This window comes from Acanthaster planci, linkage group LG11 (assembly GCF_054643075.1).
Source record: "Acanthaster planci isolate LZ-2023a linkage group LG11, COTS_SCS, whole genome shotgun sequence".
Classification (NCBI taxonomy): Eukaryota; Metazoa; Echinodermata; class Asteroidea; order Valvatida; family Acanthasteridae; genus Acanthaster; species Acanthaster planci.
In genome coordinates, this window is record NC_141787.1 from 147,255 (window position 1) to 291,433 (window position 144,179).

At 39.8% G+C, this 144,179-nt stretch overlaps 7 protein-coding genes across 27 annotated transcripts in view; 4 read left to right on the plus strand and 3 right to left on the minus strand.

Annotated features, from left to right (window-relative positions):
* Window positions 1–1,567: 1,567 nt before the first annotated feature.
* LOC110988498 (EVI5-like protein) lies at window positions 1,568–32,284 on the minus strand. Of its 3 annotated transcripts, none has more exons than XM_022252059.2 (19): window positions 32,015–32,282; window positions 29,747–30,112; window positions 29,001–29,256; window positions 28,491–28,715; window positions 27,938–28,012; window positions 26,958–27,083; window positions 22,947–23,090; window positions 22,602–22,691; window positions 21,293–21,390; window positions 21,059–21,119; window positions 19,821–20,045; window positions 15,492–15,545; window positions 11,926–12,075; window positions 10,097–10,243; window positions 9,460–9,618; window positions 9,106–9,252; window positions 8,775–8,870; window positions 6,379–6,474; window positions 1,568–4,889 (listed from the first exon to the last, which is right to left on the minus strand). In XM_022252059.2, the coding sequence occupies exons 2-19, from the start codon at window positions 30,082–30,084 to the stop codon at window positions 4,647–4,649; spliced, it is 2,730 nt and encodes a 909-aa protein (XP_022107751.2). In that variant the 5' UTR covers window positions 30,085–30,112; window positions 32,015–32,282; the 3' UTR covers window positions 1,568–4,646. The 3 variants fall into 3 exon arrangements, with proteins under 3 accessions (XP_022107751.2, XP_022107753.2, XP_022107755.2); XM_022252063.2 differs by lacking the exon at window positions 6,379–6,474 and adding an exon at window positions 7,305–7,346 and having other exon boundaries at window positions 4,749–4,889; window positions 32,015–32,284; XM_022252061.2 differs by lacking the exon at window positions 15,492–15,545 and having other exon boundaries at window positions 32,015–32,283.
* A 348-nt stretch (window positions 32,285–32,632) lies between these two features.
* On the plus strand, window positions 32,633–38,251 carry LOC110988500 (uncharacterized). Its single transcript, XM_022252065.2, has 3 exons — window positions 32,633–32,833; window positions 36,383–36,565; window positions 36,781–38,251. The coding sequence occupies exons 1-3, from the start codon at window positions 32,776–32,778 to the stop codon at window positions 36,999–37,001; spliced, it is 462 nt and encodes a 153-aa protein (XP_022107757.1). The 5' UTR covers window positions 32,633–32,775; the 3' UTR covers window positions 37,002–38,251.
* A 1-nt stretch (window position 38,252) lies between these two features.
* Window positions 38,253–50,004, minus strand: LOC110988499 (casein kinase II subunit beta). Its single transcript, XM_022252064.2, has 7 exons — window positions 49,863–50,004; window positions 46,212–46,301; window positions 45,166–45,268; window positions 44,379–44,494; window positions 43,434–43,509; window positions 41,440–41,629; window positions 38,253–39,558 (listed from the first exon to the last, which is right to left on the minus strand). Exons 2-7 carry the CDS (start codon window positions 46,281–46,283, stop codon window positions 39,444–39,446), a joined length of 672 nt encoding a protein of 223 aa, XP_022107756.1. The 5' UTR covers window positions 46,284–46,301; window positions 49,863–50,004; the 3' UTR covers window positions 38,253–39,443.
* A 1,829-nt stretch (window positions 50,005–51,833) lies between these two features.
* LOC110988496 (uncharacterized) lies at window positions 51,834–75,228 on the plus strand. 7 transcript variants are annotated; one of them, XM_087143479.1, is made up of 15 exons: window positions 51,834–52,037; window positions 56,465–56,737; window positions 66,074–66,346; window positions 66,763–67,035; window positions 67,751–68,023; window positions 68,558–68,830; window positions 69,189–69,290; window positions 69,736–69,882; window positions 70,297–70,409; window positions 70,600–70,813; window positions 71,084–71,177; window positions 71,318–71,415; window positions 71,993–72,267; window positions 72,582–72,659; window positions 73,555–75,228. In XM_087143479.1, the coding sequence occupies exons 2-15, from the start codon at window positions 56,467–56,469 to the stop codon at window positions 73,612–73,614; spliced, it is 2,544 nt and encodes an 847-aa protein (XP_086999605.1). In that variant the 5' UTR covers window positions 51,834–52,037; window positions 56,465–56,466; the 3' UTR covers window positions 73,615–75,228. The 7 variants fall into 7 exon arrangements, with proteins under 7 accessions (XP_086999605.1, XP_086999607.1, XP_086999608.1 ...); XM_022252055.2 differs by lacking the exon at window positions 51,834–52,037 and adding an exon at window positions 52,939–53,825; XM_087143478.1 differs by lacking the exon at window positions 51,834–52,037 and adding an exon at window positions 54,863–55,599.
* A 432-nt stretch (window positions 75,229–75,660) lies between these two features.
* On the plus strand, window positions 75,661–118,912 carry LOC110988493 (uncharacterized). 13 transcript variants are annotated; one of them, XM_087143466.1, is made up of 17 exons: window positions 75,661–75,896; window positions 91,969–92,103; window positions 92,705–92,902; window positions 95,559–96,485; window positions 98,482–99,471; window positions 102,040–102,345; window positions 102,654–102,755; window positions 103,913–104,047; window positions 104,207–104,325; window positions 104,774–104,984; window positions 105,317–105,419; window positions 105,972–106,075; window positions 106,244–106,545; window positions 106,841–106,918; window positions 107,020–111,411; window positions 115,433–116,255; window positions 117,036–118,912. In XM_087143466.1, exons 1-15 carry the CDS (start codon window positions 75,803–75,805, stop codon window positions 107,071–107,073), a joined length of 3,858 nt encoding a protein of 1,285 aa, XP_086999592.1. In that variant the 5' UTR covers window positions 75,661–75,802; the 3' UTR covers window positions 107,074–111,411; window positions 115,433–116,255; window positions 117,036–118,912. The 13 variants fall into 13 exon arrangements, with proteins under 13 accessions (XP_086999592.1, XP_086999594.1, XP_086999595.1 ...); XM_087143468.1 differs by having other exon boundaries at window positions 115,433–116,158; XM_087143469.1 differs by having other exon boundaries at window positions 115,433–115,451; window positions 115,902–118,912.
* Window positions 118,913–136,021: 17,109 nt separating this feature from the next.
* On the minus strand, window positions 136,022–136,351 carry LOC147797220 (uncharacterized). Its single transcript, XM_087143606.1, has one exon. The coding sequence runs from the start codon at window positions 136,349–136,351 to the stop codon at window positions 136,022–136,024; it is 330 nt and encodes a 109-aa protein (XP_086999732.1).
* A 4,410-nt stretch (window positions 136,352–140,761) lies between these two features.
* LOC110978345 (zeta-crystallin-like) overlaps window positions 140,762–144,179 on the plus strand; it is a 4,581-nt gene continuing 1,163 nt past the window's right edge. Inside the window, exons 1-6 of the mRNA XM_022233281.2 lie at window positions 140,762–141,038; window positions 141,489–141,641; window positions 142,053–142,268; window positions 142,383–142,532; window positions 143,552–143,653; window positions 143,923–144,015. Coding sequence (XP_022088973.1) covers window positions 140,913–141,038; window positions 141,489–141,641; window positions 142,053–142,268; window positions 142,383–142,532; window positions 143,552–143,653; window positions 143,923–144,015 — 840 coding nt within the window. The 5' untranslated portion in view covers window positions 140,762–140,912. The remainder of the gene's footprint in view (window positions 141,039–141,488; window positions 141,642–142,052; window positions 142,269–142,382; window positions 142,533–143,551; window positions 143,654–143,922; window positions 144,016–144,179) is intronic.

Here is a 144,179-nt window from a genome sequence, read left to right on the forward strand (position 1 = left end):
TTATCTAGCAATGCCGAGAAGCCCTAAACATAACTGAAGTATGGTGAACCTTTACCGAGAAAGAGGAAAGACTGAGAAGAAAAGTAAACACCGGAAAAAAGTTGACACGCTCGTGGAATGCAGAACATTTCAACAAGCAGAGCAGGGCACTGCGTTCAGCAAACCTGATAACGGTGGAAGAGGAGTTATCCGCCCTTAGCTGAAGTGCACCCCCACCACCGGCGAGAGAAATACAGATGGTACTAAGTTTTCCAACCGGGTTCTTGCACGAGTTCAGCGTGCGAAGCCCACACATTATAGACTAAAATCGTTGCGCGTACTCAGCGTGCTCTGGGTCAAACACGCATTAACTTGCGCACCTATGCGTGCGTGAGTATCGAAGGACTGTCATGTCATTTCAAAAGACGCCCTCTTTTGCTCCTGCTCGGAGCGGACACCGTGCAATGGGGCTCTTCTTGTCTAGAAACTTACTTACGCACCAGGAAATCGAGAAGCTGGGATGTGTTGGCTTAGGCTACTCAAAAGCCTTGGTGAAGTGACATTACTTGAAAAACTGGGCCTACGGTCAACTGAGGGGCGGTTCACCCCCCCTCCATTGGTCTGAGGGAGCAGTTCTCAACGTTTGGTGTTCACATTTGCCGTTTACACCGTTATGTAACACCGTCACATAATCTGCCCTATTACGGCAATCTATATTATACCAAAGATGACAATATTAATGTTGTAAATGATTTAAACAATCAAAACACTTCAGATAAAAATAATAGGTCTGAGTCTGACTCCCTTTAAGTTAATAATGGAAAGATTGAGGATTGTGCTTCGAGATAAACCAGATAAAAATGAAGTATTGTGGCTCAGTGACCAAATTGTAAGCAACTTTAAAGGCGCATGCCATGGTCTTTTAAATATCTGTAGAAGAGATCACAATATGAATTAGGGAGATGTGCATCTAAATTTGCCAACAGCTGGTCACGCTTAAACCATGGAGTGAAGCAAGTGTTAGAGCAACATGACTGAGCAGGCTGCGACGAGGTAGGTCACATACAAGGATGAGCAGGATGGGGGTCACCCTCACCTTATCAAAAGCCCTATCAAGAAATCACGCCACTCGGACATGATATCTGCGAAAAAGTAAACAAGGAGATTCGTACGGGCCTATTATTTGATGACCATGAAAATCTCTTTATTGCGTAACTACCCCCACTGTGCTTAAATCGGAGACCTTCAATTTCTTTGGAACAGAGAGTGCGACGTTCTTCTACCCCAAGAAGAGTTATTTTACAACAGAAAGCAATCCCAACACCTCATTAGCACTTCTGTAATTTCGCAAAAGCTTGCTAAAACCTGCTCGTGTACAAACTGAAGATGGAGATTTCATCCCAGTAATGTTCGCTAATCTGTCCATGCATACAAATAGATTAGTGACAATGTATCCCGAGTTTTATCCAAATAGATTACACAGATATAGGGGAAGGATTTATAGGGAGATACGCTTAATGGTTGTGCTAATGAGGTCTTTAGTTTGTCAAGATAACAACAGAGATGGACACGAGAAAGTACGCAGCCATAATGCCCACAATTATCTTATTTATATTCTGAGAATCAGCGAACCTATACAAACGACAAATACGTCTTCAGATTAAAAACATGGGGATTAAAAGAAATAGCCAGATAACAAAGATTTCATTCATTGCTATATTGTGTACATCTTATATGCACAGAAACAATTTTAAACGTGATGAGATCAATAAACTCAGTGAAATAGCCTACTATGAAGGTATTCCCCTTATTTACGGTACAAGAAACAAGGAACCCTGGTCAAAATTTTATTTAAGAAAATCTAATGTGCTCGAAAAATATGAAAAATACAAACGACAATTTAGATCACAAGAAGGTCGGAGCTCGTTTCCAAATAAAATGTACAATAATTTTTTCAAGCAATAAAACGACAACTCGTAGAGAACGAGTAGCTATTTGCACGAAATACAATCCGTAAACGTACTGGATTGGGATGACAAAAATGCAATATTGGTTTTCGATACTGTCCATGTGTGATACTAGCAATCTACAGCAAATTTGAGGATTCAAGTCCAAGTAGGACGTCACGACATTCTTTTAAGGCTGTTTTATGCTCTGGGCGTCTAGGAATGTTTGTTTTTAATTTTTTAAATAGTTTTCTTATGACACTTGAAGAAACTGTAACTGAAAAAGGAATAATACATGTGAATCTAAAAACCAGGCCGGAAAACACCAACCTGAACAATCACTCAGTCTTTGGAACTCAGTTGAAAGTAAATGTAATATTTTTTTAAAAATGATAAATTAAGCCATTGTTGTCATACAGTTTGTCAAACATGCAAAGCATGAGTCAGGGTTCTGAGCTGGAAAGAGACATCATCGTTGTTATATTTTCACACACTTATTAGAATACTGACACTTAAGGTGCACATTATTCCCTGCTAGCTAGTACGTATAGTTGACAGAAAACAGAACAGGGTGCAGTTCAAGCTGTTGGTAACTGGTGGGCAAAGTTATCATACAATCTGATAAACCTTTCTTTCCCTGGCAACTACGTGCTTTTCACGAACTTTCTTGCAATCTAAAACTTTACTTAAAACTTTAAATAAAACATTACAGAAGAAAACCTGATAAAATAAAATAATACAATATAATACGAATATGCTCCATACAACTAGTTAATAAATGGCAAGGTATCAAATTGCTTGAAATGTAAAAAAAAAGTTGTGCCACATAATGTATACAGCAATCATATCAATTTAGGTGGAATATGACTTATCCGAGAGTTGGCCACTGGAATCAGAAGAAAACCTTCAATAAAACTTAAGCATAGAAGGAACAGATCACAGCAGAACCCGTCAAAAATGAATGTATCAGTGTAGGTCTCTCATCCAACAGCGTATAATAAGTGAATTCAGGAATCAGAATCTCAAGTGGCAATTTCATGAATAAGATACATATTCTGCTTGTTATTCAACACATTATGGTGATAATGCTGATAACACACACTTGCAATTGAACGAAAAATCTAAAATGCATCATAAATCTAAAATGCTTCATTAACAAAACTGCCCTTATCAGCTTGAAAATAAAAATGATACATTGTATATATAATTACATGTAAAACATCAAATTCAGATTCTTGGTTTTTGTACTAGTTTAATATCCCCTGCAGACAGCACAATTCCCATATCTCCCCAAAATCACCTGATAATACAACAAAGCATGTGCAGCTTCTTAGCAGTCTACAATGAATGTCATGGTATTAAGCATAACTACAATGATGGGATAAATCTCATTCCTGCATCACTGCTCAGGTGCCAGTTTGCAACGGCAGTGCATTATACAGTTTAAAGAAATGAAAATTGGGCAATACAATTCTTTCTGACAGATGTTCAACCCTATAGAAACTAACATATTGAAGGTCCAATGCACCAAAAAATCAACAGAGTGGGGAGGGTTAAACTGTTCCTATCCCATCACATTAAGAGGTGAATGGTAGGGGTCATGAGCCATTTATCTTTGAGATAAATTAAATCATTAGCTGCTTTTCTAACTACAACAGTCAAGTGCTTAAAATTTTTAAGGCTTACTGTCATGAGTTTAAAGTTTCACATGTTTAATAACAATTAAACAAAAACTGCCCCACAATCTTCAATGATAAATGTTCACACTTACAAATTGATTATGAAATAAAATATTCTAAATATTTTGGTGCAAAAATATCTAGTATTCTCTGTCCATTTCATGCACTTTATACACTTTACACGTGCCTGACATACACATGGCCTGGGGAATAGGTGCTTTCTGCATTCTGGAAGCACTATGCACTCTATGCACACAAAGGGCCCAATCATGGACCATCTATATACATGTTCACTCACAGACCAGCTATATACATGTTAAAGGCCATCCAGGGGGCACCTATATACATGATCAAGGACTATGCGTAAGCAATGGTTATGTTAGAGGGCCACATTTACAAAGGCAACCTAGACAACTGGTCCAAACATTCTCTCAAGGGTTTTGAAACTACCGCCAAGAGACGCTGCTCATAGTTCATATAGATCTTAAGCATTTGGGTTCATCTAAAAACTGTTCAACCTTACCCATATATGTGACAGCGCATTAGTCAGAGTAATGTAGCTAGCTCACTGTTTAACATTTACCACAGGGGAAATACTACAAGCTTTGTACATACTGACATCCAAATTTCTTCACAGCATCAAATTTAAAATTAATATTTCAAAATGAGTTCCAACGATAATAGGTTGAAGTTAACCATAAGCAACTGGACATAAGGGAAAGTCTAAATAGACACTGGCATGACCTATGACCTAAATTAATTATGGAAACAAGCCACATGGCTTCAGGGAAACCAGCCAAATGATCCAATGGAAGCCAGTCACATGACATGGCCGAAATGGAAACTTCGAATGGTGCACAAAGCCTTCCAATATAATTCTCCTTAATTGTTGGATCAACATGACAAACTGTTCAGCAGAGCTTTTTAGAAGTTGAATTTGGAGATGAAAATAAAGTTAGGAAAAAAGTTACAAACTTACACATGAATCTGAAATGGCTGCTACACTTGTAATAAGGAAGTCTTCCAAGACTTAGTACAAGACTCAAACCTCCGTTTGTTTGCATGGCTTTCTTTCCAATACTTCATCATCTGATTCAATAACTGATATGTCAATCCCTCTCATCTCACCGGAATTGCTATCCTCATCATCATCTAGGTCATTGTCATGGAGAGATGCTGCTGGATTAGTGATGACACTAACTGGGTACTGGCTCTCGTCTGTAAGATCGCTGAAGGAAAGATGGCTACCTACTTTGGCATTGAGTTTTAGACGCAACTGCATTACCTAGCAAGAAAACAAATGTTCTGAGTGAGAGCATAGTAATTGGAAGCACGGACAAGAACTATCAATACTATGTACATGTAAATTCAGAATAGATTACGATTCTGATGGTTATACAAATACATGTATGCATATGGTGTTAACCAAAGCTCAAGCTCTTACAACTAGACTTTGTTAAGATAAGAATAAAGCAAAAATTGATCCCTCTGAAGTATGTGTAAGTACTTGCTGAATGGGAGACTTTGAGACATTTGGTGGCCACAAACAAACTGGTCCTTTTCTGCAGTTTTGCTCAGAACTACCGTCCATGACCAGAACTACATGTGCATATATCCAGAACTGGCAAGAAAGGACTGGTTGACTGTTGCTACCAACTGTTTCAAAGTCTCCAATTGTTTCAAAGTGTTTAGTCATGGCCTCTAAAGACAATTACAAGAGCAACACAAGACCTCCAGCCTGAATTCAAGTCACAACCAAATAAAGCATTCCTTGTTCATCCTACTGTGACTGGCCTTTGTCTCTGGTCTTAAGTCTGCTTATGTGATGGTCTCCAATACAATGCTTTTGTTTGAAAGCAGAGTTAAACATTAAGTGTGTCATTCAAAGTCCCATTCAGTTTTAGTATAAGGGAAACACAAAACAACAAATTCAAGCTGAAAGATTAATTGAAAGTTAGTGCATTAAACAAGTAAGTAAATGAATGAGCAAAGGCCTCCTTGATGTGTTTGGTTAAATTTAGAGAAAATTCACCATTCAATAGCAAAATGACTAACAAATTTGTTATTTCAAAATCCAAGAGAACATAAGAAAAAGATAACCTTGACATGCATTTTATCAATGAAAAAACTCACCAATTGTACAATATATGTATGTAATGCAAAGATGTGGTTTGAAAATGTGGGACAGCAAAGGTATGGCCTGACGTGGCAACAGCTTGGGACTGGAATTATTAAGGAATGGTTGACAGGTCCTGGCATGTTGGGGAGTAGGGTCAGGAGTAAAAAAGTGATGGCAGACATACAACAATCAGACACTTTAGAAATGCTGGTGGATCTCAACATGTTTCTAATTTCTGAGGCGAGCTTCATATATGTATGTTGCTGTTAAGGGGAAGGGAGGTATGTTTATGTGGCAGAGGTATGTTGCTGTTAAGGGGAAGGGAGGTATGTTTATGTGGCAGAGGTATGTTGCTGTTAAGGGGAAGGGAGGTACGTTCATGTGGCAGAGGTAACAGGTAAGACAAACTGAATCTAATGACAGTTTCAAGCTCAATTGTTCTGCTGTACAGGAGAAGAGTCAGGGAGGTGTCAAGTGGGACAGAGATGACCTGGTAATTGGTGAAAGGCATCAACACTGTACCTTTGTGGTACATGTACATATGCTGGTGTGGCGTGAGGCAAGAAGGATACAGTAACTGAGATAACAGTGGTACAAGTGAAAGGTGGGACAGAGATGATTTGGGAACGGAGACAGTTTTGGGCACAAACAGTACCTCTGAGGTAAGCTCAGTTATTCTGTTGCGGAGTTCCTGCATGCTGCTCTCAGTCTCAGATTCACTCAGGGTTCTCTGGGTCAATAGCTCTTGGTTCTGTGTGGTAAACAGGCAAAACAGATGGGGGGAATCTTTCAAATAAGAGGGATTCCCTCAACACCTGTAAGATGTTGCCAAAAATCATGATGGTTGGACGAAAGTATTGCTAACAATGAATTATTTCCCTGTGTCTTTCAAACAAACAAACAAACCAAATCTGCCTGATGAAGATGAGTGCGGGCCTCTACATTCATCAAACTACATTAAGTGTAAGTTCATGCTCAATTCAGTGCTCATGATCTTCTTAACCCAAACAGCCTGTTATCCTTCACCTGTTGCAGGATTGAGGACTGTCAGGGGAAAAAAAGGAGAAAACATATCCATGTACTATAATGTAAGGTGCCATCTTATGGTAGAAACAGGGAAAAGAAATCCCAAATCAACAAAAAAGCTAGAGAATATGGATGTTAGTATGCTTATTTGCATCCAACTAGGTTTATCAGTATGGCTAATTGTATAGTGTAGCATAGGTGGCAGTGTCCTATCAACCATTATAAAAAAGCCATCAATTCACATTTATTGTACAATCACAGTAAAAGAACAACAGAATTACTGTCAAACATTTTATTCTGTTTAGCTGAAGTGTCAGGGGATAATCTGTTAAAGGAATGCTCTTTGAAATGAGCCCGTTTTATTTCATGCTTAACATAAAAGCACATTAAAAATAACAGACCACCACCTAAAAGAAGAGACCAAACTCTGATGACCTGAGGTAAAATCAAAGATGGCCTGTCTCTGTATATTGGTCAATAGTCCACATACCAACTTCGCCTGAGCCCTAGAAAATGCCAAGCACAGTGCATTTTGAAGTTTCAAATGTTTCTTACTTAGTAACCTTTCCTGGAGTTTTCAAAAGATTCGTTTAAAGTCTACAGAAGAGACAAACCAACATATCATGAGACTTATATTAAAACAATAAAGTAATACCACTCTGAAAAGAGGAATTCTCTGGGCAGATTGGATCATTGGAGGAACATGTAATGTTAAGACAAAGCCATGATTAACGGAATAAATATGTGCTTGGCCAGTCTTAAATGTGCATTTAAGACCAGCTCAGGTGAATGAATGTGACTATGTCCAAACTGCAGGCAAGGGCATTATCAGCATTCAATCTCCCGAGCAAGGGCTTAAGCGTTGGTTTTAAGACTGGTCAAGCACATATTTATTTCTATTCATACCTTTTTATTCAGAGAGTCCAGAGAAGTCAACATATGATGGATTTCCAACGATTTTGTTCTAAAACTTTACTTTCATTTTCCCAAACACCAACATCCATTTTGTGGTATATTCCTTTTGAAAGTTGTCTAATAAGAATCCCCTTCAATGAATTTGGCGCACGCATGGTGCATCGTGTGCACATGTACATACACTCCTGACCAATCAGACCTGATTAAACTGTCTCATATCCACTTGCCAGAGCATGATTTGTGCAGTAGGTATTATCACTTCTCAGCGGGCATTATCAAATGTTAATACACGGTCACATGACGCATTTCGACCAATAGGAATAAAAAAACTGCTCTCGGTATTTATGAATTGTATTTCACAAATCCCAGAGTGGAAATAACAGTTTGGTTTTGGGGGTGAGGTCTGACCATCACAGCTACAAGTAAACTCATTAACATCCTATATGACTATTATGACTTACATCAATAGAGGGCTTATTACAGCTTAAATACAACTGTGGAACAACCTTTGTGGATAATCAAAATTCCTTACAAATGGCAATAAATGTAACAATCTGTTGAACTCTGCCTGCTTTAAAGGATGTTCTATGCATAAAAATATTGATGTTATACAAATAATGAATGTTTATGAGTGCCCTGGTTAGAATAATTTCATGAAGAGACAGATGAATACCATTCGCCCAGATGTGAAACATTCATTATTTGTTTATACAATAGCTGCATTTAAATCCTCTCCTGTTCAGAGAACAAAGGTCCTCGTGTTTTAATGTCTGCCATTTTGCGAAATAGATTCGTATCTGAAGTGCTACCCACGGTAGTAATATTATAATATTAGACCGGTTCCCATCTCGTAACTATTTTGTTCTTTCTTCCTGGCAATGAAATACATGAAATACGGGTGGAAACCAGTCAAGTGAAATGAAGATCTGTTCAATGGGTACCAAGAAAAAGAAGTAATTCAATGACATCCAATCAACAATCCACCATTCAGATAATGGGAACTGATGTAGGTATAGCATAAAATGGGATATCACGTATCAGTCATCCATGTACACTGATATTGGTCAACCTTTTTTATGTATACATGTTGCTGTCCTCCTTTTCACCTACCTGTATTTCCAGTTCTGCCATCTTCTGAGCCAGCTCAGCCAGACAAGCATTGGCCTCTGTCTCTCGTAATCTTACAGCATACATCTCCTCCTTACTCTGAGTGAAAAAACAAAACAAATGTACAACTATGTATGCCCGATAAACTGTTGAAATTTTAATCAAGATGAATTACCAGTGGGTGATTTGCTTTATGATGTCCCTTACACTAGGTTAACAAACAGGTTTTGCAGAGATCAAGTATACTGTAAACATTTACCAACATTTACCAACATTTGGCCATTTAAAGAGTACTTACCGTTCTCCAATTCAATTAAATAGAGCCATGACTTACCTTAGCCTCCAGTTTAACAAGTTCTTTCATTGAGTTGTTGAGGGAGGCCTGTAACTCCTTCTCGTGTTCTGTAACCTTTTCAAGATCTGCCTTGAGTTGTAGTCGTTCTTCTTCACTGCGTCTGAACTGATTACTTGTAACTTGATTCTGAAAACACACACAAGAGTAATAAAAAAAATTCAACTTGATTTCTCTCATTCCTGTCAACCCAAACTTCCTAATGACACAAATTCCCAACCCATTTCTTTCAGCTAAAGTGTTTTTCTCGAATTCTCCTTAGGCATTCAACGATTTTTTTTTCAATTTGAGGCATTCAAACACATACCCACCCACCAACCCAACTTCCAGACCTACCTGTGTCTCTAATTCCATCACTCTTTGTTTCATTTCCTTCAGCTCAGCTGCTGTCTCTGCTTCCCGTAACCTAACACTCATCAGTTCTTCAGTCAACGTGTGCATCGTCTCTTTGCTGTTGCCATCCTTCTTCCTACACGAAGCCCTTTGTAGATGTGCCTTAAAATGGATGGAATATAACTCAGGAAATTCAAATAAGTCTTGACTTGATTTAACTTGCATCATAGTGGCTTTAGTGTCTCTCAAAGTCAAGTTTTGCTCAAAGCTCAATCCTATTAATGATGACAACCATTTTGTGAGTTTCTAAAGTACAGTATGAAGTTACAATAAGTCTACCATAAGCCTGTTTATTTGTTGAAAATCCTTCATCCTCAGCTCAATATACAATTGTACAATTTCCAGTGATGCTCAACCTCACATAATATTCCTTCAAGAATTCTAAATGTTTGTCTCTGACCCTTGATTGTGAGGTTTGCTGTAACTTAACACTGCAACAAACCTTGTTATCCTGTAAAACTCAGCCTGTCATACCTGCCATCGACCATTCCATGCAATGACTGGTTGTCTTAAGTCTTTGGGTGTTTTCAAGGTTTTTTCTTTAACTTTAAAGTAAAGTTTACCCCACAAGCTGTCTTACCTGCCAATGGCCTTCCAAGTCGTTGACAGTCTGCCTCAAATCCTTCAATGCAAGGTTTGCTTCAGCCTCTCGTAGCTTGACAGCAATCAGCTCATCTTGTAATGCTTCCACTGAGTGGCCAGGCTCTTCTTTTAACTTTTTGTTTGCCTGTGAACAGAAAGAACAAGTACATATAGTTCTTCAGCCTATGCAAACATAGCTTGTCCACCAATCATTTACAAAATAACTCTTGGAAGGTGTCCCTCCTTCCCAATTTTATTTTCCATTCTCTATACATTGGACACTATGTAAAAAAGAGTTTGCCTTGTTTAATACCTAGCAACACAAGATCCCTTAGTATTATCAGACACTCATACTTGTTTGTATGTGAATGATGAGGAGTCTGCACAAATTGTTTATATAAGACAATGTGCAAACCAATCTATGTCTTTGTGTGAAAGTAGGGTGCACAATGGTCAACAATATCCAAATGCCAGCCAGATCTTTGTCTCACTGGTGACATGGTACTTTAACCACTTGCTGCTGGGGTTTCCAGTACCGGACACATATTCTTTATACGCATGGCTGGGGTGTTGCAAATTGCACAAAGGGAACTGGGCTTTGTAACAAAAGACCATACTTGTAACAAAAGACCAGACTGCTGGGCATTACCGACATTTTTTCACTCTCAATAGTGGAGATAATCCGGCCATGTTTTGAAACAGTTTATCACGGTTTGCGGGATTTAGTGCGAGCGGATTACGACCAGGGACAAAAGCACTCCACCACCGCAGCTAATCTGGCTCCAATTGAAAAGAGGTCAATGGCGCACTGTGCCAGTTTCGTGGACAAATGAAAATTACGTAACAACACAAAATCTGGGCTTTTTTTACAAGGCGGCCGGCCTGGTTGAAATATTCCAGTGTCAATACATGTTGTCTGTCAGATTAGAGTAGAACCAGACAGTCCTTTGTGTGGGCGTAAGTGTCCAGTAAATGAAGGTAAGAATTTTTAAGAATTTTGAAAACAGAAAAAATGATAATTATCCTGCCCCAGCATCATCAACATCGATAACTGCCAATGGCGCGAAGTGGTTAAGTGGAGTCCATAGGCCTTATTCGTAAAAATTGCCATTTTGAATTGTGCTCCCCTGATCGTTTTGAACAATGTGGTGGGAAACAGCTTGACTATTTTCCTACTTAAGCTATACCCTCAATTGAAACTTTTTTTCATTTGGACAGATAAAAAAATATTTCCAAATAGGTCACTTGGGAGACATTTTGCGGTAAATTTTTCAACATTAGGGAGACATCGGTCATTAGGGAGACTCCAGCTATCATAAGGAGGAAAATGTTTAGTGTCCACAATTTGAGAGATGATAGATTAGGGTCTGAAAGGAAAACATGCAGAGTTTGGTTAAGATCAGATTAGGGAATATTGAATTATGGGATGGTAAAGTTTGAACATTTTGTGCATGTCCCTATGTGAATGTCTCCCAAGTGACCCATTTTCAGTAATTATAAAATCTTTAATTAGACAGATCCAGAATGTAGAATGATAATTTTAAAGGAACTTCCTTGCTTTTGACTCATTGAATACCGCCACAATGGTTGAGTGCAGCATTCCAAAATACTACCCTTTGGAAATCAGTTTTTTGGCTGCAGGTACTTTACCAGTCCTGACATACCTTCTTCTGCAATCACTTTACTGAATGCAGCAGTGTTATCATTTTGTTGTCATACACGTAACTCATGCAAGGACTCAAACAAAGGAGTCAACCTGCTGCCATGAGGTTACTGGCAGTCAGCTGGCTGCAAGTGTTGTTTATCAGATTCCTGTTATACTGGTACCTTCTCTAAAGACTTGATATCTTCTCTGAGTTCTTTCAGTGTTTCTGCAGATTCTGCCTCTCGTAGTCTGACAGCAATGAGCTCTTCTTGTAATGCCATAATGATACCTGCTGATTCAGAGTCTACTGGTTCAGAATTGTCATTCCTAACCTGAGAAATAAAACACACCGATCACATTGTAAACACGACTGTAAGTACATGCACGTTATGTTAGAGTTTCCACACCTTGTAATAGTAAGACTGCCTCAGCAACAATGTACCTCCCCTCATTCCCCTCCTCCCCAAAAAACACTTTTATAATTAATACATGTACATCTGGTTGCTTGGTAAACATACCAGGAGGTTGTTTGTAGATGTACAATAATGAAGTCATTTTCTAAGATTCTCTGCATATCCTTTCATTGTAAATATACATGTACTTGTTATAACATCATTAGCAGATATAAATGTTAGTCTTTTCAAGTAAAATACATGTTTCAGTTTGCCCTCCTAACTTTGGAATCCCTTTACAAAATTCATTCACTTGTGGGGGGTATTTGGGATGTGGATTTACAGAAGAAAGAGGTCTGTCTGCTGCTGCATGAACCCACTGAATAAGTCTAATGTTCAACAGAAGTAAACTGATGTACAATATTCACTGTCCAGTCCAATTTATTTCATCTGTTGTCTTTCCATGCCCAAGATTTTACTAACAACAAAAACACTCCAAGATAATCATACTGCAAGGATCTGTGTTAATTTGGTTTCCACTTTCTTTGTTTCCATGCTGGCACCTACACTGCATTTAGGCACGGGCTGTATGTTGCATTGTACTGGTCTTTCCATCCCATCTAGTCTTGTATTGCAATTCACAAGTAACACAAACCTCAGCAGATGTCAGTAATCAATACATGCAGACATAGACAGCCTTGCCGGAACTACCAGATAGCATTTCAGGGATTTTATTGGGCTGTTGATCTGTTTAGAGCGCAATGTTTCACAGCGTCATGTTTTAGGCATAATCTTTTCATACGGAAGCATCTTTGATGGCAGTTAGAGTAATTTTGCTGCCACTGGGACAGCAGCTTGAGAAAAAAAGGTGATTTATTTTACGGACAAAAATTCCGCTGCGATGAAAATAGCAGGACCTCCTAGAATCTCAACCTGACATATTTTGGGTTGTAAACAGGTCTTTCAACTTTGATACAAAGAGTTTTATAATGACTTCAAATTCCTTTCAAAGGATGGATATAAAAACTGGCATTTCTCTAAATGTATGGAAATACTAGAAATCACTAGCACAAACTTCATTATACTCAAAGCATCTTGAAGTAAAAACACATCCACAATGGGAGGTGCAAGGAAAAAGCAACAGTTAAATTCTAAAAGGGATAAATCAGACAGTGAGAAACACGAACAATCACTTCAAGTATAAATGAGTTTCTTTTTCACCAGAGACTTCAAACTGAGCAACAACAACTAAAAACACTTGTCAACATTTTCTACAACAGCAGTGCATTTATTGTGTCTGTGGCATTCCAGTTACTTATTTCATTCTTTGAGCTTCAAGAGGTTTTCTATATGAAAGCTTTGTCTCATTTTAGGCCATAACAATTCAAATTCATGCAGTGTTTTCTGTCACAAAAACTTCAAATCATTTACTTTAGGGTAAAGATATTAGTTCAAACAGTAAACATTTGAAACTGGTGATGGCAATTGAAGCCAGATATGGAGACAAAGCCAAGATTTGGAAAAGGGCCCAAATCTCTTCATCAGCCAGGTCATGGCTACTCCTCCAGGCATACCAGGAGCAAATAATGTACATGTAGTTAATGCCTTGTGATTACATCTCTCCTCCCTAGCAGATGCTAAACACATCCCAAGGCTGGTGAAGTGCATCTGCCTATGGCAATGTGACCTTTCTAATGTGCTTACCAGAGAAATAGTGGGTGGCAAATCAGAGATGCATAAAGTGTACAAGATTTTATGTAAACACTGCCAGGCCATGTAACAAAATTTGCCATGAATTAAAAGTAAATCACAATGCTACACAAACTGTTGCTGCATTGAAAACCTGAGTGGTTTTTGTTTCAAATAAAATTACATGACCAGAGAAACTATGCAAAGATAAAGATCCCAATCAGAAAAAGGCATGTGATGAAACTGTGGAAAAGAAACTGACAGCTAATCTGTCAGAAGTAATTTGTATGTTAATTGCCTAGCAACTTCACAAAGCCAGGAGTGAAAAGAATAATGAATACGTGTACATGTGTCACATTGGAGCATTCTGCTAATTATAATTCATTAATGCGCATTATAATATCGAAAGCTAAAACCTTTCAGAGGAAGACCAGGCTAAAATTATAACTTGTAACACTCTACAGGTTGCAAATTTACAAAATGCCAGAATTTCTTGATTTCAGCAAAAACTTGGTCAATAATTTTTACACAGCTGTACATGTACATCCACAAACATGACAAATAACTAAGGCATGCTTGAGTTTCAGCTGTTCCAACAACCACTGAGAAAGGGCAACACATGTATCACACCATGATTAAGAACACTGCCACAGGTAACACATTAGATATTAATATCAGATGAATTCAGCAATGTACATGTAGAAATGCAATGAAACATGCACATATAGGACCAGGCGCAACATGTGACAACAATGAATCTTGATGATGATGACTAATACAGGGTGAACAGGCATGAAGTCTGTTACTATGGAGATGGCTTCATTATGAATACATGTAGATGCTTGTAATGTAAGGCTTGAAATTTTTTTTAAAATGCAAATATGGTAGAAATTTTTCCTAGAATATTTCTATAATGTGCTTTTTGTTTTATGTTGTAGATAGTTATAGAAACAAATGAACAAAATTCAAAATCCAAAACCAATATCTTGATTATTTGATATGAAATTATACAGGTGGGTTAGCATTTTGGACAAAAACAACACATTTGTACTTTAATGTCCTGATCCTTGGTGTGAAAATTAATTTATACCTTATCCCAATCCCCAAACGGGCTTAATGTGACAAAAGTAAAAAGGCAACCAACGAACAAAAGCAACTGGTTAGTCAAATCTAAATTAATCTGTATTATACATCAGGATTTATCACCACTTAAAAGTATCTATCTGTGGATTTATATTGCAAGGACACAATTTAAGCAGAATATCAAAACAACCTGAGCTCATATCTATATGTTAGCAACAAACCAACCACCAAGGACACAAATACAACATTAAAGTTGTTGACATTTCCACTGATGTAGAGCTCTGTACATAAATGTACACTGTACACATGTTCTTGAAAGTTTAACAATCATCTGATGGTTTTCTTAACATTTGCTAAAATATGTTTGAGAAGGTACCGGCAGTACAAGACTCTCCATGTAAAATGTCAACAAGGTGTGAGTGTTGAATGATTTTGAAACTGTCAACATGACAAAATGGAACACAACAATATGTTAAATAATGGTTTGAAGGACAAACAGCAGCCACAAATGGGATTTCCTAATTTATGATGGAAGTTAGAACACAAATGTCGAAGTGCATGAACAAGTGTGACATACACTTTACCTTTCGCATAAAATCCTTTACAATCGTCTGTGCTCTTTGCAACTTGTCCATTGTCTGTTTGTTGAAAACAGAAGTGACAGAAATGTCCTTTGAACCATGGAGAAAAGCAATAAGGGCATCTGTGCACTTGTATTTTAACGATCAAAAAAACACAGTACTTGCACGTACATGTACATGTACCGATACACAGTGATAGTTTGACGTACATTGTACGGTTTGTTTGAAGGTTAAATGTATCACAGAAATTTAGCAAAATTAGGATATTCAGTCCACTTAGTACGGTACATGTATTTCCAAGGTTTTTAAATGTTTTTAAATTCATTTCTAATAAATGTGAAATCTAATCTAAACAGCTGATTCCTCCTTTACATGTAGTTAACAATGACACTCCAGCAAAACATCCACATTAAGATATCAGGATCTTGACATCAACAGCAGAACCTGAGAAAAATAAGCTGAAACAATAAAGGAGCTGTTTCCACTTCAACAAAACTGCATGCCACCAAACGATGCCTACTACTGTAAATCTCACATTTGTGAGATGATTTACATGTACATATACCTTCAGCCAGCAAGTAAACAAACCAAAACGCAATGATAAGGTATAATTTAACTTACTCATTGGAAATATGAGGCTTCTCGTACCAGTACATGTTTGAGACATTATCACCCAAAACTCCAATTCTCAACATCTAAATTTGTCTTAGATGTGAGTAGTCAGCAATGTCAGAACTATATGTAGCTCATCTTGGCATGCTAAACACTGATTCATTATAATCGTTCCAGGCCGGGTATAAGGGTTGGGCTAGCTATAATGGGCTTACAGTCAACGGCACACTGCATCCGATCAATGCGATGCATGCATGCACATACATATAGTATGCAGACGTTGTCAGTGATACACCTGGCTGATTACATTGTGCTTAGAGTGGTGTGGCTCCAACCTCAAAGCCTTCTTTCTCTTTTTAAAAATGTGTTACTCACAGGTCTGTCAGGAATTTTAATACATGTAAGTTTCACAAATCTTCTGGAAACCTTAACTGAGACAGACCTTTGTTCACTGGATTTTAATTTTAAATGATAAATAAAAACAGGTTTTTTATGGTATGTTCCTCACAATGTTTACAAGAAATTTATCAAAATGTTGTATAAGAGAAAACGTCTTTTCAAATATATCCAGTATGTAAAGTTTCGAAAGCACTATAATTGTCAGACAGCCACGGTATAAGTACAATTTTAAAATACTGGTACAAGAATGTACATGTAGACGTACAGTGTACACACATACATTATGATAAGCATGATGATGGGCATTTCTAATGGGAAGAACTAAATGATTAAAACAACTGAAACCTATTCATATGCCAATGAATACAAAATCTATACCAGTAGGCTACTAATAAATAACTCAATTAAATCATATGATCAGAAAAATGCTGATATGAGTGATCTACATGTACTTCTACCATTTTCAAAACCACAAACCAGATTTTATTTATTTATAGCCACTAAAATGCACCTAGATCAGAGAAACCCACTGGTGTTATTTTTTCATAACATTCAAGTTTATGGTTTCAAGATTGGCATTAAATGATGAAATGAGACAATAGGTCGAGGCTTTCTGTTTATTGAGTAAAAATGACCAATTAGGACAAATTTGTTTGCTGCTCGTACAGTGTACCGGGTACCAAGACAGGAGTGCCACATGTCATGTGTTCAAGTATACATGTACATGTACATAATGTAGGTAATGCGTAAATTACTCGCAGGTAGCATGCATACAAACCAATGACTGTATAATCTACAGTGTATGTATTGTATGTCTTACGTGCACCTAACAGACTAAGGCAAAATCATTTCCATGTGACTCTATAAATAGCATTGAAGGTGCATAATTTAATATCGATTCATGGAGCCTTTTCAGGTACCGTACATGTGTAACTGCATGTTTGAAATCCACTTGAATAATTTTTCTTATCAACCAACCAGAGCCGAGTTAATAATTCATGAGGGAAAGGTCAGTTTGCTGGTACCAGTACCGTACATGTACTTATTGTTTCCACGATGTGGAATTTATCTTGCTAAACTTCTATTGTTACCATACATGTACAACTGCAAGTCAAACAAACAAGAAAAAAGTTAATGTTGAGACAAATGCACAGGAATGAGGACTACATTAGCCAGGTGGTTAACCCATTAGTTTGATCATTTCAACCCAAAGGACCAAGTTTACTTCATCCAACCTCTTTGTACTTGTACTTAAACAAGGTTAAAAATCATACATCTTGGTCTGGAAAACATACACACATGTATCCATAGTCCTCTGTATAAAATGGCTGTGACATTTATACTCTGCTACATGACCACTGTATCGGGGAGACTTCCTATTCACAGCTGATGCCATAGTCTAGGATGCAGGCTGCATATATTCCTGGACAGACAGATGGCATCTCTCTGTGAATCAATTGGTTTCTCTGTCAAGGGATTACTAGGCTGATTAAGTCAGTATCTTATATGACATCATGCTGAAGGATTGATGTTTATGATCCCCGGTATGGTACTAATAAGTATTGTCATGGGAACCACAAAATAACCATTAGAAAACCGTGTAGCTAATACATATAAATGTATAAGGCACTGCCTCGATAGGCAATGTAGCGACCATGTTGCATGAATATGTTGTTTATGATCAAGTGAGAAATACATGTAGTTTACACTCTGTTATCTGTATTTTATACAAAATAGACATTATAATATATACACACTACGGTGCACACCCACATGAAGCCTGTATTACAGAAACTAGTGCCATCTTCCTGAGTTACTCTTGTTTTACAACATGTACTTCCCTTATCTTATTTTGATATTGAAAATAAAGCTTCAATCAGAGTAAAATATAAAAAGTGGTGCACTTCATATACATGTACACATACCTGACAACTCTTGATTTATTTCAGTAAACTTTTTTGAGTTCAAGAACAAAACAAGTACATACAATACTGGTTAAGCTAGGAATAGTCAACTTGGAATACATGTGCATGCACAGTGATTTAATTACATGTATATGTATGGATGTACATGTATATGTATAGTAAACACACATACTGTACATGTACATGTACATCCATGATACAGTACATCCTCCGCTCAGTTGATGACCTAATGACTTTGCCAATGACATGCATTTGGGATGTTCTTGCATGTATTTAGAGGACAGAGTTTATATCCTTTCAAGGTTGCAAGATCAGTATGGTATCGTCTTTATGCCTAGATGCAATTTATCCTTATTATTTATGTATATCGGCAGATGGAGCAGAAGTACAATTTGTGTACTGTGTGTACGTGTGGGAGATTAAGGCTGTATCCAACTCTGTTGCCTAGAGCTAGGTCTAGGTCTTCGCTCCATTGGAAATGCGGGGAGATGCATAGACAATAGACCTAGCCGTAGCTCTGGAAGCCCATTTTGGACACGGCCTGAGGGTCTGTTTGTTTCACATGGATCTATGTAGATCTCAATCAGTAATTCCAATCCTGGTTTGCTCCATCCATGAAGAGTGTTCTGGTGTCAACGAACCAACAATGGATCACTGATTGTAATCCTGATCTGAGTGAAACACACAGGCACCCATAAAGGCATTATTGCACAATAGAGTGTACGTACATGTATGCATGTGTTGTCAACTTGACCATAGTCTTGTGTGGGACCACACGTTTCCTGAGGCCATAATGTGCATACATGTACACACCAAAGTCTTCGAAATTCAGTCCAAAGTCGCCAATTAAAAGCCAGTATGGTACCAAGCAAGGCAATGGTGAACTTGAACAGCGCCCTCTAATAAACACCAAGAAAGGTCTGTATACCGGTACATAACAGATTGTGTCATCTAATGCATGTGCCAAAAATCATTACAACCCTAGTATTTTACTTCATACATGTAATTAGAGTTAGACCCCAGTTTGGAAAAAAAAATGCTTTGTATGAGAAAACCAATTTTTTTTTAAATGTCACAGACATTTCTGTCAAAGAAAGGAACATCTTGTAGAAGGTACACTTTCCATCAGTAACATTTTCATTCTTGTTAAACAAAGAGGCAAAAAATATTCAACAGGTTAGCCACAGATTAAAAACAGAAATTTTTCATCTTTCTGAAGTATTAGAAAGGTGGGAATAATTTTACTTCCTTAAAAAAACGATTTGTCTGTGAAAAACTGGACACTTTGTAATCCAACTGTTTTGAAATGAACGGCAAGACAAAAAACCCAAAATCAATACATTTCAACTTACACACATATATTTGTCTCTTAAAACAACACTTTATTCTAACTCACCTTATCTCGTAGATCACTGATGACAGTTTGAGCTCCTTCTAATCTCTTAGCCGTCTCCAGATCATGTTGCCTCAGTGTCTCCAGTTCCTTCTTCATGACGTAATTGTCTTCAGCTTCCTGAGCTCTCTGTAACTGACCCTGGATTAATTTGTCTGCGAGAACTTCATTCTCTTCTTCCAAAACCTGAATTCTCCTCAGGAGTAGTCTGTTCTCGGTCCGAAGTCGCTGTTTAAAAGTGGTTATAAATGAAGAGCAATAATTACTGATGTCGGTTTTATACTTTTGCTTTATTTTCACATCTCTTGTCTGTTCTAAATAACAAACAGCTGAAATGTCACCAAGGTCAGCTTTTACACAAAAGTTCAGTATAACCTGTAGTAGAGTGGAATCTTGCAAGCTGTTATATGCCATTGCGTTGAGAGAAGATATTACCAGCAACAATGCAGAAACACTTTCTAGAGCAACGATAAATTAACTACACTTTGTACTTGTACACAATAAACACATACATGTTCGTGAGCATTTAAAATTCCATTGATGTTTGGAATGAGTGTAAGGGTTTTCTTTGTCATACAATACCTCCAGCTGCTGGAACTCCAGCAATCACTTGCATTGTGTTCATAACAATCATCAAACAGCTGCTTCGACATAACACTTGCATATTTGAATGATTAGTAATCTGTAAGTCTGGTATCAGCATATGTAACTAGATGTAAATAATTCTCAAACTCTCAGAAAGGTAGTCGCAAAACTAATCAGGACACATGGGATTTCAAGATATTCACAGTGACAGACAACTACATGTAAAGTGGACAGTATGCTCTGTCCATCATCAGGAGACAGAGCATACTGTCCGAACAGAGTATACTGTCCAAAAGGTTGAGTTCCTTACGGTTCTTTTCAGAACCATACAGATTCACGAAAGAGATCGTATCCTTGCATGGTGCTACCGCAAGCCTTCCACCTTAGTAATCAGGACACATCAGAATCAAGGACACAACACTCAGGATTAACAAATTCCTCAACAGCAAATGTTTCATGAACGGAAAAAAACAGGTTTTCTTTTTAACACCCAGCAGAAAGACAGCAAAGCATGAAGTGTGTTAACTGTCAGAAAATTTGAATACTACTTGTCTTTGCCCACAAGTAAAATGAAACAAACAGAAAGTCTCCTCCCTTCAATCTTGGGAATTAATAGAAATTGACAGACTGCAAATGCATTGCATGCAGACACTCACCCGCATTTCAATCTGATCTTCAGTTTCTTTGGTCTTGAAGGCAAGATAATCCTTTTCTAACCTGAAATAAATCATTCAAATCAGCACACATCAAAATTTCAAGCAGAATCTAGAAGCGAAACTTTACCAGATTTTGACACCTTTGTCTTGTAATTTGAAGACTAGCTGCTATTAGTAACAATCGTCTGGTTTTGGAGACTTCACTAACTTTTACAAGATTAACAATTAACTCACTTTTTCATTTTCTTTGCATTGTACTTGACTTGGTAAGCTGTCGACATCAGGATTTCTGGCTCAGCTTCATGGAATTTTGGTGCAATTTTCTGTAAAAACTGTTAAAAAATCAACCAAAAATACAGAGTGAAATACAGACAGAGTACATGAACACACACTGCGGGTACAAAAGTAGCGGTACATAATCAAAAAGGCTAATTAGGAATAAAGAACTTATAAACTACAGGTCAGTAAAACTTCTTCCTTTGTGATTTCTACATTCCACGTCATCATTAGGGAGCACACTCGTAGTATTACTGTTCAATTATTACAATCCAGTCTTTAAACAATAAGAAACTGAGTGTAAAATAACAGCACAAACAAACCAGCGGCAAAAGTCTCTGAACAAAGAAAATAAAATTAATCAGTTTTATGTGGAATTTTCACCAATGAAGTTTCAATCAACCTGTTCAAACAGGACAGAAAAGCTTCACTCTTACCTATGATGGCCTCTTCACTCATTCACAATGCAAGCAAACATGTTTTACGAGTGCATATTCTGTTTTGTTCTTTTCTTTGATGGGAGGAGTGGTGTACATCTTCAATTGTGTATATCAGCAGTCCAAACCCATAAATCATGAAAACAGTTTTGATGTAGTCAATAATTTTCCGTAACTGCATAGGTAAAGATCTAAATTTTGCTTAGATAAGAATGCTATGAACCTGACTTGTGTGTTCCCAAGTGATTAGTTTTGAGTCGTTAGTATATTATTTTAATGTCAATCACAAATGCATACTCATACATGTACATGTAAAGATATCTTCCCTAGGTTCACTGTGATCAACCCCTCAGCTCTCCATGATTCTTCACTACTCAAAAGGATTAGGTCCAGCAAAAGATCTACTAGGACAATCTAAATGCTAATTTATCTGCCGACTTTGTCAGAATGCTCTTCCAAGGGAAAACAGCTTTCTATATGTACATGTCCTGCATACATACATAAATGTATGTATGGTACTCATGCATTTTGTTGACCCTAGTCTATTTCCATGTGAGTACCTTGCCTTTCCCCAACCAGTCAAAGCAAACAGCTGGCTCATTTGTGTCGACTGGATTCACCGTAATATGCCATCACCAAATTATTTTAAGTTTTATTTTACATACTGGGCTTGATGTCTTGATTTTGTAAAGCAAAAAGAAAATTTGCCATACAAGCAGTTTGTTGCAGAGTTTCAGACGATGCTTTGGTACTTGAGTTTATAACATGCAAACAAAAGCAAACAATATTTCAGTTCCTTCAATTCCAATCAAATTAGCGTTTCCACCTACCCTGAGCATTTCTTCCATGTCCAGTCTAAGTAGATCATCATAGTTGAGCTGCAAAATTGCTATGCTTACACGAAAGATTATCTCCATTCCCTACACAAAAAAACAAGTAAATCGTAAGTGTACTCTACATCTAGGGTGGCTGATAATTCAGAATCAACTTTCACTGGAGCACTCATTAATTATAGGATTTGCTCACTCAGCACATAAAGACAAGGTAAAACAAGACAAATATACACCATATTTTCAGGATGGCAACTTCCAAATTATTTCTTGGAAATGCCAATATGTTGGTTCATTCTACATGGAAACTGCAGCCATATCTTATCTTGCTAAATTGATCCTTACCTCGGATATGAAGATGTCCATTATCCTACGTGCCAGAGATATCGGAAGACCTACAGCAAATAACGTCAGAAACCATGGTGACGCAAAGATAGAAGTGTGGAAGCCCTGAGAAGTAAAGTGCCTGAACAATTCAGGAAGTAACTCCTATTGAATAAACAAGAACATCAAAACCACACTAAAAATGACTGGAATTCATAGAGTAATTATACGTGTACCGGTTACTTTACACATGTGCATCTATTTTATTCAAACCAACAACAGGTGGAACATTGTAACACTGCAAAATTACACCCCTTTCTTTCACAGATGGGGAGGACAAATGCAGGGTTAAATTTTGTTTTGATAACAGTTAATTAAAGTACTCTCTGTAAAATGCTGTCAGAAGTGATACCCTCAGATATAAAGGGATATCCCTAGCAATGCCCTTCCCTCATCCCGTCACAAAATTGCATCCCAAGCAGCACCCATCTCACTGACCCATCAGAAGACTGCACCCAAGGCAGCACCCTTCCCTGTACCCATCAACTGACTGCATCCCTGGCACACCCCCTCCCCATCAAATCAGACAACTACATACTAGAAATGTCAATTCTCTCACCCCGTCAGAGGACTAAATGTACATTCTTAGCATCACCCCATCCCATATCTCATCAGAAGACAATACCCCTGGCTGAGTCCTTCCCCTCTGCCCCATAAGAAGACTGCACCCCTGGTAGCACCTCTCCCATCGTCCCATCAGAAGATAGACTTGAATCAAGTCAGACTTATGTTGCTCTTCCCTAATCAGTCATTCCTCCACACAACGCAGAGTACACGGTCGTCACACTCGGCCGCTCGCATTACGTCTTATAAGGCACCCTCATTTGACAGATTTTCCGCAATATCCGGCGTTGACGTCAGAGACTGTACGATATGTGTCACCAGTCAGTAAGTCCGACTTGACAGATAAGCCAATCAGACCCCCTTATGTCATCAGAAGACAACATCCCTAGCAGTGCCCCTCCCTTTATACATGTAAAATTAAAAGACAACACCCCAAGTAGCAGCCCTCCCTTTGTCCCATCAGAAGACTACACATACACCTGCGGCACACCCCTCCCTTACTCCTATGAGAAGACAACACCCTTTCAGTGTTCCTCCCTCTTTCCATACATGTAGATCAAGTGGAAAGGCAAATCAGCTTGACCACAAATTTCCCTAAAAATCTATGCATAATGTACAATCTTCAAATGTCAATGGAGTAATGTAACTTTAAAAGGTTTCCCAATTCTTAAAAGTAAACAAGCACAAATATCCCTCTGGCCTCTAGATCTTGTGAATGCAAAATCTTAGAGCTGGGATACATCACATGTACGTGCATTTCTGAGTATTCATTTCACTTCTACACATCCTAGGAACTGATAAGGAAGGGCTGCCTTAACCTTGTGTACATCGGGACATAGTCGTTGACTTCAAACCGTAAGTATGTACATTGTAAATGACACTACACGTTTGTACATGATTACAATCCAAAAGGAAGTCATTCCTTCTTAACTAACAAAACAGTTTGAAATACAGGGACAGAGCAAAGTATCCGCATATGGGAGATTCACAGTACAATACGTCACCAAAAGGTTGACCCAAAAAGGCCATTTACAGTGCATTTAGGGACAAGGTTGACAAATTTTATTTGCCGATTGTGCATGGGTACTAGAGTAATTTTCAATGTTTGTTTCACAAGGGAGCAGATTTGTAAACTGTACAGGCAGCCATGGTTTACTTTTTTTGACTGTTATTGTAAAAAATGGTCTCTCTTTGGCAATCTCTTGGTAGTGCATTGTACTGTGAATCACCCTTATTTATCAATTAATTGTAAATGGCAATCAGGATGCTGCAATGGTTACACAAATCTTAACTGCAAGAATGTTTTTAACAGAAAATTCCACTTTTTGTTCTCTTAACAAAGCAGGCTGTGATTAATACACAGAGTAATTCACATTACTGCTTGACTTATTCAACCTTCTTTATCTTCAAGCAGACTTGAATTCTCAATTCTGATTGGTCAATCCACGGCAACAAACAGTGTGACATATCACTATTCTAACTCAACGCATTGCGCTACTGTGATGCTAAAGCAAAATGCACAGCTGCAAAATTTACTGCAAAGGTGGCACGTTTGCATGCACAGGTGCCTATGCTGTAACATCTTTACTGCGCGTCAAGTTTACTTGAAGATTAATTTGTTATCACACTGGCACTCTAGGAACACAGACGCACTTCGGCCTCATGGTATATGGGACACTGACATACAACATTATTCTTTGTCATACCTCTGCTTAGATACTGTCTGTTTATTGGCCCAGAACGATCACATGACAGGGCGATATATCCACATATCACACTCACTGTGAGATACATATATCTGTTTCTGCCGATAGTGCGTGTGCGTACACGCGCAGGAGACAGAAGAGCTTGAGGAAGTTTGAGAGCAAACATTACAGCGCCTTTAGTCAGTTTTGCCTGGTACCCATGATACATTTGTGCTTAGGCTGCATGTACCGGTACCAGGGAATTTGATCAATGATCACGCTCGTATTTATACGTACTCGTTCCTGTCCCAACAGTGTATAAGGTAATATAGGGACCGCTAACTAGACTACATGTACTCACTGGTACCCGCACTAGTTTCACATTAATGTTTACGCAATTAAAGGAAGTAAGGAACAGTGCATTTGCAGATGATCATCATTTACGTCTGTTTACAGGTAAGGTTAATTGTACAGAGTGACAGTAGGCCTATCGTCTCCTGAAATTCAGAGCTTCTTTGGATAAATTCCTTAAGACAGAGGTATGACAAAACAATTGTTGACCGCTGTGGTGTGGGATACGATGTTTTGAACAGCAGTCAACAATTGTTAAGTGTTCCACTTGCACTCATGTGATAACTAATACATGTAGTAGCATCAGTAAAAAGTCCTGGCCCCATCCAATCGATGCAGTCACATTTTCAAATGTATAATCAAGCAATTCTCTGACCATTTCTATGAGCACACGAAATTTTAAAGTTTGTTATGGAAATGCAAACACTTTGCACACACCAGTACATGTAGTATTAAAACTAGAGGAAGGATACTTGTTAAAGTTACGACTACACGTATTTGCCAACGCTGGGCATTTTAGACTCATTAGTTTTCATGAAGTTCTGCCTTTACAAACATTGCATACAAACAGTTCTAAAGGAGAGGAAATATGTAAGGGTGTTCTCTGAAAAACTGTCAATCCCTGGGACCAACAACATTGCACTTACAGGTACGTGTACATGCATAATGCAATGCTATCTGTTACCTCACCCAAACTGTAGTGTACATGTAGCTGCGTGGTTTATCTCAAAAAAATGTGCATGAATATGTAGACGTAGCATAGGTTATCAGCTCAGAGATACACACACATTTTCACTGGACCGTGCATACATTTGCCCAATAAATACATGTACTGTAGCTGATATCTTTTCCGATCTTCATTCCTTCAAAAACTTATTAACCAAGAGCACATCTATTGAAACAGCAAACCCAATGTAGTCAAGGACCACACATCAGTGATGAACAATGTACATGTATTCAAGTCCATCACAAGTCCTTTCACAAGTCCAGTCACTAGTCCCTTCACAAGGCTAATCATAAGTAACAGGGTGAACAATGACAAAGGAATGCTTTTGTCACAGCTCATTTGAATAGCTTGTGAATTGGCTTAAGACTGAATGACTTGTGATGCACTCGAATATAACACTGCCATTCATCATGTAGCTATACACTTGGCAAGAACTACAGTATATGATTTCAGCTAATGGTAATTAAATATGCAGAACCACAGAGCGTAGTTGAGCTTGCCAATTTTCATGTACACATACAAGTTTGCACACAAAGTAACATCAGGCAGCCTGTTTTAAAAAGCCAAGAATTCCTAAAATCCAAGTACCCAATTTTCAGAAGGTTTGAGGTCAAGACACAAACAGCACCACGTATGTCATCTTACCTGTAGCATGCATTCTAACTGGAACATACAGAGGCCAAGCTCAGCCATACTGGGTTTAAAGAGTTCTCGTAAACGATATTCTTGCATCAACTTAACAAGAACACAGAAGGCTTCCTCTTCTGGCATCTGTGATCAAAATTACAATAAAAGAGAAATAAAAGTTTCTTGGGTATGTGGCTCATGAATACAAAAATACCAGTTAATCATAACAACAGTGCAAGTGTCGGTGCTACTTAATGAAGGCAAAGACATATCCCAATTTTCATGGGGCCAAACTTCTTTTTTATTGGGGGGAGGGAAATCAAACATTTATTTCAGGCAACTTATTATAGCATTAGGCTTTTACACATTTTTTGAAGGAAGGGAAATGAAATAGACCAAAACATTTGTCAGTTCTCTCATTAAAAAAAACAAAAAACAAAACTTGGCTCTTTTTTGTGGGGGGGGGCATGGTCCCAAATTGCCCCCACCTCCCATATTTGCCCTTTAATAAAGTAGATCACTAATACTTGGCCAAATGTGTATGCAATATCTTACTTAATTGAGAACAAGTACAGAAATCTGAAACCAGCAGGTTCAAACTCATGGTTGTGAACTGCAATTTGTCAGTCTTAACACATTGCTGTATTTTTCTTGTCAATTTCCCATGTAATTGATTTGACAAAAAAGCACTGCATCCTGTCAAACTGTGTTGACCAGTAATTTGGGATTGGATATCTGGCTTTCCAACATGAGTTACCCATTCATCCCAAAATGTTTATACTGCACAAAAATGTTAATTTATTAAACCATCTTCCTGTATGTTATTGCAACCAGACGTTGGCAGATTCCTACATTATTTTTCAACTGCCCATATTCAATACTGAAACCATTTGCATATATACTTTTCATCTAGTAAGGTCCTGCAAGTGACTTATTCATCCTGTGTTTTTGTTACCATTTATTTGCTATTTTATGTAATTAATGGCTAATGACCTCACCTGCATAAGTAGAAGGCCAACTATGAAGGCTGATCCTTGGCAATATCCAACCTCACGGTCATGAATAGAATAAGCCTAAAATGTATATAGGATAAAAGTACAATATTAAGTACCAGTAATATGTATGGAGTGAAGCTTTTGGTGAATCTGATAAAAGAATAAGATCTTTAGATTACAAGATTGAATGAATTTAAATCCATTCTTTACAGAAAGATTTCTGGGTACAAATGGTGGTCAAGACTTCAAAAAGAGCTTAAATAGGGAAATAAACTCATTGACATGAAGACTGCTTTGAGCAATGACCAAAACATCTACCATTATGTGATCACCCCAACAACGCACTGTCTGAAATTACTAGTATCCAAGAACAAAAATGTGTGTACATATATCTGCAAAGTGACATGAATCTTGTTGAGGAAAAATAGGGATGAAGCATTCAGTCACAGAATGTACTCTTCCTCTGTAAAAGGTTTACCTCTATTCCTTTTTACATCATCAATGCAGCACATCTCTGCACCTTAAATCTCTTGAAGCCGCTGTTCCAACAACCCACCTTCATGACATTGAAAAGTGTCTCCTGTCCTGGTCCATCCTTCTCCTTGAAGAAATCATGTTCAGGGTATGTCCGTGCAATATCTCTACGAATGACCTTCTCACATGGTGATGTCATCTTCAAATATTCAGCATATTTTTCTTTGAGTGGAGAGTTAAATGCATTGCATTGAAGCTGCCATACTATGCCTCTGAAGTGATGTGGTATACCCAGTCGTATAAGTTCCTGGAATAAAATACCGAATGACACCTGTTAAACCTTGTTAAAGCTTGTTAAAATTATGTAAACCCTAAAAAGTGACTCCAGTTAGAAATACATGTACACAGTGCAGCTAAAAAACAGAATCAGAAGCTCTACACTTCAGCTGTTTTTTGAATCTGGTTATCTTATATGTGTTTGCTCATATCACCAGTGAAAAGAGATTCTTTCAACTACAGTAAGAAAAATAATCGACAACTCAAATGTGATTTCTTGAATAGACCTCTGCTGTAACTTCTTGAAATTGCTTACCTTCAGTGGTTTTGACTTTTTGCGTGAGTATTCCTCCCAATCATTGACAATCTTGCCCCAAATCAGCCATTTGTCTTGCATTCCAAGATCATCAAGGTTATCACTGCAGGAATTGCCAGAGGAACTGGGTGCTTGAACATTACTCATGTTACTCAAAGTGGACCCAGTAGATCGCAAGCTAGCATTGGAACCTCTCCGAGATGATTTGCTAGAATCACCAATAGACTTGAGTGATTTAGCATCAGCTTCCAGTAACCTGATATGACAAAGACAAAAAGGGAGGGAATACAAGTGCATGTATTAGTATTATTTATTTCTGGTAATGGCACCAAGGATTTCTCAAAAGCGCCCTATGCACTGTAGCTCATAAGCCTGAAGAAACCTGTAGACACTGAGAAGACAATGAAAAGCAGTTACAGTTTTAGAGGTGGGAGGAAACCCCAGAAGAATATTCTGGGTAAAACCCACGGAATCAGGAAGGGACTGAAAACCTAATCCACATGTAGACCGAGCCGGGAATCGAACCCGGACCGCAGAGGTAGAAGGTGAGGAAAGAACCACTGCGCCAACCCCACCCCCCAATCTAATAAAGATTACGACACATTCTCTCATATTCTTTGTAACTGGCTGTTTAACTCTCCTAGTATATACCGGAATCAATCAAATCCTTTATCAAGATTCAATCTTTTGTGCAAAATACTAGAGGTTAAGTAAAAGAAAAATTATCAAAGAAATGACTTTCTTACCTGTTGGCCTGTTCTAGCTTTTCTAAGAGCTCTGCTTCAGATTCGGCTGTGATTGAATTAATTGCAGGAAGTGAACCCTGTCCTTCTTTAGTGAGTCCTTCCTTATTCTCTGAACTTTTTTCTTCGGTCTTAGCATCAGTAGGATTGGAAGCTACAGCTTGTAACCTCTCAACTGCTGACTGGTCTTTAGTTCTTTCTAATGAGCTCACAGCACTTTTAGTAACTTCAATCCTTTCTCCATTCCCTTGTTCCTGGTTGATTTTGTTGGCTTTGCTCTGCACTTCATCATCATTTAAAACTTGAAATTCTTTGGGGGCTTGGACTTCAATTGTTGCCATGGTAACTTGAAGAGCCAACAATGCTGACCTTTCCAACAACATGTACATGCACATGTATTAGCAACATTTGTAGAAAGAAACATAATTTTGAAAGCATACTTTCAAGTTCTGAAAACTACTTTACAGCATAGAAATTGGCAAAAAGTGTACATGTGTGCACACGACACAAGCTACAGTACTGTGCCACCCAAAGCCTGAATCATTACAAAGGAAATTACTTAAATAGTAACAGGATATGATACACTATTAAGGCAGAGTGGACACTGATCAGATGATGTCACTGTCACTGGAAATCATAGTCCTCTACTAATAGCAGAAAATACAAAGGTGCATAAGTGCAGAGGTATCAGTAATGGTGGTTATGTTCGGAGATACTGTAAATGGGGACAACTAGCAATACATCTACATACATTTGATTTCAGAAACCGAATTTCATAGAAAAACAAACAAATGGACCGTATAAGACCAGTACGTCATACAACCAAACAAAAATACCAATTAATCATGATTAAAATTCATGAACATGTACACACTGTTCTGTCTTAAATTAAGACTGACCAAACAGGGATGTTAAAGTTTTCATACATTTAAGAGGAGTATATTGCCAAAATTTGTTCCCAAGACTAAAGATGTACAAAAAAACTTGACCTGATTCCTTGCTGCATGTTATCTGCACTCAAGATCCAAGTCTGACATTGCCCTGAGTTTGTTTTGCATGACATACTCGTTGTAGGGTTAAATGTACTAAATCAAACATGTACACATCGGTGGATAAATCAGTGAGTGTGGCAAATAAACAGCTGTTACACACTGAAACCAATTTTGTTTCAATATTTGATTATACATCGGTACATCCATAACATTTTCACTGTCACATCACATACATGAGACTGTGAATCTCTGTTGACACGGCATCTGTTATTTCCAAGAAAAAATTCTGTACCAATCTACATGTTGCTGCTGCGCACAGTTAACCAATCTGCATGATCACCCAATCACCTTGCAAGATTGGTCCATCATGTTGATCCTAAAATACATCTTCTTATTTCATGTTTACTGTCCCTTTATGTTCAACATTCTTCCGCAAATTTCAATTAAAAAGAAAATGTGGATAAAAGTTCCTTAAACATGTACAGACAACACTACTTTTCCCTTGAAATGTTATAACAGCTGTCAGAAAGTGATAACATGTCCCAAGATTTAAAAAAGTGAAATATAGCCGAGAAAATTTTACAGCACCTGCTTATGAAACACTTAGGTTTTTCAGACAAGTTGTGGGCACAAGGCCTCAGGTGTTGTCCGTATATGGAACTCTTTCCATAAAATGTGATAAACTGATGCTGCAGTTAGGCTACCACAAACTCTGCAATAGCATCACAATGATCGTGCCCAACATAGCTACACTGCACATTGCCTACCTTTACCAAGCCCCACAAATAGGGCTGTAGTGGCTCGCTTTACAATCTGTCTCTTATCTGTCGCCACTACAGCCCTACTTCAAGGCATGACCTTGGAGCAGAAAGTCTCAGTGTGCCACCTGCTATCATGGCTATTGCTAACCAGCCATGGCTGACATGGTTGTTGTCACCATACTAACAGAACGTACAATGTAGACTGTAGAGTAACTGTAATAATGTTGCTTGCAAGCAAATTCACAAGTTTCAATAGGCGTAATTCAAGATTTGGGATGTAGGTATATGTACAGGATATAAGCCTATGTATTATATATAATACTAATACTAGGCCAAGTTGTTACAATCCAGTCTGCTTATGCCTTACAAAATGAGCACTCAGAGCAGGTCATGTATGATGTACCTAAGTTATAGTCCCGGGTGGTACTTTTGTAGTTGTAGGAAGGCCTAACCCATGGCCTAACAACATGAACAATCGTGACAATAACTGTAACTAGTATAGTAATAAGGGCCTTCACCTGTTCACGTCTGGCGCCTTTCACCTTTGGCCGCCCATCCACGTCATGTAACTTTAACTAAGCCTCGGTGGTGTGTACACGGCCATGACAGTCATGGATTTCGATCCCATCGATTAAGTCAACAATGAGTTACACAAAACACACAATGTCAAGGTCATCTGAATCTGACTGTAAATTACCGGCGTACATGGCATACATGTAACCGAACATTAACAGTAAGTGTAGTTCATGGACGGGGAAATGACCTTTGTGACCTTAGAAATATAGAGACTACAACCTCGTAACCAAATAATTTCTCATTGACTTATAATACCGGTCAGATTTTTACCTGTGGATGAGGTTAATCCGGAAGACGATAGACTGGTTTCCCACTAATGAAAGTGGCCGCAGCCAGTTCCCATTGAGTCACATGTGATTTTAAGCCGCAGCCACTGAGATATATGGTAGTGGCTGCAGCATAAAGTCGTGCGTAATTTCAAGCTTTCTCGCCCAACTAGGTCAGACACAACGCCCAGTGTACTGTTAGGACATGCACATTTGAGTAGTCACGATTGGGCTTACTTTGGGCGCTATGTGAGTTCCACGGGTAGGCCAACAGGTACCCAGTTTACTATGTACATGTGTTCAGTTAGTATGGTCTGTCTGGTACTACATGTACATGTGGTGACACTACACAGTAGCTAGCAGGACTCGGCGATTGGAATTAAGTTCTCAAGTGCGAATAATCTCATTTCTCAGTCAGAATCATTGTCTTCATTCCAATGGCTGACAACGATTTACCAGAGGGATGGGAAGTGCACTACAGTAAAAGTCAAGGGGGTAGGCATGAACTGAAAGCATGGAGGTTTCCTTACTCTCTAGATGATGAACTAGGCCTATACGCTACTCACTAGGCCTCTTTTCCTACATGTACCTCCATCATGTCCTTGGTACTGTAGGCCTGTTAGTTACGCCCCAACTATAGCATAAGTCCCAATTATAGTTGGGACAGTCCCAACTGTAGTGCTGCAGTTGGACTGGCCCAACTATTGTTGACCAATGTGTGTGGGAAATGTCTCAACATTATCCAAGTCAATGTGTCTCACACTTGACACAATTCATCTAAAATGTGGCACTTCATCTGTTCATCTAGCCCTATGACCAAGACATGACATTTGTAAAAAATATAACTTTGGCACATGCTGGGCACATCGTACACAGAGGACCTCTCTGCTGTAGTTGGGCCGGCCCAACTGTAGCACTCTAGTTGGGACGGGCCCAACTATAGTTGGGACTGATGCTATAGCTGGGGCGTAACAGGCCTACTTCGGAAAGGGCATTCTGACGACGAAACATGGGCAGTCATGGGAGTTTTGTTTGCTCCGTATTTTGAACTGTTAACCCTCCTTTGGTTTAACAGCACAAATATGCCCCCCAGTCACCTGGTCACTCTCTTGCATGTGTTTTATAATGCGGAACACAAACATGCGCAGGTTGTGTGTACACAGTTGCCAGCATAAAATGACACAGGGTCTTTTGTGCAGTCCTCTTCACTGCATTAGGTTTACTGCACAATTATGCACATGAAACAGTGAGCATGGTGAGGCGCAGCACAAAAGTGCAATCTGATATTCCTGTGAGGGACTGTTGGTGCAGTGTACAACACAACACAGCTGTGCTTCTTTGAGCATGTTGAGTGTTTAACCAAGTGACCGAAAGAGTAACTTCAGCATAGGAGGGTTAAGCCATAACGCAGTCTATGAAACACGCAAATTTAAAAAATCCATGCGTAATTTTGAAACTTTGCACATCCACAGATATTGCCATAACAAAAAGCCACTTGCGAGTTAAATTTGAATAAAATCTGGTACACTGTATTATCTGATTCCACAGAAACGTAGCAATTTGAATTCCCCAGACCATGGAGGAATGCGCAGACTAAAGACACTGTTGCTATACCTTGTGATTCGGGGCAAGGTGTTGCATACCAGCATAGCAACCACCATCTCTGGAATGGACTGGTTCCTTCTTATCCATTGAAAACAATGTATTGTTGCAAAGCATCTCTCAGTCTTATGTAACTATTAGTTACTAGCAAAAGCTTGCCTTGTATCAGGAGATATAGCATTAGCAACAGTGGTTTTAGTGTGGAGAATTCAAGTTGTTGTGTTCACGTAAATTTAAAGAACTCAGTGTACCAGATTTTATTCAAAGTTGACTCGCAAATGGCTTATTGCACTCGGCATTTAAAATTGCATGGATACATGTACCACAGGTAACGGTCGTAAGAGACTGACATCAACTACTGGTACACATTTTGCACAGTTTTGTTGTCTGGACTGTTTCGCACATAACGTGAATTGCATGTACTGTACAGGGTGGTATGTGTGCTTATGGGGCTGAGGCATGGTACATATACATGTATGTCATGCATCCCGGTGACCAGCCAAGAGAAATTTCACCATTTGAGCATTTTGATGAATATTGCCATGTGAGAGCAATTAAATTCCCCTGAGAACATTTAATTCAAACTTTTCTTCCCTCTGAAAGAAATTCCTCTTGAGAACTATTAAATTCCTCTGTTGATATTTAATTCTGAAAATTCTTAGGGCCGTACACATAATATTTTTTAGAAAATATCTGCAATTAAAATTAGAAGTAGGATCCCAGAAAAAATAAATTATCAGGGAAAATGAGGACTGAGGAATCCTAGCCTTTACTTAAAGCAACATTTTCTAACCTTTATTGGTGCCAGTTAGCTGGAGACTTCAACAGAACTGGAAATCCCCACGTCGCCAGCCTGCCATGGCTGGGTCCGGTCGAACACCAACCATCATGACTTCCTTTAGAAATTGCACAGTTCGAGACACAAAAATTGCACATGTTCAAAGATTGTGTGCAACTTATATTTGAAATATGTGCAACCTAACAAAAATTGCTCCAGGAAAATTGCACAAGTTGTGTTAATTTAAAATTTGTGCACTTTCAAAGATTGCGCTGAACATAACCATGGTGTAACATTAGGCATATCAGTTGGTGCCGGCTGTGCAGTGGGGGAAAGAGTTCCGAACATCACTTGACAGGACACCCTGTCATGCCCATGCACAAATCTAGTATGACGTGTGAGGCTCGTCTGAAAAATTCAAAGTATTTTCTGAGTAAATACTTCAACAATATTTTCCATGCTGAATCTGACATTTTAGGACGTTTTCACTTTCTGATGGCTTACGTGTACATGCATACATGTGTATATCACTGGAAGGAAAAATTAGTGATGTCCCTAAATGAAACTCTAAAACTCGTGGGTCTAGGGGAGGGGTGTCATATTAGTTGTGGGAAGAGTTTCATGTTCTATACAGACGTCACTTTTTTTCCTCCGGATAAAATGCCTGAAAGAGTCAAATTTAGCAGGGAAAATATTAATCAAAGGTACTTGTATTTACTTAACTAATGCTGTGAATTTTTCAGACCAATCTCATAGGGTTTGTCCGCAAGGTGTCATGTGATGTCCGTGGAACTCTTTCCTCAGTTGCGTCTGGATGCATGATAGACTGCACGCATTGATTATTTAGCCACATGTAAAGTCATTGTGGGTTATCGATGGTTCAGTTTACGAAGTTAGTACCTGATACATGTACGTTTTGCCATTTTTTCACCCTTCTTGTCACTGTTAGTGACATAATAATGGGGAATGAATTTTGATTTAAACTGCAAGATACCAGAGTCCCACACAGCAGTGCAGAAAATTCATGATTCCATTGTGACATGTCCATATTCATTAACCACTTCCTGCCGAGGCATTTATCAATGTTGATGACACTGGGGCGGGATATTTATCATTTTTTTCTGTTTTCAAAATTCTTCTAAAATTTTTATCTTCTTTTACTGGGCACTTACAAACACGTGAAGGCATGTCTGGTGTCCACTCTAGCCAGACAGTCAAAATCTGTTGACGCCTGAGTATTTCAGCCAGGCCAGCAGCCTTGTAAAAAAAGCCCAGATTTTGTGGTGTTATGTAATATTCTTTTGTTCAGGAACTTGGCTCAGTGCACTGCTGACCTCTTTTCAATAGGGGCCAGGTTAGCATGCAGCAGTGCTGTGTGGCTCATCACTGAGGTGGTGGAGCACTTTTGTCCCTTGTGGTAATCTGCTTGCTCTAAATGCCCCAAACCTTGGTATACTGTTTCAAAACAAGGCAGGATTATCTCCACTTTTGAGGGTGAAAAAATGTTGGTAATGCCCAGCAGCCTGGTCTTTTGTTACAAGGCCCTGTTCCTTTTGTCCGAGTTTGGAGACCCCGGCCACGCATATAAAGCATACGTGTCCGGATTTGCAGTCCATGGCAGGAAGTGGTTAAGATTTCTCCTGACATACACATTAATTTTGCAGGTCGTAAATATTACCTCAACATCTATACCAAGGAAAGTCAGTGGGATAAACCTATGGCAGCAGCAGTCAAAGCAGTGCGTTGCTCACATCTTTTAGTCAAGCACAGGGACTCGCGACGTCCATCATCATGGAAAGAAGAAAAAATCACCCGCACTAAAGAGGAAGCTATTAAGCTGCTGAAAGGTTGGTCTAAATTAAATAAAAATTAACTGAAGCTCACATGAATGTTTAAGATTGTAAAGAAATCCTTTAACAAGACTTCCTGACAGTCTTGACTTTATTCATGGAATTGTGTTTTAATAGTACGATTAATTAAACTTGCTTTGCATTTACAGATTCAGTGTATGTGAAGCTGAACTAGCCTTTTTCTGAATTTCAATGGTTTCTTTCACCTGTAGGATTTCGGGAGGCTATTGTAAATGAGCAAGTAAGCTTTGCCAGCCTTGCTTCAACAGAGAGTGATTGCAGCTCTGCGAGGAAGGGAGGTGATCTAGGTTTCTTTGGTCCAGGTCAAATGCAGAAACCATTTGAGGAAGCATCCTTTAAACTTAAAGTTGGGGAAATAAGTGATATTGTCAGTACTGATTCTGGAGTTCACATCATCATGAGGACTCAGTGAAAGGTTGTTTTGATGAGAGGGAAACATATAGAATACTTGCAGGGACAATTGCCATGTTTGTGTAACATGATTATTGTTCAAACAAGCTGCACTGATGTTCCAAGATTGTACAAAGCAGAAATTGGTGGTAAAACCTGCTGTTTTATTGTCCTGTGTTATACAGTAAATTTTAGAAGTTTAACTGATCATGAGCACTGTTCAGAAAGTTTATCATTTTGTCAATTACCTCTCATACTGAAAAAAAGATTTAAGTACAGGACAGTGCAACTTGGGTTGTTTCTATCTCGTAATACCTCGCTTATCTTTTAGCCAAGAGTACAGAGAACTACTTCTTACATGCACAAGAAGGGGACACTCGGGACATTTGGATTACTCTCTTGACATTTGTAATTGGTGCAAGTTTCTTCAACACTGATATGTACTAGAAACTTCAGTGCTTAGAACAGATTGTGACACAAGGGCATATTTTGGTCACCTTGCCACATACGTCAGGAATTTGTGTTCTTGTTTCAAGGTCAGTGTAAATGTACAAGGATATGTTGTTAAATAGCAAGTCAAAGTGAGCTGTACTTTGGAAAACAAGGACAAGACATTATTACATGTAGTTATCACATGAATGCTTGTGAACATGGAATATTGTAGTGTGTATTGTGTCCCATGTACTATTTCACCCTCGTCCTTGTATATGGGACAAAGACTAACACTAACACAAGAGCTTTAATGTGGTAAATTTGTCTTCAATCAGACTTGACACATAGAATGATGAAATGTATGCTCTGTGCATGAAAAAGAAATAAAACGAAATATTTCAAAGGTGTGCGTGTCAGAAAAAAAAGTAAAAGTGGACAGAGACCACATGTACCATAATTTTGCATGTGACACAAACATGCTGTCTTTGAATTGACAGTCAATTTTAATGTTGAGCACTTCTCTTAAAACGTTAAGAAACGCAACACCCAGTTAGAACAGGGCCATACGCAGGGTGAGAAAAGGACTGTGCAGCATGGTAATATGGCACACAGTTGCCAAGACCAGTCAGAATTGAGGGTTCAAGCTTGCTTGAAGAAAAAAGGGTGACACAGTTGTCTAAATGTCGTGGTATTTCTGGAGTTGGAAAGACCGAGGACCGAATGCAAATGGTACTACGTGTATATGAATCCAGATCATATTTAGTTTCTAATGTACATGTAACAACAATGATACTGTCTGAACTGGTCCTAAATTAAAAAACAGCCTGCAGCTTCAAATTAGTCATGGTTTCCATGTAAACTTTTAATACTCTTAAGTTACTTTTACTGTCAATGTACATCACATCAAACTGCACATTGTGCTTTACATGTACATGTAATTCCCCCAAAGCAGAAACAACATAATTGCACACAATAAAACATCTACTAATGTCTGCTACATTATGTTATTTCATGCAGTGCTTAAGTACTTACGTGTAGTTACTTTTATTTATAATCTTAAAGATGGCATCTGTGAATTTTCAAAAATGAGAAAAGGGAAACATCTCTCGTAACACTGACTGTACGAGATAAGGACTTCAGTCTAGTTACAAAATTGTTTACGTTTTGACCGTTAAAACCCTGAAGGGTATTTTCTAGCAGTATTCCAATTATACTTAAAAATGGACATACATATAACCCACCAATCCCACAGCAATGTGCTATTTTGTTCCTTGTATGAAGCTTGACCACTACAAATCCTTGCAGCATGTCGTGTACAATTCAGAAAGATTCAGAGCATTTTTAGTTATTTTCTGAAACACAAAATAGCAGTTTTACTGTATTCTTTTGAAAATAAAAGATCAAGCATTGCAACATTCGGGAAGATGCATCTCTGATTCGCCTAAATTTTGAAGGACCAATGAAACAGACAAAAGTTGTGCAGACGCATTTCATTTATAAATGTTAAAACCAGAGAAATGTTATCACAGAGAATGTCATTTTAAATACACTGTCAGCATTTCGGCATACCACATACTTGAGTTACAAAACAAAAGGCAGTTCTCCTATGCATATACACTGTACATGTTTTTGACTAATTTTGAGCATAATTTCCGGGCAGAACTCTCACAGGTTAAATGAAACATTTCTGTACTTCCAAGTAAATGTACTGATGCTTATGAATTAACTTTACAGTTATAAGAATCCACACACTTGACATTTAGTTCAAAGCACCTTTCCAAATGATTAAACTGCCTGGTACTTCACAAAAGTCTCTGTCAATCTCCAATAATTAGCTTGGAAACCGTTAAACCTTTGGAAAAACATGTCCGTGTGGATGCATTGTTTTGAAAAATGGATAGCATAACAGACCGTATGGACTGGAAACATGCAGTTCTTGGACCTCAAAACCTAGTTGAGTGAATATTCTCCCAAAAGACATCATCTGCCTTTTTTCTCACAGGATCAAAGAATTATTTTGGGACTGCAAAAGTTATTTGTAGGGAGGTTTGGCTGAACGGGGACGGGAGGAAGCTGAGCGACTACGTGCTGCAGCAGCTTGGAGCTGTATCTCATAAGCAGTAGGATGAATCTTAAAGCCATACAATCTGTACATAAAAAAGGACATAAAATCCGGTAGTATTACGGCAAGTTTTAAAACAAGTTTAAATAAAATGCTTTAAGAAAAAGGTGATTCATGTCAGAATAAATTTTAACTGTCAAGAAAGACTCAGCAATAATATAACAAATTTGTTGTAAATATTTTCTGAGAAATGACAAGTATAAATGACATGGGGCTCATAATTAGCGGGTGCAGGTAGCTGGGAAGTGCCTGTTTACCTCCTTAACCACTTTCTGCCGGGTGGAATTCAATATGCGGGATGAGTTCCCAGGCAATTTTTCAAGATTTTCTATTTTGAAAATTCTTAAAGAATTCATAACTTCATTCACTGGATGTTTACACCCACACAAATGACTGTCTAGTGGCTACTCTAATCTGACAGGCATTAATGCCATCCCAATTTTTTTCAAATCGAACGAAAATCATTCAGGTCTAAGAAACAGTAGGATACGCTTTATACCTGAACATGTCCGTTATAAGTGCTGAACCAGCAGCCAAGTGTTGAAAGGCTTCAGCCTGTTTTGACTGCAGCCATTCTTTCCTCGGCATTTTGCATACCACAAAAACTGGCCAGGCCAGTGATTCAGCAAACAACGTACATGAGAATTAATCAGGGTAGTTCCGATCGACCATACCGATGTCGTGTATGTACAGTTCGGATCACGTGCAGCGCATAGCACTAAACTGCAAACACTACATTGCAGTGTTAAAATACTGCCCCGACCATACAATTGTCCCGTGTGCATGAAAAACGTGAAGCTCTCGATATACCGATAACGCGTACACATTGATGAGCACTTGTTCTAGACTGACATTATTGCATGGTACATTAAAATTCTCAGCTTAGGCATACGCTGTTATGTTTCACGTACATGTAAGTCGTTGGATAGGCCGGCAGGTGTCGCCTGTGCTGTGCTATGCTTGCGATCGTGCAGTATGCCCTGCTTTAAGCGTGCATGCCATGCATTTGGATGGTGTGGCGCGGTGTTTCGGTAGAATGTGAGCATTCAAGGAACGATATGTATGCCGCTTGCCATGCCAATTTCCATGTACCTCGATGAACAGGGGCAGTCGAAAAGCATGTGTAGGGCACTATGGCCAAGAGAAAAAACAGGCACTGCCATCTTGGCGGTGAAACAAGATCACTTTTTGGAGGCACCAGGCCAAATAGGCCACCGACAGCCATGGCCGTCGTGGCCATCGTGAAATTCGAGGCCTGGTCATGCATCATTGCACGGCTTGTTCGTGCTCTATCTTGTTTGTTTTTTACTAGCCTTCAAACAATTTTTGGACATTAACTTATCACAATGCCCGTGCAACACAAACATATAACTGCCCAAAGAGGCTCTGACTTGGATACAATCTTTGACAAGACTGATCCTCAAGTTACAAATCTGCAGGAAAAACTGGATGGAATACACCTTGGACCACCAAAATCACTTTTTTCCGGAGGCATAACTTAAAAAACAAAAAAAATTCCCCACCCTAACATTTCTGCCCCAAAACCTTAAAAAGATAAAAGATACAACCCACCTACCCAACCTATTGTTTTTCAGCGTGATAGGAAGCACAACTATTATTTTGTTTTGCCTAAAGTTGTTTGATTTTCTAAAACATACATGGCTTATAGGAGCTACTTGCTCCCTTAAACTGACAAATTCAGCTGTCTAGGGAGCAGGTACTTGCTCCCATGATGGTTATCCCAATTTCAAGCCCTGATGACGTTTATAAATAAATAAATAAACAAGAATTGAAGTGTTTTGGGATATTGTATGTTAAAAATTTTTCAATTTTGTCATACAGACTTCAATAATTTCTGGCAGCTATCCTTAGAATAGCCTGCATTCAAATAGCTGTCATGACTTACCTTGGAACAAACTGATTTGGAGGGCGTTTAGGCCGATACTCTGGATGCACCATGAAGAACATGTGCGGGAAACCAGTGCCAAAGTATGCGCCATCTGTGTGATGGTGTCGCGATGATTTAGGTGTGTAAACATCCTGACATTTAGGGCAATAAAGCTTGACCATAGCTTCTCCTGGAACATCTGACAACCCTGAAGAAAAAGGAATACATATGGCTATTTCTGAAACATGCATGACAAGCTGGTTCTTCCCTTTTTGTATACTGAAAGGGAGTCAGATAAACCAATACCTTAAAATACCTTAATTTTCTGAATATAAGCCATAGCTTATACACTGACTCTCATGCTGAGAAATATCTCTGCGGCTTATACTCCGAATGGCAACATTTGAATAATGAAATCTGTCACTAAACGCTGTGCCATGCCACCAAGCCACTGGCCAGGCGGCTGGCCAGCCACACATGCAAGATACACGGCACTCTGGGGACAAGGCAGTCATGTTTTTAATGGTTACCACTTGCGTGTTGGATACAATAGAAACCAGTCAAGAGAGATTGAAGAGACTTGTAAATGTACTGTAAATACCAATCACACCTCAAATCATGTGGTACATCTGTTCGTTTTTGTCTTTTTATGTTTTTATAATCCATATTATTTATTTCACTGGTCATTTGGTGACTGTTGAAAAGAAGAACAAAAATAACGACTGCATTACCCACCCAGCAAGGATACTAATCCAGCCTGCCAAAATTGGTAATTTCAAGGACTTGAGAAAGTTTAAGTTTAATAGCAACACTCGTTCGCACGATGCTTACACTTGAAGATTGCATACCCGAAAGTGGCACAGGCCCTAAGGTTGGACACTTCAAATTTTTGCCTCCGGCATTAGTCTATATTGGAGCAATATTTTACCTCAAATTTCACAAAAGGTGAAATTTAATTTCACTCCAAATATTCAGATTCATAAATGTCGATTTCATATGGCTGCTACAAATGCCAATGAAACTTTATTTTGGCCTGATTTTCTGATTTTTTTTCTGAAGTGCAAAATGAACTCTTTTAAAATGCACCGGAAAAACAACTTTTTTACAATTTTTAGTTGGGTATGTAAGTGGAGCAAATAATGATTTACTAGAATTTTTAACGTTAAACAACTTCTGAACTGTTTTTATGGGATTTTCAAGATATATTCAAGGGCGCCAGGTCACTCAGCTGAATTCTTGCCCAATTACCGGACGTCGATGTGTTCGAATTTGGATGAATTTCCACTGAAACTGACACTGAAATTGTTCACAAAGGTAAAAAATCCTGTATCATGGAGGCAACAGTACATGTATCAGTATTTAACTAAGTGTGTTTGAAGTTTTTCAACAAAAAGGTTTGGTAGCACTATGAAGAAAGTCAAGTTAATGTTGAATAGTGCCACATAATTACTCCACATGTACTAGCACCAGCGCTTCAGCAGTGCAGCACATTTGATGACTTACCGTCCGAAAATTATGGAAGCAATAACAAGTAAAATACCTGTACAGCACACATCAGCTGCATATTATGTACAACAATGTCAATACTTAATTTGGATATTTGCCCTGCCCGACGTGTGTTTTGACGCTGTATGCTCAGTGTATGCCCCTGAAGGCTTGTGATAAAAACGACAAGCGTACTTGGGTGGGACTCGAACCCACAACCTCCTGATTACTAGTGCAGATGTCTTAACCACTCGACCACCAAGAGGTTCAAGTCCCATCAGAGTACACTAGTGGTTTTTCACAAGCCTTCGGGGGCATACACTGAGCATACAATGTTAAAATTACACGTCGGGCAGGGCAAACATCCAAAATTAATTTACATCTCCCTGGCACAAATCCATCCTTGAAATAAATGTAAATACTGCTAAAAACACCTCTCCTCCCCCCTTTTTCTAGGGAATTCAATTGGCAATTGCCAGAAGTCTGGTAGTCCTGAAAGATGATTGATGCCGTCATCATATACATACCAATGGGCAAGACTAGCTGGTTCTCACAGTAGACCCTTGGGCAATGGCCAAAATCACCTTGCTGGTACTTTTCAAGCTGTAAAAACCATGCCATATTTTAAAAAAGTAAGTTCTAACACTGATGAAGAGACCTACAGTAGGCACGTACAATTTCACTCATGTCATGACAGGTCTTGTCAATAGACCAATTCTGTCCGTTGTGTCATGTGACCTACAGTGGGTAAAAACTATCAAAAACACAGCACCTATGGTCCACTAAAAGCAAAGTGTTTCATGAGTACCATTTACCAAAAATTAAGCCAACGGTAGGTGACGTACTCACACTACTGATATGCTGGGTGCTATACCATAAATTGGCTTTAGTGTTTGTAAACAAAACTCAGAACACATGTTGATACGGGGTTGATACCAACTTTATAGGTCATGTGATTTAGCAAGTGCAATCAGTCTTTTCAAAATGTATTCAGTCTATTCTATTGAGGGAGAGAGCAAAGGAGGGTATGAATCAAGCAAAGAGGAAAGTGAAAATCAATACCAAATACTGGCTTGATCACCTTTGCTTAATTTAGGTTACAATTACAGTTTTAAACAAGTGTAAACATAATTTTAACATGGACATAACAGGGATGAGATTGACCAATGATAAAAAAAGCTGAAAACAGCTGAAAAAATGCATAAAGAAGCTGAACTGTGAAAAACTCCTATACTTTTGTACAAAGCCAGTGAGGAAAAAAAGCTGAAATCCAAAACGAAAAAAACTGAAATCAGCTCAAAAGCTAAGAAATCTCTCCCCTGACATAAATGATGGCAGGTAGAGCAAACACCAACTAAAGAAATACATGACCTTTAACGCCAGATCATTCAGTCGGAATTACAACTGAAATTAACATTAAAAACCTGTTCCTAGAATGTAAAGTTAGCATGGATCAAAGGAGTGACATTCACCATTAATGCAATGCCCCTATTGGTCATGATGAATCGTGCATGTATAAGTCCATACAACATCTCAGCTGCTTGTTCTATCAGGTCACTCTGATTTGGATTCTCTTCCAGTTCATCATCTAAACAGATACAAATAAAAATGCAGACATTTAACCTGCAAGACCATGAACATTTTAACTGTAACAGGCCTTGAAATAGAACTAGCCTGGCGTACAAATTCTAGCAAAAAAATGCTCCGGGCTATCTAGACTTGGTTCCTTGGTTGCCCAGTGGGCTAGTGAAAAAATCAGTAAAGAACCTACCTGTAGTGTTAAAATTTAGATCAAAACACATGTATTGCATTTGGTGATAATAAATGCACGATTGCAAAACCTTTAACTACAAGTGCAAATCGTGCCTTTTATTTTTCCCATCAGCAGTTTCTTTTCTTCATCGGTATTAAAGCTAACAACAATTTTGGGTTTTCTTTTTTGTGCATACGGGCTAGTAAAACTCCAAACGGGCTAGTAAAATACCCAATTTACTAGCCCCATGGGCTATCCTGGAAAAAAAGTTAGCGCAAGGCCTGTGTAACAGGGCTTCTACAGGGAAACTTTGGGCCTACTCATGGGTCCAGGTCAGTTTTACTGTCACCACATGGCAAATATTTAAAAGTTGGGGAGTAAAAAGTGAGAACCAAAATTGTGCAAGCACTGCTCAAAAGTATTTGACTTTAAAACTGGCATTTTAGCGCAAGCTTTGGCTATTTTAATTTGCTAGATAGAACTTGGCCTGCTGATAATGGTCTTACCTGGTTCAAGATCTAAAATCATGTCCAATGCTTGCCGATAGTGTGGCACCTGCTCATTCAAATTTGTCAGATTGAATTTGTCCTGGATGTAATCTTCATCAACCTGTTAATCAATCCATCAATTGATCAATCAATTTACCAGTTTATCAAACTGTGTAAACATTAACCACTTCACGCCGGGGCATTTTCAATGTTGATGATGCTGGGCCGGCATGACTATCATTTTTTCCGTTTTCAAAATCCTTCAAAAATTCATCATTTCATTTAACGGTCATTTATAGCTGCACGAAGCACTACTCTAAGTTGACAGGTGACCTTCATTGACGCCCGAGTATTTTAGCCAGGCCTGCAGCCTTGTAAATAGAGCCCAGATTGTGCGGTGTTATATAACTTTCTTTTGTTCACGAACCTGGCTCAGTGCACTGCTGACCTCTTTTCAATAGGGGCCAGATTAGCGTGCAGCGGTGCTGTGTGGCTCATCGCTGTGGTAGTGGAGCGCTTTTGTCCCTGGTGGTAATCCGCTCACTCTTAATGCCCCAAACCCTGGTATACAGTTTCAAAACAAGGCTGGATTATCACCACTTTTGAGAGTGAAAAATGTTGGTAATGCCCAGCAGCCTGGTCTTTTGTTTGGAGTATGGTCTTTTGTTACACGGCCCTGTTTCCTTTGTCTGAGTTCGGAGACCCCGGCATCGCATATAAACCATACATCTTCGATTCTGGAGTTGCCGGCAGGAAGTGGGTAAGCTTTTCAAAAATCTGGACACATGTTACAATAGAAAGAGTTTTGAAATGCATACATAAGCCAATTTCCCGTTCCGTGGCCATGTTGATTAGAGCACCCCCGCACGATGAAATAAACAAAGCTGGAGGGGAACAAATTGTCTAATACAATAACAGTCATGAGCAGCGATTTGCCAAATGTTACATAACGTTCTTGTCATGAATTTGTTCCACTCTATTAAATCTTCTGAGCATGCGCACATGAAATGTGAAAACGGCTTATTGTAGAGAATGCTATTTCCTTAGACAATAATTCAACTGACCTCACAAAAGAATTCATTCCCTCGGAGGCCACAGAACCAGGAGATCCATGATACTTCCTCTGAACTACTCATAGTTTACTTGCCTAATCTCTGCAATCAAAAGCAAGCATGTAAAAAACAATCCTTTTGTGAAAGCAAATATTAAGGGGAAACTCAGAATGTACTGCAGAACAGCATGCACACAAAGGCCAAAGCAACACCTTTGCATAGTTCCATGCTTTCACTGACATGGTGGAGGAATATTTACAAAGTAGGCTTACCATACCTAGGGCTAGACCCAGACTGGGGGCCAGTCTACTAGACTCCCTCCGTATCCTTGGCCACACAACAGTTAATCCAAAAAGAGGAGAATCCACGAAAATGCCTTCTATGAAACCCCTTTTGCGTGTATGGATCACTTACCCCATCAAACCACCGATATTTTAAAGTGGGCGATTTCCAGTTTGCAGAAGTCCGTGAAAATTTGGTTTCGTTTTGGGCCATTCATTTACTACAGCGATTAACTCCCAATCATTGACCAATACCTAACACAGTCGGGATCTGTTTGGTCTGGGAACCAGACAAGGTTTGAGATGGTGATCCCAACTGCTGTTTTATCAGTGACTTTGAATCACTCATAGTAAAGCCTTATGTGTACGCGTGAAAGCGATGAATGTGTCGAAAAAAACAGCCGTTGGGTATTTTCATGGGTGCGCTTCATCACTGTGCAGGATGGGGATTGGATGAGCGAATGATGTGTGTGCCACACTATGTCCGACATTTTATTTGAGTTCATCTGACTACAGCAAGTTACTATCTCGCCGCGAAGAGTTAAATCTTTTAATGTGTATCTCGCCATGGCAAGTTATAAGATGTTGCCACAGCATCAAATTGATATCCCGCCACAGCAAATATTTCAATACATGTAGTTTCATCAGTCCAATTCAGCATGCCGTTTTCAAACGTATCTTTAGGGTGAAATACATTGAGATTTGGTTTTTAAATTGCTAATTGGAACAAAACACAATGTTACATTTCAACAAAGTTTGTTTTCCAAGACAAAGACAATGAAATCTTATTTTTTGGTGGAATTTCCACATTCATATGCAGGGTAGACTGTTTTTTCATTCCTACATTTTCCAAGTGCCAAACAGAAGCAAGCGGACTTAAAAGTTACATTTGAACTTCCATCAGTCAAAACTTATAAATTCATAGTACATGCACTTAAAATGGAGATTAAAAACAGTACTTTTACAAATGCAATGCATGAAATACCTCACAGCTTTGGATGCGTACGACCAAAGCATTTTAGGTTACTAAAGTACTTAGTAAAAGTGCACACATGTCATGCGCACCAAGCTGGAAGTGTCGACTCAAGTTCAGATGTAAGAAAACAACTCCAGCGATTTCAGTTATTAGTACTGATGTCCCAATTTGAAGAGCTATGTCTAATAAACCAGGAAAAGTCAAAACTGCCTTTTTGTGTTCATTTGCTATGTCAAAAGAAATGCATTTTGTGGGCATTTTGTTAGTAAGAGTTGATCCGCTTTCATGAAAAGGAGTATGACGTCATGACTCATTAGCATCTAATGAATATTGATTTCTGTGATGTATTACCGTGGAGAGGAAATACCACAATGCGTGTGCTGTACGCATCCACAGCACGCATACATGTAGCTGCGGACGACAGCACGAACTTGAAGAATACTCTCATTCTTCGGAAACTCCAAGAATTTCAATTCCGGTTCTTTTGCAGAATTTCTAGTACGTCCACCAAGACGCATGATTTGGGCATTATTGTAAGTCATGAAGAAAGGAGAACAAACTCTCGACCGAAAAAGAGATGATGCGGCACAGTACAACCTGCACCCAGATCAATCGCTGACACGCGGTGCACGCACATGTAGCTCCATTTTCATGTACAGTATATGTACGTTCGTAGTACAACCAGTCGTGACACGGATACAGTTTCAATGTTTTCTCTGGTGTTACATCATAAAAATTTCGTTTCTCAACAGCACCACCAGCAGTCAGATTGTGGAAATTTTTCATAAAACTCGAAGACAATGTTCAAAAGTTTAGGCAAAATTACAAAAAATACAGAGGCAATACAGACCTGATTTGGTAATGAATATATAATTCATTAACCCTAACCTTCCCTAACCACACAAAATTAAACAGTAGTAAAGTGTTTAATTCTGTGGGGATAGGCCTGGTAGGCCCATAACAGCTGGCTTTTGCATTGGGTTGGGCATGCCTCAGAAAACCAAAGTCCAACAGCCTCTGTGCACAAAGTCCCATTTGGGTGTTTAATTTTGTGTGAATGGGGCAGGTTAAGGCCAGCAACCCTTGGGGGGTTAGGGTTATACACTAAATGCAATATTATTTTCAAAACGTTTAAAACAGTTGGAGTTGGTCTTTAATTAATATATACTCCATCCAATAAGTTCTCAAAAAAAAAATATGTCATGCATTTGCCCTTCCCAGTGCCCTACATTGTATAGGTGGTTTGTGACAAGTGAACGTGATGCGAGGTCAAAGAGCCTGGGGATTTCAATCCAGTTGATGAAAAAGTGTGTGTTAAGTTTCTTTTCACCTTCACTTCATTTTTCTTTTTGAAATCATAGCAGATTTTAATTTTATAATGATATCAACATCATGGTTTGGTCCAAAATGGCAATACACATTGGCTACAAATATGCATGGGCGTTGCCAGAGTTTTTAGGGCGTGGAACTATCTAGTTAAAACAATAACATTTAACTGCGGGAAGAGGTTCGATTTACTTTTTTGTTTCAAGCAAATATTTATGTTCTATTTCATTTCTAATTTTCATTTCTTTGGCTGCCTTTTTTTTTTCATTCTTTTTAGGGTCCCCCTCATGGCGTTTATGTAATAGGATTACTTAAAGTAAAATGAAAGGTACCGTATCCTTTCAACAGGCAGTCTACCAGGGAGTCAGAGTAGTCTATACCACTTCTGGATATGTAAATTCATACCCCCAAAAGAGATTTTTTTTGTCTTCTTGAGTGTTGTATATCAAGCTTGGCTTTGGGGCTTTTGTTTGAATTATCAATGTAAAATCAAATCTCATTTAATTCGCCCAGCCAGAGAGATACACATTCAATGATTTGGAGTAAATGCAGAATACCCTACCACTCTAGAAAACAAGCCCCGGAATGACTGGTAACGCGAGTACAAGGTGAAAATTCATTGAGAGGAGTGTGACACTTTGACCTGTACCAGGCTATGAGGTTAATCATGTCATCTAGAATAAAGTGGCACAAGGAACAGAGTCACCAAGTTACCATCTACAAAACTGCAGCTCAAGGCCTACTCGTATTAAAAATGCCATGCACAATTGCCGGTTAGGCAAACGTGCTCGTCTTGTCCATGTTCTCGTCTTAGCATAGCTCGTATTAAGTAAGTTTTCTCTCACAGGAAATGTACACTTTGAACGGGACTGCAGAAATATGCTCGTCTTGAGCGCGATCTCGTCTCAAGCGTGCTACTACTGTACTAGTAGTACTACTACTAGACCTACTGGGCCTACGTGATGATGTAGGCCACGGCCTAGGCTACTAAGGGCATGCCATAATGATTTCCCCTTAAAAAGACTCAGGAATAAGACTTTTCTATAGACCATGCCGTACGCAACACCTATATATTCTTACCACTGTCGACTATAAGACGAAATCTTTCTCATTCAGTCTTAAATTTGCGAAGTTTGCATGTGATGATGTGACCAGTTCATCATCCACACCGCTGCATGACGATTTACCATTGACCAGAGTATCGATTCTTCACAATCGTAAGGGAAAAAGTATCATCGCATCGTCTTAAAGCATTCTCGTTAGTTGGCCATTGATCTCAACTATGCATGATACTGACAGTAAAGAGAATATCAGTGATTTTGGCGTCATTTGCCTTACGTCACGGTGCGTGCGTAGGGACTGTGCTCATGCAGAACTTAACACGGAGGCTAGGAATAAGAACGGATCAACAACACTGGTTCAATTAAGACTAAGCTATTTAGCACTAATATTGGCTGATGTAACCAATTCTTTTACAGCAGTGAACATTTTTTATATTTTCATGTGCGGCAGGGCACAAATTTGTTTAAATTCAATGAAAGTCCATCAACATCGGCAGAGGATTGTTTCGGAAAGACATTAAGAGGTGAATCCAAAACTCCAAGGGGTGGGTTTTAAGCCCCACAAAGTTCCGGGTTCCGGCGGGACCGTGCCTTTGAGTACATGTACCTGCATGGTACGTGTTAGTGCATGCATGCAGTGTACACATACATTAATGAGAGCGGCTCCTGTAATAAATCAATCCCAAATCCTTATCCCACCATCCAAAAAAATAATGTTTGAAACTGGTCTAAAGTCAGTTCTCCGCGTGTGGACACTGGCCTAGTTTACCTTTATCTGCATCGATACTTTCGAACCGATTTGACATTTTCAAATATCTAGTGTCGAAGCAAGTGTAAAAAGAAAACTGCGCATGCGTAATGTATGGTAACCCAAATGAGACGTTGGACACAACAAGCGCACTACTATTAAAAGTACAATAAACAGACATTCGTCGTAAGTGCCGATGCGTCCATATTATAACATGAATATGATTATAACCCCGTCTTTTCACACCCTCCTATCTGTGTGCACAACGTGGTTTCGACCCATTCCCTGTCTCTGTGCGCATAGGCATCCAATTTTTCTCTTTCATTTGTCTTTTTGCGATGGTACCAGTATACCGGGTGAAAGGTGCACTATTTTCGATGTTTAACAGCTGACCCGGGTCAGATTAAAACTGAGATAAAATAAATCGTAATTCTTGATTTATCAAAATTGACACCGTAATCTTTGTGTATGCACCACGAGTAGTGCAAGAAGTAGCACGTACTACTGAAGTCCCGTAGGCCTATTATATTCACCAGTCTGTGTTGTGCAAACTTACCGGGCCAATAACTTCTTTGCTGGCATAGGGTGGGTCGAAAGATTTAACTTTTTTCCACCACTTATTTTTATTTGAGACGAAATCGTTCTGGAGGTTTTGCATTTGCGATCTTCCGGTCGGGTTGGTGCACGTACTGGCCATAAAAATCCGAAACGAACCCGAATAAATCGAAAAACAAAAGTTACAACATTCTCACGGTGTTTTATTACTAAAAAGTAACAGGAATCGCGGATCTGGGGGGTTCAACCACCCCTTCCCCTGCTCCGAGACCAAAAAAGGAAAAAAAAAATAAAATAAAGAAGGGGGGATAAAAGAAGAACTAAAATAGGCCTAAGTACACAATACCATTGTAAAAAATAAAATCTCCAGCTTGACCCCCCCTCCCCTGGAAGAATTCCTGGATCCACCCCTATGCAGAGCCTGTAGCATGACTGAGATGCGAAATATCATCACGGTTTCAATTTCTTCACTCCAATCGCAACTGTAAAAGAGATATGTGTATATTGGGGAGAAAATCGCAGTTTTCCCTTATCAACCAATGAAACGCTGTTACAGACTAACCCGATTAGACGCCATAACTGCGGTGGCCCCCATTGATCTACATTACGTAGACTGGATAGGACATCGCGTCCCAAACGCGTCCCGCGTACGCGTATTTTCAGGAGGGTATGAATGACAAGCGTTGCGAATTTCGTTGCGTGCACTTTCAAATGGAGTTTTTCAAAAACCGGTTGAGGTTTTTATGCTTCAATCGTCAGATTTCGAAGAAAAACTTAATTCTGCACTTGGAATGGATAAATTTGGAAAGAATAATGGTTGAGGTGTAGGCCTACGCAGCAGTGAATTACCTTAGATCAACGTCAAGTTTGGAAGAAGGAACAGAAGGAAATGTGAGTCGCACTTTATTATGCGACAGAGAAAGAATTAAGGGGCAGAAACCGATACTCAAAATCCACGGGTAAAGGTGATTGTTATGGAAAAAATTGAGAAAAGTGTGAAAAATATCTGCTTTGTACAATTAAATGTAGTCTATTTTGGCAACAGAGTGAAAACCTCACTCTCAAAAAAGTGAATCCCTAATACATCTACTCCCAAAGAGTGAACATCACTCTATAAAGAGTGGGAATCACTCCGAAAGGGTAAATATCACTCAAAAAGAGGGGCAAAGGACAACTCTACATTGGGTTGTCCTTCATTGATCCATGGCAGAGTGGAAATTTCACTCTTCTGGACTGGTTTACAAGGTATTCACTCGTTTTGATGAGTTTTTCACTCTTTTGCCTTTAAAGAGAACAGCCCCGCCCCACTTTCAAATCTCCGGTGTCTTTGAGTTTTCAGAAAATTGGATTCTCACATCATTTACCCACTTGAAGAATCACACCCTTGATTGCCTTACAACCCCAGTTCGAGTTCGCCTTGCAGAGTTTGTTTTTGCAGTTCATACACTGTAATATTGCATTGCAGGACCCTTCAGAGTATTTTTTTCGGTGGTTATTAATAAAGCGCAAGTGGCCTTTTTGGTTAGGGCGTGTTCTGGGTCGAGTGCATTGTACTATTATTCAACAATAGTAAGCACTACACCCATATAAAAGCATTTTTCAAAAAAGACTCCAGAAGTAAGCACGACTACCTTTTGCAGTTTCGAGACATTTCAGGGTAACGTGGAAGTCTTTGTAAATTGTGTTATTTCACTATGACGTCTGAACTGCTTGCAGTTTTTTCCTAAAATTATGAAAAAACATCTTTTCATTAAAACCGGCTTTAAGCTATATCACTTAAAAGCTTCGTCTGTGAACTCAGATTGCATTAATTAATAATTCAAAGATTACTTGTTTTAAGAAATCTTGTTGCGTGTCTCATTTCCACCCTGACAAGTGGCATACATGTGAGTCCATTTTCGGAACGGCATTGGGTTTCAATCATTACATCGAACCCAAAATATTTATTAAAGTGATTTCGGACGCACTGAACTGTTCTGACCCAACAACCTCGATGTGCCACTGATGCAGTGCATTTTTTTTCTTTTTTTTTCTTTTTTTCTTTTGTTTTTTCAACTAACAACGTTGTTCTCGGAGTGACAAAAAATAGGTGGAGCGCGCGCCAATTATTTTGAGCATTCAGTTCTTTTGCCGAAGGTCCTTCTGGACGGCAAATGTCAACATCGCAGGGCCATAAAAATGAAATCATAGTTTTCTATCGGTAAAAATTCAATATTGAAGAAGGGATTTAAAGTAAGAGTTTTTGATCACTATTGGCAAGTAATTGGCAATTGAAACTTCCGGAAAGATCTTATCTATGTGATTATTCAACAAAGCGACCAATCCAATGAAACGAGCTACTTTGGTTTAAAGTCCTCCAAAGACTCGTGAGAAACTGCAATTTATTTTCAAGTTGCCTTTATAGAGCAAAGGCGGACAGCAGGGAAGGAGCTCATAATAGTTTGTCCGTTGGTTGTAAGTAGCACCGCATTGAAGACAACTACGTACAGTGGTAAAACCCTGATTCCCTAGGGTGCGTGCAAAATCATATTAAAATTAGAGGATTAAGGACTGTTACGGTTTCCACAAGCTTGCTGATCGTGTTGGGCAACATGAACATAACAAAAATCTGTTTCCTGATTCTTGGATTTATGCTGCAACCAGCAAAAGGCATGCATGAAACCACAACACCAGGTTCAGGTAAGTTTATTACTCAGTTATCACTTTACACGTTTTCTGACTTGTAATTTATTTTATGACAACGCTATTTTAATTATAGTTCTGTATTTGAGTTCGACGTCTTTTATTGGAATATATCAAGTGTAGAAGTTGGCCTCCGTAGCACTGGCCTTGGCTTGTCCCGTAGAAAGATACAAGTAGGCTACTGATCATTCATTTTATTTTTAGCATCAAGGCTACTTATAACTAAGGGAAAGTTACCTGCTTGATTCGTAGTATCGATATAAAGATGAAGATATTGAAGTGCTTGTACTTTCGATGCCAAAAAACCACACACACACACACTAACAAAACTACCACGGACCCCCCCCCCCCGTTGTATGCACTGCCCCTTGAAAAGGTCAGCTCTTCATCGTAGCACCCTAGCTCGCTTTTGGCAAATCTTATATTTTTCTGTTTTTTTTCCTCTGCGGCCAGTATTTTCTTCCACAATACTGTGGACGCATCATCCGGACTGCCCTTTAAACCAGAAAACTTGATTAAAGTTTACTCGAATATCTGTTGTGTGTGACCTTAGGGTGTCAAGCATTTTCAAAAGGTCGCATGCTCCAAATGGAGGTGAGCCCGAACATTATGCGAGTGGGGTGTATTTTAATTAGTGAATAGTTCTGTCTTTACAAATATTAAATGAACACTTGAGATTAAAAAAGGGAGAATCGGAAAACTGTATCTGATTAAAGTGAATTAGGAAGGGGACATCTGAGTGGGCTTCTTGCCGTCTGGATCATTACGGCATGCCGACGTCGACAAAGTCTACATTATCACGAACGCAAATGTTCGCTGTAAATCATATATTATCTGCCATTAATTTCGCTGGCTTACGGATTCCTTAGCGACAAACTTTGACCTCCCCCAAGCTAAAGATCCAGATTTCTCAAAGGTTGTTGAAATCATGTGACATCTGAATCACCTGTGAGTTTAACTAGTTCTGGTTTGATGAGCAGCCTTGGTTTCAGCACCACTGACAGAATTGTTCATGCAGCATAGTTGAGGAAAAATCTTGATCTGCTGCACGAACAATCGGATCAGACTGTATGCTTTCAACCCAAAGATTGGCATGTTTTCATTTAAGTTTTAGTTCAAGTGATCCAATTGATGGCCTAAGACCTACAATAATTATGCATAGGCCCCTATGCAGTTTCGACGAAAATCCTGGCCGAGATCGTTAGGCTGCTTATCACAGAAATGACAGAGCGCCCTCATCAGGCAGCGGGATGCGACCACGGTTTTGGATGCGACACGTAATCTGCCGTACCTGGTTCATGGTCAGGGTGTAAAGTTAGAGATTATGAGTTGAGCCTCTTCATGTCTGCGGGATTTTAACCCATTTGTATGAAATCAATGGGTTTAATTGCGTTTAATAGCTCCGTGGTTTAACCAAGTTAGAAGACGCCGCGCGCTTTGGTATGGAATTACTCCGTGGGCTCCCGGACCGGCTACGCCAGGCATTTTGACATTACCTGAGGCTGAAGTGCGCGCGTGGACCTGTGGACGTTGGGCACGTCTTAGTCATACCATAGAGCTTGTAGCTCTATGGTCATACTCATATTGACTCTTAATAGGCCTAGGTCTACATCATGCTTGCTAGTGCACTAGTATTCTGAACTACATGTAGCTGAGCTTGCAATGACAATGTCAACTTCTCGCAACGCAGAGGTTCTGCCTTAGGAGCATATGGAACAGGAGTGGAAAGCTGTGCACAATATATTTACAAGCGCTTGGAGCTACCATGGAGGTAGAATATGTATATCCTTTGATACCCATGATAGGACAATAGATTTTAAGGATGTCAAGTTTGTTATGTAACATTGCCAACAAGGTGAAATGCTTTTATTAGGTACACTGAGGTAATGCATAAGATGTTTGTCAACTGTGCAGCACAAAGACAAAATTGTAATGATTGCATATAATTTCTTCTTCACCTTCACTGAACAGAGCACAAAAATGTGGTGCACATGTGATATTCATGAGACAATAACAACGGTGAGCTGCAACACATTTATGTTTCACACTTCCCTTCTTGTTGGGTTTTTGATGGATCTTTGTATTTTTGAGCCAATTCGAAATATTCAAATTATTTCAATGCAATCAACTAAATGGGGGTGAAAATATTTTTCATACATTGCAAAATGAGTAGGTCAATACTTGCTGAAATATTGTGTCAGAGAAGTTCATTGCAGCTACATTTTAAGGTACGTGTACATGTATAGCACAGAAATTCTGTGGCAAGTACTTTGTAATGCTGAGATCTTGAAATTTGTGTTTGCATGTATATGAATTTCCAAATGTCATGAGCAACCGGGCTGGAGTATTACTTAACTGAGTTATAAGTTTCTCAATTCCTGCCATTTGCTCCAGGCTCTATATTGTGTTTTTAATTCAGTGAGTAAATGGTACTTTTGTTTAAATATTTTGTCTTTTGTCTCATTGTCTTCAACAATAACGTAGAAGTCTTTGTTACAGATGTATCCATGCAGATAACCAAATTTCCTTGCTACGTTGTGATTGAATAGTTATTAGCAATTTTTTAATGCTAGTACATGTATAACATGTAAAAAGAAAAGCAATGCAATTTGACTAAATATTTTACCTTTTTCTAGATATGGAAGCTCCTAACGTTACTTGTCCCAGCAACATCACTGGGATGGGCACTGATACTGGAGTGAGGACTGCTGTCGTTGATTGGTTACTGACGCCAACATCCATTGACAATGTTGATATCATTGATGCTGCCAATATTACGTGTGAAGATGACTCGGGCAATGTTGTGATGTCAGGAGGCACATATGACTTAGGCACAACCACAGTGACATGTACAGTTAATGACACGGCTTTGAATGAAGGATCCTGCCAATTTACCATTGGTATTGTTGGTAAGTACATGTATTTATAGTGTAGAATCTATGTGAGTGGCAACCAGAAGGAAGTTTATTTTAGTATGTCAATTAGGTACCATAACAGCGAATGCAAACAATGAAGTGTGCTAAAGGTCATTTAGAATAATCACATGTGTAAGATAAGACTTAAATACATTCATTAAACAGTGTAGCCATTCCTATTGGTTGAGAGCCTGTCACATTGCCCGTCTTAAATGATTGATAAAGGACCAGCTCATGGAGGCACATACTATAATATGGCTAAAATGATGGTGGAAAAAATTGAAGTGAAATTGATGAATGAAATTTTTTAGAATTTATCATTTTTTGCACTTGTTTGACTGTCTGACTCATTAGGTATATTTAAATTTGAATAAATATGGGCTTACATGTAGCTGGTCTTAAAGGTTTGATAAGACAGGCACAGTAGAATGGAGGCTGATTTAGTGTCCTGACCATTTGCTCATCATGTTCTGTGCCACCTCATATCATGTATTACGTGCCATGCGTGTACCAATTTCAATATAAGGAAATTCTTCATGACTACATGTATACACACCAGGAAAATATAGTATGTTGCATTTGAAAGTAAATGCTGCAAAAAGAATGGGAAAAAATGCATTCGCATTTCGCATTTTGACCACAACTTTCCCCCCCCCTGCGAATTCGCAGCGAATCAGATGCAAAAGGGATGAACGACATGCGAAAACAGTGCAAAAATCATGCAAAAACGGTGCGAATCGTTTGTGATTATGGCGTGATACATTTGCAAAAACATTGAGAAAAAACCAGTGAAAATTTTGAGAAAGCGGTGCGAAAGGTTCCGGAAATCATGCAGAAATTTGCAAAAACAAGAAGCATTGTGCAGCGAAAATGCTCAACACTTGGCACACGCGCACAACTATTATGCAGTGAAGAGTCCATTACACAGGCTGCGCTGCATTTGGGGGCCGGTTGGGGCCAACTCACCACGTGGAGTGTATAGTTGTAGTCTAGAAGCGATTCCCTCAGCCGAGCCATCTGGTCCATGCAGCCCGATCGCAGGGATGTGCTCACTACGGCGAGCCCGCGTGGCGCAGTTGTTTTCTTGGATTACCATAAATAAAGATTAGTCAATGTTGGAGAATAAATGTTTAAAAAGTTTTCCGGATGTTGAGTGATTAAACGGGAGTTCCCAAGTCATGACATCATAAAGCACATGAAATTTGTGTATTACAACAAACTTAACTTGCTCCGCTGTGGTGACATGGTTTATTTGCCCACTTTTTATTGATTCTCGTGGTGTAGTTTTGCACACAAAAAAATTCAACAATGAAATACTACATATACCAGGCACGAAATGGGAGAAACGAATCTCCCAGGCATGTCATGTAGCAGTGCTACATGCTACAGAACAAGCCTATGAAATTTCAGGTACCTTCGTTGGCTTGGACTAAGATACACAATATGGTTATAATGGTACCCAGGAACTACACAAAACTCATTGCTACACGGTGCTACATGGTGGGCCGGGAAAAGTCAAGCGTGAAAATCTGTAGCAAAAAAGTGCTGCACCATTGACTTGTGCACAAACTCACTGCTACACAGTGTTACAGGGTGGGAAGGGAAAAGTCAAGGGTGGAAATCTGTAGCAAAAATGTACTACATCATTGACTTGTGCACAAACTCACAGGGAAATTCTAAAGTCATTAATGCGCATGCGTGGGGTTTGTAGCAGGTAGCAATGCTACAAACTGCTAGCCCTGATTTCTTTCGTCCCATTTCGTGCAATGTATCTTCATGTAGCAAATCTCGTCTTTTCGCCGATATTGTTCCGTGTGACATATCGGGTCTGTTTTCACTTGGGTTTCTGATGACATGTTACTTTCTGTGGTCACATGGTTACTGGAATAAGTCAGCGATTGGACTGTCCATGAATGGGCATGCAGTAGCAGTCAGGATGTAGCGGTAGGTGTAGATGCAGTGTGTGCTTTGTGATGCGGTGCGGCATGCACAAGGTCCCATGGCAGTATTTGAAGGGATTTGCTAATACATGTACTTTTTGGTCGGTGTCATGAAAACGTTGAGATAACCGGATACAAGGAATTTATTCCGAAATCACGGTACATACATCTGCCAATATATGTAAACGTAATTCACATGTACATGACAACATGTGGATACATGTACATGCACATGTACACGTGCGGTGCACATGTTGAGCATCCATCCAAGTGGGTTAATTTAAATGCTTATAAGACATGTAAGAGAGCGCTGTAATGGCAGTCTTCTGTAATTCACCAACCTCCACAGTAGCCAGGTTAAATTTGGCCTGTCGCATTGTATTTTGCTCAAAACCGAGAAACATATTGCGCTGAAATTATAATGCTGTCTTCCTCAAGTAATCTGAATATTCCTGAGAATTGAAGAACTTTTCTCTCAGACTGATTTTCCTCCACTTTCCATATTTAGAGAAACCACAGAGAACAAAAATGCCCCTGATGTCTTCACGTGCAGGTACATGCAAAAATACTACTTAATGAAGAAAGCTTGCAAAATTATTTCAAAAATCTGTGAAAATCTTTTCCCACTTGTGAGAAAAAGTACAAAAATCTTTTCTCACTTGTTGGAAAATCTGTGAAAATCTTTTCCCACTTGCGGGAAAACCTGTGAAAATCTTTTCCCACTTGTGGGAAAATCTGTGAAAATGTTTTCCCACTTTTGGCACACTTTTTCACAATTTGTAAAATGAAAAGGAATTCCCTGGGAAGAGCAAAAATGTGAAAAAATTTTCCCATTTTGGTGTTAACTTTCAATCGCAATGTACTGTACATTTACCATAAATTGGTCAGAGGGGTGTTTGAGTAAGACTAAGTAAAATTGTTGATAGAATAGTGTGGAATGTGTAGTTTGTTAACATTGTTTTGATTTTTCAACAAAAGGTAAGTGAATGGGAATAATACATGTACATGTATGTGCTTTGGCCTGTCTAAAACTAATCTTCAAGACCAGCTCAGGTATGAATGCTGGTGATACCCTTGTCTGCAGCATTAATACTCACATCTGTCTCTTCAGTCAGTTTAATGGACATTCATAAATACGTAGGACACTTTTCTATTCCTATTGTTGAAACGCTTCACGTAACCGTGTATTAACCACACCATGCCGGGGGAATTTATGAATGTTGATGATGCTGGGATTGGATAATTTTCATTTTTTTTCTGTTTTCAAAATTCTTTAAAAATTCATATCTTCATTTACTGGACATTTACACCCACACAAAAGACTGTCTGGTTTCTGTTCTAATCAGCCAAGCCTGCCGCCTTGTAAAAAGAGCCCAGATTGTGCGTTGTTACATAATTTTCTTTTGCTCACAAAACTGGAACAGTGCGCTGCTGACCTCTTTTCAATAGGGGTCAGATTAGCGTGCAGCGGTGCTGTGTAGCTCACCACTGTGGTGGTGGAGTGCGTTTGTCCCCGGTGGTAATCCGCTCACGTTGAATGCCCCAAACTGTGGTATACTGTTTCAAAACAAGGCTGGATTATCTCCACTATTGAGAGTGAAAAAATGTTGGTAATTCCCAGCAGCCTGGTCTTTTGTTATGAGTATGGTCTTTTGTTACAAGCCCAGTTCCCTTTGTCTGATTTCGGAGACCCTGGCTACGCCTATGAAGAATACGTGCCCAAAACTGGACTCCCCGGTGGTGGCAAGTGGTTAACATTTAAAAATGCTCACTGAGAAGTGATAATACCCGCTGCGTAAATCATGCTCTGGCACATACTGTAGATACTAGACAATTTAATTGAGTCTGATTGGTCAATAGTCCAGGTGCATGCTACGCGCCACGCACGCACCAAGTTCATTTAAGGAGATTTTATTGGACAGGTTTGAAAAAGAATATACCATAAAATGAATGGGTGTTTGGGGGAATTGACAGTAATATTCTAAAACAAAATCATTGGAAATCCATCATATGTTGACTTATTTTGACTCTCAGAATAAAAGGGTATTGACGAATGGGAATAAACGTGTGCTTGGCTGGTCTTAAATACTGCATGTACATGTAGTTTGAGTCCTGCTCAAGAGACTGAACGCTGATAATGCCCTTGCCTGTGGCTTGGGCATAAGTCACGTCCATTCTCCTGAGCTGGTCTTAAATGCACATTTAAGACCGGCCAAGCACACATTTATTTCCTTATTTAAGACTGGCCAACAAAATGTTCATTCCTCATTTAATGCAGTCGTACACCAACTCACATACACTAAACATGATTTACTTTACATAATATCAGATACAACGATCTTGAATGAACTTGTCTCAGCCAAATACCCAATTAACTTATGTTCAGCTGAGGCTTCAATCAAGACTTGACTTGACCATATACATACATTGCAGCATGTTTTTTGGGTGGGAGGGGAGGAGAAGTTGTTTTAACCACTTGCTGCCTTGTGTAATTTGAAGATGCATGACATAAAACCGGGAGATTTTCATGATTTTCCATTTTCAAAATTTTTCTAAACATCATAGCTTCTTTTACTAGGTGTTTACACCCACAGGAATAACTGCCTGGTGACTCCTCTAATCTGACCGACAACATCTATTGACACCCAAGTATTTCAGCCAGGCCTGCCTCTTTTAAAAAGAGCCCAGATTGTGCAGTGTAATGTAACTTTGTTTTGTTCCCGAAACTAGCACAGTGCACTTCTGGCATCTTTTCAATAGGGGCCAGATTAGCATGCAGCAATGTTGTGTCGCTCATTGCTGGAGCGCTTTTGTTCCCGGTGGTAATCCACTCCTGCTGAATGCCACAAACAGTGGTATAATCTCTCAAAATAAGGACAGATTTCCTCGGCTATTGACAACTGAAAAAAAGTTTTGGCAATTGTTCCATGTCTTGTTACAAGACCGTGCTCTTTTGTCCGGTTTCGGGCTCCCTGGTTTTGTGTATAAAGCCTATGTGCCCGAAACTGGGCTCCCCAGCAGCATACATGTACATGTATTGTTAACCACTTGCTGCCGGGGAACCTCATTTTGAGCACCATGGGTTTATACGCAGAGGTACAAAAGAGCTGGTCCGTGTAACAAAATACCGTACTCGGAACAAAAGACCTGCTGCTGGGAATTGTTATCGTTTTTTTGGCTTGCATTTTCAGAAGGTCATCTGTCACTGTTTTTAAACATTATACCCCTGTTTGGGCATACCGTGCCCGCGGATTAGCACCGTGGACAAAAGTGCTCCAGGGCCCCATTGGTGAGCAACACAGCACCACCGCATGCTAATCCAGCCACGTTTGGAAAGACACTGCTCGCATTCACTGGGAATAAAGGACATTACGCAACACCTCACAATTCTGGGCTCTCTTTACAGGTCGGCAGGCCTGGCTGAAGTACTCAGGTTGCCTGTCAGCTTAGAGTAGCCACCAAACAGTCATTCGTGTGGGTGTAAACATCCATTAAATGAAATGATCAATTTTTGAAGAATTTTGAAAACTGAAAACCTTGAAAATCTCCCATATGCATGCACTGCATTTTAATAATAATAAAGCATTTATAAGGCGCACTATATCTGCAAAGCATTCAGAGGTGCCGGTCTAGGTGGAAAAATGAAAAACTCAATTGTGCATTCATAGTGAAAAAGCTTGTGAGAAGAAGAATGTTTTGAGATGATGCTGAAATCGCTTGATGTCATGTTCTTGTCTTAGATGATCCGGGAGTGAGTTCCATAAGCGTGGTGCAATTGTAGAAAAAGTCCTGTCTCTGGCACTGGCCAGCTGAGTCCGGGGAACAACTAGGGTATTACTTGTTGACCTCAGACCCGGCCTGACAGAGCGGAGTTGCAGCATGTTTGCAAGATAAAGGGGACTAGAGCCGTAGAGTGTCTTGAATGTGAGAAGGAGGATCTTGAACTGAATTCTGTATTTGATGGGTAACCAATGTAGTTTGTTAAGAATGGGAGTTATGTGAGCTGTTCTTTTGGTGCTCGTTAGAAGACGTGTGGCAGCGTTCTGTACAAGTTGCAAACGATGAATTGTACCGTGCGGAAGACCGGTGAGCAGGCTATTGCAAAAATCAAGTTTAGCAGTGATAAAGGCATGAATGAGTTGCTCTGCTGCGTTCTGAGAAAGTGTCTGATACTTGCTATTCTTCTTAGATGCATGTATGATGTCTGACAAATCTTGGACACATGTTTTTCAAAGTTTAAGAACCGGTCAAACACCACACCAAGATTGCGGGCATCCGTACTGGGTACCAGAACAGCATCGCCTATTTGTAGGTTTTGGATTTTGATTTTGTGTTGAAGTTGTGGCGAAGAAATAATCATGAACTTTGTCTTATGTGGGTTGAACCTCAGGAAATTGTCCAGCATCCACTTCTGGATGTCGTGCAAGCATGTGATGAGAGAATCGAGCATCTTTGTATCATCATCCTCAAGGTTGGGACTGAAAGAAGTATACAGCTGGGTATCATCTGCGTAAAAATGTGACTGGATATTGCGTTGCCGAGCGAGTTCCCCAAGAGGCGTTGTATAGAGAGTAAAAAGGATCGGACCAAGAACAGATCCCTGGTGGACCCCATATTTAACCTTAATCGCACCTGAGGATTCCCCTTGTATCTGAACTATCTGGTGACGGTTACTAATGTATGAGTTAAACCAATTTAACACTGAACCCTGGATGCCAAAACAATTAGAAAGTCTATGAATAAGTACTGAGTGATCGATGGTGTCAAAGGCCGCTGAGAGGTCCAGAAGTACGAGCAGCACGGCTTTTTTGTTGTCCACGGCACACATGATGTCACTATGAACTTTGAGAAGGGCCGTTTCGACACTGTGACAACTTCTGTACGCAGACTGCTGATTTTCACGCAGCTGATATTTTGATAAGTGTGCATTTAGTCTTCCTGCAACAACTTTCTCAATGACCTTTGACACAAACAGCAAATTAGATATTGGACGATAGTTTTTCATATCATTACAGTCCAAGGATTGGTTTTTGACGGTTGGGGTGACCAAGGCCGTTTTGAAGTTGTCTGGGAACTGACCAGAGTCCAATGACATGTTGATCATCCTGGTTATGGGTTCCACCAGAACAGGCAGATTCTTGACCAACGTGGTGGGTAAGGGGTCCAATCTGCAGGACTTGGCAGGAGCTGTCTTGATTATCTTTTCAACTTCCTCAGTAGGCACTGGTGTGAAGGTTGTGAACGTGGAACTTGAAGGCCAGACTGGATTTACCTCAGTTAAGGGTGCTGCTGGTTGTGGATTATTAATCAGTATGTCTTCTCTGATCTGCTCAATTTTCTCGGTGAAGTATGCGGAGAAACTAGATGCAAGTTCCTTTTTGGACGTATGCTCCGGAATTTTGGGACCGTTGCTTTTCATGTTACATGTAAGTTGATTTATGATACGATAGAGTGCTTTTTGATCGCCCTCACAACTTTGTATTTTGTCATGGTAGAAGGCTGATTTTGCTTCTTCAAGAGTTCATTTACACAGGTCTCGTTGCAATTTGAAACGGTCATAATCAATTTGCAGACGAGATTTTCACCATTTTCGTTCCAGCTGACGTCTCTTGCGTTTTTCAGTGGTAATTTGCTCCTTGTACCAGGGAACAGCAGGTCGGTCAACAATTTGACGAGTCTTCAAAGGTGCATGAATGTCTATTAACTGACTGAGTACGCGATTGTACTGATCAGTAAGAGTCTCTATCGAGGTGGCAGGATTGGTGAATAAGGGGGATGCAGTGACGTCACTCATGAACTTGTGCAAGTCCACCGATTTTACTTTACGGTACGAGACTTGTCTTTTTATATGCTTCGGTTTTGGGAGATCTAAGTAGCAATGAATGGCACAGTGATCAGATATAAATTCGGAGATGGTTACTGACTGTTTAACGGTGTCTGATCGGCGTGTTATAACGAGATCAATAGTGTGGCCAGACTTATGTGTCTCGGAGTTCACCATTTGCTGCATATCGTACTGGAGAAGAAGATCCCTGAAACCAGTGGTTTCGTTTGTGTTTTTGTCCCAGTGGATGTTGAAGTCACCCAAGATAATGAGACACCCTGAGTAGAACACCTGTCGATCGAGAAGCTCAGTGAATTCTTCAGTGAACACACTGAAAGGGACTCTGTTTTTCTGTGAAGGTGGCGGGCAATAGAGAACAATGATGCATATCCGTTGATTGTTGTGGATTAAGTCGACTTCAATGTGTTCAAAAGAGGTAGGTGATGGTGTACGGTCGTCAAGTGGTTGCTTGGAAACGGACGCGGTCAGTGCAGATTTGTACAATAATGCCACGCCACCTCCCTTCCTGCCCTTTCTGGGGGCGTGAACAAGTTTGAAACCAATGGGGGTTACCTCAGCAGGTGCTTTGTTGTCTCCAAACTTGAACCAAGTCTCTGTGATTGCCGTAATGTCAATATTATTGCCTATGATGTGGTCTTTGATTGACTCAGTCTTATTACATGCTGATTGGCAGTTAATCAGACCCAGTTTCATAGATGCGATGTCAATAGGACTGTGGTTGGAATCATTAGCTGTATGACAATTTCTTTCCCGAGCATGTTTGCCACCTCTACAACCCCGGTGCACATGATGCCACTTAACGATGCCGACACGTTTAACATGATTGAAAGTATCTTTTGGCAGTAGCAGTTGATGTGGAGACATGTCGGCCCTTATATCCTTTAGCCTGTTGCTGCTGTAATGCAGAATCCGTTGTTGCTGTTGTTCTGTTGATGGCATGGTTAGGCACAATAGAGGTGCACACAGAACAGTCACGGACAGTACATGTATATATACACCAACACAAAGTCATGGCGGCGACATGCTCAGAAGCAGCATAGACTAAGCCGAAGATTCCTTGATCTGGGAGATCACAGATTGCAGGGCCTACACACTGATATGGGATGAACAGGAGATCCAGTCTAAGAAACACTGCTGCTTGGTGATATCTTAGCTCACAAAGGAGACTAAAATGGCACAAAATTGAGCATTTACGCGAGACCAAATTGCAAGGGGCTGCCAGACCGGCGCACAAACTATTACCAAGCACCCGGCAGCAAGTGGTTGATAGTCCTTGATTAACACCTAGACTCCTATTAAGCTGAAATCATTTTGACATTAGTGTAGTTTATTGAAATGAAACCAAGCCTTCAAGCCAAGTCTGGCTAGGAGACTTGTTTTATAGAGTTCTCATTTTACTGTTACTGCTTTGAGGAATTGGACAAAGCCTTGACTTTAGTGCTTGTTTTCAGACAACAGGAAGACCATGAATTTTGACGGAGCTTTATTCAAAATAGCACAGTTATGGGTAAAGTTTACAATACAAATTCCTTTGCTTTTCTTTAGATATGGAAGCTCCAACTGTTACCTGTCCCAGCAACATCACTGGGATGGGCACTGACACAGGAGTTAGGACTGCTGTCGTTAATTGGTTACTAACGCCGACAGCCATTGACAATGTTGATAGCATTGATGCTGCCAACATTACATGTGAAGATGACTCTGGCAATGTTGTGATGTCAGGAGGCACGTATGACTTAGGCACAACCACAGTGACGTGTAAAGTCAATGACACCACTCTGAATGAAGGATCCTGCCAGTTTACCATTGGTATTGAAGGTAATTATAGAAGCCCAGCAAATTTTGCAAAGTAGCCTTCAGCCACAACTTGATTCTTTGAACTGAAGGCTTTTTTGAGTGGAGGAAGGGCTGTCATGATAGTCCTTGATTCACCCCCTGGACTCCTATGTTGAAACCATTTTGACATAAGCATTATGTGCTAAATTAGGAGTTAATTCTGACATAAATACAGGCCTAGTGCCAAATCTGGTCAGAAGACTTTTTGTCATAAAGTCATCATTTTGCTGTCATTGCTTGGGAACAGGGACTTGACCTGTTAACTTTAATAGGGTTTTAGATAACAGAATGACACTATGGTTCAATGGAGATCTTTTGAAGGAGTTCAGTGCAAAATAACACAGTACTATTAAAGTATAGGTAAACTTCACAATCCAAATTCTTTTGCTTTTTTCTAGATACGGAAGCTCCCAACGTAACCTGTCCTAGCAACATCACTGGGATGGGCACTAATACTGGAGTGAGGACTGCTGTCGTTAATTGGTTGCTAACTCCAACAGCCATTGACAATGTTGATACCATTGATGCTGCCAACATTACATGTGAAGATGACTCGGGCAATGTTGTGATGTCAGGAGGCACGTATGACTTAGGCACAACCACAGTGATGTGTCAAGTTAATGACACCGCTCTGAATGAAGGATCCTGCCAGTTTATCATCAGTATTGTTGGTAAGTACATGTATTTTGACCTGAGTAGAATTTAGGAATATTTTCATAATCCAACTGTGACTACATGTAAGCATCACTTTTCATGTATTGGCAACATCATTTTATTGTCCAAAGAGTTTCTTTTGTCTTGAATGTATTAGAATGTATGTTCATGCATATGGATTTCTTTCAAAAGTATCCCCTTAGCTGTCGGTGAATCCAGAATAAATGAAAACAGAAACCATAGCCCATTGTCTCTAATTCCCTGTAGGTTTTCTCTTGCTTCCTTACTGAATCTGACAGAATACATTAGAAAAGTGTGAGGCCCATTGAACCCAACGAAATCCAACAGGTAGAACAAAGGCCTTTCGTTCACTACTCACTTCAACCAAATTCCATGGAAAGTGCCCACCGTTGGATATTATTGTGTTCAGCTCAGTTAGGAGTAACGTGATAGATCTCACTCCCAGACTTGTTGAGCCCTCTCCTTTCATTATGAAGAGCAAGGTACATGTACCACTCAAGCCAATTTGTCTTTGCTTGGTAACAGCTGAATTGTGTTATATTCCTGAGTTGTACATTTCAGCAAAATACGAGTAGATAATGTCCACTGTGTTTCACAAGCACAGAAGTGTCCAGTGTTGGATCTGTCGGACAGTCATCTGCACCAGTAGAAAGATGTTGGTTATTAGAGCAAGCCTTTTCAGGAAGTTGTTGGATTCTCCTTTATACACAGATACCGAACTTCCCATTATTACCTGTCCTAGCAACATCACTGGCATGGGCACTGATACTGGAGTGAGAACTGCAGTCGTTAACTGGTCACTAGCTCCAACAGCCATTGACAATGTTGATACCATTGATGCTGCGAGCATTATATGTCAAGATGGCTCAAAAAATGTCCTGACATCAGGAAGCACATATGATGTAGGCACAACCACTGTGACATGTAGAGTTAGTGACACTGCCCTGAATGAAGGATCCTGCCTTTTTACCATCACAGTTGTTGGTTGGTGTTTGCTTGCTTCTTGTTCCATTGAAACACGTTTTTTTTTTTACAATGTTAGGTGTAGATATTAAACAAAGTTTAACTGTAAAGTCAACTTTTAACAGATTTTGTATTATCAATTGTAAACAGTGAATGGCATTTAGTACTTTAGTTGTTGTGCAGTTTTGAGAATGAATCTTCAAGTAGTAAGCATAAAGAAGGAAAGAATTTACCAAGATTGAATAATTAAAAATCTTAGCAAATGACAAAGAATGAGTGTATAACTTTTATGATATTAAATATGAATATTTTGTTAGATCACACATTGACCAAATTAAGTTGCTCCTCTTTCAGACTGCTATTTGTTAATACAGGAAGTTCATTGATTACATGTTCTTGTTGATAATTATCTGATGTAAGTAGAAATCTATTTCTAACAGTTCTTGAGCAACAATTTTTGGTGCATTAAGTTTGAAATTAATGCATATGTAGATCCTGGGTGTGTAATGAAATATGTGTTATGATAATGAAAATGCGTCATTTTGCCACAAACAGATGATGATAATCCAAGTGTTACCTGCCCCAACAATCCTCTTTCCGTGATGGCTAGCTTTGGAAATACCAGTGCCACTGTGTCGTGGCCGTCTGTGCCTTCAGCTACTGACAATGTTAACACCATCAATGCTGGTAGTATTATATGCCAAGATGATTCAGGCAATGTTGTGATATCAGGAGGCACATATGGAATAGGAGTTACTACAGTGACATGTAGAGTCAGTGACAGTGCTTCAAACGAAGGATCCTGTCAGTTTACTGTTACTGTTGCAGGTTGGTCTCTTTGTGTATAACCTTCATATTGTACTATTTTCAGCCATTCAGCAAGGCAGATTCAGGAATTTTTCCGGGGAGGATAGACCAGTTAGACTTTTTTATGTCCAGTTGTTGTGGACAGTTGGATACATAGATGATACATTGGTGTTAACACACTATACAAATGGTAGGCGGTCATCTTTTTTAAATATTACTAACATTGTTATTGCATTATTCCATTTTTTGGGGGTGTTAGAGCAGGGGTTGGGGGTTAGCCATTATCTCCCCCCCCCATCTGCACATGATCCATGTAGCCTGTGTTATCAACAGGCATGTAAATCATGGTGGTAATGTTTTTTTTACACTTTTCACCAAGCATGTGGACTGGATACATCTAGTTGTGCTAATGGAGGTACTTTTGATGGACAGTATTGTGAATGCGTGTGTCCTCTTACTCACTCAGGAGAAACCTGTGCAGGTAAAGATTTGAAGATTGTCGCTCAAGGTTACTTAAAATTTAATGCTAGGTTCACAGGCACCCATCCTACTGCCTTTATTTTTAGGGTGTTAGTAACAACTATTTACTTTCGTTTGGGAATCAAGAACCTCTTAAAGTATTACCCTATCTAATGAAAATTCAGAGCTTGACACCAGCACCTTTTTGGTAACTGTACTGCTGTATATTGTCAATGGGACTTATCAGACATGGCTATGCCCTTTTCTCTTCACATAATAAAAGGACGAACAGAGACACACAACCAACAAAAATCATTTTCAGGCATTCATTGTTTAATGAAACGTAGTAGTATTGTACTAGAATGTCAAGTGAAGTGGAGCATGAGAATTACAGGCATTAAGATGGCACAATGCACCACTGAGTTTCTCAATTTGCTTTATAAACATTTAATACATTTAATTTTCAGTGGCAAATCCATGTTTGAATAGTCCTGGGACGCTGTGTTCAGATGCAACAACAGGACAATACTGCCTTCCTTCCTTAAATGCTACAGGATACGTGTGTCTATGTCGCACTTTTGATGGCTATTTTAGGAGATCAAATGCATGCACTTGTAAGTTGATATATTTCTGTGTCTTCGTGTCACAGGACCTGATAAATGTCAATGAAACATATCAAAGGCAGCAGGTTATAAAGCCCCTTTTTTATGCATAATGTTGCTTCCTTGGGACTTTGTTGCATTTCGATTGACCAAGCTCAACTCCAGACACATCATATTTATAAGTTGCCTACCCCCTGTTTATTTGTAAAGTCTTAAGGTAAACAACAGTCATGTGTTATATACTGTTGAAGTGTTGCATAGTCTGGTGAGGTATTTAACACAAATTTACACAAAATTAACACAAATTCTCATAAAATTTCTCAAAGTGATCATGCAGCAGTCACCTATACAATAATACAACGTAACACTCATTGTAGGCTCAGTTTACTTAAGTTATTCATAAGAACAGTCTGTCCACTTTTCCAGCACGTCCATCAATAATTGTCATCGTAAGAGCCCCCTTAGAGTTGTTCAGAGATGTCTTCAACAATCCAACCTCAACAGCATTTCAAAACAAGGCGGCCATACTCAGACTGCTGGTAAGTTAGTAAGGGTAAATTGTGGCTTCTTTTATTAAGCTAGAAAGAATATAAGTTTAAGATTAGGAAATGTGAGTTGGAATAATAAACGTTGAACAGATTGTTTCCTCCCTCCCTGGTAACTTTGTATAATCCGTTGTGGTGTCTGTCATGTGATCGGTCTACTTATTTGAATCTTCCATTGATCTAGGTTTTGAATCAACTAGGAAATGATTCAGCCACAAGCAGCATTGTATCAGTAGATGTCATTAACATCCAGTCAGGAAGTATTGTGGTTACCATGGTGTTGGAATTCCCAGAGAATCAAGTTCCACCAAGGGCTGATGTGATAAGAGTTTTGTCAACCACTAATCTTTCAGATGGCACTATAACTATACCCATTGATCCTACAGTAACTGTACAAGGTGAGATTCTGAAGTTGTTACTAGACCTATTAGTCTCTGGCTTGGTTTGTGAATAAATGCTTTAAAGAGGGATTTATTGGGTGCAAAACCCCAAACCCCATGTTGGCTTTCTACATGTAACACATTACATGGGTGAATGCTAACTGTTACAACCATTAGTTTTTTAACAACCTAAATAGTGTAAAGCCACAAGGTTAAAAATGGGTTCTTATTTTATTGAATGGAACACAACACCATAAAACTGACTTTTCTGCATATTCTTTCTATTAGATGCAACAACAGCTTATGCAACAGACTATTGCAGTTATGGAGGAGTGTGTGTGAAGTCAGGGTACTACTTCCCTGAGCTTACCTACACCTGCAGGTAGTTAATCCAAGTGAAAGAAAAACTCTATTGTGTCATTTGTTTTCGGTAGCGTGCTAATGATAGCTGCTTTAACCATCCTTTTTTGCTTCATTGGTAGTTTGTATCTAATTACACTGTCTCCCGAATTTTCCGTTCAGTTGTCAGACTTCATTTACTGGGGAGCGATGTGACACAGTGATTACAATTCCTACAGAGCCATCAACAGTGACACCAATCACTACAGAAACTCCTCAAGGTGATACATTGTACATTTTGTTTGGTTGTACCACAGTCATAGATTTTAGGAATGCAAGAGAACAAAATGAAATACATATTTACTGCAGAGCAATGCATGTCATTTTGCTGAATTCATCTTCACCAACTAGGTTAAGTTGAACAAATTCAACTAAATTAGACAATTGGCAGGGAGTAACATCTTGTCTGGACATTGCCAAAGAACCTTTCCAAATTCCAGTAAGCTGTCCCATTCTGTCATGGGTGACATCTGTAACAATTGTGTCTCCCCTGTTATGCCCTGTTTGGGTGTAGGATTTGGAACTGCGTTCATCATTTTTGCATGCACAACATGTCCCTTATTTTCTTTCTGCTGTACTGTCCTGTACAAAAATCACTGACAAATTATGGTAAAACTGGACGAAGTAAAAATAAAAGAATGAACGATGGTTGCTTACACAAATTTCCTCATTGACTCTTTCAGAATGAACAAAAAGCACACTGGCTTTAGAGACATGCTCCTTATCTCAGTTTAACTTGTGACTAAGTTTCTCTAGCAAACAATGAATTAATAAGACATAATTCTCTTCATATTTCAGGTGGAATATCTACTCTAGCCTTAGTCCTCATCGTTGTTGGATGTGTTCTCCTCCTTTTTTCCATTGTGGGTCTGTTCCTGTGTTTCTTGTTCCTTCAACCACGTCAGTATGCAAGAGGTTTGATTCAGAGAGACTACCCAAGCAAACCAGTGACAACATTTGTTCCTATTCATGATCATCGCAACACACATCCAGATGATACATACCGCATGTCCAATGAAATGAGAAAAGATCATTTGAGGCATCAAATAAGTTGGCCTCCATACATGAAGCAGGTAGGCTACTAAATGAAACCTTGGATCACTCTTTTGGAGGAAAAAAAATATAAAAATCTGCACAATGGATAAATAACTCCTTCACAGCCTTAGTAAGATTAAAAAAGAATAAACAGTTAACTACCAAAGATAATATCACTTGTGGTTCAATGAATGATTTTTTAGTAACAAAGCTATGTGCACCCAAGCAATATGTGATTGTCAAAACCAGCATGGCATTTGACACAGTGATGTAAATACATGAATTTCATTTCATAGGCTGCTGTTACCCATCCACCTGTTGAGTTGTTAATTCATTTTATTCTGATTGATAGGGATTGTCCAGTCGTCGAGAATTTATTCGGCCATATGTTGCTTCAGGAATGGAAGGATCATACATTAACAATCCATTGGTGAGTTTGAATATCAACAGTTGATGAGTTTGAAATTTCTAGTTTCAACTTCCTGCAAAACGACTGCCCTAAAGTTGTCATTACATGTAATTCAAATCATTTAATTTAGACATTGTTAATTTGCAGTCAGACTTGTACTGTTGCATCACTATGATGGTAACAATCTGATCTTGCATTCTACACATGCTTTGTTGCCATTAAGGCTACCGTGTTACTTGAAGTTTTTTTCACTATGATCTACTAAATGCTTTGGAAGACACAAAAGTCTGTGATTCATTTATTGTTTTTAATTTTTGCATAAATACCTCAAACAGTCTTCAACAACGTGCAACTTGACCGTGTATTAATATTTGATGATGCCCGCTGAGAAGTGATAATGCCCGCTGCATAAATCACGTACTGGCACCTGGGTACAAGACAGTTTCGATTCTGATTGGTTAAAAGTCTGTGTGTAGGCGGCTCGCCATGCACATGCCAATTGGACAATTTGTGCAAGGAATATTCCATAAAAAGGAAGGGTGTTCAGGAAACTGAAAGTAAAATTCTAGAACCAAATCATTGGAAATCCATCTTATGTTGACTGCTTTTGACTGTGACTAAAGAGGTATTTGTGAATGGGAATAAATATGTGGTTTGCTGGGAATACCGGCTCAGGAAACTGAATGCTGATAATGCCCTGGCCTACAGCTGGGGCATTTGTTGCATTCATTGTCCTAAGTGGTCTTAAACGCAGCCAAGCACATATTTTTATTCCCTTGTTAAAACACACGTGCAATCACTGCAGAAAACACAGTACTAGGAAGAGAGCTAATTCACTGAAAGAATTGTTTCTTTCGTTCTGAATTAATTGATTGTTTAAGGTTTGTTCGAAAATTTTCTCTGTGCTGTTTTACAGACAAAAGCCAGTGCTGCAGGTCCTGTTGTGTACAATCCCAGTTTCTCTCACTACCTTTAGATGTCAGAGATCAGAATAGAGCATTGTCGGAAGTTTGTGGCTTGAGGTTTGTAGCATAAAAGGTTACCGGGTACTGTCCTCCGTAGAATTATATCTTGTGTCCTCACCACACTTTTAGAACTATAGAGGGCATTTTGTAGCCTACTTGCTAAAGTCAGTCATGGGTATATTGCTTTCATACATAATGTGTGTACCTTATTTGTTCTATCTTGTAGGGCTTTACTCAGATAGGTCTGCATATTATCAAGTGTGTAGGTGGTTGGAAGGTAATTTGAAAGCTTTTAAACTTAAAAAGTTATCAGGAACAAAGAGTTGTTTTTAAAAATCCAAAAAGTTGGTACAAGGTCCTCTTTAGGGTGAAAATAATTTGCCATGAAACTTTTCAAACCTTTTGCCATGAAACTTTTCTAAATATTGAACCTGATGTTTACTTCAGATTTGTTTTCAAGCAATTGTTTGAATACAATTAGTAACAGTGCAAAAACATTGTTGTTTTCCTCTCAGTAAATACAAAAGCAATCCATAGTTGCATCTTTCTCATCGTGTACTTATATTTATGGTGCTGCAACTTTTTGTTATCAAGCATTAATGATATATTTATAATATGGGTAGAAAATCCAACTATTTTACTCACATAATAATCTTAACTTAGATGCTGCGTAAATAAATTTGTGAATTATGAAGCAGTGACTTCAGGACATAATTCTGAAAGCATAATATGCACAGTTTGTTCCAAGTACAGGCTAAAACATTAATAATATAAGTTGTCATTAAACTCTACCTGTAGGTTCAGTTTTGTTCAGTCTGTCTACACTTTTGAAAAAAGGCAAAAAGTGGTACGTATAATTGAATCCCTGGCAGAGCCTCAACGTGATTGTGTCATGGTTCAAATGAATAGTAAATTGTAAACGTGCTCAAACCTCAAACTGCCACTGATTGTATTAGCTAACTTTCCGAAATTTGGCAAAATGTTCCATGGCTATTTTGCTGACTTCGCATAAGTTTTCCAGGGCCTCCATACACCTTTTGTATACGAGGTCACCTCAGTGAGGTTTCAGGTGTGTGCCTATACTGAAGTGTGTGCAGTGATGCAAGAACAGGAATAATGTATACTGGGCGTTGCTTGATTTCAGTTGAACTGAATTGAACTTTTAACTGTTCTATTGAGTTCCATGGTTTGGAAAAACATGTCGCTCCTTCAGTTCTGTGTGTTTGACTCCTTTTGGAATTGTAAAAAAAAATTTAAATGGGGGGGTGGGTGGGTTTGTGTTTGATTCTTTGTTGCGTATGTTGTCCCACACTGAACTAGCGCTAAACCTTTTCCTTCTACGTCACGGTCAAAGCTTTTGCCTACTGATTGTTGGTAAACACCAGCTGGCGTCAGTTCAAAGCAAAAAACCAACTCACAAAAATATTACCTTTATGTTCACAACAGTAAGTAAATACTTGTTATCAGGCATTGTCTGCATTTATTCAGGCGTCGTTTTCTTTCCTCTTTGGGTGACAGACCAAATGTTCCATTCCATGTTTCACTTGAAATTATTCTTTCCTTTGAATTATAAGCATTAATTGTTATATTACAAATGAAAGGAATTAAAACATATTCTTCGAGAAGATTAAGTGTGCAAAGTCTCAACTTAATTGGAGTTTACCACGACTCTAGTTTTGTGCACTATGGGGAAAAAGCTTTGAAATTTTAGACGTTCGATAAAAACTCTAAAAGATAGCGCCACTACGGAACATTGATACTGTCTTAAGATTTCTAAAGACAGTCTGCAGGATTTCAGTTTTCAACGTGATTTGTACTCCGTGAACGGGGCACAAATCAAAACCCCGGTTTTGTATTCATTTATGTATGCTTGTATAACGTGCGCTTAGGCATGGCGCTAGAGAAATGGGGGGGGGGGCAAAACATACAATGTTACTAGAACATCACGATTATTGGCTTACGCGGTTATTCAGCGGGCATAAATCACGCGGTCGGGAAGTAACCAATCACACGATCGAACCGGCCAGCAAGGAACGGGGCCCTGCGTATATAAGGACGTTAATTCGGCAAAGTGCGCAGCACTCAGAAAACGTTATTCCATGCTCAGAAGGTTGAACATTTCTGACTGGGACATTTCAAGCGTAGACGGATAAAGTAAGATTTTGAAACTGAAGGACTGCCACTTGCTGGTCAGGCAAGATGCCCATTAGACGCCGGAAAACGCAACGGGCTATAACTTTTGCCCTTGTGGTGCTGTGTGCTGTGTTCATTCGACCAGTTCATGGAATGAGCGGTAACTTTTAAACAATTTTTCCCTCTTCCTGAGAAACTTTTACTTCTGGAAATAACACTTAAAGAAAAAAAAGTAGGGATTTTTCAGACGCAGCCATTTTGATAGTTTTCCTGATCTTTAACCTGAAGTTTTTTGTGCTGCCGTAAACATCAATTAGTTAACCGTTCGGTTATAATTGATTGTTAGTCTTTTATTAAAAGAATTGATTCAGAGTTTGTTTTAGTGCACGCTAAAAATTATTTGCTCGTTGATGTGTAAACAAAATCTAAATACTTTCAAAGTCCAATAGAATCATTAGCAGATAATTTTGTCCGCAGATATTTCCGTTTTTGATTATGGTTTATTGGCAGTAATCGCAGTCCTATAAACTCAGTCATTACCTTGCATTCTGAAAGAGTTCATCGCAATCGTTATTAGGGTTTGTAGTGTTTTCATCCTGTGTAAGCGGATTCGTATCGTACACTTAAATAATTTGGAATACAATTGTTTTCTCCTCTAATTGTAGGGGATTTTCCTTTTTCTGTTGGTTTTCCTAGCTATTTTAAACATTTCTCGGATGAATAAATTTTGTCACATTCATACATTTGAAAGTTTTCTCTGTAATTAAAACCGTGAGCACGCTGTCGGCAAGGAGTATTCAATTTCCTCTTGTTTAGCCTACCCCAAACATACTTAGTATTCACCTTTTGACACTCACTTATGTTCAGTTTCGTAAAAATTTGGTGTTATGTCATCAGGAGAAGGCGCAAAGGTCGGACAAAGGTTGAAAAGTGAGCATCTGTTTATTTGTACTTTCAAACTTGCTGAAAAGGGGGAATGAACGTTAGTGTGAAATTGATATCTTTTCTGCATGCTTTTTGGCTTCTCTGACAACAGAAAAGCAGATTTTACTTTTCCCCCTCGCAGTGGAGGATAAAACAACAATCTTCCCCTTTGCTACCACACCCAAAAAAGCTGGTTTCACATTTTGAACATTTTTGTTATTTGTCTTCAATCCGAGTAATAATAATAATGAATATTTATAGAGCGCCAGTGTCCGCCGCGAGCGGTGCTCAGGGCGCTAACAAGCAAAGATATCCAATAATGATAAGTTGAGGAATATTAACCAAACGCCTGTCTATGCAAATATGGTTTTAATCTGTCCTTTAGACTGCAATACTGTAGTCTAAAAGTAGTAATCTGCTTTCTGCTACGAGAGACGCAGACTTTCGGCAAAGTACCGTAGTCTGCCCCTTTGTCAGACCGAGAGCATTTTCGTCCCAGTGCTGAAAGTGGTCGTCTACTTTTTCAACCTTTCTCGCTCGACCATGGAATGAAGACTTTGAAATGCCGTCATTAGCGCGTTGATGGGATTTGCGGGGGTGTTTCATTCAATAGGGGGGAGGAGAATCAGGTTAGGATTTTTTCAATTAATTTGTGGACGTCCGTTTTAGCTCAGTTTGCGGAATGTGAATATAAATAGAAAAAAATTGAGACATTGATGGACTTTATCTTAGGCGAACTTGCTACTCTCTTTAAGAGAAACTTCACTCTCAAAAGAGTGAAAACCTACTCTGAACCCTCAAAGAGCTGGGTTATTTTGGTCCATGTCACACCAGGGGGTGGGTCCCACCTCCCAAGAACTCAGCTGTACTATTCTCGATTTATTTGATACTTGGCAAGCATGTAAAAACATTTGTTTATCATTACAAGTGTGAAGTTTACACCCAATCAAACTATATCGTTTTGTTGTCATTTGAAGTTAAAGGCTACATGCGTGCGAGCCCTCGTGCACTGAGTAATGAAGTTGAATTATACATTTTTAGCCGATCTGTCTCGAAAAAAAAGCGCCCTGCGCAAGAATAGTGTGCTCGATTTTCACAAAACTGGTGTCAAAATGACTGTAAAGAGTTGATCTAAATACTCCTTAGGGCTCAGCTGCTGAAGAAAAATGTGCGGCGGCGATATCGAAACACTTTTGCATTCCTCCCTGGGCTCTTTTATGATTAAGAGTTCAAAAACACCCTGAAAGAGTGAAAATCACTCTAAAAGAGGAGCTATATAAATTACAACTCCTTTTCGGGTTGTCCTTTAAAATGCCTCTCTTGTAGAATGAGTTTCTTAGTGGAGCGGAGAGTTCATTCTTCTGCAATGGATTTCACTCTTTGTAGAATTTTTTTTTTCTTTTTAGGGTGGATTTTACCCTTTTCGAGAAGTTGCTCCCCTTAAGAATAATTGTCACTCTTTTAAGTGTGGTTGTACCCTTGTAGAATGTTTTTACAATTTAGAGTGATTTTCACTTTTTGGAGTGGTTTTATTTAAGGGACGCACTCTTCTAGAGAGTGAGTTTTACACTCTTTAGCATGAAGAGAATAGATGAAATTTATTAATTTTGGGATGGTTATCTTTTTTGCTTAATAAAGAAATTGCCCTGTCCAAAGACCTAAGCTTTCGTCTTCCTGTCTGAAATTTAATTAAAAAAATAGCATCGCCGAAAACATACATTTAATTGTATGACTTTACCAGGACTTAGGGAAACACAATTTTTTAGGAATAATTTCAGCCTTCTCCAGTTCAACTGAATCCAACCGACCTTTCCAAAAACATAACAAAACTAATTCATCTGACAGAAACTTTGTTTGTACATGTTTTGCTGGGCACTATAGTCACACTACCGCCGAACCACAAGAAATTTCGACAAGACGGATCCTCAAAGTCGGCATAAACTGAAGAGAGGTTGAATACACGTGTAACCGTCAACTTTTGGAGGACACTTTGGCAGCAGACAACTTTTGATAACGTCAATGATGTGCTCAGATTTTGACATCGCAGAAAAAGCACATTTCCAGCTTCAGTTGCAGTTTTCGTGACGAAAACGCTCTTTCTCTAGCTCGAAGTAGAAAAAATGAATTTGTTCAAACTATTCAATCAACTTTTATATAATATAATAGTAGTAAGAATGAGGGAGAGAATTTGTTCATCGATTGTATAATAGCAAGTGAATTCTGCCTTTATACCGGCAAAAAAGCCAGAAAGTACAAAACTCTATCTTGGCAAAAGTTAATCTGCCTGTCTCCTGGCATCAAACTACCACACTGCGTTTTACATAACCGCCGATCTGCTTTTTCTTCTTGTCGTTGTTTTTTTCCCGTCGTCGGTGTTTTTGTTGGGGTTTTGATAGGAGAAAAGTAGATGTTCACTTTTGAATTTAAAGTTCTCTGCGACAAGCAGTTTGTAGGAGCTTCGTTTGTATGACTGGTCGTTCAGCCTACCAACCGAACAGCCAGCTCAGCTTGGCTGGTACATTGGGTGTACCCACGGTAATCAAACAGCCCTACATAACCAATGGAGTGAACGAGTTAATGGGAGAGAGTGAAGTCACACGAGTGGAGGCCTCCCCAGTCTCAGACAGCAGTCGCTCACTCCTGCCGCTAGCGCTCAGAGAACAAGTAGACAGCCTTGGTCATTTGGTTATCTTCCATTGGAACATCAGGGGAACTCATTTTTCCTTTAGTAGGACATGATTTTTATTACAGCATTGCAGATTTACAAATTTTATGCAGTGTTTTCCATCGGCAAGTGACAAGTTCAAATGGATTTTAGTTTGTATTATCGTTCGATCATTTCACACGTGGATATTGTTGCTTGCGGAAACTTTGTTGATGTTGACCTAATCGACAAACATGATTATGTATACACGCATCCCAACGTATTGTAACCGAAATAATGTTCCGAGTTGAGTAATCAGCATTTTCTTCAGGATTCTTGAAAAAAATGTCAGGCGACAAATCAAGAGGGGACCCAACTTAGACTAGTGTAAAGAACACGTCTGTTTCTTCTCAGTTCTTCTGAAAAAGTGTATGAACAGGGATAATTGTCTCCCTGAAATTTGTTTCTGTAAATGTAACAAAATAATAGCAGTATACGTCAACTACAATCTACAGATCACGAGTCGTCCTGTAAAATTTGGGTCAAAACTTAAAATTAAAGTGTGACACTGGAGTAGATTTGTTCAAAGTACAGACTGAGTTGACAAAACATTACATTAGATTCAAAAATACTTCAGATAGTTTAGCCATTCCTATTGGTCAACATTCCGTCACGTGGTCGGCTTTAAACTCTGGCTAGCTGTGCGCCACCCCATGCACGCAGGAAGCTCTACACGTGCGCAATTCTTCATAAGGAGATTTTTCAATGCACATGAGAGGAGATGTTTTACTAACAAAGGGTACATTCTAAAAACTCCCGGGGTCATATTGAGCCAGAATTGGGTCCCATTTTGGCACGACCCTTTTCTGGGTGAAATTATGACCCGGAAAAGGTCCAATATGACCCGAAAAAGAGGTCACATTTTGACCCAGAAAGGGTTCACGCCGAATGGGACCCAAATCTGGGTCAATCCGACCCGGGAGTTTTTAAAGTGTAGAATTGTTGAAAAAATCGTTCAAATTTAAACTTGTTTGGACCCCAAAGGTACGTGGCTCGGGCAAAGTTGCGTCCATTCTCCTTTGCCGGTATTAACCCTTTAAGATCCGGGGGTCGAATTCGACCCCCCCTACATTTTCTCCGATATTGCCGCAGTGCTTTTTTTAAGGAGCTGAGCCCTTTAGTATGGAATTCCATATCTGCCGTCGTGCGTCGCCCGTCGTGCGTCGTCCGTCGTGCGTCGCCCGTCGTGCGTCGCCCGTCGTGCGTCGCCCGTCGTGCGTCGCCCGTCGTTTTTTTTTCACGATTGCGCAGTGGTATTTTTAACTTTGACCCTTGATCGTTTCACATGTATATGTCCTTGTTCGATCGATCCACCATGCCTGACTCTCACTTTAGCAATAGAACTAGAAGATGTACATGTATTCGTTTTTGCAGTTGCGCCAAACTCCAATTGAAAGAAGAAATAATATCCTGACATCGGTTAAGTAACGTGTATATGAAAAAATACCATTTTGATTACATAAATAAATTAACAAAATAGACTTTTGTTAGGGTAGATTGTTTTTCTTGATAACTTAGTTACTCTAGACATAACTTTACTCGTTAACAGCCTGACTTTACGTCTATAGCCTATGTGATATTTCTGTCTGTCCCTGCACGATATCCCACAGAACGGAATGTAAATAATAGATTATTTACAATGTTTGATTCCCAATAGTTTTCATAAGAGACGAACTGATTCAACATTATTTTGAGGGCGGGTATACCTATGATGAAATCTGCTGTATACTCCAAATTAGACATGACTTTATTTGCGGGTTGGCTCACAGAAGTCTTTTAAACAGTAACGTTACTTGTTAGCCCCATAAATAATGCTGATGTGCTGGACAACCTGTTCTCATTGGTTTATCCACCATGGCATACCACCCACAAAAACCAACACGTCATATTTTCTGAAACTTAAACCAAGTGGTAATTGCCCCTTAACAATACATTTAATGAACAGTTTGTTATCCACAGCACGTCTAGTATTTCTGGATTTCAAGGTGAAATTGAGAGGACAAGATAGAATATCTGTATCGGTTGGCAGATTTCTTCCTGGAATTTGATGAAAATAAGTCCGCACATTTTTACAGCATGCAAATTAGAATAACACTGTGGATAAGTTGGCCGGAACATTTTTGCTGAAAATGTTTTTCCCAAAAAAACACTTGGTTGAATTCTCAGAGAGGCGATATTTTCTTGTCAAGGGGCAGGGGTAGTCTAGCATTATTGGAATTAATTATGTGACTAGTATATGCTTTTCAGGTGGGATTTGTACTTGCCTTATTCGAAAAAGATCTTTAGAAGTGAATGGAATCATCACCTTGTCATTTGTTAAATAACGACTTTTGCATGTCCTATGCAACCCATTTGATGGGCGACGCACGACGGACGACGGGCGACGCACGACGGACGACGCACGACGGAAAATGGCATGTTTGGAACTGGTAAATGGCAGAATTAGGACACAATAAAAAGCAAAATGCGACGGACGACGGGCGACGGGCGACGGGCGACGGCAGATATGGAATTCCATATACTTTGGAGTTTTAGAGTAACTCGTTGTGGTCATTCAAGAAAGCCCAATCGTGCCACAGAAAGAAAAACATCAGTGGTCAACTAATTCGTAATAACGAATCAGTTTTCCACTGATGTTTTTGTCTTTAGCACGATTGGGCTTTTGTAGTCATTTCCCAACCCATTTGTGAAAATCGAGCATCGAGGATTCTTTTTTCTCTCGAAAAAAATGTATAATTTTTCCACTGCGAAGTGCAAAGCACGTGGGTTGGTACACATCCTTGAATTTCAACTCCCTGACCACAACAACAAACCCTATGTTTGGAGGCCCGTAGGCTGGGGGTTGGGGCTTCGAAACAAACCACCCGCTCGCTTTTGAGTTCCGCTAGTTGGTCTTTTTTTTTTTTTTTTTAAATACATAGGCCTATTTTTAATATACCGTAATTTTCGGAATACAAGCCACGGCTTACACGTTGATTCTCACGCTAAAAAGATGTCCCGGGGCTTATACTCTGGGCGGCTTATAGCCTACGGCAAAATTTGAAGAATGAAATCAGTCAGTAGCCACCTTGCTGCAGTGTGTCTCAGCTCAGTGCAGCCTACACCGGACCGTCGCCGCCACCAAGCCACGCGCGCAAGCGGCACAGCGCTCTGCAGGTGCGAAGGCAACGCGGTCATGTTTTCGTTGGTTGCCGTTTACATTGTCTCTACTTACGTGTTGGAAATGAAGGAAACCAGTCAAGAGAGAATGAATAGACTTATAAATGTGCCGTAAGTATCGTTCACCTCACAAATCGTGTGGTGGGTCTGTTCGTTTTTGTCTTTTACGGTTGTGTTATCCATGTTGTTTGTTATTTCACTGGTTATGTCCAGTAAATTGTTAAAAAGAAAGAGGAACTGCCGCATGGTCCACCAACCAGCAATGACACTAATCCAGCCCGCCTAAATAGGTAATTTCGAGGACTTGAGAAAGTTTGGGTTTAATGACACACTCGTTTGCGCGCTGCTTTACGTTGCACTTGGAGATTCCGTACACCCAAAAGTGGCGTGGACCCTAACGTTGGGCTTGTCGAATTTCGCTTCTAACGATTGTGTATGGAGCAATATTTTACCTCCAGTCCCCCGAAAGGTGGAATTTAATCAAACTTAGAATGTTCTGATCCATTAACGTCGATTCATATATCCCCTACAAAGTAACGAGGAAATTTTATTTTGACCCGATTTCTTTCCGAAGTGCAAAATGAACTTTTTAAAGTTTTAAATGCCCCCCAACTATATACTTTTTCAATTTTTAGTTAGGTAAGTAAGTGGAGGTAACAATTATGCTATTTACTAGAATTTATCAATTTTTTAGAACTTCTAAAATTTTTGTTGAATTTTTAAGAGATATTTTAATAATAATGTTCATATCATTCGCTCGTCAGCCAGCGCCCGAGTCAGGGCGCTGGCTGACGAGCAAATTCATGCCAGGCCGATTTATGACACGTATTGAAAACTGAAGTCTACAAGTCTTACATCCATCATTCGGTTCGCGACAAGTTAAGATGCAACTTGATTAAAAGCACATTATGGTAGGCCTTCGTATAAAAATATGTATTCATATGCCAAAAGTTCCACTTTGCGGTTTGACGACCCACCCCCATGCTCTAGTCAGGCAACAGGCCTGGTTTGATTGTGTCAGCCGTCATATTTGTCATGATAAGAAGTGTTTTTATATATATGTCAAGTTTGAAATATTTTTTAGAATGGCACAGCCGAGTTATGAAGTTATCTTTTTATTAGTCATAATAATATTGATGTGCTTGCAGACTTTGCCAATTAAGAACTCCTTAAAATCCCTGATTGTTTCAAAGCTAATAAGGTATCCCTCAATATTAAGAAAACTATTATGTATGCTGTTCAGTAACAAACCATGCTCCAGTTTTCCAAATATCTATACTGATAATGTAAAAAAAAAATTATTCTAATGAGATGAAATTCTTGGGAGAGTACACAGATTCTAATCTTTCTTGGAAAACTCATACCAATCAATAATGTTTGTACTTTTATTCAAGAATTATTGGTATCATTAGTAAGCTCAAAGCCTTCTTCCAACAGAAAGTCCTCTTCATGTTGTATAAGTCATTAATATTGCCATATTTAAACCATGGGATTCTGGCGTAGGGAAATTGTGCTGTTAAGCATATTAGCAGAATTCACAACTTACAAAACGAGCTCTAAGCTAGAGTAATTTATTCTGTTAATGTGTCAGAACATACCAGTTCTCTATTTTACAAACACTTTTAAAACTCTTAAGGTCAGTGACATTTATTGTCTTCAATTTTCATGCACTGTTTAAATACCGGTAACAAATACACAAGTGCTTTGTAGAAATGAAACTATTCACCATTATTTTACTAAACAGTCTTGAGAATTTCACTCTTCATTTGCAAGAACGACCATTTTCCAAAAGACAATTCGTCATGAAGGTCCAAAGTACTGGAACTCCCTACATAATTCTCTCACTACCATTTGTAGTCTCCCCTTATTTAAATCCAAACCTCGCAATTATCTTTTGTCCAATTACTTGAATTCTGAATAATGCAGAGGGCTAATGTAAACATGTACATGTGCCAACGATTTTTAATATTCTTCCACCTCTTTGATTGAAGTCTGGTATTGTCGATTGTTTTATAGTCTTGTTTAATGTTTCTTTAATGTATTGATACCTCCTGGAACTGTTTTTCCAGCTGAGGTTCAAACTTGTCGATTGTCTTAAAGTCTTGTTAATGATTCGTTTAAGTGTGTTAAGTGCTTAAGTTAACTTTTTTCAGTTAAGGTTCAAAGTTAACTTTTAGTTTACAATAGGAGGATCCGTACTCGAAAAGCATTGTTTTTTGGGGGGGATCTCCGTCCACATCATTATGAATAACTCCGGAATATAATTATATGTATTGAAAATTTGTCAAGTGATGTGGGAAAATAATAAAGAGTGAATGAATAAATGAATGAATGAATGGGGCGAAATTCACCCCCCCCCCGCAATGAGATGGGTCAAAATAACCCGGGTCTTTGAGGGTTTTTAACGAACGAATGTAATCTCTTTTTAAAGGGCGCTTAAACAACTTCTACTATTCATACAGGAATTTGAAAAATTGTTGTCAAATCACGTGTAGCCTAGGTTTCAAAAATAAGTGAAAAACCTGGGAACCCTGTGCCATTATGGATGTCGCCACATATGTCATGTAGACCCTGAGGTGATTTTGTTTACTTGAGCATAATGCTTTTTGGGCGTATCTCGAATAAACTTCGAACTGCATTGAAATGTTCACAAAGAGCTGAAGCCGGGAATTTTTTTTCATTGAAAAAAGTTTACCTGTTCATTCGTTGAGGCACGCAGGCCAACGCACAAAGGAAATAAAAAACAACATGTTTCTCGTCCCCGCCTACTACCTTTTTGGAGGCCACCTGGATTTTTAAATTTTTTTTTTATTTTTTTAAAAATACGGTTAAAAACCACCAAAAGTCCACAAACTCATCGGAAAATAAATACATATATTTGCAGAATAGGTGAGTCGAAGTTTTCAGTATAAACTCTGTCGATCACTTTGTACACCACTTAAATCGACTCTCGGTCGCAAAACATGTCTTTTGGTGGTTAATGTAAATGTATCTAAAAACTGTTCATTATAGACCAATACAACACTAAACGACACTAAATATGTTCAGCACTTTTGTCCAACTTGTCTTTCATTAGAAGAAACACTAACGGCTGCAGGAAGTTTTAAAATGACGGCCATCTTTACAAAAATATAAAGTCTCCCTTCCTCCTTTTTTTCAAAAATCCGCACGAGAACCATGTTTTTTTTATATTCCGCCTAAGTGCTGGTCGAACGTCTAATACGCACGCACTAAAGAAGTTTTTTGTGTTCGTCTAGGCCTCAAGTATGAGGGCTCTGATGCATGTGTTTTGACATGTATTACATGTATCACACGACAGGAAATAGTGGTTAACTTGCACCACATTGATACAAGCTATGCTACAGTCTGAAGGCTTTATTAAAAGTATTAATGATTCACTCATCAAATTTGATACAAAACTACACAATACACTAATCTTAATACATTGAAGACTGAAGTTTCACACACTTTTACAAGCCTCCTCTTATAGCCTCGGCGTTCAATTGGCAGTTGTAGGCGCACATTGACTTGTTGGGGGCACAGTCCTCTCAAATCCTCCTTTATTGACTTCAGTATTATTTTCCAAATTTCACAAACATGTACACCTAAAGAAAATATAAAAATTCGTGTGTTGTTTTGAAAGGTGATTTAAAGTTTTTACTCGTTTGTTGACTATTCTCAAAGTGCACATAATCTTTCACCACTTGAGCCTTTATTCTTCATGAATTGAGTGTGACGCTGGTGGCAGACTTTGACAATGGATTTCTGGGCGTATCTGGGTTACCTTCCCGGTAACCCCATAAAAATTCCTCCACTTGCTGACAATGCTTATCTTCACATTTTCGCAAAAGCACCGTGCTCCGCTTGACGTGATCAGCAATAGTCTATAGTGAAGCTATCTACAGAATCACTGTGCGGCACGCATACCACTCCCGAGAGCTCTCAGGATTCGCAAATGTGTTGGCCGAAAGCTCCTGCGTGCTCGCTTCGACTGAAGGCTATTCAGCAAAAATACGATATTTTTTCCACGAACTAAAACCTGGGCAAAACAAAAAATGAAGCAAAACACCTTCCAGTCAATGTGCCATTATCCACATCATGGAATTATATGAACGTGCTCATACACAAGAAAAAAGAGTAACCGGATCCGGTTACTTTATTTTCAAATTCGTTTCCCAATACTAACCCCTTGAAATGAAACTTCGTTTTTATGAGTCAAACTGGTTTGGGAGAAATGCTGTTTGGACAGTAATTTGGCACAACACTTCCCAGTTTCTAATGGGATTCACACGTTGAGTGCAGCCTCCGTGTATCGAAGCAAGCATATCCCACAGTGGCGTTTCAAATTCTGTTCTTCTTCTTACGATTCTTCAAAAAATGACTATAAATAGAATTCGCTAAATGTTATTCCTATAATAAATTATTAATTGCCCCACTACCATGGTAAATACTGACGCATAAAGACTTAATTCTGTAAACTAAAGGTTAATTATGCTTTAGTTGGCTCTGGATTATCGATGTTCAATTGAATGTAGACTTAAATGTTGGAAACTCACTTGTTTGAATCCATATTCCTCTTGATTCTAAGGCACAGATGCGGGATATGGATATTTAGAATAGGGTGGTGTTAAAACAATTTTTTTCATGTGTTTTTACATGTGAGGATGTGAAATGAACATGATTCTAAAGTAATTACATATGTCTGCATGTCACTTGTGCTTGCCAATATAGAAGTGCCTTTTAGAAAAACGCTAAAGCTTCCAATATTGGCCAGGTGTTCACACATGAACATTGAAACTATATGGTTTGTGGGTTTTACTTCCCTTAGACATTTGATCTTCTTGCAACTGCAGACTATAATTGTGTGCCTTGAACACCATAATAATTTGAGATAAGCACTCCTCCCTTAAAAAAACCCAATCCTTCAATAAACTCGCATTGTAACCAGTTCCCTATATAGTACATGTATATGTATGGTTTACGATCTGTTTTAGGCCTATAACACATCCACTAGTACAGACTTAAGCAGCTGTTCCACTTCACTTAACAAAATTATCTCGGTTTCTAAATTTGTTATGGAGTCCTTTGTATCATGTTTTTCTCATAAAATGGATACAAAAAAAAAATGATGTCATGCAGAAAACAACCCGGAGAAAACAACTGTCCCAAATAGTTTAGGGAAGGGTTGCAATAAGTTGCACATGTGATTACATTTTCACGATTCTGGGGGAATTTATATTTTAACTGATAAGGCCAACAGCTTTTTTCATCGGAGTTCAATGATAGCCCTGTCTAACATATTTGATGGCTGACGGTACTCGGACATTGCCAAGTATATCTTTATCAAAATATACTTTTCCAGTGACCAGAAATGGCGAAAAGGCCTCAATTCTGCCATGTGAGGACTCCTTAAATAATCATAAAGGAGCTATTTTTCCCAGTGCTGTCATCTGAGTTCCGTTTTCCCAGTTGATTTATTTTGGTGGGTGACATTTATTTAGTTGCAGATTTATTTTATTGCATCGAATTTCATTTCAATATAGTTGATCCATGACAACTATTGAACATAATAATTATGTATTGATTTTTTATGAAAAATTAAGCCCAAACATGTTACCTAATGAAGCATAAACACCTCACACCTGATTAATTCAAGCCCGTCCAAAATTTTATGAAGTTGCTTTTATAACAATTTATCATTTGTTTCAAAAGCATAAAATTTAAGTAAGAAATTACATCTTTTGTCACCAAGGACTTTGTTTTTGTCAAGATAATAGTTTAGTCCTGGTCATCGTACTTTTCAGCCTATTGGCAAAGTGTGTCACGCTCCCAAATTTTCTGCCTGGCGCGTCTGAATTGGTGCACCATTATGCTATCTTGGCTTGTGCAGAGAAAACTACATGAGGTCAGGCCTGAAGGATCATCGTCATACAAGACTAGTTCAGAGAAAAGCAACATAACGTGAAAATGTCATTATATGTATTTGTTGACCATCGGTTCAGCAGAAAGTCTTGAAGTGCTTCATTATACCATCCTCGTGGATACATGATGTACATGTAGCTTAGCCCAGGTTGGACGTAGGTCGAGGCGACATGAAAAATAGTATATCGACGAGAATATAATATCAAATCAGTGCTCTGAAATATATGATTGCCGAGCTTTCGGTAACTGAGTACCTTCTTCAGGGCAAGCAGATTCAGTTGAGCACTGATTTGATATTATATTCTAGTCGATATTCTGACCACGGTGCTACGCAGCCCTTCCAAAAAAAAATGTAGTTCTGTTTTTGTCGGATCGGGGGCTTCAGACTGACCAATTAACCCACTATTGGTTACCCCTAAAATGTTCATATTTTGTTCTGCTTTAAATCTCGGTTTATGAACACAATTTGCGACGCAACCTGCTATTTTACAATCTACCTTGGTTAGCGTGTCTATATGCAGGGTTCTTGTAGTTGTACGGGAAGACGTTCATCAACAATCTGTCGATTTGCAGTGTTTAATTAACGTGTTCAATTTGTTTGTAGAGTTTTATTGGTTAAAGATGTATAAATACACAGTATTGTAGAGATCCGATTTTTGTTAAAATGAAACAGTAACTTATCTTGATAACTGAAGAATAAAAAGAGGATTACATTGAGGGCATGATGACGTGATGAACAGGCGAGAGCGATCATGCTATACTGATCAGGAAAACAGTATGCAGATGAGGTAGTATACTGACGCGCGCACGTGCGGTAAGTAGCGATCACGCACAAACTGATCGTGCTGTTGGTCGCCATTCCTTTTTTTATTCGCAGACTGAATTGGTAACTTTGGCAGTGACGAGTTGGATTTTAGAGCAATGGACAGATCGCTAGACTGTGTCGAAGTTTAAACCTCAAAGTTTTCAAATTCAGGCCCAAGAGATCATGATTGTTCATCGCTGTTTTGACTCTCATATCAGTCTAGTTTATTAAAAAAAAATATTTATCTAGTCATAGCTTTCTGGAAAAGTTCCCCATTTCTAAAAAAATGTATCCGGTATAACTTTTAAAATGGAACAAATCAACAGATATTAGTAAATTGCTAGCAACAGAAATGTGCCAAAGCCTTGAATACCCTCTCCCCTCGACACGGAACTGCCGGGTCCCTTAACTTCTAACGAATTTTGTGAACACCTTTTGTCTGTCTGTTTTAAGTCCACCTGTTGACACATAATACATGCTAAAAAATAGCCAGGATTTGTACAAATCGTGAAGTTTAACTTTCCCGTAGGCCCTACTGGCCGTAGTCAGCTTGCGTGCAGGCCGACTGTCACCAACGCATACGCGCATGCCACAGCCTCGCCCCCGATGAGCGACGGTTTTCGAAGCCAGTGGATTCGTTTAGACTTCAGTTTAGCTGGTTGCAGTCAGAACATGTAGTTTCGATGTGCGTGTACGCGGCTCGGAATCTCGTACGCCGAATTATTGCGCGCGCATACTGTACGAACTGCATTGGCGAACAGCTTAAACTGCCTCCACAACAATGGCAAAAGTTAACGTTACGTCCGACTTTATTTTTCCTGTTTCTGTCTTTGGTAGTGATGTGTCGAATTTCTTTACCCACCATATGTGGAGATAAGGACGCATAGGAGTTACAGGAGTGAAATTCGGTCCTTGGAAAAAGTAGAAGTTTTGCAAATTTTAGTTACAAACCTTTTCGCTCGATGTTTGCACTATTTATACCCTGGACTTCCTCCGTAACAACATAGTACGGTTATGGAGTCCACCTGGGCGAGACGTAGCTCAGCTCAGGTTTGAGCATGGGTTGAGCTAGCCCCACTAGTGTGGCACGGACTCTCACTCCCGATGGATCGGGAGTGAGAGCCCATGCCACACTAGGTTGAGCATCCAAGCTGAAGTATGGAGTTACCATGAATTAACCAAAGGTAATGCCCCCAGAAAGTACCAATTCAATAGGCCCTATACTAGCGTGCCATGTAGGCCTAATGTCCGTGACTGTATTGTCGCAAGGTCCTTTATTTTTTTGTCACCACTTCGCCTACTATGAAAACCTATCAGAGTTGACAATAGGTGGCGAAATTAAGCAAAGCAGGTCAACTCGTACGCCACCCAACTCGTACGACGACCAACTTGTGTGCAGTTTGGTAAAGCCGTACGCGGCCAACTCGTACACCAACCAACTCGTATGACGACCAACTCGTACGCCTAGTATAACTAATGTTATAAGAAACATTCTTAATAATTCCCGTCACTACCTTGACCGATAACGGGGATCCGACTTTCACCCGCACCCAGCAATAGTGTGAACTTGATGGAGATTTGAGTAATTTTAAAGTACGCGCTGCCGAGCTCTTGAGAAGTTCAGTTTCAATTGTAAAATTGGCTGGGTAATGTTGATGGTTGTGTACTTTGTGTTGCATTTTGTGATAAAGAGCAAGCTCCCAGGATGCTACCAAAAATGATGTTGTGTGACCAATGTTACTTTTGACACTAATATGGAAATAATAATTAGAGAAAAAATTGGTTTCTACAGTGAAACATTTACATTTAATCGATTTACATTTAAAGGTAAATTTGGTGAAAACACGGCAGCAAGTGCTTGTACAAGGTTAATGCTCCGACGCATGTATGAACCGCCCGAGTTGGGCGGCGTACAAGTTGGTCAGCGTACGAGTTGACCAGCATGCAAATTAAGTACCTGGTGACTGTACGGTCATGCATGTTACACGGACAAAACAATTTTTTCCTTCTACTTTAATCCCACAATGGAATATCATGCCAAGGATGTGCATATGACCGATCAGTATCAGTAAACAGATGACTAGAGTAGCAGTTCCAAGTAAGAACATTAAGCGCTGTCCAACCAATGGTAACACTAGTCAGTCACTCCACGCATGCCAAGTACACGTAGTAACTGCTGTGTGTCCCCACGCAAACCAAATCCAACACCATATCGATCGCCCTTGGCCATTTGTCCTCAATCCAACAAACTTGAACAAGTTCATACGTATGGCACCAAATCAGCCAAAACTTGCAAACCCTATACAGTTGGGGTTTAATTGAGGTAGTTAGGGTTAAATATGACTTCTATAATATGTTTGCATGGTGGACACGAACAGTCTCCATATGACGAAAAACTTGAGCCTGCTGTTTGAAATACTGAGTTGAAACAACTGGATCTTCTGAGGACCATACAACTCACAAAAGACACTTGCTTCCTTGGTGTGACCAAACATCCTCCACATGGTACTTCAGTTTCCGTTTCCTTTGTTTCTATGTGTGGTATTTCAGTTGTCTCTTTCTGGAAAATTTAATTCCAGTTTTCAGATTTGTTGAAATATGTAAATTGTTTAACACTATATTTCCCTGTGGTCAAATAACAAAGGATGTGTGGATTATACATTTTTATTTGTTTAGCTATTTGTTACTAACTCCGTCAGTATTTTTGCTTTCTTCTAGTGGCATCCACTACAGTGATGAAAGCCGCCACAGGACCATCAACCACCACAAGTACACCGATCATTAAAGTTGTAATTATTCAAAGTACCCAATTAACAATCAGATTTGAGTGTCTGGACAGTCTGGACGCTTTGGGTAAACCTCTGAAAATATAAATTATGCTATTTTTCTCTGCCCAAAGCCCTCCTTTCCCACCCCTTAATTTTTTTTTTGGGGGGGAGTGAAGGGGATATCTCTTGGGTAATTTGATGGTGCTGTGAACATTTCCTCACACTCTTTTTAAAGTCCTTTGGAATTTCCCCCACAAGTATGTGAACCGGACTTGATTATCAGTCTGCTGTGGCACAGGAGATTGTAATCCCCCTCCAGCCTATATCTTCATTTACATCATGCCGGAAATCTGGCATATGAACATAAATATGAGGCCATTATGGTTCACATGGCAACCAAATTAAATAATATACATGTGCTGGTTGTAACTATTGATTTCTTAGTGCAGTGGTTCAGATTTACAATGGACTTGCAGTGGATTTGACCACACTAGTACTGCTCTGCAAATTACTAATTCCTAATGAGGGCCAGAGTCAATAGTAACAGTACATGATTGATAATTTCCATCCCATGATTTGTTCCAGGAACATGTGGATGTAGCAGATCAATTTCTTAAAAGTTTTGAAAGTATCCTGTGCTTTGTATCATGTATGCAGCTTATGTGTAGCTACTTTTCCACCAACAGCTTTGTGCATGTGCGATGGTACCACTGGACTGGCAACAACTACAGGTCCTATGACCAGCACAACACCATTTGATACAAAGACATCAAGCTCTATGGAGACACCAACAGCTACAGATCTAGAGGCATCAACTACAGAGACACCAACTACTGTAACACCAATTTCTTGTTACTGCACAACAGAATTACCTACAAGTGAAGGTACAGTATTTGTCTTTATCCACAATAGAATATTTTGGACATTTAAGACTAAGTTTTAATTATGCATGGAGGTATCCAAGAAGAAGTTGTTTGGTCACCTGTTTGGCTTGTGGACATTGCATACAACTTGTAGTGCAATGACTGTTCCAAAGAAAGGTTGGTATAAGGTAAGAAAAAGCCAGTTAATTTTGTAAGAGGCAAATGGCTCCAGAATTGGGCATCACGTTTCCAAGTGTTTCTTTTTTTTAATCATTTAGCTTGGCATGCATGTTGGAAGGGATACTTCTCTAAAAAAATTAAGATATGCTCAGTTCAGATTTTTGAACTAAATTTCTTTAAATGTGACTCGTTACCATTCCCACGTGCTTGAATTAATCCATTCAAAGTATGCATGTAGGTTAATGTCATTATAACAATACCAAACACCACAGAGACACCAACCAGCACAGTGGAGACAACCACAGTACTACAAAGGTAATAACAGAAAGGGGAGGAGGCATATAGCTAATAGGCATTTTGATAGTGAAATTTCTTCACACTGTTTTCAAAGGGCTGTGGACATTGCCAGGTACATACAGTATCTGTAACTTCACATTATCATGAGTCTGCGATGGCTCAAGAAAGTGTATTCCTCCTTGAACTGTTCTCCTTGTGTAAATGTTGTTAATGCAAATAATTTAAACTGGGATCTCTCAAAAATATTCTTGCATTCATTAATTTATTGTAGTGCCGTGCCGAATATCCGAATATTAAATAAATTATTGAATATTCGAATAGTTTTTCCGAATGTGATTATGCAAATGCAAAATTCATGAAAAGGAAGAGAGAATTTTCTTTTGTTTTAAATGATAAAAATTGCACCATGGAGGCTTGTTTCAAGCAGATTCAAATGGAAAGTGACAAAAATCTTACAACAATTAAAAAGTAAATTATTCTTGGAAAAATTTAAAGGAATAGAAATTTTCAAAAGGTAGGAAGTATTGTTCATCTCCAAGGGTATGAGACTTCAGCTTTTTAGCTGATTTCATTTTTTTTTTGAGACAGCACACCTCTGCACTTCCTATTTGGTAAATGCACTTGAGCACACCTCTAGAACATCAACAGCTAAAATTCAACTATGAGGAATAAGGAAGCGTAACTTTAGTTGTCCCATAAATGAGGCTTTCCCACTAGGCCAGAAAACTTGATCCCTCCCAGAGTTTTATCGCTTTAGTCTTGGTACTGACAGCACTGCATTCTCGATCGACTGGTCATCTACTCAGTGTTGGGGATCACAATCCCACTTCAGATAGCTCTGTATCAGCAAGCACTCTTCATTGAAACCCCATGATTGCTATCTGAGTCAAATCACCAATATTTACCTGTACATACCGTGCACAATTCTGATATCTTCAATGCAAACTTTTCAACTGGTGGAACGAAATGAGAAATTAAATGTCTTCTAAATGAAAATTTTGCAGCAGGTCCTCCTGATTTTAGTCACCAGCTCAACAGAAGTTAGAGCCTAAATGCCCCAGCAGATCAACAACTACTAATAGCTGTGCTACAGTAGGCTGCATGTTTTATAAATTGCAATGTATTACCCAAGATCAACCTTTGTGTAGTTGTTTTGTGTCGAATCTCAAGTGATTTTTTATCTCTGAAATTGCTTGAATTCTGCCTCAGTTGTCTATGATGGGATGTACATGTATGTATTTCTGAGCCTTTTGCTAGTTCAATTTCCATAAAATCTGGTACTGGTACACTGAGTTATTTCATCGCACATAAACATAACACTTTTAATTCTCCAGACAAAATCTCAAGATTCAGGGCAAGCTTTTGTGCAGTGACCACCATCTCTGGAATGGACTTGTAAAGTTGTTCCTTTGTGCCATTCTTATCCATTTGTACAAGGTGTTTCCATCATGAAACTAAGCAAAAGTATAGCAACAGTGTCTTTGGTATTGAGAATTGAAATAGTTATATTCAGGTGAATTAAAGAACTCGGTCTACCAGATACATTAAAAATTGGCAAAGGCTTATTCAAGACCAATCTTGAAAGGCATCAGAGATTTGTCCAGTTAATCACTAATCTACAGGGACAATTGCTTGTTTCTTTGTGCAGCTTGCAGACATTTGTGGATAAAAGATGAAACTACATGTAGTTGCAAATGCTTTGTCCTCAAGAAATTTTGACATTGATTTGGGGTTATATGGGGATGGAAGTGTAGTGACTGTCTGGGTCTGATCTTAGTCTATGATGTCCCATTTCTCTGGTTTACCGGTAGATATCATCTTAAAAGTCTGTTGCTTGTGGTCTTTTGTGATGGCCAGGTATTAGTATTGTTGTCCATTGATCATGCAGTAGTCGGCATGTTCATCATGAGAAACCAGTATGGCGCTTGAAGCATCTGCTTGGATTTTGTTATCCTGAGATATTTGTTTTGTTCTGCCCCAGATAGGTGTAGTTTGCTTAAATTTGCAGGCAGTTTGGTTTGATAATTTCAAGTCCTGTTGGAGGGAATAGAATTTGTGATCTTTTCTGTGGTTATTAATTAGTAAAATAACCTTTGTAAGTTCTTTCCATATCTTGAAAGTTTAATCAGTAATTTATTATATTTTAGATTATTCTAGCTGCTCTGTATTATGTGTGTAGCTTCTACTTTTCCACCAACAGCTTTGTGCATGTGCGATGGTACCACTGTAATGGCAACAACTACAGGTCCTATGACCAGCACAACACTATTTGATACAAAGAAATCAAGCTCTATAGAGACGGCAACAACTACAGAGGCAACAACAGCTACAGAGGCAACAACCACAGAGGCAACAACAACTACAGAGGCAACAACAACCACAAAGGCAACAACAGCTACAGAGGCAACAACAGCTACAGAGGCAACAACCATAGAGTCAACAACAGTTACAGAGGCAACAACAACCACAGAGGCAACAACAGCTACAGAGGCAACAACCATAGAGGTAACAACAACTACAGAGGCAACAACCATAGAGGCAACAACAGCAACAGAGGCAACAACCATAGAGGCAACAACAGCTACAGACGCAACAACCATAGAGGCAACAACAGCTACAGACGCAACAACCATAGAGGCAACAACAGCTACAGAGGCAACAATCACAGAGGCAACAACTAAAGAGGCAACAACAGCCACAGAGGCAACAACCATAGAGGCAACAACAGCAACAGAGGCAACAACCATAGAGGCAACAACAATTACAGACGCAACAACCATAGAGGCAACAACAGCTACGGACGCAACAACCATAGAGGCAACAACAGCTACAGAGGCAACAATCACAGAGGCAACAACTAAAGAGGCAACAACAGCCACAGAGGCAACAACCATAGAGGCAACAACAGCTACAGAGGCAACAACCATAGAGGCAACAACAGCTACAGAGGCGACAACAGCTACAGAGGCAACAACTACAGAAGCAACAACAGCTACAGGGGCAACAACTACAGCGGCAACAACAACTACAGCGGCAACAACCACAGAGGCAACAACAACTACAGAGGCAACAACCACTGCAACACCCATTTGGTGTTACTGTACAACAGAATCACCTACAACCGAAGGTAGAGTAAGAGTATTATCACATCTGTGTCCATAATAGGATGCTTGGATGTGCGAAGTTAATTTTGATGCATTGGATGTCCAGGTAGCGGTTGTTTGGTCAGCTGTTCAGCTTGTGGGTGTGGCAGACTGCATGCAACTTGTAGTCCAAAATTGGCCGGCAGAAAGGTTACCATTATTAGGGAAGAAAGAATCATTCCCATTGTTAACTTTGTAGATGCACTTGGCTCCAGACTTATGCATCCTGTTTTGACTATGAATATACAGTTTTTTTCTTTTACATGTGCATCATGTAGCTTTGCATATATACATACGCCTTCTTCATGAAGGGATGCACATGTAAAGATTCAAATATTTTGTAATTCTTGTTTTTGAAGTTATTTTTCTTTGAAAATCATTTGTAACCATTCTGCCATGCTTGAATTTCATTGAAATTACAAGTGAATGTCTGGAGAACAACTACCACTAACAGACAATGTTGTTTCTGAGACCTTGGTATCTGAGACGGAGACCAAGGCATTCGAGACAAAGACCGAGTCCAACTCCTTGAAGAGAGAGACCAAGGTTTCAAGACCAAGACCTGGACTTCTGAGACCAAGACCGAGACCAAACTTTAAAAAGCTAAATGAGGACAAGCAACTTAAGACGATAAAATTACACTAAACATATAAAAAGATTAACATATGCAAACCATCAAACATAAATAGATTAAATATTTCTTCAAGACTTGACACTTTTTTATATTACCTGTGGGAAATACAATGTAGTTGTAATGAGCATGAGCTGCAGACTTTAATTACAACAATGAACTCCCAAGCATATCTTCACTTAATTTCAACTGTGATATTGGTATGTGGCATATTTATATGTTTCATACAAACCTATTGGGCATGATGTGTAAAATACCAAATTACGAAATGATCCTTACATTAATGCTGAATGTCTGAGTTTACCAGTGAAACTATTTTCGTGATAAATGGACTTGTTAGAAAGGTCAGTTGAAAAAAAGTACCCACTGATTTGGTATTTCCCTACTGAATGTATGAAATCATCATTTTCAACCCGAGGGACGTCACTGATATAAACATTAAAACCTTTTTTCCGTGAGCAAAAAAATCAATATAAATAAGATTTCGATTTATTGAAATGACAAATGAGGGAAAGAAAAATGGCATAAGGTTTAACATACTTTCCACCTCCACATGCAATTGAGAACATGAGAGGTTCTCTTTCCACTAAGCGTTAGAGTTTCAAGGATTTTAGCTGAAACTCTAACTCAGTGGGGATACATTGTTATTCTATCTGTGTTAGAATACATGCTGAACTGGAGCACTCAAACCTGGTGCAGATAAGACTGATGCTTCCATGTTGCTAAGTGAGGGATGCTTTGTGTGGTGCTACTTCCAAAACTTGTGAACTTGTTTTACATAACAGCGTCACATCAAATAGTCTTAATGCAAATCATGCTTTGTGCACAGTGTTCCCTACCCCTTTTCTGCTCCCCTTCAGTTCCCTGTACATGTACTTCTTATAACCAAACCACTACTGCCAATTCATTTGACATGGCACTGCCCTGACGTTTCTCCAATTTGAAGTTCTTGAAGCTGATGATATCACAAAATCTCAAGGCTGTTTCCTATGCTGGAAATACTGCATTGACTAGTCATGAAAAATTTAACATTATGGTGTCATATTTACGTCCATGTTTGGATGACTCTTGCTGAGGTCAGCTGGCGAGTGTATTCATAAGTGGTAGCTACGTACATGTAGGTGCATATTTTGATGTGGTCTCGACAGGTCTCAAGGGGGAGACCCGAGACTTTGACATCCGAGACTGAGACCAAGACCCAAAGCAGCACTTTCGAGACCGAGACCAACCCTCCCAAGACGGAGACTTTGATAGGACGAGACCAAGACCAAGGTCCCCAAAAGAGGTCTCTGAGACTGAAACCAGGTCTCAAGACCTACACCACTGCTAACAGACATCATCCTCCACAGGGATAACAAACACAGGCACAACAACCACCAGGGAGACAACATCCATCACAGAGGAGACAACCACTACAGAAATAACAAAAACAGGCACACCAACCACCATGGAGACAACAGACACCACAGAGGAGACAACAACCACAACAGAGATAACAAACACAGGCACACCAACCGCCATGGAGACAACATCCATCACAGAGGACACAACCACCACAACTGAGATGACAAACACAGGCACACCAACCACCAGGGAGACAACATCCATCACAGAGGAGACAACCACTACAGAAATAACAAACACAGGCACATCAACCACCTCGGAGACAACATCCATCACAGAGGACACAACCACCACAACTGAGATGACAAACACAGGCACACCAACCACCAGGGAGACAACATCCATCACAGAGGAGACAACCACTACAGAAATAACAAACACAGGCACATCAACCACCATGGAGACAACATCCATCACAGAGGACACAACCACCACAACTGAGATGACAAACACAGGCACACCAACCACCAGGGAGACAACATCCATCACAGAGGAGACGACCACTACAACTGAGATGACAAACACAGGCACATCAACCACCATGGAGACAACATCCATCACAGAGGACACAACCACCACAACTGAGATGACAAACACAGGCACACCAACCACCAGGGAGACAACATCCATCACAGAGGAGACAACCACTACAGAAATAACAAAAACAGGCACATCAACCACCATGGAGACAACATCCATCACAGAGGACACAACCACCACAACTGAGATGACAAACACAAGCACACCAACCACCAGGGAGACAACATCCATCACAGAGGAGACAACCACTACAGAAATAACAAACACAGGCACATCAACCACCATGGAGACAACAGCCATCACAGACAAACCCCCAGTTACCACAGAGCCACCCCCCACCACAGGACCACCCACAACAGAGGGAACACCCTCCAACACAATATGCCTGACGGAAGGTGGGTATTTATGTTTTCATTTCTGACAACTTTCAGTTATTATGAATATATCTAGTGGAGGATTCCATGTGAGTGCCCCAGTGGCAAACAAATACATGCAATGCAACAACCATGACCTAATCTTCAGAAATACAGAAAAAATAAGAACCCTTTGTCACAGGATGCGTTTTATTATTTTTACTAAATTATGGTACCATGTAATAAAAGAACATGACATTTTGTCCGGGATATTGCTGTGTTCTGTAATCTTTCAAGTGGTAACCAAATGGCTCACGATAAATAAAGTTCATTTTCCAAGAGATTGTAATATTTTGTTGACAGTGTTATAAGTTAACCACGTGTCGTGATGAACTCTTCTTGGCAGTATTTAGTATCAGTACATTGTGTGTCACACATATGTGATTGTGTGTCACACATATGGATTATTGGTAAGTTTTATTATTTTTGTGAAGTCTTTCTGGTAATGAAAGAAAAGATTCCTTAAATGCCCCTTATTCTCTGAAGCATGTAAACCTGAAGAAAGCTGTAGAGAGGAGACAATGAGAAGAAGTTACAGTTGTAGCTAGAGGTGGGAGGAAAAAACCCCAAGCAAGTTGGTTTGTTTGAACACATACAGTTGGGCTGTTTCACTCGGACACTTCCTCTATAGGCAATTCAATCGTTATGGAAGTTACGTTTGTATGCAACCTTCAAGTTTCAATAGATAAACAAATTAACTTGTGGTGATAAAAGCAGTGCATTTGCTGTCATACTTGTAGCTTACATATTCTTGTGTTTAACATATTAAAGAAACTTTGTTTTAGTCTGTCTGAGTAATTAGCCACAAATGTGAGAAATGAATTTTACAGACATTATGTGTTATGACATGGCTTTTTTGACCTTCAGTACATTTAAGTAAAACTTTGTGAAGTTGCTTCCTTTAGCTTTTATTCAAACTGTTTAGCAGTTGGTCTGAGTCCATTCTGTCCTGGCATGAATTGAAAATTAGAAAAAAATACCCTTGCATAGTCCAATTTGTTAATTAAATGACATTTCCTGCAGCAAAAGAATAAGAGCAACTGTATTATTTTTCATCAAGAAGATTTTTTTTCTGATTTTTAGCAAACCTTTTTTTACTACTTTATGAAATGACAGATGTTAGTGTATGAGACTTCACCACGTTTATCCCACATACTGGGACACTGGTCCTATTTCAATGTGTTAGAAATTCTAATCCTGGTCTGATAGCACAATTTGACCACATACATGTAGGTGTTCTTTAATAAGGAATAAGTGTGTGCTTGGCCGGTCTTAAGCATGCGTTTTACACTGAGAGGAGAATGGACACAACCAGTGCCCGAGCCACTGTCAAGGGCATTATCAGCGTTCGTTCTGCTGAGCAATACTTTTTAATTCAGAGAGTCAAAAGAAGTCAAAGTGTGATGGATTTCCAACAATTTTGTTCTGAAATTTCACTTTCATTTCCCAAACAGCCCCGTCCATTTTATGGTATATTCCTTTTGAAAATTGTCCAATAGAATCCCCTTCAATGAACCTGGCATGAGCATGGTGCATCGTGTACACACGGACTCCTGACCAATCAGAACCCATTAAACTGTGTCGTATCCATGTGCCAGTGCATGATTTACGCAGCAGGCATTATCACTTCTCAGCGGGCTTTATCAAATGTTAATACACTGTCACGTGATACGTTTTGACCAATAGGGATAGAAACTGTCCCAGGAATTTATGAATGTGTATTCCCTTTTCAAATTCTTTAAACCTCCAAAGATCTGTGTATGCAAGTCTTAGTTGTTGACATGATAAGCAATATGTGTAAATGATCAAGGTTATTAAGAGGTGTGATATCTTGGCCACTGTGTGCTCATTTCCTAATTGTTTGTTTTCACACAGGCATAAGCCCTTTTATTGTTGTTAATTTTTATTGTTTATTTCTGGTAATGGCACCAAGGATTCCTGAACAGTGCCCTAGGCGCTGTACCTCGCAAGCCTGAAGAAACCTGTAAAGAGGAGACAATAAAAAGCAATTACGGTTTTAAAAGTGGGAGGAAAACCCCAAAGGAATATTCTGGGTAAAACCCACTGAATCAGGTTGTAACTGAAAACCCAATCCACATGTGGACTGAGGTGGGAATCGAACCTGGACCGCTGAGATTGAAGGCGAGGAAAGAACCACTATGCCAACATACATCTCTTAGCCATGTGCACATAAATATTGGTGTAAGCATCCAGTCCTTATGGCAAACCCTGCAGTGCTAAAAAGTTTACTGGAAAAAACATGGAGGCCTGTCAGCTGGGACTTTCTCGATCACAAAGGGACAAGCATATTAACATATTAACAGGCATATATTACTTTAAGCCTATTAACCTTATTATGTATCCTGGTGTGTCATAGATGTTTTCTTATAAAAAAAATTAGATAAAGCCTTTTGATTACCTGAAAGTGTTGAAAACAGCACATTAGCAGTTTGAAAACTGGATAATTTAGAGAAAATTGTTTTGCATTTTCATTTTGAATATTCTTTTTTTTCCCCAAAATCGACATACCTCACCCTACTGGAAATATAGTTAAGACAACAAGTTTCAATTTCACCTCAGAGCTGTCAACCACCACAGAGCTGCCAGCTTCCACAGAGACACCAACCTCCACAGAGATACCAACCACCACACAGACACCTACCTCTACAGAGACACCTACCACCCCAGGGACATCAACCACCAGACAGACACCTACCACCACAGGGACAGAGCCCCCAGCTATCACAGAGACACCTATTACCACACAGACGCCTACCTCCACAGGGATACCTACCTCCACAGGGAAATCAACGACAGAAGAGACACCAACGATCACAGGAAGACCAACTAGCACAGGTATTGCCCAGATGAAGATACATGTATGTTCAATTTGGACAACTTTATTTGTTATACCTCTATCAAGACTACTGTACTGTTTTGCTATAATGAACAAATTTTTGTTGTAGCGGCTGTTAGTGTTTTTTAGATTTTGGTATGCACTTGTTCCCTGCTGCCAACCACTTCAAACATGTGGCAAACACAGCTTGCCCAATTGCAAATGTTGCTTCATTAGGATTTTGAGCCAGCACCTTCATTCGCAAAAGTCAAGTGAAAAATAAAAAAATCCAAAGTCCATAAGTACCGATACATTTTCTTCAATGTAGGCTGCCCACTGTCACAATCTAACTGCATGAATGGAGGCATTTTTGATGGAGAATATTGTGAGTGTGTTTGCCCGCTGACTTGGTCAGGAATGTATTGTCAAGGTAAAGCTTTCTTTTAGTACCTGACACATCACAGTTGTATGGAATGCTTTTTAAAATAGGCCTAAAAAAAATTTTGTGTGCATTTTCAGGTTGAGTATGTCTTCCCTAGATCAACTGCAGCCAATGTCATAAAACGTGGCATAACTTTGAACCGTGTGCCTTGTGCTACAAATTTGTGCAGTACTGTAGCTGCACATTATACTTGCATTCGATTTCATGAAATGTTACATTGCTACACGGTGTTTAATTCTATTAAATTTCTTGGATGATAACAGCTTTTTACAACAGCTGTTTCTTTTCATTATTACAGCAGTCTTTAAACAGTTGTTGAAGTATTCCGCCCACTATTTTGAAAATGTTTTTGTCTTTTCCTAGTCAGAAACAGATAAAAATCTTTAAGTTCTCTCGTAGCCAAACGAGTTTTTCATTACCTTCTGAAACAGAGTTGTAAGTACATGTATCTCATATAACACAGCAATGACGAGCTTTAATCAAACACAATGAGTACATCAAATAATTCATTTTCACAGTATTCAGTGCAACTTTTAGGTCGAGTTCGGGCGGCCTGTTCGTGAAACGGATCTCTTGTTCTCACGCTCAAACGGCGGGAACACGACTCAAGTACACTGTTCCCGGAATAGGATCATGCACCAACTCCTTGTCAGGGTTTTACAGGAACACACAGGAAAACTCATGAGATTTTGATTTTTGAACATCCACAAAAAATATCGAGATGGCTCACAAAGCCGGAGACAATGTGAAATTTACAAAATTAACAATAATCATTTTCCATAGCAAAGACATGAATGTTCCTTTTTAAATAGAAAAGAATTCAGCCCAGCTTTCCAAAGTTCACTCTGAAAGAACGTGCATGGATGCCGCCATGATGCATGCAACAACCAACAATAACCGGTTGTACGTTCCTGGTGTTCGAGCGGCTGACTAATGAACAACAAATTGAGCAGTTTGTGAAAATACAAGAACAAGCTCTCCGAACTCGGCCTTATACTCCAACTAAATTGATTGTGTAAGTTAAGCCATACTTTTTGTGCTAGTCTGCACTAATGTTTTTTCAGACTTGTTCAAAAGCACAGAGAAAGAAGATGACTGCTGGCAGTTTTCTACTTCAAATGACTACTATCGCTTTTTGTCTCCAGATAAGAATGTGTGTTTGAATGGGGACCAGTGCTTAGATAGCTCAACAGGACGTTACTGTCTACCAGCTAACAGCAATTTCACATGCCAATGTCGTATACATGATGGCTTTTTCATGAATACAACTACTTGTGAGGGTAGGGTCAAGAGTGTAAACTTGTTAATGAATTGACATGATTTAAATATAATATACACAGACCTTTTTAAAAAAATTTTGAATGTAACAAAGCTGCCAATCAGTTCTCCCAGGAAAATTGCATGCAATTGCTCTTTTTTTTTCTGATTTTGTTTGACAGACCAACGTGCAAACTCGCTTATAATAGAAATAACAGTATTGAATGAGACGTACAGGTTGGAGTATATTAATCCAACATCTTCTGCATTCAGAGCAAGAATGGCTACCTTTGAACAACTAGTAAGTTTCTGTTTTTCAATGTGCAGAAAAATAGATTGTTTGGGGCAAGTTTAAGTCTTTGTTGTCATTTTTATTTTTTGGAAAGCACATGTACATGATTAAAGCTGGCAGTTTGTTACTACTATGATGATATTGTAGCCTGAGATTACTACCATAGTAAACATAATTGAAAAAAAAATGTTCACTTTGAAAGATATGGTATAACACAAGGCCAGTAGATTTGCAATACCGTATATTTATCAGTTTAGTGTTATAAAACCAAACCAGGTACATGAAATGGGGCCTGATGTTATGGTGTTGGAACTTCTTTATCGGAGAATTTATGATGTGCCTTTGTGCTTTTGCATTGTGTTACATTTAACCAGGTACAATAAGATTGCTTAGTTACCAAAGTGTTTCAGTCGTTCTAGAATGAACATTACTTGAGAGTCGTGTTTTCTTTGAGCAGGTCAGGATGCAACTGAAGAAAGACCCATCAACTAGCAGGGTGCAATCTGTAAATGGCTTCCGCATTCAAGATGGCAGTCTAGTTGTTTCTATGGTGTTGCTATACCCAGATACTCCTCCACAAAGTGATGTGAGGAGAGTTTTAAATACTGACCAACTTACTAATGGAACTGTGACAGTTCTCCTCAACTCCTCAGCAATAGAAGTCTCTAGTAAGTCTAGTAGCAATGATTTCTCATGATGTTCCAAGCCCAAGCACCAATTAACGTGATTGAAGACTGCTGTAAATCAACTTTAAAAGTATCAATGCTCCAAATGATTTGTCATTAGCCAAATGTATTGATTACTGTTAGAAATCCAGTTGTCAAATTTCTTATTAGAAACTGCTTTTATCACCATAGAAATGGAGCCAAGTTTGTTTGGACTTGGCAACAATAATATCTTCTGACAGTATTACAAGAGTCCTTGTTTATTGTGAAGGGGCTATTTCAGAAGATTATAATTCTAAAGAAGAACTACAGTTTTCTTGATATTTCACTTTAAGGCATAAGTACAACTCAAGATTGTCCACCAGACTATTGTGGGAATGGTGCAACATCCTGTGTTAGGTCTGGATACTACCCGGCTATGTTCAGCTACACCTGCAGGTAACAGAAAACAAAGACAGACTAAAAAATCCAGAAGATGCTTAACTAACCTGCAACCCTACTTCAATTTAAAAGTAGAGGTCAGGATAAAGTTGACATTTAAATGGCGTAACCTTCAACCACGCTGAATTTTGCATCACTCCTCATGCCAGATTCTTAAAGTAAATATTGGAATCTGGGCTCTTTCATAATTCATTAACCACTTGCTGCCGGGTGCTTTTTTTAACCATTATATGCACCGCCGTGCTGTTTTTTCATATTTTCGTTTTTCAGCAACCCATTATTGCCTAAGACCAATTTATTTACCTCCAATGATGGCTTAACTTTTTAACTGACAGCACCAAACTGTTTAAGAAATGCCCAGCAACTTTTTTTTTTTTTTTTTTAGTAAAGTTCCAATTTCGGAGACCCCAGCCACGAATATAAGGCCTATGCCTCCGGTACCGGAGCCCCCGACTGGAAGTGGTTAAAAAGCCAATCTACAAATTTTTGCCACAAATGTTCGTGCTACAACCAAAACAAACAATTTTTGTATTGGTTCTTTTCTGACAGCTGTGCGACATCCTTCACGGGTGAACGTTGTAACCAAGCAATTAAGGTATCCACTGATATTCCATCAGAGACAACGGAAACGACAACAGAACCTCCAGCCAGTGGTAAGAAATCTTAGATTGTGTGTATATATGCATCAACTATAATGTGTGCATGATTACAACTGATACCTGGTCAGAAGTCATGCCAGGCAATGGAAGCAATATAACTGGTCATATTCAAATGCCATTCACTCATATTTTTTTACTTTCTTCCATCTTCTTTTATTGCAGGTAATCTGTCAACTCTTGCAATCATTCTCATCATTGTAGCCTGTACATTTTTACTGCTCACAGTAGGAGGTCTCCTTCTGTGTTTCTGTTTGGTAATGCGACATCGTTATGAAGCAGGTCGCCACTACTCCACACAAAGCTGGAGAGAGTCTGGCATTCCAAGAATTAATCATGGCCTTTCTGAATACAATGATGATATTTACTATCACAATGATGGGTATGAGATGTCAAACTTCGGAGATGAGGAGATCAGAATGAATCGTCTAAAGAACGTCATGAGTCACTCACCTTACTTACAGCAGGTAATATTACAGTAATACTTCATTTGTATGGATAGATTATGCTACTTTCTATTCCAGCAAACCAGAACAGACTGGACAACAGTCTAGAAACCAACGAAGATGATATTCACTCTGTACTTTTTTGTCTCATTCTTCATTTATAGCAAACGACCAAGTTTGATAACTAGCAGTCACAAGTTAATGGAGGTGAAAGATTGCTTGTAATGCACTAGTGTACAACTCATCAAGTGAAGTTAGCAATTCAAGCTGTGTTCATCATAAAATGATAAGGAAACTTTTCCTTTTTAAATCACAGGGTTTGCAGGGCCGACATGATTTTGTTAGACCTTTTGTAGTCACTGGAGACGAAGATCATTACCATATTGACCAAAGGGTGAGTAAAGATATATTGAGCAACAAGGAAAATAACACATTATCCAATCATCTCAAGAAACGTACAGTAATTTTTTTTTTTTGTATTTCCTGTTTACACAGGATGAAGAAAGAATTGTGGGTCATGTTGTTTACAATCCACTCGTCCATCACTAGACCTTGTTACTGAGAACTCCAGCATTTGATGGTGGATTAAGTATGACTTCATTCAAAAATTAGATTCAGACAACTCCAGCATCTTATGTGTGTGTCCAAGTTTATTCACCTTTAAAATATGCACATCTACACAATATATAACTTGTGCATGACAAGGGTTTTGTATTTTTAAGTAAATCTTCTAAACTGTTTTTGTACATAGCGTATTTTACAACTGGAATGCTGCTATAATGAACATAACAGTGTGCACACAATATGTTCGGTGTAGCAGTTGTTTGGTACGGTGACTTTCAGTCACAGATGCACGCACCTGTTATGAACTCCCATCCATATTCAAACCAACCCACCCTACAAAATGTTTTGCTAAAAGGATTTTGGGCCAAAACCTTCACTCAAAAAGTGAAAACAGAGAAAATTCCCCATTTGAAAAAATTGTTTAATAATCTCCTTTCATGTTTCACTTTTCGGGTAGTCCCCACTGGAAGTAGAGTTGCAACGCAATCAAGTTTTCCTTGAGTTGTCGCTTGTATGTGACATGTGGGAAGGGTTACACTGGTTCCTGTTAGTAAAATGGCACTATTAATAAATGGGCCGTGCCGGAAACCATTCAAATACAGTAGCACTGAAGGCGTAATTATTTACATGTCAGAGGTTGGCAACGTAATGTCAGGTAAGCATTTTTTAAAATGATGAAAACTATCATGATAGTTATCAATGATTTCTGCAAGTCGTGTAACAAATGCCAGTTTCTACCTGTGCATTTCTTTTCTGTTTTCGTGGTTTTTTAGTTCAAATTTCCCGGCTTTGCAGGGATTATCATACACAGTTATCCATACCCGAGTTGCCTCATTGCATAGCATTTGTGCATATATGTACTCGGCAGCCAGTCTGCATGTACGTGGCTGCCTGGACACACGCACATTACATGCGATGGATGCTACCCACTAACGATACAGACGGTGCCACAAGTTGGTTGTAGTTCCATTATGAGTGCGATATTCCTAAACTTTGAGTTATCATCAGTTCCAAATATGTATCTTTTATTTAAAACAAATGTGCAATATTTAGTAAAAGTGCATAGAAAATTAGCCAAGGGGGATGTTCAGTATTTCCAAAATGTTCAGTTTAACGGTGTTCATTATCTGCCTTGAGCAGAAGCACCCCCTCATTGGTTGAACAGAGCCATGTTGGTCAGGAGTGTTCATTTTGCTGGTAGCGATATGACTGTAGCATGTGCTTTTCACAGTCATTCATGTATCAGCAAAGTTCAGTTCCATCCAAAGGAGATTCCATTCCAAAGGAGAAAATTGCACCCTCTCTTTGTCCAGCTCAGGGCTCATAAAGCAGCATTCCACTGTATTGAGATGTCTCATGCACAGACTGTCTTTCCTGAGCCTCAGGCTAGTCACATTATCTCTACCAACATTATTACATGTAGTTGTGTATAAATGAAGTTACATGTAATTGCTTTTAAACAAACAACATGACGCATTTACAATAATCACTTTTTATCAGTACATTTAGGTTTAATTGCTGTAAAGTTTTAATTGGCGGCAATGTATATGTCGCCATCCATGCCCAATGATGTTAGAAGGAATTCTGGAAATTCTAGTCCAGTGCAGCTAATGTAAGAAAATACTTGTTTACATACAGTATGACAATACTATTTTAATAGAACAGATGTGTGAAATTTCACCTCAGCTTGGTGACATTTCTCTTCTTTTAGTTTGCCTTACTTTTTAAAACTTGTGTACTGCATTGAACATTTTAATGGCATTGTATTCAAGAAAAGCTCTTATTTCCTCGTACAAGCTGTTGGCCTATTTATCTTCATGTATACAACATTTTACTTTAGGAAATTTACTGAAATTAAGTTTTACATTGGTGCCAAAAGGAAATGCTTGTTTATTCAGAGTTTCACATCAGTATTTAAATTGTTCATATTTGTTGTACTTTATTTTGCAGTTTCTCAAGTACATGTATATCAGAAACGGTATCTTTATTCAATCCAACTTAATATGGGCATTTTGCAATAGTGCACTGCCTAGACTTTGCAATGCGTTGGCCAATCACGGTGCACGAAATCTGTCGATCCAGTGCACGTTTGAATATGCACATTGTGATTGGTCATTGGTCGCAAAGTCTTGGAGGCCCACTATTGTGAAATGCCCGTATTGGTGGCATGATGAGCCCATGCATTATGAGCAGTGGGTGCAGAGGGGCACACATGGCTTACACCCCCTCAAATTTTTGTATTAAACTGTTTTTTTGTAAATGCTTGATCTGCCACTGATCATTTTGAATGTAGGTGAATTTCATTGTTTACAAAAGGGATTCACAGAAATCAACACTTTGTACCATTGATTTGTTGAAGTCTTGCTGTAAGATTTTGTTTTTGGTGGTGTATTAATCCTCATATATACCCAGTATTAATAACAATACGTGTAATAATAAGAATTTATTTTTTATCATGTACTACATTAATAGATATAAATTGCATAAAATCTCAATGCATTTCACAAATAAAATCAGCAGGAAATATTCTGTAAAATACAATACAATTAACAAATTATAAATATACGAAATGTATCACAAATTCATAAGGAGTAAAGCTACATTAGAGTACAACAGATAACAAACCAAAATGATAAAACAGAAGTTATACTCAACACACAGGAAACTAAAACATATTGAAAAAAAATAATATTTCCATTACATATACTTACATGTGTACTTAAAGTTTTATATTTATCCTGATATTGATGTTGCTTTGCGAATTTGTTGTTCTGTTTGACACAAAAATGTCATTATCACTGTTGTTAATATAGATGGAAGTACAAAGAATTTATACTTGGATTTCAAAGGGAGTGTTGAAATAAGTGACTTTAGCACTAGCGATTGGATATTTGATGGGGTGGTGAGTGAAAAATTGAAAATTAACAGTTTTCCCTGTCTGAGTCAATCCATCTTAAGAACCACTCTTACTAATCTCCCTCAGTAGAATGAATTGCAGATGAAAGGAAGCAAGGGTTCTCCAAAATGTCTTTGCGCAAGGGCAAATTAATAATTTTTCAATTTACAGTCATGTGGCATCTTTAAATTTAAGCATTTCCCTTCAAGGATAATTTAACTGAAAAAAATTATTATTTGTTTTGGGGGACAAGACTATTGAACATTTGCTTTATGCAAGCACCTAAGCATGGGAAGAAGGTTCCTTACTTTAAATTTATTCCGAGGTGCTTTGTCTTTTGGGGCTTTTGAAGTCCTCCAGATTGCAGATTTTATTATTGTCCCGTCTAATAATACTGGTATTCCCCAGCCTTGTTAGCATTTTCAAAGTCTGCTAGGGTGATAACCTTCATCTAGATTCACTCAGCGATGGATCGTGATTGAAAAGAAATTTATTTTGATTATGATGTACAGTACCCAGATTGCAATTTTGATGAACATTTAGAAGAGAATATACTCAAAAATTTGTAAGACGTGTAAGCCTTGCAAAATAATCTAAGGTTGTTTTTATTTCAGCAAATGTTGTTAAGCACATCAACACCCAGGGTTTAGGTCCAGGAGATAATCCAGGGGGGAGTTGGTTATTTGGTTGAAATCATCTTTGTTTTGTTCTCAACCGAACATGCATGGACCCCTTTCGGGGGTTAAGCTTTTTAGGGGATTTGAAACCTTAATATGTAGGCCGATCAAAATGAATAAAAATAGAACATTTAAATCCCCTCCCATGGATCTGCTCCTGACTTGGAATGTCTCTTTGCATACGTATGCATGTGTCCTTGGGCGGCGACTGCAGCAACGAATCCTGGTGGTGGCCGCATCATGAGCTAAACTTCAATATCCATCTGCCAGGACTGAATTACCGCTGAGAAAAAGTAGTCTAAGGCCTATTACTAAAGTATGCTTTTCGTTTATAAGTTTTAATTGTAAGCGTAAAATCAATTGTAAAGCATCGATTACAGCAAAACTGTTTACTGGTTTATCGAGTACAGTGAAAGCAAAAGGCAGGTTTTATTTTCCAGCTGCGTGGTTTGGATACGCGGCCGGGTGCATAGTTTTGTGCCTCAGAGACAGCCGGCGCGGCCAGGGTGAGGCACTTCCGTGCATGACGTCACTACTCAAAACTCGAGCTGTGTCGAAAACCCTTTTTACAGAACACTTGAGTGCGTTGGCACACGTGCACGTGTGTATACTGAGCGCACGGTGGTCGTTTTAATCCGTTTGTTTAGCGACTTTGTGTATCATCATGTTTTTATTCCTCCATGGTATCATCAAGACAACACGTAAGAAATAAATCTCTGAGGAATCGCTGGCACACCTACGTGGTATGGAGTAAGTACAATGTATTTCGCTTTTATTACTCCACACTTACATGTACTTTACACTTACCCTTTACAGGAATAAAATTCTCAGGCGTACATGTAGTCCTTTGACCATAGAGAAAGGAAAAGACCATGCATGAGACTAATCCTAGGAGTAGGACTAGGATCAACACTAGGTTTGCCTACAGTACATGCACATGGCCCATTTCTGTGAAAATGATGTGAGCAACTTTAGTAGGCCATTGCCCACTTAGATTTTGCACACATTTTACAAATTGTTTATCCCTCCCAAGCAAGTTGGGTACATGTACGTGCATGGAGGGGTTTCGAGTCAACTCAGACCCAAACCAACTCGAACCCGTGCCAACTCGGACCCATGCCAACTTGGACCCAATACTAACTCGGACCTACAACCAACTCGGACCCACCCTGAGTCAACTCGGACCCAACCCCAGGAGGGTGATTAACTTGTTGAAAATTTTTATTTTGTCCACTTTTAGTACATTTTAGCATTTGGTAAATGACACTTTTGCACTGCATGCTGCCAAGATGTAACGTCCTCTTTACTACATGTTATGCAGGGAAACAGTGGCACAGGCTTCCCAGAATTTCTCCTTTTTTGAGTGTAAACAGGCATGGTGGTTGAAAACCGTACAGGACTAGATTTGATTTCAGTGATGTCTTAGAACAAGTGATAAGTAACCGACGAGCGTTGTATTTTTATGGAGGCACATTTCCTTTGATGTCTTATTTGCCGCTTGTAATCTAGAATCTTAATCAGTTATTAGCTTTTGAGGTACCGGCGTGATTGACCAAAAAGACTGAATTTGGCACCTTCCATTCTTGAAACCCTATGATCGGGGAGTGGGAGCTTGGAACAACCAATGAGAGCAGCTTTTGGAGTGTGATTGACAGTACCAAATCATTGACGCCCTTCACCAAAGTTCTTTCGGCACTCCAGATCACTTGAAGAAATCGAATGAACTTTCACCAAACAGCCCCCTAATTTTTCGTAGCAATAAAAAGCCACAGATAGGCCCTTCTGATGTATATAAGAGATGCAGCATGTGTACAACACATACTGCAGATATATATGTACATCAATATCATGAACATTGACCTTTTATAGTGTCTCATAGCGTTATCCCCCACCTCACTTTTCAAATTATTTTGGCCTGGCAAGTCTTACACCTCCACCTTGCCTCATTCCCCCCCCCCCCGAATATCGGCACAATTTAGGCAGATGGAGGAATTCATCCAGACAGGCCTAAACTGACTGTCCAAATAACGCAAATAGGTTGGTAATTTCAAACAACACAAATCAAATCATTTTAAAATAAAAATGTGGAATTATTGTCTTAAACTTGGAGACAGTTTTGAAGCGTCGTATGTCTGCTCACTAGCTCCTTATTAATATTTTGTGACCTCACTTTTTAAAAATTTTTTACAATAAGACCTGCCATAATCACGAGGGATCATAGAATTATTTATATAAATCCCAAATTTGAGACCAACTTGGTCTTGAATCAACTCGCTCCTGCCGAGTCAACACCGCCGCAGGTTAACTTGGTCCCAAGTCAACTCGGTCTCACCGTCTTGAACTTCAAGGCAGGCATATGGCTGCAGCATGAATAGAAATCTTCCAAGCTAGTTTCGACACACTTAAGCATACATGTATTAAAAGTACATGTATATGTATTTCCAGAATTCTAACATTGCATGTACACTTTATTTACACTTGTAGGCCAACTGACAACTGAGCTTGTAATTAGGGAAGGCCATGCACTTGGATGCATCATTAACCTCAGATGAGAAGGCAAAATCCCAGTTTTTCTTGCTAGACTGAAAAACTTTGGCATATAGACGCAAGTACCGGTATTTCCAGAAATCTAACATTACATGTACACTTTTGTACAACTTACAAACTGTATGTTAGCCTACATGTATTAAGCCTGACACGAAAGTCAATAAAATGCTTGGTTCCTGATATACTAGTAACTTCTGTGTTAAGTTGTTGTCAGTTGCTGTGGAGATCAGTGGATTTTCAAAGACTCGGACTTGAACTTAGACTTTCTGGACTCGGACTCGAACAATGAGAACTTGGCTACCAGGACTTGGCCGAAGCCCCCTCGTTGATTTTTTGTTATTTTACCGCGTAAGACCGGTGGTCTGTGCGTTTATGTCTGTGGTGCTGCGGCAAGTGCAAAATTGGAAAACAGGACATGACAAGGTTTGGAATGCTCTTTGGTATGTTTTAAAGGTCTAGCTAAGGCCAACCAAAAAATTAGGTGTGTTTCCTATTACACAGAAAAATAAATTGGGTGGGTGAAATTTTTTTTTTACTCTAAATTTTTATAGGCTAAGAAATTAGGGTCGGATAACGGTGTGTATTTTTTTTTGGGGGGGGCCTGTATATATTTGTAACCGGTTCTAAGTCAGTGTCAGATTAATACTTTTCATGTTCACGTCGATATTACTTATCAGCACTGTGATTGAGTAGTAAAGCAGCTGGTTCTTGAAATACAAACATGCAAGAGGTTTCCATCTCATGCAAAACAAATTTAAACATTACAATGTACAGGACGATGTACACAAAATTAGGCTCGAGGCAAGGCACCTTAAGTTTTTATATTTTATTGATTTGTCAAATAAGAAGATATAGGTTCTGTAATAGTTGTGGGTCTTAGACTGACTCAAACAGAGACAATGGAGACAGATTTCAACTCAATCTACGTTGTGTGCTAGGTCTACATGTACGTGCTCTACACCATGCTGTAAACTCTCTCTAAAAGACATGAATGCAATGTCACTATAATGCATGTACTGTAATGAGATGTGATGAGGTCAACAGAGGGCAGAATTCTGCTTGACCACTTATTAAACCCTTGTTACAGGTTCCATGTGATTTTCAAGGTTGGGTTGGGTAACCAGAAACTGTAAACACAGCTAATTTTTTGTTTAGCCTAATTGTCCAAATGCAAAAGCTTAAGATATGCACGGAATTATGAAAATACATTCTGTTCATGGAATTTTCAAAGAAACATGATTGACTTAGTTTACAGTTGAATGAGTTGAAGTTTGTATGGAAGTGTACGGACCCTTCAGTTCTGGGGGTCGATAAGTGACACACAATCTGCTTTTTTCAATTAAATTTTCCCTTGAGAATGAGAGCAACCAGTAAGGTTGAGGTACATGTACCAAGGCTAAAGGAGGTTTTTACACCATAAATCACAGAGGGTTTCCTCATTAGTAAATATTTTGAAAAACAAATTTAACATTTTCTCAAGTTTTATCTGATAGAGCACTGACAACTGCGTTTCATAAACATTTCAAAAATAAAGTTTAAAATCACATACAATTTGGGGATTTGTTCAGGCTTTTGAAGGTGAGCAGTGAATATGGAGAAAAATTTGAGTGTTAAGAGCTCTTATTTAAAGAAGGATCCACTTTGATTTTCACAAATATTGAACCAAAACACAAAAAGGGACCACGTTGTAAACGCTTAACAGTATTTCCAGTCACCATCTAAAATTTTTGATTTGTATCCAACTCAACAGACTTGTACACACTGTTGAAATATTTCTGCCCCCACTTTCGGGATCAATCATTGATATCTGCAGGAGCTGTTGGTCCATAGATATTTTAGGTTTGTGGTCTTCCCTGACTGACTTTGAAATATTACTGTAAAACAGCACCCTCACCTGTTAGGAAAAGGGAAAGACAATTTTAAGTTTTTAAAAATGTCACTTTTGGATTCACTAAACTCACAAGGGATGTCTGGAAAATATTTTTAACAAAGAGTACAATCACAAATGCTTTCAGAAGTAATGCGTCAGCAGTGTCGAAGGGATCCTCTTATCATAGTTTATTTTCTGACATGAAAATGGATGAAAAGCAATAGACACTAACAGTTTAGTTATGAAATAAAAGGAGTAAAAATAAGGAGCGTACAAGGACCCTATATGTTTTTTAAAGAACGGTCTCAATTTCTGCTCCAACTTAGTTCCTTTTGTGATTATTTCCTTCCCCAGACCTCCTCATATGAAAGCTGTGAGTATGCCCCAGGAGAAGCAGACCATGATGCTGGTGAGAAGAGCGCACTCGCCTCCTTCAAAGTGGAGAGAAAGAAGATGGAGGACAAGATCCTATGCGTGCATTCCACCAAATGGTTGTATTTCTTTGCGCGAGCTCATTAATATTTTGTGATCCCAGAGGATTTTTACAGTAAGACAGGCCATAATAAGGAGGGATCATAGAAATGTTTCTGTAAATCCGGAATTTGGGACTGATAGTTTCCAGTTCGGTGTGTCTCTTTACCAAAAAGCCCCTGGCCTATTTTGGATTGAGGCGTGCGGCTACATGTACATTCAGAAATGAGCGCGTAGTTTCTCTGCTTTTTGGAGGTATCTTCGGGAAAACCAAATTAAAAAAAATTTTGTGGCTAACTCCCATAAAATTGAAACGAAAAGTGATCTTTTGGCCATAATCTTGAATTTCCAGTGAAAAAAATGGAGGCCAACCTCTTCACGAGAGTCAACAGGCGGAACTTTTTCCGTCCAATTTTGCCAAGTTTTCTATGGGTGCATATTTGGTGTAGTGCAACCATATGGGACTTCACAGAGATGACTCGTGAGAATGTCAAAGAGAGGAAGCAACTCGGATAGATGCCAGTTCTCGCCTGCATCACTGAGGAGGAACAGTTTCCAAGATTGCATGAGGGATCCTCATCAGAATCGTAGGCATCGATTCACAAAAAGGCAAGGAAAGGACTCAATCTTCTCAGAGATGCAGTTCCTTGGTTCCACCTTAGTGACTTTTTCCATCTCTTGAACACTACTCAAAGGATCATACGTAGTGAGTAATAATTTAAAACAAATGGTATTATAATCAGAAAAAATGAGCCCCATTTAATTTGGCTATTTTCTGGCATCAAAACAAAAATATTCACTACGGAGTACTGAAGTCTCACGACACTACAAAAACCCTTTGGTCAGCACCTTGTCCAGGTCCTCTACGGCCCTTAAAATGATGTACAAAAAACTGAGGTTTAATCAAGTAATGTGAGGGCGCTGTTTATGAGTATACTCTGGTAATGTGAGGGCACTACTTGTGATTCTGAATCACAGAAATGAAGCACTTTCAAGATGTATGTATCTCAGCATGAAGAAAGTACATGTAACTGTTGAGACCCTTTTTATTCAGTAAAATAATGCAATGTCTGACTTGTATCTGTTGGAAAACCTTTCCCAAATCACACATTTTCATAATATCTGTACAAATGATGATTGATACAAAAAAATCTAATTTGTGGTTGTCAGGACATTAAAAAACAGCTTTACAGTTTCCCAAAACCTAAAATGGTAAGAGGTCCAATATTTCAGTCACTTTTTCTCAAAATGTCTTAAACTGAGACAAATGTGCACATCGTTTTACCACAGTAGTGTTGTATAGTACTGGCCAGTCTCATTCATGTCAATCCCCCCCCCACTTGCTAAGACACTCCTAGTCTCTCACCCCCTTGCCTCAGAGTCATCCCATCCTTAATTTATGTGCAAAGAGAGTGAAAGGTGGCCATTTTGAAGTTGTGCAATACCTGTGCAGTACACATCACCCAATGCTTTTTTACCCTTCCAGCTAATTGGGCTCTGAAGCACGACTAACCAGTTGCATTGTCTCACATTCGATGGTGCTCAACCAAGCATGAACTGAGCTTCAGTGTACAAAACGTAAAGTCAATGAGGTACACACCTGGCTGAGATTGTCAGAGACAAATGTCTGATCCTTGAATTTTTTTGAGTAGTGTATATTAGCAAACAGTACAAAGCTGCTACATGTATAATGAACAGGGCACGGTCCATACACAATGCTTGCATGGTGTAGCATACCCCCCAACTATTTTGGATTTCATTGGTACTGTTCCACTTGTCGCAGTTTCATCGGCCTAAAATCTAAATGTTCTAATTTCCATAAAAAAAGGGGAAAAGTCCTGGCAACAGAGGGCACTATTTGCCAAAACAGAGAGGGTGCCATTTGCAAAATAAAGAGGGTGCTATTTCCTATGTTGAAATGTCAGTTGTTACACATACATCCGTGGGTGTTCTTGTTCGTGTAAAACAGATTCTCTTGTGCCACTGCCTGTTTTGCCATGAGCTCATAATATGGCTGTTCCAATTTCGGAGTTATTGACATCTTAACTTTTGAGTCACTGTCATCAGTCCTAAAAGTTTTTCTTTTTTATTTAAAGCAAATTTGTGACGGTCAGTAAAAGTGCGCAGAAAATTGGGAGCCAAGAGGCATGTTCCATATACCAAATTGTTCAGTATAGTGACGTTGTACTGTACTTAAATGTACATCCAAATTATTCACGACGTAAGTGGTGATCCAGGGATGAGATTGACCAATAATAAAAACAGCTGAAAACAGCCAGAAAAAGGCATAAAGAAGCTGAACTATGAAAATCTCCTATACTTTTGTACACAGTCAGCGAGGAAAAAAGCTGAAATCCAAAACAAAAAAAGCTCAGATCAGCTAAAAAGCTGAGAAATTTCATCCCTGGTAATATGTAAATTGAAGACAATTGGTCACTTTGCTTTAGAAGAAAGACCACTGTTTAAATCGTAATGCATTGACTCACATTAATGGTAATTTAAAAACATTCATGTTTACATTTATGAAGATGCTATACATATACATGTACATGTAATTCAAAATTTGCAAATAATTACCATTTGGAAAGACTTTAGACACTTTGATACTAGTTCTTTTGAGGACTAAAAACTTGAAACTATTGCATGCTTTCAAAAATTGAATGGTGTTCCCATTCAGGCAGCCAAAATACCAGCACCAGTCAACCAAGTGGCTGCTCTGAACCTCCCTTTTAACAGGTTCACCCCCCGAACAGAGATACTGACAAATGGGAAGAACCACCGACATAGGGCTGGATAGCTCAGTTGGTACATGTAGCTCACTGGTACGGTGTTCCAGAGGTCGCAGGTTCAAATCCTGCTCCAGTCAATTTCTTCGTTCATCTTTGAAAGTTTTTCCACGGACAAAATTCTGTGTGCATTTTGTATTGCCAGAGCATTAGAAAAAGTCTTTCACTTAAAATTATCACAAAACTGGAAGCCGCAAATTGTTGGCTCAGTGCTGAAAGGTCATTACTGCAAAAATGCAAGTTTTGAAAACACTCATAGGGCCTTACTCTGTGCGCGAAAGAAATATTTTATTTTTAGTCATAACACTAGTTTCTCGCAGCCAACATGTTTAAATTTTAACCAATTGTTTCCACAATTAATGTCTAAACCAATATTGTTCACTAAACACCTTTTAGTGCATTCTAAGGACCTTTTTGCACTGATATGAAATTTGTTTCATTTGAAAATATTACCTTGCAAAAACGCTTTGTGTGTATTTAAATCAATCTCTATTTATTACTATAAAACATTGCTATAACCAGTTAATTTGTATTTGCAATTGAAATAAATGCTCATTTATTTAAACCAGCAGAAAAACTTGTTTTTACATGTATATCTATTTGTTAAACTGTAGTACTTTGCCACTTATCCCTTCTCCTAATCTGGACCATTTTACACTGCCAGAGTTTAAGGTACATCTGTTTCCATCTTTAGATTTTACATTAGAGCCTCCTCCTACCTGGAAGCCCTGCCAGTCTTAAACATCTTTGAAGCTTCTTATATAAAGTTCCCTCTTGGAACCTTTTAGTCTTAATCTTATATGGGCTACAATAAACCCAATACAGTGTAGCAACATTGACATTAAGAAGCCATGTCCTTCAACCCATGGGATCCTCGGAGCTCTAATACTGATACTCCCAAGCCCTCAGCTGTCTACTCTTCCCTTCCTATCACCTCTCAGGCTTCCAGCCCCCAGGACTTCCACCCTTGCCCATCTACAGTACACAGTTTGGCTGAAAAATATTCTAAGTCCAAACAATCGAAGGTTTAAGATTTAGAAACGAGCACATCTTTTCAAGAAAGTGCTGTGGCATAGTGGTTAAGGACACTAACTGCTATGCACAAGGACCTAGGTTCAATTCCAGGTGGGCATGCACAATTTTGTTAAAAAACTTAGTAAAAAAAAAAAAAAACAAAAAAAAAAAAAACCCTTTTCTGGGAACCCCAGGTTTTGAACCGGGGTCCCTTGGCCTGGCAGCAAGCAAGCTAACCACCAGGCCATAGGCCTCTTGATAGATTTGATGTCGGAACTTATATTTAAAGGTTAGGATTGCGCAATTTCAAAATTGGACATTTGCATGTATTTAAATGACAAAAACAGAAATTTCAATGTTAAAAGCAGAATACGCAAAATATTCAGACCTTGCATGCATTTCAGTATATTTTAGATCAAACATATATTTGCAAACCAAATGTTCAGTTTCATATCAATGTGTTGGTGGAAACTTGAACACATAACTTGGAAAAGATTCTTTTTGGATTGAAACATCAGGTCCTCTGAATTTTTCAGATTTAGAGAATATTTCACAATTTTCAGTATCTTGCTATAATCATTAAAATTTGTCAGCTTTTCCGGACGAGTGGGGGCGCTACTGCTGTGATGTAAATCAGGGAATTGAGGCAGTATTCAGTTCTTTTGTTCCTGTTTCCATTACCATTGTGCGATTACGGCAGTGTTCAGTTCTTTTTTTCCTCGTTCTATTACCATTGTGCCATTAAGGCAGTGTTTAGTTCTTTGTTTCCTCTTTCCATTACCATTGTGCCATTAACCCTCCTATGAATTTACAGCACAAATGTGCATGAGTGCCCACAGTCATTCTTTTGCAATGTGTTTTCTTTATGGAACACAAACATGCGCAGGTTCAGTGTGTACACGGTAGGTTGCCAGCACAAAATGACTTGTGCTGCATATGCACTACCCAAAGGATAAGCAAAATAGGTGTGCTGTGTGCTGTGTATGCACTTCCACTATGAGTTGCTGGGATGGATGTCTTTTGTGCTGTCTTTGAACTACCATGTGGAGTATAGGACAGTGCTGATACTGGGGAAATACCACAGAACCCTCAAGGACCCAACCTGAACTAAACTGGGGCTAACTAACCTCTTCAAGTAAACAAGGCACACATACTGTTTATTTTTTTCCCATCTTTTATATTTTATTTCCAGCTTTTTTTTTTTGCTTTCTTTGTCTTGAGCATTTGTTTCAAACAAACATTTATTTACAGCTTTTCTTTTGCTCTTTTTTTGTCTTGAGCATTTGTTTCAAACATGTGATTTACAGCTTTTATTTTCATCTATCTTTGTGTTTGGCATTCGTTTCAAACATTTACAGCTTGTCTTTTGATCTGTCTTTGTGTTTATCATTTTTTCAAACAAACATTTTATTTGCAACTTTTCTTTTGATCAATCTTGTTGTTGAGCATTTGTTTCAAACAAACATTTATTTGCAGCTTTTCTTTTGATCTATCTTTGTGTTTAGCATTTGTTTCAAACTAATATATGAGATTCAGATTTGATTTTTTAGTAGTTTTCAAAATGAAGCAAATCGTTACATTTAGTTTCATGTAACTTCTCAATTCCTGTGTTTTTTGTTATTCTAACTTTTTTTCTGGTCAACTTTAATTTTCCTGGAGAAGCTGGGATTCGATTGTTCTTAAACTTAAGCTGAGTGAAACTCTAAGAAGCATCTATCCTTGCAGAGGTGGACGTTGCAGCTTCCACATCCAGTCCTTGTTCTAATAGGTTTGTTCTTGTTGGTCGTCCGTCCACGCCTCCTGCATTGCACACACATCTTGGATGAGTTGCTGAGGCGGATACACTGGTGGGTGGGGCCATTGACCTTGGGGACCGGAGCCAGGCGATGCTGCTGATGAGGGTCAGGCGTACCTTCTGCAAAGCCAGCAATGAGGGCCTTGGCGATACTGATGGTGAAAAGCCGGTGGGGCATCACATGCCTTCTTCCTCTCTATTCAACTTGTAGCAAATGAAGGCATTTACACGTCCCGTATCGACCAAGAAGTACAAAACCTTTTTCCACCATTTCATGGCCTGTCTGCTGCAGGAGTGGTATGATCTTAGCTGGTTGTGTCTATCAACAGCTCCCATATACTTTGCGTAGTCAATGGCATGGGGTGGCGCTCAGATTGGTTTCTTCAAAGCCGCCTTCTTCTCCCCCTCCTCCTTGAAGTTCCTCTGAACAAAATCTCTTGCCTTGTCCCTGTACGGCTGGTTGTACGTAGAGAGGAGCAACACCACCTTTGTGTCTTTCCACAATACCATGGAGAGCTTCCTTTGCTGCCAGGTATACAGGGTGCCTCTTGAGGTCTTATTCATCTCCTGCATTAGTTTGTGTCGTACAGAATTTACTTCTCTATTTGTACAGAATTCATCAGGAAGGCCTTTGGATGTGCGCTTGACAGCTCCACAGATGTATGTCTTTTCTTCCAGAAGTTCTTGGGCAACTGCTGCAGATGTGTAGAGCTTATCGCAGTAGAGCTGGTGGTATCATCCTATGTGGGGCTGCATTATCTGCATTACCAGTGCCCTCATCTTTACGCTCTTCTCAGGATGTACCATCATGTTCAAAATGTTGCCTGACCTGGACTCGGCAAAGGCATAAATCTTGAACCCCATCTTTGTGGGCTTGAGGGGCATGAAGAACCTCTTCAAGTTTGCCTTTGTCCCCCTGTACTTGACCATCGCTTCGTCTAAGGCCAATTCCTTTTGAGGGTTGAGGTCAGTGATACAGGCCTCACCTACAGTGTCCCAAATAAGCTGCAGTGGATAGAGTGGATGGCTCTTCATGTAGGAATATCGCTTGCTCTTCTGGGGAAACTTTCGATAGGATGCTTTTGATGGATTGGTGCACATCAGTACCTCTGTCAAAATGTTAAATCGAGCTTGCGTCACGGTAGCTGTAATGAGTGGGTTCCAGAGCGCTGGGTCTTTCTGTTGACCAGTCATCTCGGCAGTTGAAGTTAGAATGTACCCCTTGAACCATGCGGATGCCGAACCACGCCCTGATCTCTTCCACTGTTGTTCTCTTGAATCGTGGGTTGCTGCTTCCTGCCTTGTTGGTGTACCATGCTATTTTAGCAAACAGGAACATGGGGAAGAACATCACAAAATATGAAAGGGGCTCATCATTTTCAGGTCTCTCCAATGTGGGGCCATACGGACGAGCACCTTTGAACTTGTTCTTGACTTTCTTAAGATCTCTGGACCATCCATGTCAGTCCACTGGGAATCTGGGTGCCTGGTTGCTATCCGGCTTGTCTAGGTCATCGTCAGAACCAGGCTTTGCAAAAGCCTGCTTCCGGCCCCTCTTTTTTGGAAGTGGTATAAGAGGTGAGTCGTCATCAGAATCAGAAAGATAAGGCTCATCATCAGGGGACAAGCTGCTTTCATACTCTTCATCATAATCATCATCATCCGCTGCCTCTTCTTCTTCTTGGTGTTCTTCCACTTCATCAAAAAAAGGAAGTTGAAGGAATGGGTCTTCATCTTCCTTGACAGACAGTGCCCGCTGTCATGAAGGGTCTGGTGCATCTGGCAGATTGACTGGCAAACTGTGCTGCTTCTTTTTTGAGGGCTCTCTGAAAAAAAAAAAAACTTTAAAACACCCTACTATTTCTTCACATTTAGCTAAGTCAAATTCATTCCCATTCATTCAAATAAACTTCAATGTCAAAAACTAGGAAAAAGGTCAAGAAAACTCACCCTGTTTTGAGCATTTTTCCCATTGAAGTCACAAATATGGCAACCTCATTGGCAAGGAGGTTCTCTTGGAGGGATCTGACCTCTCTCAAGCTCATTCTGATATTCCCAAGCAGTGTAACACTTAAAATACAATCTGAGTACTGGCTGCACCAAGAGTGCTGGGGAGGTAACACGCGAAAGTGAGGCCCTTATATGCCCTCCCAGCAAGTACTTAAATTCTTAGGCTTTTATTCTTTTTCAAAAGGTTATATAAAGTTTTAAAAATAAGTAGATTGCTTTATACACACATAAAGAGAAAAAATTACCATTCAAAAATTCTTACAACAAAAGGAAACTCCCATCTTAGCCAATGATATATCCCAATGCCGAGTATGCACTGTTTCATTAAATTTAGCCAAAGTCCCAACAGACAGCAGAAAAGTAGGACCCCAGTAGATAGTGATACATTGCAAGTCTTGAGAGGTCAAAATCAGGGTAATAGGTTGACAGCACAGAACAACACAAGAGCACTGCAGTTTGTTTACAGCACAATTATTCCCAGGGTACTCTGAACCATAGTTGTTGGACTGCACAATTTGTACTCTTACATTCCAACTGAGATGAAGTTTGTTCAGAGCACAACACGACACAGCTGTGCTTCATTGAGGTGTTTACCAAGTGACCCAAAGAGTGACTTCCGCGTAGGAGGGTTAAGGCAGTGTTCAGTTCTTTTGTTCCTCTTTCCATTACCATTGTACCATTAAGATAGTGTTCAGTTCTTTTGTTCCTCTTTCCATTACCATTGTGCCATTAAGATAGTGTTGCATCATGGCCAACAGAAAAGGCATGCCAAAAAACCTGCAAACAGGGTGAAACAACATTCCAGTCGGCCGACCTGGGTGTCAGTGGTTCTCTCCTGGCCATGGTGTGGAGAGACAAGCGCAACATCTGTATGCTTTCCACCATGCATACAGCAGACATGTGGCTTCGGCAAGTGAGACAGCATGGGGGAGGGGATGCAGACACTGACCCGCGTCATAGAGTACAACGCCCTAATGGGGGTGTTGACAAGAGTGACCAGCTTGCAGCAAATCATCGAGCTACTCATAAGTCCCTCAAATGGTACGAGAAGCTCTTCTTCTACCTGCTCGACTTGATGCTGGTGAATTGGTACTCCATGTACCTGGCTGCTGGTCACCGCCTCTCCTTCCTCGACTACCGGTTGAATCTTGTCCGTGAGCTTCTGTTCAATGAGCCCTTGCCCGAGTACCACCCCTAACACAATGCTTCACTAACCACTATCCCGCTTCGTAGGGCGCCACTTCCCCATCACCTTGGGATGACCAGCTACGGCGACCTCCGCTACTGGCGGTGTGTCCTCTGCCCTTCCCAGAGTCAGTGAAAGAAGACACACATCGGGAGCGACACGTGCCACCTGCCCTTCTGACAAAAAAAAAAGTAATCTGGATTTAGGAGCTGCTTTATTTTCATCCGTCAAACTAGTTTTAGCAGTTTGGTCATATTTTCATCCCTGAAAAAAATGATAAAAAAACAAAGTAACTTGAATGTACAGTTTTTAGGAGATGAAAAAGTAACAAAATTCCTTGTACTGATTTGAGGAGTTTGGTCAAACTCAAAAATAACTAAGTATCTGGTAATTGATTCAAAAGCTGTGACGCCATGTCATATTTTGACAGGTAAAAGTGAAGTTCTTGCCTTTTTATGAATTTTGGCTTTAATTTCATCACCAAAAGAATGCAGAGACTGGAAATTTATTTCACTTGTTTTATGAGTTGCACTATTTCAACGTAACAAAGAAGAATGAGAATAAAAAACTTAAGAAAATAAATGAAAAGAAGAAAAATAACAATAGAATAAGATGTTCTCTGCAAATATTTGTCTCTGCGTATTTCTTTGAGTACTTGTTTTATTGGTTTCTATGGTTTTACATGAAATTATTGGGGAAATAAAGTTTTGGGGTGGGAAATATCCATTTTGCACTAAAACTTACACTGTGGGAGGAAAAATGGACAAGTTGGGGGATAAAACATAAGGGTGGTTTGGGGGGGATGTAATATTTGGTAGATGGGAAAATATATGACAGAAAACAAAAAAGCACACATTTACTACCCCAATTTTCATAGCATGACTCTTTTGTCCTTCATGGCCCACACATACATGTATTCCACTGTCCAGACTGCCCTCTGCATGTGCGCACGGCTTCCCATGCACTCACCGCATATTTCACTAGGGAGTTTTGACCCTCAATCGCTCTGCGTAGCAACACCACGGTATAGCAAGGCACTGGGCCATTTCTCGGAACAAAAGAGGAATTACGCAACACCACACAATGGGGGCTCTTTACAGAGCGGCGGCATGCCTGCAAAACTCAATGGAGGTTGAATGTCCGGCTAGACTTACCACAAGACAGTCATTCTATGGGGTTTACGCATTCAGGAAAAAAATATGATTTTATGAAGCTTTTGAAAATCAAACATATTAGAAAATACCCCGGCAGCGCATATTACAGTAAAAAAATGCATCTGGCAATGGGTGGTTATATTAAGTTGTCAAACCTGAAAGTGTTTTGGTTCAGGTAACATCTTTTGACCCCTACTGGCTTGAGTGTCTATTTGAAATCTTCAATATTGTATAGACCTTACTTTGTGCATGTGTCTGTGACATCAATTTTATGGCCTCAATATCATCTTCAATACTTGAAAAGACAACTTACAGTCACTGCAGAAGACAGACTTCTCCTGGATGGACAGCACATTCCTTCACTCCCACTACCATCTCTGCTTCTACCCACTTGCCAACAAGTGCCCTAACAATAAAGAAAAAGTTAACTGGACTAGAGAAATAGAAAGGCCTCATTTCTGACAATTAATATGAATGATTCCAAAGTCACTTTCATAATTCAAACAAGCACAATATATAACCCAGACTGTTCAGGGTTGTTTGGCTAGAAACCCTGCCAGACACATCAGTCTGCATCTTTTGTTAGAGCAATTTGCTTGCCCAGTGTAACAAGATCCTACAGGTGAACTCTTCCCAAGGCCAAACAGCCTGGGAGTCAGTGGTTGCCAGCCACCACAAGATCCAACAGTGACACTGTTCAATGAGACCAGCTCCCATTGTCTATTAAGCATGAACAGTACGTTTGGCTGCTGTTCATTGCCCAGTGCATCAAAAGGCGTGTTCCCATTGGACTTTTTTTCGTTAACTTACCGCGAATTTCCTGTACAATTACAAAATTAAATCCAATGGGAACACCCGGTAAACTAACATCCCTGTCAACTTACTGCGATCGCTATGTAAAACTAACAAGTTGAAAAGGGTCACGGAAGATTTCCCTACAGCCACGGTAAGTTAGCAGGGGCGCAAAAAGTCCAATGGGAACAGTTCCCATTAAATGTAAATTGACCACAACCACGCTAAACATACGAACCACACTACTGCCTACACAGAGAAAATGGTTGTATGGTTCCCAGCCTCCTGCTCTGTGCGTACAGTACAGCAGCATGACGCGCACACACAGTGAGGCGTGCCCAGATAAAGCTATACACACATTGTGTACAGGGCTATTCCTGTACGAGTTCGTCGTCTTTGTGGCAGATTTGGCCGAATTCGTCTGATTTTATCTTTGTGTCTGTCAGATCTTTCAAATTTCGCCATGATTTATACAGTGCAGGCAATGTAATCAGCTGGTCTTATTTGGCCCAACACAGCAATTAAACATTCTGTTATGGTTAAAAAAGTCCACATGGGAATGCACAGTAGATTGACATAAAGGAATGTAGCAGTAAGTTTCCGCATGCTCGCGGAAGAAAAAGTCCAATGGGAACATGGTTATAGTGCATAAGACTTTTACATGTACTGCAGTATGCTGCATCTGGCGGGATTAGGGTCAATGTCAGTATTTACAAAGTGATACATGCAGTTTTCACCATTTTTTAAAGGGTTACAACAATAGATTAGATTTAGTTCACATGAAATACATGTATTTCAAAATGACAATAAATACGTAACCATTTCAAAAACATGATAAATTTAATGTTTCCCCCGTTGTGACAGCAAAATGAATAAAAATATCCTGCGTTTCCCTGCCCACAAAAAACCCCTTTTGGCCGTTAGTGCTCGCAGGCTGATTGGATGATGTCATCGCCAGAACGATGCATGTGCAGTGTGCATGTACATGAATATAGCGCACAGTACATGTGATACATCGCACGTAATAGACCACATTGTGTTTGATGTAGCTGGCCTACAGGCAAACACTGTCTCAGTTCAATGTAGAAATTAAAAGACAGAGTCCTACCGTGTATTTCTTGAACTGAAACAGTATTTGCCCTATTGGCCAAACTACATTAAACACAACGTGGTCTATTGAGTGCAATACTGCATGAGCAATCCATGCATTCACACAGGCTACATCTACATATACATGTACAAAATATTCAAATTATTTGATGTAAAATGTAAGACTAGAAAATAGTGAGTATTTTGGATGTAGACCTTCAAAGAACATATGCTGTCCACAACTCCATGTAGGTATGTATAAGGAAATACAGGATTGCCTGCCACCAAAACTGACTTTTGTGGGCATATGTATGATTAGACCTCAACTGGTCCCTGCGACCAACTCCACCCATATGTTTTATGGAGTCCTTTGCCTGTGGAGGTGCAAGTGTAAAATTCACGTGGCAACCAGGAATGGTGCTTGACGGAGTTAAATTAAAATGATTAAACGTCCCTGATCCTGTAAGAAATAAGGTACAGTCAGGAATGTAGGAAGACAAATTTTAATAATGTGAAAATTGTAGCATGTGCTGGTAGGATCATTGCATGGAGAACAATGAATGTTTCTCAATTACTTTTAACATGTAGACAGTAAACAGTTTGAAAAATACAACTCTTGGGCTACGTGTCATACAGAAAATAAAAAAAAGAGTCTTTTGGCTGAAGAGCACATCCACATTAACAGCAAAGTTCTAATAGCGTATGAAACCACCAACTGGATGGCTTTCGACATGTACCCTTCACACAATCTTGTCGTTAATAACCAAAAATTAATAATCACTATATTGATACTTGCAACTGCTGATATCAGCACTACTGACATACAGGTACATGTAGGCGAGTCAAGGTTCAGCATCACACAGCCATTGTGACTGACTATAACAGTAATCAATATCCATACAACAAAGGTGCACTTCCATTCAAAAACCTATGTCACTGCATCATCACACAGCCCTACTGTCCCTGGCAATAAACATTTGAGGATTAGCTGGGCTGGGGAAACAAAATACATCTTGAAATGGGGAAACATGACTCACACAAGGCCACTGCCTGGTCTTAGCTGGTCCCTCTGGAGTCCTAAATTCCTTTGTGCTAAGAGTAGTCTTGTAAATAGAAGGGGAATACATAGCCTATGCACATGTACTTCTGAACACACAGTGTTTCCCAAAGTCTAGAAAACATGTCATAAAAGCCTGGAGAATCATCTCAATAATACTGCATTTCTCTACGTTCTACTCTACTCCCATTGGCAATCAAGTAAAGTCACACAAGTGTCTCAAAGTTTCTGATCTGGAGAAAGCCTTATACATGAAAAGCTCTCTTCAGAGAAAGAATAATTCACATTTGTAAATACAACAGATATAGGTCTGGAACATCACAATACATCCAACTTCAGTACAGTGGAGTTCCCCTAGAGTACTAATTTAGCATGGGAACTCTAAACTTTGTTGAACTTCTTCCACACAGCAGAGTAATAAGTGTTCCAATCTAGACAACTTTCATGTATTTCTCATACTTAGAAATTACTATACTGACTTCACTATTGTCCAGATTTACTAAATAACACACAACCCTTGCTATTCATTCACTTTAATAAAAGAGACAAGAGATTACATACCTGTAAGAAATACTGGAAGTACAGCCAGGAATGCAGGAAGAAAGACAAACTTTAATAATGTGAAAATTGATGGGATTTCAAGCTATTCATGGTGACAGACAACTAAGATGGAAAGCTTGCGGTAAACACCATGCAATATCTCTTTTTTGAGTCTGTGTGGTTCTGATAAGAACCGGAGAGGCTCAACGTTTTCCAACTGCCAGCTTCAAGTGGCAGGACAAATTCTATGAACAAACAGCTGGAACATCCATGGGATCCCCTATATCCCCGGTTCTAGCTGACATATTCATGGAAGAGTTCGAGCAGACCGCCATCGCCACAGCAGACCACCGCCCAAAGATATGGCTCCGGTACGTGGATGACACCTTCGTCATCTGGGAGCATGGACAAGAAAAGCTTCAACTCTTCTTGGACCACCTCAACGGGCTTCACAGCAGCATCCAATTCACCATGGAACAAGAGCGCCTCCTTCCACCACCCCAAGATCAAATCATCGGTCAACAGAGCCCTCATCTGCCAAGCCTACAACATATGCGACCAAGAACACCTACACAAGGAACTCCACCACATCTCCACGGCACTCAAACGCAATGGATACCAGCCCTAGCAGATCAGAACTCAAGACCCAAGATCAAGTCCCCCTCCCGGCCGTCGGGTCCCCTATACCCAAAGCCAACTAGATAAGGCCCCTAGTTCGGTCACTCTCCCCTACCTAGGACGTACCTCCCACCACATCCAGCATATCCTGAGCAAGCACAACACCAAGGTGTTCAACACAACCCCCCTCAAGATCCAAGGAATGCTGACTTCTCACAAGGACCGGCAAGATGCACACCGCCGACCAGGTGTATACAAGATCCCCTGCCAGTGTGGCAAAGTGTACATCAGAGAGACTGGTAGGGACCTCCCTACCAGGATCAAAGAACACAGAGCCCATGGCAGAAAGGGGGAATATGAGAAGTCAGCCATCATCAAGCATTCCCACGCCAAAGACCACACCATCAACTGGGAAGAAGCCAACCTCATCGCCAACATTGAACAGTGGTACCCAAGACGCATTCATTAGAGAAGCCTTAGATATCTCCAAGCACCCCACCATACCTCAAGACATCGGCTTCTCCATCAGCGATATCTGGCAGCCCCTCCTCACCTCCAGGTCTGATGGGTCCTCTATACCCTAAGACTCCCCCCCCCGCCCAGGGTCTCCTATACCCAAGCAACCTTCCCCCACCACAGCCCATGACCAACTGACATGCATCAGTACCCAGGAGGATCCACCGTTCCACCTGACTACACAGCAGGATCCGTCACACTCCAGTACCTCCAACCAGCATATAAGCCCCACTCCCTATCGGCTTCTCTTCAGTCTCCTGACGACGGACAGAGCACACTGTGCGAAACGTTGAGCCTCTCCGGTTCTTATCAGAACCACACAGACTAAAAAAAAGAGATATTGCATGGTGTTTACCGCAAGCTTTCTATCTTAATGTGAAAATTGTAGCATGTGCTGGTAGGATCATTGCATGGAGAACAATAAACCTTGCCAACTTCCTGCACCTGTAGCAACCCAGTGACATGGGTCGATCCATTATCCCTATTAAGGGTGAAATAGTCTGGACCAGAATACTACAGAAGGGGGAGAGTAACAATGAAAAAAAGGGGTGACCAATTTCCATGACCTCTACACTCGCCTGTGAAAAGAAATGTTGTCCTCAACATTCACTAACTTATAATTACTAGATTGAGTCCTATTCATCAGAGAAACGGTTCATACAGTGTCCATTTCAGGACCGTGTCACTCATCAGTTACTAGATTGTTTCTCCTCGACCAGAGTAGCTGGTTTAGATTCAGGGCTCATGGAGAAGCTAATTCCACTTCCTGTCAAGCACAGTAACATCTTCATCTAAATGGCTATGAATCTTGTCTCGGCTCATTGGGGATGGGCAACCCAGCCATGCTACTTGAAGACAAATACTTCCCAGGTACATTGCGCAGTTATTCTCTTAGACAATGTTACTGGCTGTTGACTCATCTAATGTTTATCTTCAAAGAGCTACACTTGATTGCTGTGGCTAGTGGGTCCACCTCCAGCTGAGTGGCATCATAGATGGGAGGTGCATTTCACTTGGTGGGGAGAGCATGTAACTTGGTGGGGTCACAGCATACGGCATTCCACTCACTGGCATTCCCAAAGAGGTGCAGTACCACTTTTGATAGCTGTGATGCGAGGGTCTATGAGTTGATACGAGGGTTCCCCAAGTCTGGCATGCTGGAATCGCATTAGGGATGACGTTCTCTGCCTGGTCGACCTCACTCAGAGGGGCTATTAGCTCAGGCTGTGGCTGGGGTTGCTGTGCATCTTGGTCGGGTACCTCAGGAGTGACTGGTACATTGAGAACTGCCGTCTGAGAGCTGGACTCATCGGCTTCTGTAATGCTCTCCTGTGGTTCAGTACTTAAATTGTCACCTGCTACTGGGTCGTTATCCTGGTTGGTTATAATGACTTCTTCTCCCAACCCAATGGATGGTAAATAACAGATTGGGTCATCTGCTGGCGGTGTGTCTGCTGTCGGAACATCCAGTGTAAATGGGGTGGCACTGGGATTTAACACAGTCTTCCTGACCTGGTCACCTGGGTTACCGCCTATCTGATCTGAGGGGAGGCAGATCACCAGGTGGCTCTTCTTCATCGGAGCTGTCATCACTCGAGGCTGCAGTGTGGTGACAGGTCGACTGTGGGACGATCCTGGTGTATACCTCTGGGGCAGGGAACGACTTGGCTCTGGGTCCACATCAGCCTGCATGCTAGCACATGGAAGGAGAAGATTTTGGTGTAGGACTCGATGCTTTGACTTGCGGCTCACAGCTTTCACTTCGTAGACGGGCGAGTCTTCTCCCTTCCTCCGGACAACCACGTACACTTGATCTTCCCAGTACAAAAGGAGTTTACCCGGGCCTGCGTGCCATCCAACATTACGCACAAGCACTCGGTCTCTAGGGTGAAGAACAGAACTGCGGGCTTTCTGGTCATGATATCCTCTTCCTCTTTCTGTAGGCTTAGCTGAATGTCTGGCTGCGATCTTCCATTTGTGCCTTCCATTTCCTCATGAACTGGTTGTGATCTTCAGCACCCGGTCCTAATTGTCGGTTCATCCAGAATGTAGCATCCACTGGTAGGCAGGGAGTCCATACAGAGGAAAAATGGGGAGAATCCTGTAGCAGCGTTGGTTGCGCAGCTACATGCATGGACTACCTTCTGCAGGCATTCTTTCCAGTTTGCCTTTTGTTCCCTTCTTCCTAAACAGCAGTCCATCTTCCAGACAGAGATGTTCCCAGTCACGTAGCAGTGCAGCAACATCAGGCGGGTCCCTGGCTGTTTCCTTTCGCATTGGCCGCTTTCTTCGCCGAAGGTACCTGATTACCCTGGCGATCACTGGGTCATCCCGCCGGGCAGTCTGAATGGCTCCCTCATCCATACATGTACCTTACCACCAGTAAAAGGGGTTGACAAATCAGGATTCACATTGATGGCGTCAGCCCATGCGACTTTACCTTGGATCTGGGCTTGCAGAGCATTTACAGTATTTCTAATCTCACCTCAGGACACTTCAGCTGTGCATTCTTCTATATAGCTGTCAATGTCGAGGGGCATTCGGGACAACGTGTCTGCATCAGCGTTGCTTTTGCCAGGCCGATACTTTACAGTAAAGTGTTAATCAGCAAGTTTTGCAACCCATCGGTGCCCAGTGGCATTCAGAAGACAGAAAATTGGTCAAGAGATTATTGTCCGTGAAGACAGTGAATGGTGCTGAGTAGTAAAGGTAGTCCCGGAACTTCTCAGTGATGGCCCATTTCAGAGCCAGGAATTCCAATTTCTCTCTGCTGGACTCGGAGTACGAGAGCCATATGCAATAACTCTCACTTTGCCATGTTGCCTCTGATATAGAACTGCGCCTAGTCCTTCTCAAAAAGCATCGGTGTGTAGGATGTATGGTTCATCAAAGTCAGAAAATACCATAATCGGATCAGAAGATAGACGTCCAAGGAGTTTATTGAGTACTCTCTGATGGATATTGGCCAACCTTCTGCTTAGCAGGTTTTTGTGCTGGCCTTGCCCTGAACTTGGTCGTTTTGGTTCTTATCGCTTCTGGCTCAACACTTGGCGCTGCTTGTAGTATGCCATAGAGTGGCTTTGTGATATGGAAGAAGTCTTGAATGTAACTGCGATAGTATCCAAGTAGACTAAAAAGCTTCCTCAGATCACCCACTGTTTCTGGCCTCTTTTTGCTGAGGGATTGGACTGCGGCAACGTCCGAGGGGTCTACGTTGTGGCCATCTGCTGATACTAGCCGACCAAGGTAACATACTTCATTGCGGAAGAGTTCACACTTGTTTGGTCGGAGTTTCACTCCATGGATTTGAAGATGCTTCAGGACTTCTCATAGATGATCAAGGTGGTGCTGGAAGTCATCGCTATAAACTAAAACGTAATGTAGGTATGTCATTGCGATTTTCCCATTTAGGCCATCGAGACAAGTTTCCATAAACCTTTGAAAGACGGCAGGTGCATTTGTCAGCCCAAATGGTATTCGCACCTGCTCATACAGTCCCCAGGGTGTGATGAATGCTGTGACGGGGCGGCTGTCTTCATTCATAAAACCTTGGTGGTATGCCTTCCTTGGTCCAGAGTTGAAAACCAGCGGTTACCGCCTAGACTGTCCAAAACATCTTTGATTCGCAGTATCAACTGGCGGTCAGGGATCGTCTTGCTGTTTAGTTTTCTGTAATTGAAGCATAGTCTTAGGCTGCCGTCCTTCTTGTGTACACACACTACAGGTGATGAGTATGGCAACGTAGACTTTGTTATCCAGTCGTGGCTGATTAGATTGGCTAGATATCTGTGCACCTCTTGGTATAAGTGGTGGGGCATGGACATGTATGTCTTCCGAACCGGTGTCGTATCACTGAAGTTTATTTTCATTTTAAGATCAGGGATGCTGCTCAGGTTGGAGTCATTCCTTGGCAAATGCTGCCGAATTCTCCTGGAGAGGCTTTTCTGCTACCGACCTCTGAGATGGACTCAGGTGGCTGACGTCCACGGGTGGTATCCATCTGTTGTCAGAAGACACACTTGACACACATGAACTCACTGCGGGCTGGCTGAGTGGGAGTGCTGCTACCAACTCTGTAAAAGCAGAGGGGTCTACAGGGCACATTGAATGAATCAAATGAATGTGGCCCAGCATTGTTCGCTGTTTGAGGGTGATGTCTTGGTCTGTGGTGTTTATCACTCTAATGTTTACAGGACAGCAGGTACCTGGTGGTAGGTCAACAACTGACTCATCTAACTGAAGACCTGAAGACCATGGACACTCCACATCTGGTTCAAACAGTCCTGTAATCCTACAATTGTGGGATCCAGCAGATGTCCTGCATTGCACACTAACATTGCTGTGCTTGGGGACAACCGTGTTCTGTCGTCCAGTCTTAACACAGTATACATCTTCCAAGTCATTTGTTTGGATAAGTTGAACCACGGTCAGCATTACTCTGCTGCAGGTTCTTCATCGCAACCCCAAGAATACGGCTAGCATCTTTGCCGGCATGTTGAATGACCATCTCGATAAAGTTGTTGCCAATGATGGGGTGCTGGAGCTGGTTCTTGGTGACTAAAGTGGGAAACGTTACAGGGGAAGACATCTGCGGGGTTTTCATCTTCAGCTTGATTTCTATTCACCCCCTTGAACAGGATCGGGGCGGCATTAGCAGCTCAAAGGTCAAGGTTACTCTCATGTTCCAAAAGTTTGGAAAGTGGGCGGACCAGTGTTCTGGGCAGGTTGTCTTGAAGCCAACCAGTATTTAGCAATGAAACTTGGGCTCCAGTATACCATAATACCGTCGCAGGCAAATCGTTCAACAGACAGTCAACAGTACATCTCGGGCCGACAAGGTTTGTCACTTTCTGATCCTGTCTTGCAGTTATATGGCAACTGAAAGTCTAGTTGTGACTCGGGAGGATTGGTTGGGACACAGTGGCATGCCTGGTTACTCCCTGTCCCTCGGGGGCAACCGGTCCTCATTTCCCAGGCGACAGTTGGCATTTCCTTGGCAACAGCCGTGGGCAAAATGATCTGGTGACCCACACTTTACACAGTGATCACAGGATGGGCCAGTGCTATCTTCCTGGCACTTCCCGCACCCACGGCTGTTGAACGGTCGGTGTGAGGGGGTCCGTCGAGAAGGTTGTCTGGCTTGGGTCTTTTGGAGGCAGTCGGTCAATGCAGCAACTTGCATCTTCAGGCTGGCAAGCCATATCGGCTTGCAGTTGAGCAATCTGGGTTGTCAGTAATCCTGGTTTTGGCTGAGGTTTCGGCTCCAGAGTGCTGTGTTGTAGCTCATTGACGACTACAGGCCTGGAGGGCTGGAGCTTCTTGTGACGTTCTGCCTCTAGACTGGAGCACTTAATCAACTTCTCGAAGAGCAACTCATCAGTGATCTGTGGGTCCTCTAGGTAGGGGTGCATCTTTGATTTGATGGTATGATTTCTAAGCCCAGTCAGATCACTGACTGCACCAACATTTTGTCGTAGCACAGACCTGACTCTGCTTCCTGACTGGCAAAGATAACCTTTTGCCTCAGGTCCGGCGCCTTCAGGGGGAATGCCTCCAACGATTCCTTTGGGTCTTGAGCAAGTTGAGCCAGTTGTTTGTACAAGTCAGTGGCGTCTCTCTCCTGATAGTGACATCTCAGGATGAGACGGAAGCTGGAGAAGGTCACCTTAGCCCGTCCCTCCAGGTAGCTTTTCAGTGCAGATCCCGGAACAATGGCCCGGATGACGCCCTGGATAATGTTACTGTCCTAGTAGCCCTTCTCTCAAGCAGCCTCGATCTGATGGGCCAAACCTGTGAACGTCAGCCTGTCCCGCTGGCCTGGTTCTCCGATTCGGCCGAAGATTTTGAACTCCCGGCGAATTGCACTGAGTACCTCTGGGGGTAGGGTGACTTTCTGGGATTTGGTGAGGGAGTCATCACTGAAGCCGATCTGATTCTGGGGGTTTTTCTGATGAGTCCGGTGGGGCTGTGATGGCTGCTTCGTCTAGAGTGACCTCACGGCCCGTCAATCCATCGATGAAACCATTCAAACCCTGAAGTAGTTCCAATCCTCTGTCTTCGCTGTCTTGAACCTCATCCCTGTTCATGTGAATTAGGACCTTGCGAACCAGTCTCTGGTGACCGTTGGCTTTCTCAGTAGCATCCCTGTGCTCCACCATCAAATACCCACATACTTGGAGGAGCTGTGGAATGGAGATCCCACGTAACCTGGCGCTCACTCTCTCAATAACGTCCAGTACATCCATAATGTTCAATGAGTAGATAGCACAATGGTTGCGGTGACGTCACTGGGGGACAAGTTGTATTCAGCTGCTTTGAGGCTTTGAAACAATACTTTCTATTGAGCGCACCTAATTTTTTCCAAAATGAAGCACGGAATGGCTGAGTCACTGTGTCAGCTGTGACAAGTCACATGGTCCAAAATAACTCAGCTTTTTTAGCATTCATCTGCACAGTGTGTCAAAAAGAACCTATAAGAATACATGTACATATGATGTACACTCAGACTTCAATCACTGACTCAAGCAGAAAACCACACTCCAGTTATGTGGAACAATACATGACAGGTAAGTTGACTTGTCTCTGCTGATCTGCTTCACTGAGTATCATGGTTACCACAGTTGTTGACTTTTTAATCTTTTTTTTAAAAAATCAGATTTTTTAATTTAAATCGAATTTTTAAAATTTAAATCAGATTTTTATAATTTTTAGAAAATTTGAGACAAGTTGACTCATATGGTTTATTGGTTAAGTAACCTGGAAAAATAGCTCAATAATAAAGGAAAAAACTAAAAGAACAAAATCTAAACGTGTGGGGAACTCGCTTTATGGCAACAAAAAACTAACTGAAATCTTTCAGGGAGCCATTGCGAGATTACTCTACGAATAAAACTACAGAGTTTAAATTTCCGCACAAAAAACTTTTAAAATGTTTTATTTCCTAAGACTGTATTCGGACGGCCAAATCTATGAACCAACTTAATTTGGCTAAACAAATTTAAATAATAAGCTACCCTGGTTTTAATTGAAAAATTCAACAAAGGACTGAGACCTAGAAAACCTAGACCAACCTGATCGAGACCATCAAAATTTGAATAAAACCATAGACCAAAATGTGAAAGTATGAAAAAAGGATGAACGAATCAAGTAACTTGAATAAAATAAGAAAACCAAAAGAAAACAAAAACACTAGAGTATATTTTAAGAAAATGAAAACAACCCCCCCCAAAGAAAACAAAAAAAGATGGCCGACAACAGTGCTAAAAAAGGAAAGTTACAAATCAAAGGACACAAGCTTAAACAACCAAGTCTACAGCAGACCAGATTTTTGGGGCAGAATTTGCGAATAAAGAAGGAGCAAGGAAAACGTGGTGTGCTCACTTCACTGCCAGCCTGTAAACTGAGAGGTTACTTGGAAAAAGCATGGTCAGGGAAGTGTCCTGGCCCTAATTTGCATACAATGTAAGGGGCTGCCCAGCTAAAACCAAAGGGCATAACTGAACTCCCACAAGGATGATGCAAGGTGTAATGGGGGTGTCACATTAACCACAAACCTTTTGAGGGTAACACTCCTACATGTACAGTATATAACATACAACTGGAAATTGCCTTTGCCACAGTTACACTACATGTTTGTGGCCAAATTAAATGCAAGGAAGGGGAACTCTAAACTACAGTCATTTGCAAAAGTTCAAGACCACTTGGAATTTTATTGTTACATGTATTTCCGTTTTTTGCAAAGGTACAATGTAGGTATTGTATAATATTTTGTCTGTAAGGTAACATGGGAAAAAAAAGGTAATCAGAAAAAAGGAGGGCACACAGAACATAAGACTGTTAACATTTCAAATCATGGAAATGTAGTCAAATGGCTGTTTAACCAAGACACGAAGGTTACACACTGAAAATAAACATATAAGTTGCCATGATTGATTGGTTTAAGTTTGGTTTTTTTTCAGGTTGATGCATTTGTATGAGTGGTCCCAAAGTTTTGCAATGACTGTGCTGGGTATACTACATGTACATACTCTCACAGGCATGAAAGCCTAAGGGAGCTACTCTTATGTTAAAAATTGATTCATTCAAACACACAATAGATGCTAGTTGAATGCACCTAATGTGGTGTGCAGTAATTAACATTCTCAGAGATCACCACCTGGTGTCTGGAGTTGTACATGTTCACTGCCACTGCCAGTGAACATCTTGAGCAGATCACGGTTGTAACAAAATTATGTTATCAAGATGACAAATAATTCACTAACAGGCATGATGGCCAGGAACTCGCCATTTTGGCAAATGGAACATATTAACCTGCTGGGTGAATTAATCAAAAAGGCAATTGAGAAATGCCTGTTGTATGTGGCTGATAACGTTCACGGCCGTGGAGCTTAATTCCAATGTTTAAGCCTTCTTCCACTTGTTTCTAGTTTAGTATAGGGCCACGTATACAGAGGTACATGTATAGTCCACTAGCCTGGCCCTAATGAAGTTGAGTCTCTAACGTGCCACTCTCGACGTTTCCTTGACTTTCCTCATACATCACTGCCAAACCTCTTTGCTGAAAAAATTTGAATTCATTCAGTTAAAGTACAGTAAAGTAAAGTACATGTAAATAAGGATATAATTATACATAACCTACATGCCATTGATCACCTCTGTGAACAATTTTGGTGTCATGAGACTTAAAAACCTGAAATTCAAACACAACAGCATCCAGAAATTGACACAAATTCAGCTGACTGTTCCTTATTTATGGCACACTTGTTCAAATCTCTGAAAATCCCACATTCCACATAAGTTCTTCGAAGTTGATAAATTCTAGTATTACCCCTAACTATACATGAACATACATGTACAAACTTATTTTCAGAAAAGTAGGCGTAACATTAGTACTCACTTTCTTCATTGTGGGTACATTTTCAAAGCGTTCATTTTGCACGTCAAAAAACAAATAAAAATGGCAAGCAGGTCCATAGACCTACATACAGTACATGATTAACGCAACTGCAAAGGCTTTGGGACTCAGTACAGTACACAGTGACAGTAGCAAGTGTGTGAACTCAACATTTTTGCATAACTGAACTCCCACATCACAGAGTGAGAGCCGTACTAACAATGACTTCCCATAAGCAGTGTGTGACTGGACAGGGAACCAGCCAAGGGTGTTGTGTATTAGCTGCATATGTCAGTATAGGACTATAATGTGTAAATATAGTGTACAGCAATGTTAGAATTCTGGAAATACTTATATGCCAAAGTTTGTTAGTCTGGCAACAAAGACTAGAATTTTGCCTTCTCATCTGCAGTAATTAATGATACATCCAAGTGCCTGCCCTTCCCTAATTACAAGGCCAGGCATCTCATGCACATGTCAGTAAATTTACATGAACAGTACAAAAATTGTTAGAATTCTGGAAATACATGTACTTTAATACAGGTATGCTAAAGTGTGTCGAAACTAGCTCAGAAGATTTTTATTCATGCTGCAGCCATGTGCCCACCTTCCAGAGTTGACGAGACCAAGTTGACCTGAGACAGAGTTGACTCGGAGCAAGTTGATTCCAGACCAAATTGGCAACTTCACACTGATTAGTATACAGTGTGTTACATTGCCATGTTTCGCTGGACCATTTACGAATCTTTGAAAAGGCAATTCGTAGAGTCTAAATTGCTCAGACTATTATTAAGTGGGCTCAATTTCATGGTGCTGCTTATTACCACAGAATTCCGCACTTACAGTATGATCTCCATTCTGCACTAACTGCGCAAGCAGAAAACCTTTGCGCTAACCCTTTAGCACAGAATCCTGTTACGGGATATATGCATGCGCACAAGCCAAAATTCCTCACTAACCCGTGAAATATGTTGGGCATAAGCGCAAAATTTTCTGCTAAGGTAAGTGCCATTTTTCGCTTGCAGTAAGCAGCGCCATGAAATTGGGCCCTGATCTACATCATCCTGATGCAGTTGTGTCAAATATTTCAAACATTCAAATATGCACAGCACGCCAAAGTGAAGTTGGCTTGTTGCATGTGAGCACATCATCATACCCCAAGATGTGTCCAAAATCTAACATGTCTAAGTGGGTGCAGCATAGGCCAACTTACGTTACTCATGTCGTTTTCACAGAAATGGGCCATGTACATGTACTGTAGGCATGCATAGTGTTGATCCTAGTCGACTCCTACTCCTAGGATTAGTCTACCTCCATGATCTCATTCTCAACATGGTCTTTTCCTTCCTCCATGCTCTCAAGGAAATGAAGGACTAGGCACTATAGGCCATGGAGGTAGAATCACATCCATATACTAGGCCCACTCCTACATGTAGCTCCTGTAAACGTAAAGTAAGTAGGGGCCTAAGTGGAATAACAAAAGTAAAACACATTGTACTGTACTTTAATACTCCTTATCACGTACATGTAGGTGTGCCAGCGATTCCTCAGAGACTAATTTCTTACGTGTTGTCTTGATGATACACAAAGTCGCGAAAATATTACTGCACGTGTGATCGACACTGCATCCATCTGATGTTTGCAGTGTCTGTAGCAAAGATCGTATAATACCGCCGCGTGCGTACGATCCGAGTCGGGAATGCAGCGTGAGTTTTGCGTGGGGGACGTCATGCACGGCAGCCCGCCCTCAAGAGACGAATGACCATAAGGTTGTTTACCTTTGATCACAACTTCGGAAGCAAGAGCTTCTGTGCAAGATTGTTTCATTTTCAGATGCCGTCCTCGTATTCATACGAATCGTAGTGTTCCGCAGGTTACTTGCTAACCACATCACAAACCTGAAGTCTTCATTTATGTCCAATAAAGTAACAGGTGTTTTCCGGTCCGTAATGAAAGCTATACGTGTCACTCAATTTGGTGGGCCTGAAGTCCTCAAACTTGAAGCTAATTTGCCAATTCCAAAGCCGGCAGCTGGACAGGTAGGTTTGAAGGCCTATTTTCGAATGGACGTCTCCCACCCGGGACATTTCACACCCGGGACATGTCGTACCTTGGACAGCTAGTAGCTAATCGTACCCAGGACAATTCGTTCCCGGGGCAATTCGTAACTCAAGAGAAAATACATTTTATCGTGGATTGTGGTGACAATCCACTGACATCACGTCAGAGCTCCTTTCTATTTAAAGAAAGGGTGGTGTACAGAACAGCACTTCTGACTAATCAGACGTGGCCGCATCCGAATTATTGGCCGAGGTTGTGATTGCATGCACAAACATGGGTAATCAAGCTGGGTTTAACTGTACTAGTATCCTACATAAACTTGCCAGCATTTAAACACATGGACATTTCTTACAAAAAAACCCTCCCCCCTTCCCTTTATGGGCGAAAAGGATGGTCACCTATTGTTTTTTTACATGGCCTTATTACAGGTTCTGATCAAAATTGAAGCAGCTGGAATTAATCCAGTGGAGACTTACCTTCGAGCTGGAGCTTACGCCAAACTACCTGATCTACCTTGGACACCTGGAAATGATGGTGCAGGAACTGTGCAGGAAGTGGGATCCGGGGTCACCACTGTTAAGGTCAGGGTTCACTGGATTTGTGAAGGGACAGGAGATTACAGACAAAACCCGTACATTTTGTAAATTTTCATACTATGGGAGGATTAGGGAATGTCATAACACTTTGAGGTATTCTTATTGTTACTACAATTTGTACTTGTCATAAACGAAGTTTGTAACAAATTAATTGGGTTGAAAATTAAGTGAAATTTTGTATCTAATTAGTGTAATGGGTCACCAGCTTATAATACAGGGCAGGATGAAGGGTGGGTTGATCAGAATGTGTGATACCAGTTGTGAGGATTGATGCCACATTGGTCTTATTCTCAATCAGTTTAATAAAACAGAAACAAAATGACCAGCAAAACAGAAAAACTTCAAAATCCATAGAGAGATATGAATACAGTCTGCATGATCTCTTTGATTTGACAGGTTGGTGATAGAGTGTATACCAGGGGAACGTTAACCGGGTCTTATGCAGACTACACAGTGGCTGATAAATCTTGCGTCTTTGGTCTGGATGAAAAGTTGGACTTCAAGCAAGGTGCAACATTAGGTATTCCCTACTTCACTGCTTACAGAGCACTGGTTCAACGTGCCCGGGCACAGGCTGGTATGACGGTGTTAGTTCATGGTGCAAGCGGCTCAGTAAGTACCACAATCTACATATAAAGACTGACCTTCCTTTTTCCATTTTTATACATGATAGTTTTTTCATTTCACATGGATCTCTGTGATGCGACATGTGCTTGCTATGTACAGGTTGGCATTGCTTCTGTCCAGTTTGCTCGAGCCTATGGTATGACTGTCTTAGGCACAGCAGGATCAGAGCAAGGTATGAAACTGGTTGGAGAGATGGGTGCTCATCACATCTTCAACCATAGGCAGCAGGGATATACAGACAAGATCATGGTAAGCTCTGATAATCAGTGTTGTAGTCAAGTCTTTGATAGCCAGTTAACGTCGGATTTTCTTATTCGAAAAAGCTGCTGGGGGTGGGCTTTGTTTCCCCGCAAATTCTTGAAAACTGCAATTTATTCATGACACAACCATGCACAACGTATTAATAAGACAACTGCAGAAATGAAAATAAAATCTAAAATGAGTGTACACGTCCTCCTTGAAACAAATAGGGAAAATTGTGTGTGATGATTGGATGTATATGCACAAAAGTTAAAAACTAAAATGGTTTCACAGTTTTTTGGTACTTTCCTCCTTTAAATTTACAAAACTGGTAGTGTGTAAAGTCACAGATGTACATGTATTTTGTAAGATTACCTTAGTGTATTTTCCATCTAATGCCTATTGTTTTTTCCAGTTCAACAGTTGAAAATGAACCTTACTCAAAAATAACTTGGTGTTTGAAAAGTACTTGACTTTAATGCTCCTGCTAATTCACTAACAAATATAATGCTCCAAATTACAAGTTTAATATATATAAAACCCCTGATGTAGATCTTGAAACACACACCAGAACACAATGTATGCATACAAATGCATTATTAACAATAAATTATTAACAAGGCAAATTGAGATATCCCAGTCAGCCAGTTCGTTATTCCAACAGTGCATGCCCAGTACAGGGCTAGTCGGGAAAAGCCACATGAATGCAGGATTGTCAGTCCTATTAGCGCAGCCATATGCTGAGTTACGCATGCACTTTGTTCCAAGAAGACCTTGGCTTTTTGAAATACCGAACTGGTTCTGTGTGAGTCTTCTCAAGTGCTCAATTCTAGAGAACCGTTAGGAAATTTGTCCAAAATTACAGAACAATGTTTTCAGTATCAGAGTGCATGACTGTTTCAACACAGTGACAGTTAAGTGAATAGTTGGGTCATATTGATGTCAATGTACATGTAGTTGTAGCTGTGATTATGTGTATTATCAAATGAAATAAAGCCTGGAGAAAAGTTATTTGCTGTGATCTTTAGGAAGCAACCAGTGGAAGAGGTGTTGATGTTGTGATAGAGATGCTTGCCAATGTCAACCTGCAACGAGATCTAGAAATTCTAGCACCAGGAGGAACAGTTGCTGTGAGTAGTACAAGTATGCTCTTCAGATTGATTGCCATCGATTAGCAAAGTTATGAACTACTTGTTCATCAGATCCGTCCCCTTCAGGAGACTAGACTTCTCAACCCTCTAGCTTATGATACAGCCTCAGTTTCATGTTAAGTTGCATCCATGATTGGTTAACTTCATGTCCTAAATTTGTTACCTTATGGAATGGTATTTCATAGCAGTTTATCTTGGCAGAGATGAAGCTGAACATAAATTACATCATACATTTTTCTGAATTTCAGATTGTTGGGAATCGAGGCAGCATCGAGATCAATCCTCGACTGACCATGGGCAAAGAATCTTCAATAGTTGGTGTCATGGGTTCCACAAAAGAAGTAAGTATGGGATGCTCCACAATTAGTGGTAAAGCTTATTCAAGAATCATGCCATCAGAATTTGAGTGTGGTGAGGTATCCAGGGCACTATAAAGAGCTTATTCCTGAAGGCTGAGTGAGAGCACTTTCTTGATTAAAAGTGCACAGCAATACTGCAAAGGTCA

Bases quoted from the DNA above. Each gene is read 5' to 3' on its own strand.
- LOC110988498 (XM_022252059.2), bottom strand. From the start codon at position 30,084: ATGGCAACAATTGAAGTCCAAGCCCCCAAAGAATTTCAAGTTTTAAAT. The intron at 28,013-28,490 runs GTGGGTTGTTGG...TATACATTTTAG, and splicing joins CACTTTTCAATGTCATGAAG to GCTTATTCTATTCATGACCG. The intron at 12,076-15,491 runs GTAAAGTGTATG...TTTATTTCTCAG, and splicing joins TAAAGGATTTTATGCGAAAG to GTTAGGAATGACAATTCTGA.
- LOC110988500 (XM_022252065.2), top strand. From the start codon at position 32,776: ATGGCTGACAACGATTTACCAGAGGGATGGGAAGTGCACTACAGTAAA. The intron at 32,834-36,382 runs GTAGGCATGAAC...TTAATTTTGCAG, and splicing joins CTACAGTAAAAGTCAAGGGG to GTCGTAAATATTACCTCAAC. The intron at 36,566-36,780 runs GTTGGTCTAAAT...TTTCACCTGTAG, and splicing joins AGCTATTAAGCTGCTGAAAG to GATTTCGGGAGGCTATTGTA.
- LOC110988499 (XM_022252064.2), bottom strand. From the start codon at position 46,283: ATGAGTAGTTCAGAGGAAGTATCATGGATCTCCTGGTTCTGTGGCCTC. The intron at 43,510-44,378 runs GTGAATGTCACT...TGGTTTTTACAG, and splicing joins ATAGGGGCATTGCATTAATG to CTTGAAAAGTACCAGCAAGG. The intron at 39,559-41,439 runs GTAAGTCATGAC...TTTTATGTACAG, and splicing joins CCAAATCAGTTTGTTCCAAG to ATTGTATGGCTTTAAGATTC.
- LOC110988496 (XM_022252055.2), top strand. From the start codon at position 53,738: ATGAACATAACAAAAATCTGTTTCCTGATTCTTGGATTTATGCTGCAA. The intron at 66,347-66,762 runs GTAATTATAGAA...GCTTTTTTCTAG, and splicing joins GTTTACCATTGGTATTGAAG to ATACGGAAGCTCCCAACGTA. The intron at 69,883-70,296 runs GTAAGTTGATAT...CCACTTTTCCAG, and splicing joins GAGATCAAATGCATGCACTT to CACGTCCATCAATAATTGTC.
- LOC110988493 (XM_087143465.1), top strand. From the start codon at position 75,803: ATGCCCATTAGACGCCGGAAAACGCAACGGGCTATAACTTTTGCCCTT. The intron at 102,346-102,653 runs GTATTGCCCAGA...TCTTCAATGTAG, and splicing joins AGGAAGACCAACTAGCACAG to GCTGCCCACTGTCACAATCT. The intron at 104,326-104,773 runs GTAAGTTTCTGT...TTCTTTGAGCAG, and splicing joins TGGCTACCTTTGAACAACTA to GTCAGGATGCAACTGAAGAA.
- LOC147797220 (XM_087143606.1), bottom strand. From the start codon at position 136,351: ATGGATGTACTGGACGTTATTGAGAGAGTGAGCGCCAGGTTACGTGGG.